A 144,179-nucleotide genomic window follows, 5' to 3' on the forward strand; every position below is an offset into this window, starting at 1 on the left:
ATGTTTTTGGGTATGAATGGTTTGGTTTGGTTTGTGGGGTTTAACATTCCAAAACGACTCAGGCTGTGAGAGATACTGTAGTGGACTCCGGAAATTTCGACACATGGGGTCTTTATATTGGACTGACATTGAAATTGAAAAGAAGTTCCCGAGGCCGGGATGGGGCGAAAGTTGAAGCGTTGCATCTGATGCGTTTGATCTTGAAAGGATTGTCACGGAGTGGAGAAGGTGCTGAGGGTGAGTGAAAGCAATCGTTGTGAAGCAATTTGTTAAAGTAAATTTATCCTAAAAGAACTTGTTAAAGTAAATTTATCCTAAAAGAACTGAACGAGCTAGTTTGCAACGATGGTAAAGGTTTTGAAGTCCAGCACAAGATAATAACGCGGTGATGCTGATAAGATGGGAGTAGTCTTAACAAAACAAAAACTAGCAGCATCGTTTGGCAGTCATTCGATGTTAGCATTGATGTGTAGGATTGATCTGGATCCTATATAACTGAAACGCAATCAATTTTACTTAGAATTAATGTAACATAAGCACGTTTACGCAGGAACGCCGGAGCATGTCGAAAGTTACGTCTTAAAGGAGTCATGAAAGCTAACATTTGAGCATGACTATTGCATTTCATGCCACACAGGTGAAATAACATCGAAATTCGAGCTCATTCAGTGCAGTAAATACTATCAAAATTAATTTTTTTTTATTATTTCGAAAGCAGCTGCTTGGCCTGGCAACCATTGATCACTGACGTCACTACGGCATATCATCCCGACCTTGCGGAATAGACCGCAACAAGCAAGGGCTACCTGCTAGCCTCTAATCTGCAAGCACACGACTCCCCGTCTTCCCCGGCACGCATGCTTGGGGCGGGGAGGAGGACGCCCAATTCCGATGAAAATAAAGTTATGCAACCAACCAACCACCCCCATGTCCTCTGCTATTCGCTGAGACGACTGCACGCTTGCATGCACGCCGTAGTGGCGTGCACTGAGATTTTTTTTTTTTCATTAGAAAAAAATATTTTTAGAAGCCGTCACTCTGGTATTGGACATCAGCGATCCTCTGAGAACTGGACTTGTATTGGGCTTCCGTCTAGAAATTGTCGAGAATGCTGAAATCGATCGGTTTATGCTGTATTATTTAGCCATTCTCTCAGAAGCATGCTATTCGTATGTTATTAGGGTTACCTTATTTTAGCAACAAGCTCTCCAGCATATACAGACGCGGCGTGTTCAATGTTCCCTTCCGCCGTGTGCGCTGCGAAAGGGGGAGGGGTTAGTGTTGCGTTGCTGATTGCTGTGCTCTGCCCGATGCACTTCGAATCTAGAGTACACCTTGCGATATTAGTGGAGCACGCAAAGTTTTTGAACAAAGCGGCACCTCTCGAGATATTGTTATTTGCGCGTGCTACCTAAACATGAATAATTTTGGCTGGTGAAGCCTTTTTGCAAAACTATGTTCAGCCTCGCCTCGGCCAGCGCACGAAAATATGCGCCGCCGTTAGTTTCAGTCGAATCATCGCTAAACCCAACGCGATTCGATTGCGCTTCATTTCCCGCACAAAACAAAAGCCCCCCAGCAGCCGCCATGTCCATTTCGCCTCCCGCAGCCGCGCGTGCTCGCGACAGCGACCGACTGTCGAGTCTCACCTGGACGTTTTCTGGGGTTTGTCCAGTAAATTACTCGTGAGTGCTTCAAGGTAAACATACGCCATTTAGCATTTAGTGGGTGAGCTCTAATCTCCCACAGGAATGCGCCGATTACGACTGCGCCTCCAGTGTGTTTGTTTACATAGCTTTTGTATATAACCGGACGCATGTTTCTCGTTCACCCAATGTAAAATGCAGGCTGAGCTTGGAATACCAAAAATATTCTTATATTTTCACACCAGTCATACCTTAATTTGTTTACAAATTACAACAGCGCTGCAAGAAGCGCCGATAACGTGGCGTTCCCTGCCTACAGCTACCGGCTGTTCTATTGTTCTCCAGACGGTCACAGTGACGCTTAAGCGGCTAAATGTACTTACATGCGTTTTGTGATGTAAGTAGCCGTCGATTTGGGGTCACTATTTTAAGAACTACACTTGATGGCCACGGGCTATTGCTGAAGGCTGTGAATGCGTGCTCCGTAATCCTCGACATTTCAGACCCGAACCCCGCCTACTCGCGCTAGGTCTCGTCGTCGCGGAATTATTGGGCCGGCAGTTCGGCTCCGACTGACATTTCTGGCCAGGGTCATTGGAGATGAGAAGTGGGAAGTTATCAACTGTAGCTGCCTGTTTTCCTTTTTCTCACATGGTTAAGCTACACACAAGCGCAGCTGTTCAGGCCGTTAACGGTCCCCGATCAGACCAAAACAGATAGGGCGACCGAGCGCTGATCAGTTCCGTCGGCGTCGCGGGGCCGGAATCGTCACACCACGAGGGTAGGCGACACTTGGCGGTGCTGGCGTCATCACCGGTGTAATGCGACAGATAAACCTAACCGCGTAGTTCACTGATACCATGCCTTAACTATAGCCAAGAAACTTCAGTCTGTATCGTTTTTGTGCAGTAACGTTTTAATCAAGTGCTTCTGCATGAGTGACGAACACTTTGTCAAAAATCTATTAAACAATGTGACGTGTCATTTGATATTGCAGCCTGAATCCTGTGACCTCAGACGATCAATGGCCGAAGATCTCGGTGAGCTGAACTTCCCGATTCCAACTTCGGTCGCGTTTTTTCTATAGCCGTTTAGTTGCGCGCTAGGCACTAAAATGTCAGGACTGTTCTGCGATTGACTCCGTTCTATAGATGTGTCACCGCTTTGAACAGGCCAAGCATCGATGCATTGCGCACCGCTTCGACCACCTCCCGATCACTGCCGCTAGCTCCACGTGCGACGATCTGCCGAAGGCAGCCTTGAAATCTTGAAAACGTGTCTCGCGTCGTGTGTCATGAACTGGAAGCACTCGCTCCTGCTACATCCAACCCGCCCTATCGGGCAGAAACATGGCGACTATATCTTAATGAAGCCGTCGTCCGTGAGGAGGTTGCCAACTTTGACATCCTCTGTAGCCGCACCGTGAAACACCAGTGTTCGAGCCCCATCGCTCCCGTAGTGGCTTCTGCTACGCCCCAAATTACCTACTGACAACGCCACGGTTACCACAATCCTGATGAGTGGCGTGCCCCTGTCAATCGGCCGATCTGATTCACGTGGTAGCGTGTAGCCCACATCTCTCTACTACAGCAGCTGCTGGTCCTCTCCACCTCGACTTTTCCCTTACATTGACAGCCATGGCCTTCGCAGTTTTTCGCGTCGTTATGAGCCGCCCTGCACCGAAATCACCCCGCCTCCTTCTACGTCCAGTCGTTCTCACTCCCCACCAGCTCGCCGTTCTCGTTCACCTCTTCCTAGCCGAATTTCCTCACCGTCCTCCGCAGGCCGCATCATGGGAAACAAGCTAATGCAGCTCCCGGACGTGACGCTGCGTTGGTACCCCCCCTCTGAAATCCTCTATGCCCATTGCTTCGCTCTGTAATCTCCTTTTTCTCTGTGGATGGTGTTCCTGTTTCTGCCCTCACTCACAACATTATGTACAGCACGAAAAACGAAGACTGGGGAAAACACACGCAAACAAGCAAACAAACAAACAACAAGCCCCTGTCGTCGTTTTTTGCGCTGTACATAAAGTTGAACGTTCCCCAAGTCGGCCAGTTTTCTGTTTTGCTGAAGTTTACCTCATTGATGCTTGTGCCCAAGTCTCGGCCATGAGATCATCTTTTTGCCGCCGCCTCAAAAATGCGGAGACCCCCGCCACTTCGCCTACCATTCGTGATGTCAATGACAGTACTGCTGCTGTCACTGGCGTGTGCAATGTCCGAGTCACCTTTGCCAGTCATCACATCCATGTTTTGTTCACCGTTCTAAACCAATGCCCTCACAATGTGATCCTCGATCTCAACGTTTTAACCGCCCACTCTATCCTTATCGACTGCTCCAGCAGCGTTCTTCGTTCGGACCTCTCTATCTGTTCAGAAGATCGTCAATCCACACCCCGCCGTTCCTCCACCGAGTTCGTTTTCCTGCCACAGGACTTTGCTGTTTACCTACATCTGTCACTTTTTTTTTGCCTTTGCTTGACGATGACTACGTTGCTTGCCCAGTCACCAAGGTTTTTCTCCACCGCATCGTCGTTCTTGTCCTCCTCATCATCTGCATTACTCAGAATAGCGCCTACATTCCTGTCTTGAACCTCAGTCTGTCACCCCAAGTTCTCCCCGAAGCGATCTCTCTTACTACCTCGACCCCTCTGACAGACTGCACCATCTCTGCTCTCTCGCACGGCCAACCTTCAAGCGTCCTTCAAGCACCAGCATTCCCCACCACCATCGCAGACCCGTAACAACATACAGCATTTCGGAGAACTGACAGCCGAGGCAATTGGTATAAAACCTAAATAAACGTTGCTCTGCAGTAAATCCGAGACTGTTGGTCACAGCCTAGGCGGAACATGCGCACGAAAATTGATTATATACATTGTAGGGGTGTGTTTATTCAGATGGATATAGCCGCTCAGGAGGAACTCGCAGCGGAGCGTCCGGCGTGGCGAAACAGCAAGGCAGCGACCAACTTCTTCGTCCTCGAGCGCGCCAGCACGCGATGCATGGCAGTGGCTATGAAGACGAAGTTTACTACACTACATTTTCCCCCCGGGTAGAGAAGGAGCCATCCTGGCGACTTATGGAGCCGACAGAACAGGCGGATCGTAGTATGGCTTGATTCGGTACACATGAACTGTTACGCGTCAATGGCGACGCAAGTCCGCAGAGGGCGTAAGAGGCTCAACTACGTAGTTGACACGAGATGTTTGTTGGAGGACTCGGTATGGACCATGGTATCGAGCAAGAAGCTTCTTTGAAAGGCCGGTGGTTGTGGCAGGGACCCAGAGCCATACCAGGCAGTTAGGTGCATACGTAGAAGGCTCGCCGTTGTCGCGGTGGTGTTTTTGTTGCCACTGGTTTTCCGTTGTAAGCGAACGGGCGAGCTGACTGCATTCTTCTGCGTACTGGGCGGCGTCCGAGAGTGGCGTCGATTCAGAGACATAAGGGCGGTAGGAAAAGAGAGCGTCCAATGTACAGGTTGGCTCGCGCCCGTAAAGAAGAAAGAAGGGAGAGAATCCAGTCGTGGTCTGTATCGCAGTATCGCACCGTAGGTTAAGAAGGGAAGAACTTGGTCCCAGTTGGAATGAGCGTCGTTGATGTACATGGCCAGCATGTCACGCAGAGTACGGTTGAAGCGCTCGGTAAGGCCATTCGTCTGAGGGTAGTAAGAAGTTGCGGTGTGGTGAATGACGCGGCATTCTTTCAGTAGGGCCTCAAGAGCTTCGGACAAGAAAACGCGTCCTCGGTCACTAAGCAGTTCCTTCGGAGTCCCTTGGCGAAGAATCAAGTTTTTGAGAAGGAACAAAGCAATGTCTCTTGCGGAGACAGAGGGTAACGGTGATGTTTCAGTGCAGCGAGTAAGATGGTCTACTGCCGCGATACTCCACTGGTTTCCAGCGGAAGTAGTAGGAAGAGGGCCATAGAGATCTATGCCAACGCGGTCAAACGGAGGAGCAGGGCAGGGTAACGGCTGCAACGAAACAGGGGACTTCTGTGTAGTTTTTCGGCGTTGGTAAGATTCGCAAGCGCGCACAAAATGTCGTACAAAGCGGTACATTCCACGCCACTAAAATCGCAGGCGTAGGCGCGTGTAGGTTTTCAATACGCCACCGTGGGCACACTGTGAGTCACCATGGTACGCAGCACAAATGTCGGCGCGGAGATGACGCGGGATGACTAGAAGCCACTTCCGTCCATCAAGCAAATAATTGCGGCGATAGAGAAGACCGTCAGGACTGGAGAAGTGGTGGGCTTGCCGGACGAGCGCTTTGGATGAATGACCGGGAGTAGGACTTGAGAGAAGATGCAAAAGTGCACTGATCCACGGATCCGCTGTTCGGTAACCATGTCGACAGTGGAAAGAGTAGACAAATCGTAAGCACAGACGTGCTCAGACGAGGTGTCACTAGGCAAAGGCGAGCGGGAAAGAGCATCCGCGTCCGTATGCTTCAGGCTTGATCGATAAATGACATGGATGTCATACTCCTGGAGACGGAGAGCCCAGCGAGCAAGGCGACCGGATGGGTCTTTCAGAGAGGCCAGCCAGCAAAAAGCGTGGTGATCGGTCACAACATAAAACGGTCGGCCATACACATAGGGATGAAATTTTCCGATAGCCCAAATAATGGCCAAACATTCTCTTTCTCTGACTGAATAATTGGACTCTGCTTTCGTCAATGTTCGGCTGGCGTATGCCACAACATATTCGCTGTAACCAGGCTTACGTTGGGTAAGGACGGCACCAAGCCCAATACCGCTGACGTCAGTGTGAATCTCCGTAGGCGCAGTCGGATCAAAGTGGCGTAGAATGGGAGGCGAAACCAAAAGGCGGCGTAAAGTTTCAAAGGCTTTATCGTAGGCCGGAGTCCAGGCTGAAAGGTCGGAGCTGCCGACAAGGAGCTGGGTCAGAGGAGCGATGATAGAGGCGAAGTTCAATATGAAACGTCGAAAGTAGCAGCAGAGGCCGATAAAGCTCCGGACTGCTTCAGAGAGGTTGGCTTCGGAAACTGCAACTGCGCGAAGTTTGGTGGGGTCGGGAAGCATGCCGTCCTTAGAAACTACGTGGCCTAAAATTGTGAGTTTTCGAGCGGCAAAGTGGCACTTATTCAAATTCAACTGGAGCCCAGCGTCGGCGAGACACGTGATGACATGCTTTAGGCGGAGAAGGTGAGAAGAAAAGTCGGTATTAAAAACTACGATGTCATCCAGACAACAAAGATAGGTCTGCCACTTGAGTACACGAAGAAAAGTGTCCATCAGGCGCTCGAAAGTAGCTGGGGCATTGCAAAGGCCAAAGGGCATAACGTTGAACTCGTATAAGCCGTCAGGTGTTATAAAGGCAGTTTTTTGAGCGGTCATCGTCAGCCATCGGCACCTGCCAGTAGCCAGAGCGCAAATCCAAAGAGGAGAAATACTCGACTCCTTGTAAACAGTCCAAGGCGTCGTCGATTCATGGCAGAAGATAGACGTCTTTGCGCGTGATCTTGTTTAGCCTACGGTAATCGACGCAAAACCGGATGGAACCATCTTTCTTGGTGACCAAAACAACCGGAGAAGCCCATGGAATGTTTGATGGCTGTATGACGCCCGGCGAAGCATATCGTCCACGTTATCAGCAATTACTTGGCGCTCAGAGGCCGACACGCGATAAGGACGCTGTCGTAAAGGTGCGCTTGTACCAGTGTCGATTGTGTGCGTAACGACAGACGTGCGACCCAGAGCAGTGTAATGAAGGTCGAAGGCAGAAGTGAAGCTCCTTAAAAAGGCAGAGAGCTGATCGCGTTGCGCAGGTGGAAGATCTGCTTCAATAGCTTGTTGAAGAACATCGGGTAGTGTCGAAACGGCCGCTATATCGCAAGAGCTGAGAACATTAACGTCTATTGAAGTAGGCGTGGCAGGAAGAGTATTTACACGCGCGGGATCAAGTTCTTCAATACGACCGAGACACTCACCGCGTAGCAGGACGGATGGGCACGAAAATGGATTCGATACATACATTGCACTAAGACCTTCTTCGAACTTGAGAACAGCAAATGGAAGCAGGAGGTACGGATGGCGTGAAGCGGGATCGGACGGTGTGAAGAAGGCAGCCGAAGTAGTAGCCCTTTCACAGGAGAGTGGAACGAGGGCAGCAGAAAATGGAGGAATGTCCGTGTCATTGGCGACAAGGAGTTTTGCAGACTGGGTAGGGACGTCACACAAAACAGTATCACACACAGGAAAAAAGGCAGCTTCCGCGCGGGCGCAGTCAATAACGGCGCGTTGAGTGGAAAGGAAATCGTAGCCCAGGATGATGTCGTGTGAGCAGTGAGCCAGTACAATAAACTCGATGGTGTATAAGACGACTTCGATGAGAACACGGGCCGTGCACGGTACTGAGGGATGAATGCGCTGGGATGAAGCGGTGCGAAGCGAAAAGTCGGGTAGTGCGGTGGTCACCTTGCGAATACGACATCAAAGAGATTCACTGATGACGGATACGGCAGCGCCCGTGTCAACAAGAGTGAGTATTGCGACACATTCGACGAACACTTGTATTACGTTAGTTGAAGAAGACAGAGGACTTGAAGAGTTCGACCCAAGCGCAGTTCTTGCCCCGGGAACTGCGACTGTTAGTTTCCGTCAACAGCGCCGGTAGTACGTCGGGGAAGCGGGGATGGTGAACGGCGACGAGGGGAAGATGATCGGCGAGAGGTATACGTTTGATTGTCCCGAGAAACGAAGTCGGAACCGGGTTGAGTTCTGGGCGAGGGCTGGTCGGCGTCGTACGAGTAGTTCCAGGGGTCAGGGCGAGAAGGTGGAAAGCGTTGGCGGCAAGACGGGCTACATGGCCCGGCAGCCCGCAATAGTAGCAGATTGGCCGGTTGTCCGCGGTGCGCCAAGGGTTCGTAGGGCGTTGGCGTACCCTTGGAATAGGGACATGGAACGCCGACCCAGGCAAAGGCGAAGGATGGTTGGAAGGGGCGGCCTGGTTGGAAACAGGTGCGGTTATTAGCGGCCTGGCTGTAACTTGGGCGTACGTCAATGGTGCCGTTACTTGCGCCTGCACAGGGCTGGGCGGCAGCACGGGGCTGGGCGGAAGGACATCAGCGATATGGTCTTGCACGACACGCCGTATGGTAGGGGCCAAGGATGGAGCCATGTCAGGAGCAAGACGACCAGTGTGTTGTAATTGAGGGACTAGGGATAGTTGGCGGGCGACCTATTCGCGAGTGAAGGCTTTGATCTGTTGAATCAAAGGGCTGTCCTCTGATGAAGTTGAACCGCCCAGTGCTAGTGTAGAGATGGTGTCGTCTCAAACACCGGACCGCCGGGTAGAAGCGCGCTGCTTTCGAAGCTCGTCGTAGCTCTGGCAAAGTTTAATCACGTCACTGACGGAGGCAGGATTTTTCACCCAGAGCATCTGACACGCGTCCTCAGAGATACCTTTCAAGATGTGTCCGATCTTAGCCGCTTCGGACATTAGTGGGTCGACACGTTGGCACAGGTCAACGATGTCCTCAGTATTACTTGTGAATGATTGTTCGGCATGCTGAGTGCGCTCACGCAAGCGTTGTTCTGCTCGGAGCTTGCAAACTGCAAGACAGCCGAATACTTCCGCGAAATTCTTCTTAAATGCAGACCAAGATGGCAGGTCTGCCTCATGGTTGCGAAACCAGAGGTTCGCCACATCGGTCAGCTATAAGATTACGTCACTTAGTTTGATAGTGTCGTCCCATCTATTGTAACTGCTGACATGTTCATACGCCAACAACCAGTCGTCGACGTCTTGGTCAGCCGTGCCACTGAAGAGGCATGGATCACGCTGCCGTAGAACGCCAGAACACAGTACCATGGCTGGTATGGGCGGCGATGTTGAGGTGGTCTCGTCCGGCATGGTGGAAGCAGAGGGCAATGTGCGGCTTCTGAGTTCCAGGGTGGATGGGAACGCACCCAGCACCTCCATCAATTGTAGGGGTGTATTTTCTCAGATGGATATAGCCGCTCAGGAGGAACTCGCAGCGGAACGTCCAGCGTGGCGAAACAGCAAGGCAGCGACCAACTTCTTCGTCTTCGAGCGCGCCGCACGCGATGCATGGCAGTGGCTATGAAGACGAAGTTTACCACACTACAACATCTACGTATGTATCTTACATATGATTATTCCCACAGTAATGTACTCATTGGTTTCACGATATTGCATACAATGAGCTTGTGTCATTGATTATCGCTTCAGAGTTGTTCTGCAAAGCCTCAGAACGGCCGGAAACCAAGTGCCGGCAGGTATGGCCTACCTTCTGCCTGTTGTGCTTGAATAGATTGCTTCTCTCTTCACAATAGAAAGGCAGCAAGTTTTAAAAACATAAAACAGAATGTTCAAAAACGTATTGGCAGCTAGATCATTACTGAGACGGTGATTCTCTTTCGCCAGTCTGAGCAGTTACAAACGGCTCCAAAGCCTCTACAAATCTGTTCTAGATATTACACGGGAGCCAAAGGAGCCACAAGAAGCTTCGGCATTGACATACTGCTGCCACAGGTAACCATCCAAGCGTGACTCATTTGCTACTGGCTAATGCAAATAATTTCACGGAGATACAAACCTGTGCTTGCGCGGCGCAGAAGTCAGGAACATAGTAGGCGAGACATTTGAAGTCCGCGTGGAGAAAGACAGTATTTAATACAACGTTTCCGGTAAGAAGTAGAGGAAGGACAACTTTTTACGACTCCGCTGTGGTATTTCTACGTTTAAGACCTCAGCCAACTGCCAATGCGCTGTCTCCACGTTGGAGTATATCAGAGACAGCCGTCCAGAACGACTTTTTCCGAGCCATGGCCGGAGCCCTTAAAGCCGGTGGTAAACAGCAACTTGTTCTCGCGCTGTGCGTCTCTACATCCTGTTCTGCGGCAGGAATGATGCATTTAACAAATATCGTTATGAAAGATTTCTCTCCCTGGTCTCTGTGGAATGCCTGGTATGCGCGCTTCCCCGTTTCTTGGAGGTCAATTTTCAATGGGGCCTCATTTATTAGCGGAAGATACACTTTCAGGATTTTCGGAATGATTTACGCAATTGTCGCCGGCAAGGAGGAGAGATAGCGAATCCAGCACTCCGGCATTCCCACCCCAAGTCCCCAGCATTCACCCGCTTCACACATTTTGGTGGCACGTTCCAATATCCTCACCCTTATTAATGCGCTAATGCACTAAGGTCAGCCTGCCATTGTCTGCACATCTAGGTTCAGTAATGAGGTGGAGACACCAGGATCAAGAATCAGCAAATCATGAATTTCATGTGAGGACATGTGCATCCCGATTATGGTGTCTCTAGAAACGCTCAAAACGACCTAACGAAACCTGAAAACTATCGAAAAAGGGGTGGTGGTGGCTTAGCATGGTTAAGCCTGGATATCAGAAGCGAAAAGCGTCGTCGGTGTTACTCTGCTGGCTGCTTAAACTGGTGGTACGCACGGCCGATAGCCGTTTTTGACACTCTCGCCGTCGCCGTGTCGCTATGCGCTTCTCTGTTTCCTCAAGGGTCCCCGTCGCTCGTTTCTCCCGGAGCCTTTCATTCCGTTCTACTTTCTGCGCTACCTTTGTTCTGCGTCCTCGCGAAGTTCGGCCTCCCTCTGTCGCCGTTTAGCAAGGCGAGCCTCCCGCTCTTCCGGAGTTTCAGCAGCTCGTCGAGCACTAAGTTTCGCGTTCTTCTCAGCCGATTTCAAAGCCACCACTTCAGCGTAGTCTTCCATGTCGACTACCTGCGTTTCCTCTCAAAGCGCTCCTATATATACGCGCAGTAGCGGAGAGAGCGGCAGCGGCTCCGAGAGCCCGCGCCTCCAGTGACGTCACTCGCATCGACGCATGCGCGGAGCGCATGGTTTCGGCGAAGGTCAACCGGCGCTCGCACAGCTGTGGTTATTCTAAGACCACAGCATACGCTAGTCTCGGAGTTGACTAGCCCAGTGATGCTTTTCGTTTAAAAAAAAATACCGTCATTGTTCCCTATACAGGTGTCCAACTACTTCAAAGCAAAAAGCGCTTATTTGTAGCCTATTTTTCATATGCGCCTTATTTGTCGCCTCCCAGTATCTAGACTTCCCACTATTTCCAAAAATGCTCTGGGACCAGTGCTGCCCCGGCACACACAGAGCGCTCCCCTCAGTGTATTGTGGATGCCAGCGACCTATCTAGTATCAAAAAGCTAATCCCAGCGTTTTCTTCCATCGTACCAGTGCAACTAGTGTCTTCCTGTCACTGCTCCAGCGCATCTCGCAGACCACCAGCATCCCCAGCAAACCCAGCGCGAAACCCCTGCTGGTTTCGCCCTGAATACGCTGGTTTTTTTGCAATGTGGGAACTTCGGAATGTAATCGCTATTTGTGGTGAACAATGCTTCAGAACGATTATTGAAAGCCAACAACATTGCGCCATTATCACACACATCCTCGCAATCTAATGAAAACACAGAGGTATACAGAGAACTGAGAGATACTAATTGCCAGAATTTCTCGGGACACGTTTGAATATGGAAAACAACTACCATGTCTAATATTTATACTTATCGTCAGAAAATTTTACATTTTAGTTCCCGCTTTACTTTCTGTGCCTCGCCGCGGTGGTGCAGTGGTTAGGGAGCTTTTCTGCTGTTGCCAAGGGTGCGGGGTCGTATCGCTGCCGTGCCGACCGCTTCTTCATGGATATGGAAAGCAACACTCCCGTGTGACACGCAATGTTAGTTCACAATAAAGACCCACAGCTGACCGAAAGTTCCAGAGTTCTCTACCATAAAATCTCTCATAGCGCGAGCTGGTCTGGGACGCTGAACACCATACACCTAGCGTAACATTTTCTGTGAGTGTTTTCAAAACGAGGCAACTAGTATTTTCTTAACTCCTCTTCCCTTTAAGATAAAGCTGTAGACGCAACGTTTCGCGAATAATGCAAGAATATTTCTCATTTTTGTACACAATGTTGAATGCCTTCTAAAACAATATCTTTGAACATCAACCAAACGCTGTTGACCCTGCAGTCATTTATTAAGAATACGTAGAAGTGAAATTTCAGACGATCAATTGTTGTTTCACCAACAGCGCGAAGAAAAATTTCGGAGAGATGGGCACGCTGCTGCAAGCACTGCGCAGTAAACGTTTAAAAGGTAACGAGATTGTTTCGTGATCGGATACCACTGAGAACATCGAATGGGACGTGATGTATTCTATTGGCACTGATAAAGAGGAGATAAAGAATCTATTTTCAATTGCCTTGATTGTTACAAGAAATATTTATAACCTTTAATAAATCGAATCTGAGGACAATGCCTTGAGCAAGTCCAAAAAAGCTGAATGAGGATAATCAAAAGAAGGAACAGTTAATGTTTACAAAAATTATTAATCTATCTTCTCGTTTAAGATTTGATTTTAGATGCACCTTAGAATATTTAGAATGGAATGAAAGGTTAGAGGCCTTTATATACTCCTTTGGGATATAGTAAATGCAAAATATTATTTCTGTTTTTGCATTGCCACACATTCTAAGAGCATTACACATTATTATTTGAAGCCCGCAGATACTCCACATTTATTTTATTACGAACTTGCAAAACACATATCAATCTACTGGCCCTAACTAGCGGTCATAAGTATTGGTACCTAAACATGTTTCGGGCGATGCAAAATTATCTGCGTCCTGTCAAAATAGTAGAGACTCTAGCTGCGCAGTTTTATTATAAATACTGCGATATTTATTGTTTAAAAATTTCAGCATATATGCTCTCACTTCTCCCTGTCATTCACTAGTTTTCATAATTTTCGCGCGTTTATCTTCTTCACTAGATTAATAATTTAACTTTGACACTCTTTGCACGTCTCGATTCGGCTGATCTGCCAATCTTTCCCGCTGCCAACATTGCATTATGATCGGTTCGCAGCCCTTTCTACAGTGTCGAGAATTGGCTGCAGTAGCATAGTGCAAAAGGAAAACTGTTCCTCCAGCAAGCAATTTATGTGCAAGGCGCTAAGCCTTATTAGTTTATTTGTCATACAACCGGAACCTACGTTCTTCCAGCTTCATTGATTGTGCCTCAGCACGTGCCTGCGAGTTGCACGCTCAGAAGAAGAAGCCAGCTCCTACTCGTACAGTTAGCATTCTGCAGAAGTCCTCGTTCTCGGATTTAATTTTTCCCATGTCATCCTCGGAAGGCAAGACTCCGGAGGGAGTTGAGCGGAAGCTTTCGCGCGTCGCGGTGGACGCAGAACTCGACGCAGGCTCCTCTTCCACGCCTCCGGCTCGCCAAGGTTCGCATCTTTCGACCTTCGCTCGTCGGCCTCACGCCAAGCGCACCTCTTGCGTCGCTTTGGACTCGGACGCCTCCTCCGTTTCTCCGCCCTCTCTGTTCACGACACGGCCTGCCATCCAATACAGCCCTTCTTGCTTAGCAGTGGGCGCAGTATGCGACCAGGGTGGCTCTTCCGCGGCTCCGACTTCCTCCCAGGATACTCAGCTTTCTCCATCCCCGCCGCAGCCTGTCGTTCAGCGGAGGTCTTCTCGCGTCGCTGTGGACGCAGAACAGAACGCGGGCGTCTTTTCCGCGGTTCCGCCCAGCACGGCTACTCTGATTTCTTCATCGCCATCTCTGCGTGGGGCAGGGCGGAAATCGAAAGCGCCAGCGAATCGGCCGAAGCGAAGCTTTCGACGTGTCCCTAGGAAGTCACAGAGGACGCCTGCCGGAAAGCAGGGCGCCTCTGCGGCGTCTTCACAAGCGCCGTCATTCGCGGACTCGGCTACGACGGGATCCACTCCGTCGACGTCACACAAGTCCAAGACGTTGCCTTCCAGCGGTGCTCTGGAATTACCTATCACTGGAGACGCTTTGGTCAGACGGAATTCGAACTTTTTCCTTGATTTAAGAATCTCGAGAAATATTCACTGTCAGAGGTCTCCTTAAATACCTTTTCATAATTGTCCTGATTAGGAACAAATCGACTTCTGTGCGTTCATTTAGATGTTTCTTGCATTTCCGTGAAATTGTTAATTACGCGATAGGACCCCATAGATACGCTAAAATTTGTGAAATTAGGTTTGCAGTTTACTGTGATTTTTACTGTGTTCAATGTGCACAGTGGAAAGTCCTTGCTTGAACTGCAGTAAAACTGTCATCTTCAGACATAAATCGGGAATATGTCTGAAGATGACAAACGATTAACCAGGCTCTGATTATGTGCGGGCAATTTTGTTTCTAAAAGGCATATCAGTGGATGTCCCCAAGGAAAAATGATTCCCCCTAAAACAGCTTTCATTGGTGCATTATTTTCTTATTTATATTTAGCCGCTGGGAGCAAGCGAGAGCTTGAAAAATGCAATTGTTCGCTGCAACATTGATGCTTTTGTATTGCGTGTTTTTATTTTTAAATTCTCTTCAAATTTATAAGTTTTTTCGTTACCTTACAGGATAGTCGCATATTCGCCCTAAACTGCTATCCTCAAGTTACTGCATTGCTTTAGGCCGAGCGCAGGTGAATGGTCTTTAAATCCTTAAATGCGATGATGTTCCTGAAAACCTTTCCGTCATCACAGTGAACGCCCCATGCCGGCAGTATATGTCCATTACGTTTTTTTTGCCCCAGGTGACGAAAGCCAAGGATAGGGCACGGAAGGAGGAGAGCAGTGGAGGGACTGAGCGCCCTCCCTTAGCGCCGACGCAGCACCGACCAACCAGAGCTGTGCGTCCGCGCTTGTCTTGCGTCCAGCCGCCTCAGTCCAGCGACCAGAAAGCCCGACAGGACTCTATGAAGGCAGCACTCAATGAACTGCTGCTAGATGTCGGCACAAAAGAACCGTCTGCATCGGTGAGCTGATACTTTTTGAATTAGTGAGTAGGGGTTCGAGAGGTAGTGAGCGATCGCAATTAGTGCAATTAAGAGTGGAGGAAGGAACATTCGTCTTCCAATTCGTCCAATAAAGGCAGCAAAAATGTGAGCCAAGGCTGAGTACCGTACACCGCGTGATATTCCGTTCTTGCTGTCCTTTCTTGGAAACGCTTGAGAGCACAATGATCCAGTGTGAGGATAAATGAGGTTAGTAAAGAAAGAAAGGCAGATATTTGTCATAGTAGCAGTGCCCGTAATAACAAAGTAATGTCAGTGACCCTTAGTCAGCATAATGCAGTGATCCAGGTTTTGCCACTGAGTTTTCTTAGTCATCAGGGGTATGCATCCGATATGCTATACAATATCAGGTATTCGAAAACATGCCCTTCTTAAAACGGCGAGATGCCCTGTGTCAATATTCTTGTAGAGTGACAAGAATGAGCAAGAATAGTTACATACTGGATCTCATACAAAGGTCACCTGATTCTAATTAGAGATATAATCATAAATTTCGGAAGGGTGAATATTCTTGAGTCACTTAGGACCTCTTAGCGGTGGTAAGGAGAAAACTATTGGGACTGATTTACTTTAGTAATTATTTGCCAGAACCCCACCGATCAGACATTACTTATTCCATGCCGAATTCAAGGTGAGCAGCTGCACTCGGCGGCGAAAGCTCGGTTGTTGCGGCGCTTTGTCTTTAGAGATTACGGTAGATGGCGTGGGCTAAGCGTCCTCAAGTAGACCGGTTTGAAGCTATCGTCGTGGCCCACCGACTTTGCCAAGGAGAAGGTAGGAATGCTAGACAAAGAGAACTAAGATATGTTGCCCACGTGCCTTGTTGGTTAAGGCGCTCGTCTTGCGATCTTCAGTTCAGTTCAGGCGTTCAGTCGTGTCCGACTCTTCGTGACCCTATGGACCATGTCACGCCATGCTTTCCGGTCTCTCACTATCTTCTTAACATCACATAGCTTCATCTGCAATGCCTCGAGAATGCCATCTAACCATCGCGGTCGCTGCCTACCCCTTCTCCGGCGACCCTCAACCTTTCCCAACATCAAATCTTTCTCCAGCGACTCCTCTCTTCTCATCAGATGACCAAAGTAGCTGAGCTTTAACTTTAGAATTTGACCCTCCAATGAGCAGTCAGGGTTTATGGTCGACAATATCGACTGATTTGATCTTCTGGCAGTCCAAGGAACTCTTAAGAGTCTTCGCCAGCACCACAATTCAAACGCGTCAATTCTTCGGCGGTCAGCCTTTTTCACAGTCCAACTCTCGCATCCATACATCACAACTGGAAAGACCATAGCACGGGTTATACGGATCTTGGTTGGCAGACTAATGTCTCTGCTCTTTACTAGGTGGTCAAGGCTAACCATTGCTCTCTTTCCCAGAAGCAGGTGTCTCCTAATTTCATGGCTGCAGTCTCCTTCCGAGGTAATCTTGGCGCCCAAGAACAGAAAATCTGTCACAGCTTCCACTTCTTGTCCATTGATGCTCCAGGACTTGATAGGGCAAGACGTCATGATCTTCGTCTTTTTAATGTTCAGTTTAAGCCCAAACTTATCACTCTTTTCTTGTACGCGCATCAGAAGTCTCTTGAGTTCCACTTCACTTTCTGCCATTAAAGTGGTATCATCCGCATATCTAAGGTTGTTAATACGTTTTCCAGCAATCTTCACTCCAGCTGAAGCCTCGTCCAGACCGGCCTTCCTCATGATGCACTCTGCATATAGGTTAAATAGGCAGGGCGACAGTATGCAGCCTTGCCTCACCCCTTTCTCAATCGGAAACCAATCAGTAAGACCATGCCCAGTTCTGACTGTGGCCTCTTGCCCTTCATAAAGGTTCCTGAGGAGACAGATGAGGTGAATTAGAACTCCCATCTCTTGGAGAGCATGCCACAATCTGCTGTGATCTACGCAGTCAAACGCTTTCGCATAATCAATAAAGCAGAAGTAAATGGGTTTCTGGAACTCTCTTGCTTTTCCATGATCCAGCGAAGGTTGGCAATTTGGTCTCTAGTTCCTCTGCCCTTGCGAAACCCAGCTTGCACGTCCGGAAGCTCCCGATCCACATACTGCTGCAGCCTACCTTGCAGGATTTTTATCATCACCTTGCTAGCATGCGAAATAAGCGCGATCGTGCGGTAGTTGGAACAATCTTTAGCACTGCCTTTCTTCGGAATGGGGATGTAAACTGACCGTCTCCAATCCTGTGGCCACTGCAGGGTTGTCCAAATCTTTTGACATAATGTATGCAGTGTGTTAACAGCGTCGTGGTTGAGGTTTTGAAGCAACTCAGCTGGAATACCATCAATTCCGCTAGCTTTGTTCTTAGTAAGGCTGGCTAAGGCCCATTCAACTTCACTCTTCAGGATGCCCGGCTCGAGATCAGTAATCAAAACCGTCCTATGTTGGGTTTGCACATCCGGGTCCTTCTTAGTTCTTCTGTGTATTCCTGCCACCTCTTCTTTATCTCTGAGGCTTCAGTGAGGTCCTTGCCTCGTTTGTCCTTAATCACGCCCAGCTTAGCACAGAAGCTTCCTTTGATATCTTTGATTGTCTTATACAGAGCTCCTGTGTTCCTTAATTGGCTGTTGTCCTCAACTGCTTGACACTGTATGTTCAGGAAGGCATTCTTCTCTCCTTGCTATTTTCTGAAAATCCGCATTGAGAACCTTGTATCTTTCTCTTTCCCCCATACCTTTTGCCATCCTCCTTTCCTCAGCTATTTGCAAAGCCTCTTCAGATAACCAGTTTGCTTTTTTGCATTTCTTTTGCTTTGGAACTACCTTTGTAGCAACTTCTTGTATTATATCACGAACATCAGTCCACATCTCTTCGGGCTCTTTGTCTTCTAGATCTAATTCTTAAAATCGATTCCTCACTTCCACAGCATATTCTAATGGAATCTGATCCAGATCATACCTGAAAGGCCTTCTAGTTTTCTGCGTTTTCCTCAATCGAAGCTTAATTTTGGCAACAAGAAGCTGATGATCGGTGCCACAATCGGCCCCAGGCCTTGTTTTTACTGCTTGTATAGTGCTTCTCCATCTCTGCCGCAAATAATATAATCGATCTGATTCCTGTACAGACCGTCCGGTGAAATCCATGTGTACAGGCGCCTCTTGTGCTGTTGAAAATGAGTATTCGCTATGGTCAGGTTGTTTTCTTGACAAAACTCTACTAGCCTCTGCCCAGCTTCATTTGGCTCACCAAGACCGAACTTGCCTGTAATTCCGGATATTTCTTCACTCCCGACCTTAGCATTTCAGTCTCCTATGAGAAAAACGACGTCTGATGATGGGGTGCGGTCTAAAAGGCATTGTAGGTCCGCATAAAATCTCTCAACGTCAGCTTCTTCAGCAGCAGTGGTCGGTGCATAGACTTGGATAACTGTTATGTTGAAAGGGTGACCTTCGATCCGAAGTGAAATCATTCGGTCGTTTTTGGGGTTGTACCCTAGCACTGCTTTGCCCATTCTTCTGTTTACTATGAGAGCGACCCCATTCCTTCTCTTGGATTCGTGCCCACAATAAAAGACATAATGGTCGCCGGAGTTAAATTCTCCCATTCCGGTCCACTTGAGCTCGCTGATACCCAAGATATCAATGTTCAATCTGTCCATTTCTCGCTTGACGATATCCAGTTTACCTTGCGTCATAGATCTTACATTCCATGTTGCTATGTGATATATCTCCTTGCAACATCGGACTTTCCGGTCGCTTCCCGACACATCCACAACTGAGCGTCTTTTTGGCTTTAGCCCAGCCGCTTCATTCGTCCTGGAGCTACTAGGAATCGCCCTTTGTTCATCCCCAGTAACATGTGGGACGCCTTCCAACCTGGGGGGCTCATCTTCCGGCGCCATATCGATAATGGTATTGTGACTGGCCATAGGGTTTTCTTGGTAGGAGATACTGGAGTGGGTTGCCATTACCTTCTCCAGTGAATCACATTTTGTCAGAACTCTCTGCCGTGACCTGTCTATCTTGGGTGGCCCTACACAGCAGAGCTCACGACTCAATCGAGTTTCGCAAGCCCCTCCGCCACGACAAGGCAGTAATCCATGAAGGGGCTTGCGATCTTACGAGTAGAATTTTGATTCCCGTTCTTAAAGATGAAACAGAACACCGCCTATATCACGCACCATCTCGGGAATTCACAGATTCTGCTAACACTCATGAGTCTATAAAAGATCTCACCTTAATATACGGCGTGTAGCAGCTACCGTTGTCGATGAGTTTAAAAAAATTATATTTTTTGTAGGCCAGATGAACAACTTGCGTATAGCTTCCAGCCGTCCTGAGCACCACTGGCAATTTCTTGTTTTGCAAATAATGGCTAGGGTTAAGATAGATTAGTTGAATACTAAGTTGAATAAGTACGGGCTTCTATTTCTGATGTCTAAATTATTACAGCTGCATAGTACATTCGCGCTCCACGCTTGCTGCTGTCTCTTCATGTGCGCCTACTAGCTGATGCGGGCGTAGACACGAACGCAGACCCATCAGCCAGCCGCTTCAACGGGGACGCAGAGCTCCGCCGCAACTGATTTTATTCACTATAACCATCAATGAGAGCAGCACAATCGTGGTGTGCTCACAAGCTAATCCCGTTATATTACTGTATTTCGTGGAATTGATATGTAGGTTGGAAAAAAGATACAGATACAGGAAAAGCCCCATGCGGGGCTTTCTTTATGACAATTATAATTAAGAGGTTTCTTTAGAGGTTCTCCATCACTGAAAACCACATCGCCTTTTGTCAAAATTTAGTACCTTTTAAAATTTCCTCAATATTAACTTATTATATTGGAGAACGAAAAATTGCTTGCATGGCACAAGACTGCTGACATCTACTGAAATGGTTTGTCCGGCCAATCTGAAAGGCTTAATTAACCCTTGGCTAACGTTACCGGGCACCACCTATATATTGTCGCAGGAGAGTATCAAGCAATGACTCCGCCTAGTACATAAAAAATTGTCGCGAGTGAGAAACAAGTTTCAAAGCTGATAAAAAGGACCCTTGATTGCTTTACAAAATGGCACCAGTAAATGCCAGCTACTGCAAAACCTACGTAGTAGCCATTGAGATCAAAAGGAGAAAACATTACCTTGAAAAATGCCTTACAATTAATTGGTAGAATACAGAGGATGAAACGCACTGAATAATAAACCAGTAGACTAAAAGCCACACTAGGACTCGAATCACAAACTTAATACAGGTTGGAAGACCACTGCATAGTTAAAGCAACAACTCACAGTGCTCTCTTATTGAACTAAATTTAGATATTTCATTCTTTAGATACGAAGGAAGGCAAATGTCATCGATATTAAAGAAAGCGTTGGGTTTTTGTAATGATATTCCTGTACTTAGCGCTTAACCAGGGCAGTGGAAGGCTTACAAGGCAACGCGCACTTACCCATTTTTCGGTCTTCACCGGCATGGACTCGCGACTAGGAGTTCCCGTAACACTGGTGCGCTGACATATAGTATACCCAGCTTGTCAGCAGTCAAAACTCCCTTTCGTCTTCTGTTCTCCAACCGTATAGGAGGATAGCAAGCTAGGGGAGGACCTTCAGGCTCATCTGTCCGTCTTTTCTGCGTATACTTCTTTCTCACTCTCGTGCACACAAACGGCCATCCGTGGTTAGAGCGTTATTCAACTGCTCGTAGCAGTCAAGACCACGTTATTTTGATATATCTTTGGCAGATACGAAGAGGAAAAGAAAATGATCGACCCTGAAAACAGACTGTCTCTGAACAACCACCACTGCTTCGTTCGTATATAGGAGAAATCAGAAGAAAGAGAGAAACAGGCGCATTTCGACAGCACGCTTCCACCACTGAAGCGGTGTCAAGTGCAATGACAGCCTTACAACTGATTAAGGCACTTGTGGCAAATGGATCCGTTCTGGATGCTCACAGCCCGAGTGGGCCGGGAGCAGCCACATCTGGCACTTTGCACTTTCGTTCCCTTGTGTATTTTGTTTGTGGTGGTTTGTCAGCCTTGTGCTTTTAGAGCGCACCCCAGGCCTGCTGGATGGCCCATAGTTTAATGTCCTTGTCTGTACTTTGCACAGCACTTTGAAGTTCCGGCGGGTATGTCTTGGAGGCAGCTTCGGTCGGTAACCTGACATAGTCCCACATGATGTGCCGTAGGTCCGCCGGCCCCACTTGAAATGCACGGCACATATCACATGTGTATATATTTGGGTGAAGGAGATATAGCACTGGCGGGGCGAGGAGTGACCCGGTTTTTATTTGCCTTAGGATGACCGCCTCCTCCCGACTAAGTGCCAGGTGAGGCGGAAGCATTGTCCGTTGAGCTAGGCGGTAACACTTAGTCACTTCCACGCAAGTGGTCATTCGTTCTTTTGTTTCGAACCACCCTCGGCACGGTCACTCTTGGGGGCGAGGAAGGTAAGCGCTCACGCCGTTGAACGGGCCGTCTCGTGATTCGGTGCGGCTGCACAATCTCCCGCGTGGGCTAGGAACCACTTGACGCGGATAGTGTTGCCGCGCTGTTGGAGCTGGAGCTTACGATGGCGGGCTCTGGCGCGCACACTCGCCCCTTGGCAAAGCTGCGCACAGCGTTCCTCGAATCGCTGAGCACGGTGCTACACCCAGCCTTCGACATCGACAGACAGATGGCAACTTGGCATGCACATTGGCAGCAGCAGTGGCGGAGATAGAACATTGCTGAACACCGTTGCCTGTATCTTGCAGGACCATCATCACGCGACGTTTCATCGCCTGCCTGCCTGACGCCTGTCTACCGCTCGTCACCGGCTGCTTACTGCGTGCCTGCCGCACTGAAGTACTGCAGCACCCTGACACTCACTTGGAACCTACCGATTCAGCTGCTCTCGATGACGTCACGACGGCTACAGCTATAAATTCGTCGACAACGACCGGCCTCCCACATTGGCAGCAGCAGTGGCGGAGATAGAACATTGCTGAACACCGTTGCCTGTATCTTGCAGGACCATCATCACGCGACGTTTCATCGCCTGCCTGCCTGACGCCTGTCTACCGCTCGTCACCGGCTGCTTACTGCGTGCCTGCCGCACTGAAGTACTGCAGCACCCTGACACTCACTTGGAACCTACCGATTCAGCTGCTCTCGATGACGTCACGACGGCTACAGCTATAAATTCGTCGACAACGACCGGCCTCCCACATTGGCAGCAGCAGTGGCGGAGATAGAACATTGCTGAACACCGTTGCCTGTATCTTGCAGGTTGGTTGCTGTTTTGTATACTTGCTATCCTTTACTTTCCCCTTTGAAACTTATCCCGACACTGCTGCTGCCACAAGCATATTTTACTCGTCCTTTCTGCTTGCTAGTGTGCGAACTAATATTCCACTAGGTGAATTACCTCGGCCGCGTGTGCAGGGCGAACATCTGCTCACAAATATCACTGAAATGTCGAAAGAGCTCGTTAAGCTGTTCGAAGAGTTAAAACGAGAATTAAAGCAAGAATTCAAAGAATTAAAAGAAGGGTTCGAGCGAGACCTCAGGAAAGATATACGAGAAATAAAGAATAGCTTAGCATTCATAAATGAAAGCTACGAGGAAATGAAAACATCGGTGAGCATTGTTGAAAAGGAAAATGCAGACCTCAAGAAATGCGTGACCAGTCTGCAAGAGGAACGTGATGCTTTGCGCTTGCTGTTAAAGCAACATGACATTCGACTCCTGCAAAACGAACAGCACTCCAGATGCTTCAATATTGAGGTAACAGCTGTACCTCAATCTGAAAAGGAGGATGTTCTAGAACTAGCCAAGAAGCTCGGCACGGCCATTGGCGTTCCTCTTGATGATGCTGACGTTGAGGCATGCCATCGAGTTCGAACAGCTGGCAATTCTACTGCACCAAACATTGTCGTACAATTCGCACATAGAGCTAAACGCGACCTTTTTCTTGAAAAGGCTAAGAAGCAAAGACTAACATCAGAAGCATTGGAAGTCGAGCCAAAGGTCTCGATCTTTGTAAATGAGCACCTTTCTCCCGCAATGAAACGATTATTTGGAGCGGCAAATGCGCGAAAGAAAGAACTTGGCTGGAAGTATGTGTGGACGCGGCAAGGAAAAATTTACGCCCGGAAAGCAGATGGTACGCCCCTTGTCTCTGTTGAGCACATCGATGACCTGTCCAAGATCGCTTAGACGAATTTTTAAATTGTCCGTTTTTGACCAAACCTTTTGTACATGGTTCTTCGGCCATCTGAAGTTAAATATATCGCAATAGGAAAATACCCGGCATTATCTCTGTTCCACCAAAATGTGCGATCAATGGCTAGCAAGGAGGATGAACTAGCGCTCTTGCTTGACACATTCCGCATATCGTTTTCTGTTATCATGCTCACAGAAACTTGGTACACCAAGGATTCGCAGGTATTCATTCTACCTGGCTATCAGTCTTTTTGTCGAAGTCGTCTGGACAGGCGAGGGGGTGGCGTCTCTATTTTAATGAAAGAAAACCTTATCTGTGAAGAAGTGGCTGAATTTTGTGCACTCACTGCAGACTATGAAGTGCTTACCTTGCGCACACAAAACAATGTCTACTGCGTCTTGTACCGACCGCCCTCCGGCGATTTCGACAACTTTCTTCATTTCCTTGAAAATTTATTCGGCTACGTGATGGACAATAGGATAGATCTTTACTTAGGAGGAGATATAAATGTAAATATGCTCGTGCCAACACACTCCCAAAAGAAGCTATCCAACACCATAGACGTGAACGGTTTTTGGAACGCAATAACAGAGCCAACTCGTGTTACTCCAGATAGTTCTTCATTATTGGACGTATTTATCGCAAATATTAATGCAGATTTAGTCAAAGCAAGCGCTGTATGCACTGGCCTTAGTGACCATTTCGGAACACTATTGCTAGTTAGAAAACCCCAAAAGGTTACTACAAAAGTGAAGCAAACAAAATATGTACGAACAATGAATGAAGGCAAACTTCAGTCTTTTCGTCGTGCTATTGGTAACGAAGCATGGAATTCTGTTTATGAAGCAGGAAATAGTGACGCCGCGTATGATAATTTCATTGACGTGTTCAAAACTCTCTATGACGCAAATTTTCCGTTAACACCAATAAAAAAACCAAAACAAGCCCGAAAACCTTGGCTAACGGGAGAACTACTGAACATGATTAAACATAAAAATGCCTTGTATGCCAAATTTGCAAAAGATAAGAATTTAGAAATATTTGCTGAATTTAAGTCTTACCGGAACAGGCTTACTTCTAGATTACGTGCAGCAAAAAATGCATATTTTGTTAACATGTTTTCTGATGACAGCGCTAAACGCACTGATGTGCTTTGGCGAAAGCTTAATTCCCTGCTGCGTCCTGGCACTCAAGAAAGTATACCTGATACATTTATGCATGAAGGAGAGGAACTTAATGGTAGCGCACTGGCTGACGCCTTAAATATGTTTTTCGTACGGCAGGCTGACCACTGCGACGGTTCTGGAAGTGATAGTGCATATGACGCGGACACGTATCTATCCCAGTTTATGGGCAGCCAATCGCTTTTTCTCCGTCCTACTGATTGTGCCGAGGTGTCCTTTTGTTTTCAGTCCATCAAAAACAGTAAAACTGAGGATGCATGTGGTGTGCAGCTCCTTCCCGTAAAGCACGTACTTGATTTAATCTGTCCCGTTGTCACTTTTATATATAATTTAATTTTGTCTACAGGTGTATTTCCTAGGGCAATGCAGATTGCACGAGTGGTTCCAGTACATAAATCTGGAGACCCAAACGTGTTCTCCAATTACCGTCCAATCTCGGTACTGCCGGTATTTTCTAAAGGCATAGAAAAAATATTGCACATTAGAATTACATCATATTTTTCTCGACAAAACTTTCTCTTAGACTATCAGCACGGTTTTAGGAAGCATCGATCAACAGAAACAGCCCTTTTAACGCAAAAAGAAATTATCATAGAAGCATTTAGTAAGAAACATGTAGTACTAGGGATCTATATAGATTTTTCAAAAGCATTTGACCTGGTAAATCATAACATCCTTCTTTCAAAATTATACAGATATGGTGTCCGCGGAACACCCTACGCGCTACTGAAGTCATACCTTACAAATCGAAAGCAGTACGTAGAAATAAATAATGTTAAATCTTCTTTGCAAACTATTTACACTGGCGTTCCGCAGGGAAGCATACTCGGGCCGCTTTTATTTCTTATTTATATTAATGATATGGCACACTGTACACAGGGCGTAATTTTTAACTCCTACGCAGATGACACCACAATCTTCTTGTCCGGGACCACGGAAATCGACATTGAAGAACGAGCAAATAGCGCTTTAATTGACTTGGATCGCTGGGTGAAAGCAAATTGCTTGAAAATTAACACGAGCAAAACAAAAGCTGTGTGTTACTCACCGAAAGGAAAACATTTATCAGGTAGCATAAACATACGACTAGGAACCGAACAAATTGAACTTGTAGATTCGGTAAAAGTACTCGGAGTGGTATTTTCGAGCCACCTGACTTGGAATGAACATATTGACCATATTCAATCGAAAGTGTCATCAGCTGTTGGCGTCATGGCCCGAATAAGATATCTTCTACCTCCTAAAATCAAGCTGCTATTATATAATGCTCTCGTGTTATCCCTTTTCCAGTACTGTAGCCTAGTTTGGTGTACCACAGGAATAACTAATTTATCAAAACTGCATGTATTACAAAAAAGAGCCGTCCGGTATATCGCTGGTGTAACCTATTTCCATCCCACCAAAGAGCTTTTTTCCAAGTATGATATACTTTCGGTGTTCCAGTTATTTGAGTATAGACTTATATTGACTTATAAGTCTCACGTAAAATCAAATAGCAGTTGTATAATTTCACTTGCAGACATAAAAGAAAATCCTGGAAGCAGACAAACTCGACATAAAGAAAAATACCTTGTTCCAGTACCTCGCACATACGCATATACACAGTCACTGCATTATACTGTACCCAAATTGTTGAATAGGCTACATTTTGCCGGACTTGACCCAGTTGGCGTGTCGAACCACGATGTCAGCCTCTATTGTCGAGGAGAGCTGTCATGAATTTGTATATATATTTCTCTTTTTGCATCATTGTGTACCATTGTTTTATTGTTTTCTGTATCAGCAATGCTTTCCCACTTCTTTCCTTGTATCTTTGTGCTGTATTTTATAACGTTCCTTCGTTCGTACAGAAGGAACTGTACAACGTTTTACCCGTTTTTTATTTGTATAAACGTGTTTAGCTATAAACATGTGAATTGATTTTTTCTCCTGTCTGCTGCTCTGCCAACCTTGTAAGGGGGCCAGGACCCCGTCAAGCTGTTTTTACAGCTTTTAGTTCTGGCCCCTCCTTTTCTTGCTAAAAGGAAATAAACTTGAACTTGAACTTGAACTTGAACTTGAACTTCCTCGGCGTCTGTGGTGTTCGTGCACCGCACGCTCGCTGCCGTTGTCTTGATGCCGGTAGCTGCCGCAACGGTCACTGCTACGAATCCTTCTCGCTTGTATTCCGCTGCATCCACGTACCGGGCGTGCGGGTCTTTGGCGTGTTGTTCGACGAGGACTTTGGCCTGTGCCTGCCGCCGTTCTTGGATGTACTCGGGGTGCACGTTCTTCGGGATGGGGTCCACGTGAATGCGGGCCCACGCCTCATCGCTGATCTCGCACGATTGCCGACTGGGTGCTCGGGGATTGATACCCAGGGACGTCAGTATACTGCGACCTGTCTCCGTGGTAGATAGGCGCACCTATTGTGCAGTGAGCTGCGCCTCGGATACTTATTCTAAGATGTTATGAACGCCGAGCTGCAGGAGCCGATCCGTACTCGTGGTCCCCGTTATTCCCAGCACTGTCTTGTAAACACGTCTGATCAATGTGTTTATCTTTGTACTGTCAGTGACCTGTCTCTTTAGGTAGGCCGCAACGTAGGTGACGTGACTGATCACGAAGGACTGGATAAGGCGCAGAAGGCTGTCTTCACGTTTGCCTGCCCGTCGTTTCGAGACTCGGTGTATGAGCCCGATAGCGTCCATTGCCTTGGTGGTAATCTTGTTGATGGTTCCTTCGTTGCGGCCGTTAATGTTAAGCAGCAGGCCTAGGACCCTGATCTTGGGAACTTAGCGGATGCGCTGCCCCGATGCAGTCATGATCGTTATGTGATTGTACTCCGGAGGGGAAGCGTGTTTCCATCCCGGTCGTAATGATGTTAGGACGAACAGCTCGGATTTGGCGGGCGAGCACACTAGGCCTATGCCGTCAAGGTATTGTTCGATGGCAGTAACAGTCTCTTGGAGCTACTGCTCTATACTCGCATTGGTGCCGCCTGCCGCCCACAGGGTAACGTCGTCGGCGTAGACCGTATGCCGGACGCCTGTCCGCTGTACTGCCCTCGCTATCCTGATCATGAGGAAGTTGATGGGAAGCGGCGAGATGACTGAGCCTTGCGGGATACTCTTGCTGCCGAGCTTGTGTTCGGGGAGCTTAATGTCTCCGGCGTGCAGTTCCACCGCGCGGTTGGTGAACAAGTCTTGGATGTAATTGTAGCTCACATCCCCCATGTTGAGTCTTGATACTTGTGCTAATATGGCTGAGTGTTTGTCGAATGCTTTGTAAATCAAGCCGTGGTCGAATATTTCTTGATTGAGTTGTAGCATGGGGCATCTTGTGTGCAGAGTACACGCCGCAAGCCGATCATCTTATCTGGATATAGGCCTTCCTTCTCCAGTTAATCCTGCCATCGGTTGGCAACCACGTGCTCAGCACCTTGGCCACGCAGGACGTGAGCGAGATGGGACGCAAGTTGCCGGTGGCCGATGGCTTGCTCGGTTTTAGATTAGGGTGGTTCTTGCAGTCTTCCTCGGTTGACGGAGCTTGCCCAAACGCCAGCATTCATTGTAATAGCGACTTACAGCCTCGATCGATGCATAACCGAGGTTACGTAGCATCTTACTGGTAATAAGATCTGGTCCGGCTGCTGAGCGGGTGTTGAGCCACGTGTTGGGCAGCCCCACGTATGGCGGGTGGGTTTGAGATGACATCTGTGACAGATACGTGGCTTCCAGGGTCTTGATAACGACGTCTTTTCCTTGTTGTGTGGTGGTGTGTATGAGGCAGGCGAGGCGGTCGCGTTGGTGTGACGTCTTGGGTTTGTTTATGAGGTGCCGAAATAGATTCTATGTCCAACCACGATGTAGTAACCTGTCAGCTCGGTTGCGGACTTCGTTCCACTGCTGACGGCAGAGGACCTTGTAGTAATGTTGAAGTGCCCTGTTTAAGTCAGCCAGCTTCTTTCTCAATTTGCGATTCAGCCGTTGCGGCTTCCAGCGCGCCTGTATCGAATGCTTGGCCTCGATCAGATGGACCAGACAACTGTCCATGACTGCCTGTCACGACCGTTTCAATGGTCTTCGTGGCCGAGTGCACTGCATCGCGGAGCTCTGCCGACCAGTTTTCGATGTCTGTGATGTCTTGCGGTGTGACTGGTCGTCCCTTACGGAAACTGTCCCAGTCCGTCCACTTGTGTGTAATGGTGTTGCGCGCCGGCGTTGATTGGGCATCGTAATTTCGAGGATATAGTGATCACTGCCCAGGTCGACGCCGGCGTTGCGCCATGTTGCTTTGCCGGTGTAGTCTTTCTTGATGAATGCAAAGCCTGGTGTGGTGTCTCGTGCTACGAATTGCCGATTCGGATAGGATGACTGGGATCCGTGATCAGGGTACACTTGTGGTCCGGTGTAAACTTCTGTAGGTCCCGTTCCTTTGCCGTGTCTTTCACATAAACCCACGCTCGATGGGGCGTTGAAGTCGCTTCTAATCAGCAAAGTGTTGCCTTTGGCTTGGGTGCTGGCTGTCTGCAGTAGGGCCTTGAATTTTTGTGTTTGGGGTTACTGTAGATGTTAGCGATAAACAGGCTGCCTTTCCGCTGCTTCCATGGGGTGATTTCGGTGAAGTTGTATTCTATCCCGCTGCGGTCGAGTCTGAGCTGGTGTTCAATGAACGTGAGCCCTTTGAGGACGAATTTCAATTGTTGCAATTGCGGCAGTTCACTGCCAGACCGTAATGCCCAGTAGTGATCCTATTGTGGCTTGGGGATGGGACATGGTTGTGATGGAGTTGGGGCTTGCGTGTGTTTTTGGAGATATGGGCGGTTGGCCGATTGCGCAGCAAAGCTGGGCTGCATACTATGGGCTTGAGGGTTTGTTCAATGAAGTCGAAGCGCTCCTTGGTTCGGTAGGATGTGGTTATTAGCTCCTCCAGCCGCGCCAGGTGTTGGTCGGTAATGACAGCAGTGCTGGCGTAGGTGTCGGTGAGCGCTTCAATTTGGGTTTGGAGCTGAATTTCCTATTGGGCTAGGTCCTTATGATGTCGTGATGATTTGCGTTCTCGCTTTTTGGCGGTTGAGTCAGTGGTTTTCTCCTTCTCGGGCTCGTCTTGTGATGTGTCCAATGATCGTGTGCCTTGATGGGATGACGTGTCGGTGTTCTCGGAGGTAACGGCGGGTGTAAGCGTCTCGGGTAACTGTGCTGGCCCAGTGGTTGTCTGGGCTCGACCTGCTTGTAGTTCTTTCTCGACGTTGGCTTATTACAAATAAATTGCCCGCGCTGCAAATTTCTCTTGCATGAATTTCGACCAGCTGTCCTCGAACCCGTCCTTCGCAGGAACACGTTGAGTTGGCGCTACGTTACTGCGAACGAGCACCGCCATTCCTTTCTCTGTGGGGTCCTTGTAGGTGAGGTATCCCGAAAGTCTTGGTTCCCGTCTGTCTCTGTAGAGAAATTACATCGTGAGTCAGGCGAAATGGTTTGCGAGGACCAGGCCACTCCTGATCCTCGGCGACTTTAACATCCCTCACACAACGTGGAGCTATAAGTTCCAGTCAAAAAGAGGAAAAGCACTGGCCAAAGCTATGGAGGATCACGAGATTGTCATCCTGAAGGAGCCGGACGTAACTACCAGAAGAGGCAACAGTGCCACGAGGTACACCACACCAGACCTTTCATGGTTATCGGGTACGCTCGACGTCTCCTGCAGAAGCGAAGAAGTGGACGTGGGGCCTGACCGCAGCGTGATCGGCATCACGATCCGAGGTTCTCAATATCGGGCTGTGTTGAGGAGAGCGCGGATCACCGATTGGGACAAGATAAGAAAGTTCACCCAGGATCAAGAAGAGGCGTCTGACGAAGAATAAGGACAAGCTTAAACACAACAGAGCTACACGGAATAATCGAGGGACCAGACGACTGTCGAAAAATTTACTCAAGAAATCGCAACGACGTCGCAGACACCGTACGTGGACGCCAGACTGACCCACATGTGGGCGGCCCGGCACTTGTTAACGCAGCGATGGAAACGTCAGAGGCACAACAGAAAGCTGGCCAAGCGCATAGCAGCCTTGAACAAACAGATCGCCGAGCACGCGGCGAAACAATGCAGGGACAATTGGCTGAAGACCTACGACGGCCCACAGGGCAAGCTCTCGACATGGAAGACGTGGTGTCTCTTGAGTCATCTGATCAACCCGCTGAGTAGCAAAACTGCGACCAATCGCAACCTTACCAAAGTATTTAACATGGACAAGAAAGACCGCCGCAGGCTCCTGGAAGACCTGAAGGCGAAGTACCTAAAGACAGAAAAGGGGCAGTACCCGGGGCCCGAGAGGTACGAACGACCCGACAAAGAAGAGTTTGAACGGCCGTTTTCCATCATGGAACATAGATGAAAGTAACAAGAGAAGTGCGCACGGCAGGGATGACATAACATACTAACTACTCGGTAGCATGAGCGGCAAAGCGGCCCGCGACCTCATAGGGCACATCAACGAAGCCTGGGGCAGCTCGTGGTTGCCGAAGGAATGGAAGGATGCCGAGGTCTGCTTCATTGCAAAACCCCGGCAAGGCCCTCACGATAGAAAACATGCGGCCCATCTCCCTCACGTCCTGCTCGGGGAAGGTAATGGAACGCATGGTCCTTTACCGCAAGAAACACCTCGATGAAACTGATCGGATGCTGGAGACGATGGACGGCTTCAGGCAACATCTTAGCACCCAAGACGTGATGATCCAACGTCACAAACAGGTCGTCAAGCCGGCCACGAGGCATTCGCCGCGCGGGATACTCGCCCTCGACCTGAAGGGAGCCTTTGATAACGTGTACCACGCGAGCGTGCTGCGGAATCTGAATATGGTCAGGTGTGGCCGAAACACAATGGGCTACACCAAAGATTTTCTGTCAAACCGAACAGCGGCCATCAGGATATGGAAGAAGTCAGACCCTGTCGAGCTCGGTAATAGGGGCACCCCACAGGGATCGGTCGTGTCGCCCGTGCTCTTCAATCTGGCCCTCCTGCCCCTGCCTGGTCTACTAAAGCAAATCCAATGCCTGGATCACGCTTTTTACGCCGTAGATATTACGGTGTAGATGGCTCGAGCCGGGTCTGATGCCTGGATGGAGGAAGCTTTGCAGAAGGCGGCAACCACCATGCACGAATACGCAAAGTCGTGCGGACTGAGCTGCGCTCCCCAGAAATCAGAGCTGCTTATGATCCAACCGGGAAGATCTAAGAAAGAGCGGCCGTCGAACGGAATCGTCACCATCGACGGAACGGCTATCAGGCCAACACAGCAAATCAGGATCCTCGGCCTACTACTTCAAACCGACGGGAAGGCACACGCCGCCGTAACAAAGATCAAGACCACAACCGAACAGATACTCATTATGATTAGAAGGGTATCGAACAGAAACCGAGGCCTCAAAGAGGACGATGCCACGGGCCTGATACGCGTGTTCGTCGTGTCACGGGTTACCTACTCCGCAACTTATCTCCAGCTGACAAAGGCAAATAGGGACACCCTAAACACGATGCTCCGTAAGACAACAAAGCAAGCACTGGGCATACCCTTATACTCGTCCACGCAGACTGCTAGACATGGGAACCCACAACACGGTGAAGGAGCTCATTGAAGCCCACCTCTCTAATCAGAGAATCCGGATCAGTCATACGAAACACGAACCAGCCGTCCTACGCAAGATAGGATGGCAGATTGAGCCAGTATCCCTCAAGGAAGCCCTTCCGGAAGACTGGAAGACGACCATTCAGACCAAATGATGCCGGTCAAGGACGATGAGAGGCGCACCGCGCGGACCAAAGCCAGAGCCCGGAAGCTGGAAGAGAACCCCAGGGTCCTCTACGCAGACGCCTCGCTCGGAAAACACAGTGACCGTGCCGCGGTGGTGGTTACGTCAAACGACAGGCTGATCGTCAGCGCGTCCATAACGACAACAGACCCCATATTTGCCGAAGAAGCGGCCGTGGTCTTCGCACTCGCATAACCGAGCGTGGACACCGAGGTCACCGACTCAAAGACAGCCTACAGAAGCTTCCGCAGAGGGGTAATGCAGTCCACGGCCCGAGCCGTTCTATCCAAGTGCAAGCCTCCGGTAAGAGACATAGAGCTCGTGTGGGTCCCGGCCCACTCGCAGGTAGCAGGCAACACCATCGCAGACTACCGTGCCCGAGAAATGTCAATCCAGGGCGAGCGCGAGCCGGAAGAGCTACCGCATGCGGTTACCAGCTTTTGGGAGATAACCCGCATGTACCGAGGGGAAAGGTTCAGACTGCCAGAACCGCACCCCAAACTCACCAGGCAACAGCAGACGGTCCTACGTCGAGCGCAGGCGGGATCGCTTGCGCATCCCGTTCTGATGAACTGCATGTACCCTGCGGAACACGATATGCTCTGTCCTTTTTGCAAAAAAAGAAAAAGGCACCCTGCGTACGTTTTGGCATAATGCACAAAACTCGAGATCCCCTCCTCCCCTTCCCGCCAATACCCCCCACCTCCCACCCCTTGAGCGATGGGAGACCATGTTATCCAGCTCCGCCATATCCACCTAGCTCGCACTGACGGACAGGGGCCAAGAGCAGCAGGGAACATATGGGTCCCGCAACTCGAGAACCACCCCGTCTGGTCCAAGCATGCACCACCGAATTCTTTCGGGCATAACAAATGTTGACTCCTCCATCGACGTCGGCTAGCTCTTGGGTAAGCCGGCGCGTGGTTTCTAACGGCGTTGCGTTGGCGGCGCTGAGTTGTTTGAGTTCCTTGTAGTAGAGGCTGGTAGTCCATTCCTGCTAGCTGCTTTGTGTTCTTGGGCCACTACTGCCGCTGTTGGAGCTAGCGTTGCTGCTTTTACCTTTTTCCTTTGCTGCGTCCACCCTACAGATTCTGCCACGATAGCGCGAACTCTTAGCGTGCGTCTGTTCCTGCGAGATGAGTCACGGCCACGCGATGCGGTGCGCGAAGCTCTTCGGGGATCCGGTACGGGAAGCATTGCGCGAGCGATAGCGTCCATGCTTGGAAACGAGCTTGAGGCGAGTGCTTGAGTGTGATATTCTTCGGTACCTACAGGCTTGTGAGGGGGAATACGCAGAGATCTTGCACTTGCATAGGGGAGCTAGAATTAGATATCCACCACCTCACAAAGCCCTAACAAAGGAGGAAGCGACCGGCTGGCGCAGATTACAGACCAACTCCTTTCCTAACCTACACATACTTAATAAAATGTTCCCGACACAATACAGAGCCGCCTGCCCTTGGTGCGATGCCACACCTACACTTTATCATATCACGTGGGAATGCGAACGCAACAAAGCATTCCACCAACACGAAGACCCGAGTGCGGAGCAATGGGAGAGTCGGCTCACCAGCGGCGAGCTCGCGACACAAAGGGCCTTAGTGCGGCACGCGACTGATGCAGCACGACTCAGTGGAGCCTTGGAATAGGGGCCCACCCTTGCTGACGAGAAGCCTCAAGTCGCCAGCGCCAGAGAAGACGACGGAGACTTCACAACCGCGAAACCCTTGAAATATCCAATAAAGTTTTCACTCACTCACTCAATCACTCGGTGTTATGGAGTTCGACTGCATCGTTTTTCTGTTCTTCGAAGTTACGGCGTTCGCATTGCCGTCGCCGCAATACATATGAAACATTGTATTTGGCTTTGCAGACGCAGTCCACGGTGGGGTGTTCCTCACCGCAGAGCTTGCGTTTGGGGACACACGTACGGCCCTCTCTTGAATTAAAAGCACCGCATGCAACCCAAACATATGCATTTGGTTTGGGACACACGTCGCACCTGTGGCCCATCTCGCCACATACTTTGAAAACTTCTATTTGCTACTTGTAGACTACGCGGGTACAGCGTGGAACCGTATCGCACATACTTAGGAACCTTGACACCGTTGAACACTACGATGACTGTCGTCGTATTCCAGATTCGCTTAGCACCCGCGGCGAGGGGGTGGTACTCGGATATATCTGTTGCATTATATAAGCTTCTCTGTCTTTGAGCGATGTGCCCATGATCACGCCCTTGAGTGTGGCGTGGGCGCGGCCGTTCCATAAGCACTCATTTGGTAGTGTTGCATTGGACATTAATAGTGGGAAAGAAGGCTAGGTTGAGACGGCAAGGTCGTGACGGCAAGGCCAGCGATGCCTTGTCTAGCGTTTAAATCCGATCACGAACCCAGTCGCGTGCCGGCGCCGCGGTACGATGACGTTGATATGTAGAATTGAGAGAAGCTCAGGGTATGTAGAAATTAAAGACAATTCATGGAAGGCTCACAATAGCTTGAATTCGAGCATACTTTTCCGCTCGCTCTTAGCTCGGAGTGCTGACCATTATAATGTTCTGCTGAGCATTGGGACACTCCATATCTTCAGCTTGATCTGGCATCTCAATTCCTGCTGCCGCCATGATGGCAGTAGTTACGCATGCAGCTCCTGCCTTGGAAATATCGAGCACTTCGCGGGGACCCGCGACGATTTTAATAGCTTCTGCTGGCATGGCGGGCAATCGAGTCACCCGAATAACTGCGGTCGTAACGTTCTTGCTGAATTTAGGGTTTTTCTGAGAGCTCGGTGCATCAGGTTGAGAAGTCGACTCACCCGGCGTTCCTTGCAGGCGTGGTGGGCTCTTGTGCCCGCCGATATGCAGCCATCTGAGCGAGTGTTCAAATTCCTCGGGGGTAATTTCATCTCTTGGTACTTGTGCGCCCATCGGTGAAACCTGGGTGTTATGCACGGAAGCGGCGGTTGAACACTCTATGTCGGGGCAGAAGTGCGGCTGGCTACGCCTAGCGAGCCCGGTGCTCGCTTCGGCCTAGCGTCTCCTTTAACGGTGAATCAGGAAGTCTGTTAATTCGATGAATGACGCGTCTTTGATAAAAAGTCCGGTATCCGATGAATGCTGATACTTTCACGAAGATGATGGTATTAAAATCTTCTGGATCCAAAATAATTAGCGCTGCGGAAAAGGAAATCAACGACGAATCCAATATGAGTACGTCATAGAAGATGCAGAGGAAGTTGCAATCGCCCCTGCAGTTAAACACGCCAGCAGCCAAGGTAGAAAACACATAATACTGAGCGATTACAAAAGGCCTGTCGTGCCTTCCTCCTGGGGCGCGTATGCTAACAAGCACGCCGAATAATGGAGCAGGAAAAAAAGACAGGAAACATGAAGAACACAATCATGCGGATACCGGCACACGAGGAAATCGACGGCAACAAGGCTGCCGACAGGATAGCCCGAGGGCATACTTTCCGGGCACCTGCGTCAGCTGCGCCAGAACTTTCAACCCCTCTCACATACGAGGAACTAATACAATACTTCAAATTAGAATGGAAACGATACGCAGAACCGCAGAAAGACCTCAGTAGACAGAAGGCAGTAACCTGGAGGAACATACAGTCTAGGAAATTTCAAACCTTGCAAAGTCGCACAAAATTTGGCCCCAAAAATTCAAAAATAACACATGCACTGCATGCAGTGAAGTCTCGACATCCTTCACATGGTATGGAACTGCAAAGAACAATTAGAAAAATGTAAAGCTCGAGCTCTCAGCCAAGCGGAGTGGGAGGCAGAGCTGGCCCACAGGGGTCTCTCTGAGCAGCGCAGCCTGCTCCCCAGGGCCCGGGAGACAGCCCAGGCCAATGGTATCATGGACTGAGGAAATCACCCACGCTATTCTGTTAAACAGTTAAAGTTCACTCCTTCTCTCTCTCCCTCTTCTATGGCAATCGCAGTGCCCTCCTCTTCGTTCCTTTATATATCCTCCGGTTTGAGAACCATCGAGCACGGTGTACTATCGTGGTTAGACCACTTAGCACCACCACCCCCACTCGTATAAAACAATTGTGGCACGCCTATTTGATGAAGACGTATCGGAGTGGTATCAAACGATTCAGCGTGTTGCAGAGCATAACTTACTAGTTGTATAAAATCCTGTTTTACGCTAGGGATTGGTACCGACGACCTATGCCATCTCAAACCATTACTCCCATGAACTTTCGTACGCCATGCGCAAGCTCCACCGGAAAGGAGGAGTGTTGTTGTTGTTGTGGCTGTAGCAAGAAGGAAAAGAAAATGCACGGGCCTGCACTGGCTCTATAGCTGAGCCACCTCCGCTGTTTCGTGTGGACAGAAGAGAAAATAGAGAAGAAAAGAAAAGAAGAGGGAGGGGAAGACGCGCGCCGCAACAACAGCCGTCGTCCATGGGATCCGTATTTTTCAGATCTGGATTTCATATTTCGCCTCGGATACTCACCTATGTTTGTGAGCAAGCCCGTGGAGGTGTAAGGATTCACCTGACACCTTATTTGCCTTCATCCGACCGACCGCTGGGTGACTAGGACCTCATCTTTGACCCGCCACGAAGCAACCGAGCTAAGCCTGACGCTCAGCGTGGCACCGCTTCGTCCGCAGCGCAGAGCTGCGTCTCACGCCGGCCCTGCGGCCGCTGAGCCATCGCTGCAGCTGCTGTAGCCTCGAAGACGTTGACATGGAGAACCAAGTCGATGGTACGTCCATCACTCCAGACAAATTTGACGACGACCCCCGCTGGGCCCGAACTGTTAAGGCCCAGCGTTCGGCCTACCCTAGAGGAGGCGCTATTCCTCAAAGCGACCCCCTCAAGTCCGCCATAGCGCCCCCGCCATCACTGAAGACTCCTAGATTACGTCACCATGTCCCCCTGCCTCGACTTCCACAAGAAGATGACAAGATCGTGTTCCGCCCCGGCGGCGGCCTCGACCTCCGCACCACTACCAATGGGGCCCTCCTGACCTCACTTTGTGCCATCGACAAAGTTGACTATGCCAACGCCCGTGCCAAGGATCACGTACGTATCAACCCATACAACAAATCATTCACTGTTAGTTCACCCTCAGACCAACGCACCCGGTTATATGTCCGAACATCTGAGTTGCGTCTCGCAACCAATTCGTATCCCCTTTGCGCTTATGTTGCAGCTCCTGACAACGCTCTCCGCGGCGTAGTCTACAACGCCGTGGACAAACAGAGCCAAGAGGAGATCATAGCAGACCTTCAAGCTATGAACCCTAGCAACACCTACACCATTGCCGATGCAAGACAGATGGGACGTACGCAGTCCATCCTGATCACCTTCGTCGGCACAAAAGAACTACCCCGCACCGTGGTATTCAACTGCGGCCTTTTTATCTGCCACCCTTTCCGCCGCAAGGCCGAAGCCTGCACCAATTGTTGGAGCTACGGCCATCGCTCCGACGTATGCACTCCTCCCAGATCCGGACGCTGCATTCGCTGTGGAGCCGTGCACGAGATTCGGGAGCCCTCCGACTGCACACCTAAATGCATCTTGTGCCAAGGCACACACCAAGGCAAACATGTCACGGGATCCCGCCAATGTGGACTTCGCTACGCGCTGACCGGTTCCTCTCCAACCAACTCCAGCCTTAAGTCAACATCATCCACCCCACCGCAATCAAAACCCTCCACCGAAGACTCCCGCCCGTCTAGACCTCGCCAGCGGTCCAACTCCCGGACCCGCTAAGAACGCAGCCCCCGCCGCCGCTTCGTCTCTTTTCCACCACTTCCGAGCCAAGGCACCCCATCGACGTCTTCCCAGGTGAGCCGGCCTTTGCAGCCTCCCACCCTCGACCCCGAAAAAGAGCTCAAACCTCAAGTCACTGCCCAAAACAGGGAGATCACCCTGCTAAAACAACAGCTGGAGGTGTTGTTAGGGCACCCCCAACTCCCAACCCCTTCTCCACAATGCCCCCCACCACCTGTCACTCAAATGCCCCCACCGCCCCTTCCCGCCCTCATGTCCATCTCCTCCAATACTTACTCCCGCGCCACCTCCCCTTCCCGCACCCCTCCACAAAAGAGGTGATCCCCCAACCAGCCCACATCCACCGCAGAGGTGGAGGCCATCATCCGCTACACAGCCTCGTTTCTTGATGCCCATGAGCAACGCATCATTTCTGCCCTGCGTACCGACACGCAGAAATGGATGGAAAAAATTAACAAACGCGTAACCAGAATTGAGGCCCGCCAGAGTGCCCACGAAGCCGAACTTGTCCAGACGACCTTAATGGTGTCATCGCTCCTCCCCTCCTCCTCATCTCCCAATCCCCTGCGCCAGCAGGGGCACCCTGGCCTCGTGATGGCCACACATCCCTCACGGCCTAATTTCTGGAAGTGGAACTGCCGTGGTTTCTGCGGAAAGTGGAACGCGCTGCAGCTCCACCTCCAGAACATCCCTCCCTCAGATCTCCCCGCTTTAATCGCCCTCCAAGGAACTTTCTCCCCAGTTAAGTTGCGCGACTTCACTGCTTTCCATCATCCTTCCGTATCCCCTCCGAACATTGCAACTCTGGTTCACCGCAACTACACGGCGATAGAGCATCCTCTCGACGTTCCAGAGTGCACGCACCTTTTCCTAGAATTCCTCCCCCGGCGGTGACAGGACGCCAGTCTCTTTGTTCTTAATGTCTACAGCCCTCTTCGTATGCCTTCAGCTCCTCTCCTCCTCCTTCTACGCAAAGTCCTTTCCCGCGCACATCGCAACGCGCTCCTCATTTTTTGGGCATTTCAATGCACATCACGTCAGCTGGCGTTATCCGGGGAACTGTAGGAAAGGTCTCGCGCTGTGGACATTTGTCCAGAACAAACAGTTATCCGTCCTCAATGATTTTTCTGACCCAACCCACATCGGCTCCAGCGTCCAACGCAACACTAATCCGGACCTTTCCATCTGCAAAACCACCGGGGACGCAGCGCGGACAAACACCTGGGTCTTTCTCGGTAGCGACCACTATATCCTATCCATCTCTTTCTCTCTTCCTAGCCTATCCTCCCGCCAACGTCTGAGCAAGTAGTCGACTGGGATCGGTTCTGCCACTCACGGCAACATGCCCCCACCTCCATCTCAGGCCTTTCTCAATGGACTGCCACCTTGCTCAAAGATGTTTCATACGCCACCTCTATACCGTCCCTACCCCCTTCACTCCTCCACGGCTACAGCCGCCTCCTTCATCTATGGAAGGCGCATCATTCCCTGCACCGCCGCTGTCTTTCACAAAAACACAACCGCTCACTACACCTCCGCCTTGCCCGCCTGGGTATGGAAATTGTGGAGCACTGCTCATATCTCACCCGGCAGCAGTGGGGCCAGACCTGCGACCGCGACCGCATGACCAGTAACCTCGGGCTGAGGGAAACGTGGGCGCTCCTACGTATCCTCCTTGAACCGTCGCATACCAAGCCCACGCAATGCTGGGATGTGACGCGCCTCCTACAATCCTCACTGCTGTCCAATTCCGATTTCTTTCTTGCACTCCGATATCGCTATCTCTGCACTTCCCCTCCGTCCCCCCTCCCTTCTTACATCGGCACCATCAATTCTACGCTTGACGCAGATACCCCTTTGGGGAGGTTTGTGCGGCGCTACATAAGCTCCGCACCACTTCCCCACCAGGAGCAGACCAAATTTCTAACAAGGCCCTCCGTAACCTGGAAACCTGGACACATCATCCCTAGAGGCCATTACGGACCTCTTTAAAAAATATTGGCACGAAGGCACTCTGCCTTCTGAGTGGACCCACGCTAAGTTAACCTTCATCCCCAAGCCCGGCAAACCCATAAACATTCAAAATCTCCGTCCTATTTCCCTCACCTCTTGTCTCGGTAAGCTCTTTGAGCACGTCGTTCTGGACAGCTTGCAGAGCTTCCTTGAGGACAACCATCTTTTCCCCGATTCGATGTGCGGCTTTCGCCCATCCCTCTCTACACAGGATGTCATGCTCCAGATCTCTGAAGAGGTCCTTCACCCTCTTCACGCCAAGCGCACTCGCGCGATCATGGCACTGGACTTGACGGAAGCATTTGACAATGTCTTCCATACCGCCATCCTAGACGCATTTCTACCCTTAACGTGGCTTCCCGAACCCATTGTTACATCAAGGCTTTTCTTGCCCATCGCATGGCTGAGTTCTCAATCGGCACCCTCTCCTCTCCCGCTTTCCCTCTTGGAAATCGAGGTACCCTCCAGGGTTCTGTTCTCTAATTTTCTCTTCGACATCACCCTTTTTCCTATGGCACGTACTTTAGCTACCTTTCCTAACCTCTCCCATGCTTACTACGCTGATGATAACACCCTCAGGGTGACTACCGGGAATCCTCGAGAGATTAAAGCCGCTCTCCAGGCGGGCGCTAAAATGGTCGCCGATTATGTCGCATGGTCGGGCTAGCTTCTTCCATGTCCAAGTCGGAGCTCCTGCTCCTCCTGGCTGGAGGCATAGTTCCAACCTCATCTCCTAACCCTAAGGTCACTTTCGACGGACATCCCATACCTTCTGTCTCTTGCATCCGTATACTCGGTCTCTTTCTCCCATCCAATGGCAAACACACTACTGTCCTTTCCCGCCTTACTACCACTGTCCAGCAGACGGCACGGCTGATCCGACGGGTCGCTAACCGACATTACGGCATGCGAGCGCGACCTCCGTCATCTTGTTCAGGCCTTTGTGCTAAGCCGCCTTGTCTACTCCCTCCCCTACCTCTTTCTGTCTCGTGTCGAGGAAGACAAGGTCAAGTGTCTCATCCGCCATACCTATAAGTCGGCTTTCGGGCTTCCCACTTCCACCCCCACTTCTCCTCTACTGGCGATGGGTGTCCACAATACTCTTTCAGAACTTATGGAGGCCCATCGCGTGGCACAACTCGATCGTTTATCTCGCACCCCCCCTGGCAGAGCCATTCTTACTTCCCTTCGCTTGACCCCTGTCTCCCCTATCTGTGTCTCCCATCCCTTGTCCAGCTCCCTCTTCTATAGCTAACTGTCAAGCCCCTTCCCAAGAACATGCACCCTGAGCATCATGCAGCTCACCGATCTGCCCGCGCCTCCACCTTCTGGTGCCAGTACGGTACACGGTCTGACGCCGTGTTTCTTGATGCGGCACCCTACTTCTCGCATCCGGCCTATGCCCTGGCCATTTTCTAACACACGAACCCCCCTCTCCGTCGCCACTATCCATGCTCTCACTTCCACTGCCGCAGAGGAAGCAGCCCTCGCCATTGTCAGCACACCAGCCCTTTTTCGTATTTAGTGACTCTAAGACCGCAGTCCGCAACTTTGCAAAGGGTAGAGTCTCTTCCTCTGCGCTCAATATCCTTAAGCACTCCTCCCCCCCTTCCCGATCTATCCAACTCTTTTGGGTTCCGGCTCTCGCGGGACACCCTGGAGATGAGGCGGCAAATTCTATCGCTCGCGAGATGACCGATCAAGCTGGCCCCCTCCACCCCGGGATGGACACGCGTGACTCCCTCCTCACCTTCCATGACTTCACCCTCCACTACCGCAACTCCCGATTATCCCTCCCTCCCCCTCACAAGACCCTATCTAAAATCGAACAGAGTATGCGGCGCCATTTACAGGCCCACACTTTCCTTTCCCCTGCACGCCTTGCCCTTATTCACCCCGGTGCGTTCTCGCCCCAGTGCACGCTTTGCAGCTCTCCCCGAGCAGATTATGCTCACATTCTTTACTCTTGTCCGGCGCACTGTCCCCCCGTCTCCTGGCAAATAAACAGCCCGCAGCTGTTGGAGGTTGCTTTGGCCAGCTCGGAGCCGCATATTCAACAGCGGCTTACGACCTGGGCAGCGGAACTCGCCGCCAGGCGTGACCTGGAGGCCACGACCAGCAGCCGGAAGGCCACCCACGGAACGCCGGCAACATAATTTTATTTTTTTAGCCTTCACTGAATAAACTTCGTACCATCACCATCCGCCACTGAAGCGGTGGCTGATGACAGCCTACAACAAATAAAAATTCAATGGCAGGCTAGCCCCCGCCGCAAGCGGTGGTACCTACCTGTCCCAGCCCCATCAGGGGAGTTCCAGAAAGGAGGAGTAACGATGGTAGTCCTGTTATCATTCATACAAATTCATTTCTTAGTGTGCTGCAAAGGGAAAGGTGCTGAATCTCACGCAATTTTGGGTGGACACCTAAACAGCGACTTAAGGAACGAGAGGAAGAACTGAGCAAAGATAGAAAGAGCTGCCGTAGAGGAGGCCTGCGTCAAACCAAAATTTGGTTCGCAGTATAAAATCCAGCCGGCAAGGCCACCAAGCGCGGTAGAAGCAGCGACTGTGGCTGCAACTAACGGTAGTGAACGTTTCTCCAAGGAGAGTCGAACCTCTCCATTTTAGTGCTACTAGCCGCAGTCACGGATTTCACCCGTGTCCGAAGCTGCTCAATCTCTTTCTTCGTGAACTTGAAGTGTAGATAGCTGCGTTTCAATGGAGGCGAAACGAAGAGGCGTCCGTGTGCTGTGTGATGTCAGTGCACGTTAAAAGATACCCAGGTGGTCGAAATTATTCCGTAGCCAACCACTATGGCTCCTCTTTCTCTCTATCCACTTTCACTCTTACCCTCTTCGCTTCCCCTACGGTGCGGTTCAGATATCCACAGAAACAAGTGTGACAGATACTGGCCTTTCCCTTCCTGCGAACCAATTATTATTATAGAGAAGATGGCGACATGCGCATCGTGCGGCTCAGCATTGAGGAGTCGGAGCGGTCGCACAGATGCAGCATAAGCCGCCCTCTCTTTCTGCCCACGCGTCTCCCTTTCAACTTAAAAAAAGGAAGAGAAAGTGGTGACACCCGTATCACGCGACGAATACTGAGAGGCCGGAGCGGCCGCATAGATGCACTCAGTGAGGGATTAAGACAGTGAAAGGGGCGTATCACTTGCGGACATGGCGGCCGTCACTAGGCTGCGTTGCACAAACGTGTGCTACTCCGGAGTGAGCAGTCGTGTGTCGCTCGCGCGCCCTTAACTTGGCCTTCACGGACAGCAGACATGCACTCGTGGTGCTCCCTGGACCTCGCCTCTGAGCTGCGCGCCGCGTCGTGAAGCAGCTCGTGCTCACCTCCGCACCTTGGCGCTCGCCTTCAAGCGTGTTTCGCGGTCTTTCTCTCCCCCTATAATCCCACCCGAGACATTTCGGCCGCAAAGCAGTGCATTGTAGAGGTACATTGTTCTTGTTTTCGTTCAATTCTGAATATGCTGTAAGGAAAGCTGAGGACGCGGCTGCGCCGCGCGTTTGCTTCGAATCGCATTAGTTGAAGCCGGTCCGTCTGGCAGTGCGGCGAAGGTTCGCTGTGCTTGACGTGCTGATGTACAATGGTTAAGTAGTGCCACGCACCTACTTGGCACTTGGGTTTTGTTTGTGATTGAGGATTTTTGGTGCCAACAATCATGGTTCGTGGTTTGTGGGGTTTAACGTCCCAAAGCAACTCAGACTGTGAAAGGTTATGTATTCTTGCGCAAAGAAGACGGGACACAAAAAAGGCACATATACGTGTGAATTTTTTTTTCTTGTTTGCCTCCCCAGTCAGAAAAAACTACAGAAAATTTTCTGATGTTACGACAGAATTTCTGTGCGGCTTTTGACGGGGCACCTGTTGTGACAACAGAACATTCTGTAGTAACATCAGAAATTTCTGTAGTTACAACAGAAAAGTGCTACAGAACTACAGACAACAGAAATATACTAAGATCTACGGAACTACAGAAAAATGTGATGGTTACGACAGAACCACAGGATATTTTGTCGTATTTTTGACACAGTTCTGTAGTTTTTTTCGACTGGGTCACCTTAGTTTTGGTGGGTTGACCTAGCCTTCGTTTGCTGTTTAGTTAGATAAGCTTTTTCCCCACCGTGTTTTGCCTTGTTCTGACCGTTCTGCATCTAGTTATTTCTTACTTTTTGAAACTGCTTTTGCTACGATGAGCAATTTTTATGCATTGTCCGAGATTTTCATTTTTGTTTTCTTTTTACTTGTTTTTATTTCCTTGACACTGCTTTTGCTAAGAAATGTTATATGTTCATCGTTCACTTCATGCTTCATCTTCCATTTTATCCGTGTCGTGGCCTTTTCTTGTATTTGATTACTGTATAGCGAAGGATATCTGTTTTACACTTTTGCTATCTGGCGGAACTCTTGGCGGCGGGATGCTACGTGGGCAGTGCGTCTATTTCTATTTTTATTTTTTATTTTTCTTGTGTTTGCTCAGTGCCGGTATAAATGTATCTGCTTTTTCAAAATTACAACCAGTTGGAAGTTGCGCTCCGTACATGTCGTATATGTGCCTTTTTTGTGTCCCGTCTTCTTTGCGCAAGAATACGTAACCTTTCAAAGATGAACCAACTCGCCCAAACAAGAGTATTACTAGACTATGAAAGACGCCGTAGTGGAGGACTCCGGAAATTTTAACCACCTGGGGTTCTTTAATGTGCACTGACATCGCACAGCACACGGGCGCCTTGCTTTTCGCCTCCACCGAAAAGCGGCCGCCGAGGCCGGGATTCGATCGCGCCAACAATCGAGGGACTCTTGTGTATTGATGCTTATCTGCAGACAGTGTCTTTCCAAATCACGCCTAGCTGTTGTGTGCTTGTGCTTTTGGTGAATTTGGTGGCGGTGTTGTAAGGTAAAGCTCGTGCTTCCGCGCATCGAACTCCGCTGAAAATCGTTTTTCTGCGCCAGTCCTCACAAAGCGCCCCTTTTATATCAAGTGGTAGCTTATAGAGCTCGTTCGTTAGAAACGCCGTCGGCGTCGTAGTGGTAGATGTAGATGGCTGCACCGCTTGTTGGCAAAAATCGTAGCCTGCATAGAACTATCGTATCATGGTAAGTTGTGAGTCTAGTGATTGATGCTTGATTGATGTGTTATAGGAGACAGCTAGTTCACGATATCATTGTAATTAGTGGAATAATTGAAGATATGAAACAATAGGATAATAGTTCTTCAGAGTTGTCAATTTGCTCTGAATGAGAAGCCAATTCATAATTTAATAACAAATGTTTAATTGATCAATTAGTGAAGTGAAATAACTGAAAAACTGAAAACTGAAAAAGACGCGAATGGAATAAGAAATGTTTAATTGATCAATTAGTGAAGTGAAATAACTGAAAAACTGAAAACTGAAAAAGACGCGAATGGAATGTGTCAAAATACTCCGAATGAAAGCCCAAAGCTCGATAATGCCGATTAAAGATTTAGATTGTGTAATTGACCAATTAATTGAACTAAATAAATAAAAAAATTGGAAATGCAGTGCACAAAGGTGTCAAAGTGCTCATAATAGAAAGGCCTTTTTTTTATGCCGAGTATCGGTGTTGAGAGTATTTAAAACAGAAGAGTACAGAAAAATTTCTGTGTGAGGGAAATGCTTATACGTAGAACCCTTCACTGTGTCGTTCCCCATCGTTCCATTGAAAACGAAGTGCATTCCGCTGAACAAGCTCTGGGACGCATCTAGTTTCAACAAGCGACGTCGGAGCTTACCTTGACGTCATTACTCGGCCAGCTATAAGAGAAAACATATAAAACAAATAGGAATGAAAATATTGGGTGTGCGTGCTTGCTATCGCGTCGCCTAAACCCTATCCCTTAACACTATCCCTTAACAGCGGATCTTGCCCCGCCGGGGTGGTGCAGTGGTAAGACGCCCGACTACTGTGCCGGAGTTCCCGGGTTCGAACCCGACCGCGGCGGCTGCGTTTCGATGGAGGCGAAACGAAGTGGCGTCCGTGTGCTGTGCGATGTCAGCGCACGTTAAAGATCCCCAGGTGGTCGAAATTACTCCGTAGCCCTCCACTACGGCTCCTCTTTCTCTCTTTCCACTTTCATTCCCACCTCCCTCCCTTCCCTTACGGCGCGGTTCGGGTGTCCACAGAGCAAGTGTGACAGTTACTGCGCCTTTCCCTTCCTGTGAACCAATTTATTTATTATTTAACAGCGGATCTTATGTCGCAATAATTTGCTTCCATTTCGCCTTTGCACATCACGTAAATGGAACCATTTACTTGCTTCCGCTTAAGTCCTTCCTCAACCAGACATAACGCAGCTCATTTAGCCTCTCATCAGTGTTTGCCTAATTAGAAAGGTTCCTCTCAGGTAGATGTTACTTACGTGTTTGGATACCAAAGCTGTTCTTCGCTTCCGGTGGTGGTAACAACTTTTATTGCCACGAGATGAAAGGAATTATTTCGGGCTGGGGCGAGTCTAGGGTGGCCTCCAGTCGGGAGCGACCTCTTGAGCTCGCGTGACGAGGGCCAGTAGCGTAGTGTTTCTTGGGCTGGCCAACAGCTTGTCCCATTTCTCCGCTGAGGGCGCTGGCAAGAGTGTCTTTGGAGGGGGATTGCTGGCGCATTCCCACAGTATATGGTCTTGAGTGGCTTGCGTCCCGTCACCGCAGTGCCGGCATGCAGGATTGAATTCTCCGTTCGTAATTAACGATAATCGGTAGGGGCTAAAAATGGCCTTTGTTTGTAGGCGTCTGAGTGTCGTGGCTTGCGCCCGGTCGAGGTCGGGGTGAGGAGCGGGGTACGTGCATCTTAGCTCGCGATAAAAGTTTGTTACCTCCGCGTATGTACGCGGTGCCTCGACAGGCGCGTCCATTCCCGATAGATATCCCGTCTCCCGGTTGGTTAAGCCTCGGGCTAGACGGTCGACGCCTTCGTGTCCGGAGTTACCCGCGTGAGCCGGAGCCCATACGAGATTGATGTTGTGATTGAGAGATCGGTTGCGCAGAATTCGCGCCGCGAGTGCGCATACAGAATTTTTGGCGAAATTTTGAACGGCGCTTTTTGAGTCGCTTAGAATAGTTTTGATGCGGGGATCCGCGATGGCCAGTGCGATAGCTACTTCCTCTGCCTCGCATAAGGAGCTAGCATGAAATGTTATGGCGTTAATGAAGGTTGACTTTGGAGTGGCCATACATGCCACGTATGCTCCGTTTTGATGTGTTGAGCTGCATCCACGTACACTGCTTGTGGATCGTCCTCGTACCGTTTCTCAAGGGTCTGTGCCCTTGTCTTCCTGCGGGCATGATGTCTACCTGGTAGCATGTTTTTGGCTGTTGGTTTAGCAACAAGTCTACTGGTTATGTCAGCCGATAAATGGGATATTGCGCACACCTCCTCAGTGGGGTGTATGTGGAGCTTGTCGAGAATTACGCGTCCCGCAAGGCTGCGTGACAAGCGGGTCACTTGTGCTGTCTTATGGGCTTCAATTAGTTCAGATAGCGTGTTAAAAATTCCTAACTGCAGTAGTCGATCTGAGTTAGCGTATACTGGTAAGCTAAGGGCCGATTTGTATGCTGTTCTAATTATGCTATTAAGTGCATGTTCGTCCCTACGACGCAGATGATAGTACGGGCAAGCGTACATGATTCTGCTTATCATAAAGGCTTGAATGATCCTGCACAGGTCGGCTTCTCTCATACCCCTGCGATGTGTGGCAATGCTTCTACCAGCCCACCTATCTGGTGCGCCGTGACGCGTAGCCGGCGTATGGCTTCTGTGTTCTGCGTATTATTCTGAATCAACATTCCGAGAACTCTGATCGTGGCTACCGGGGGTATCGGATGGTTTTCAATGTGTAACGGGATAGGTTCTCGAGAATCTGGTTTTACCTGTGAAGCTTGTTTGTTCCTTATAACTAATAGTTCTGATTTAGCCGGTGAACAGCTAAGGCCTTTTTCCTGCACATAAGACTGTACCGTGTCGATAGCTCGTTGTAATGACTCTGTAATATCTCCATCGGAGCCAGAATTGGTCCATATGGTGATGTCGTCGGCGTATATGGAATGATGTATGTGTGGGACATCATCTAACAGACGCGGGAGGCCGCTCATAATGATGCTGAAGAAAAAAGGTGAAAGTAGGGCGCCTTGCGGTGTTCCTCTCGTCCCTAGTATAATTTTGTCGCTAACTTTGTCAACGAAATGGAGCGTAGCCGTACGCGTATTCAGAAAGGCAGCGATGCAGTCGTATGTCCGTTTGCCTACGTTTAACTGTGAGAGGTGATTGGGGATGGAAGCGTGTGACACATTGTCGAAGTCCTTACTCGCATCGAGTTCCAGGATGGTTCGCATGGCTCTTATGCGATTTGTATCTAGAATGTCATGTTGAATTTGCCACATAATGTCCTGAGTCGAAAGACCTGCTCGAAACCCAATCATGGACGGGGGAAACGTGCCTTCCGCATCGGTGTGCATAAGGAGCCTGTTTAAGACAACGCATTCAATTACCTTCCCGAGACATGACGCTAGCGAGATTGGGCGGAGGTTCCCCATCTCGAGTCTTTTGCCCGGTTTAGGTATGAAAATAATTTTAGCGTGCTTCCATTCCTCAGGGACGCTGCCCTCAGTCCAGTACCTGTTGAAGAGGTCCGTGAGAGCCTCTACTGACTGGTCTTCTAAATTGCGCAACATCTTATTGGTGATGAAATCTTCCCCAGGTGCCGAGGTGGTGTTAATTTGGTTAAGAGCAGCCCTAATCTCTGCTACGGTAAAGACGCTATCCATGCGAGGATTATCCAATCCTGAGTACCCATCTGGCGTGGGTATATCCTGGGAGGTGTTAATGTATTTATCTTTTAAAGTGGTCATGAGCTCTTCGTCAGTGCCTTGGAAAGATTGCGAGATCCTATGTAGGTTCTTGTGCGAATCTGCCTTAGTTCTCGTAGGATCCAGTAAATGCCTAAGTAAAAACCACGTGTTCTTGTTGCCCAGTTGCCCATTAAGGCGGTCGCAAGTTTAAATGCCACTGTTCTCGGCTAAGTTCCAACGAGTAAGCTCGAGTTCCTTTTCAAGCCGGGTTAGCCGAATTTTTAAACGTCGGTTGTGCTTATTTTTACGCCATCGAGCAAGGATACTTCCTTGTGCGTCAATCATGTGCACTAGCTTAGCGTCCGGACTGGGACTGCTGTCCTCCAGGGTAACAGTTTTTGAAGCGTTTTCGGCGTCTTGCAACAGACGCTCCGTCCGTTGTCTTAAATCTACTATACTTTCCGCTGGCCTTTGCGAGCGGACATATCTAAAGGCGCCCAGTTCGTGTGCTTCACTTCCTGGCGACGCATTTTGCAATGCGTGGCTCGGAAAGTGGTACATAGTACATAGTGGTCGCTTCCTATGTTTGTATTTAGGTTTTCCCATCTTGCATCGGGGATATTTCTGGCAAAGGTAAGGTCAGGGCACGTATCCTTGGTTACACTGTTACCAATGCGCGTAGGTTTATCAGGGTCGACCAGTAAGATATGCCCTAGGCTGTATCCCATAATTTAGTTCCCTTTCTACTGTTAACTGAGTAGCCCCATTCTCCATGGGGTGCGCTAAAGTCTCCAACACTCAGAAACATTCCATTATGAGCGGCTACATGCGCCTTACGGAAGAGTGTGGCTATTTTCGTGCTGTTGTCTTTAGGTGGACTATATACGTTTAGAATGTAAAGGGGAGATTGTGTTCGTTTGTTCGGTAGGATTTGTATAAATGTATGAGAGACCTCCGGTGTTTCCAACTCTAGTTGGTTTGCAGTTAGATTACGGTGTACAAGTGTAGCTGTGATCGGCCGGCACTTAGCCGGCACTTTCTCATTGTATGCTGTATACCCTGCAAGCTTTACTTCTGTATTCGTCTCTTGAAGTGCTATGACTACCGGCCTGTTTGTTTGGGCCAAAACTGCATATTCCAGAGCCTTGCGCTTGGCTCGGAATCCCCTGCAGTTCCATTGCCACGCTATAACAGGTGTACTAGCCATCGCGTATCGGGTAAGGTTCCGCTCGCGCGGGTTGCAATACGCTGGGTCGGAGAATGCTGCTGGGGGACGGACGCGCCGAAGCACCGTCAGCTGGGCGTGAGAATGCTGTTTGGGCGGGATGCAAAGAGCCTGCATTTGGCGTTGCAGATATCAGACTGCTAGGGGATGCTAGTGCGTTAACCCTGGTTGTAAGCGTGTCGAGTTTAGCCAGGACAGTTTCGAAAGTAGTCGGAAACTTTTCCATTGTGTCAGTTACTTTGTTAAGCTGTGGTATTAATTCCTGGATAGTTTCCTCCACTTTGGCTAGTCTTTGGTCTATTTTTGCAAATCTCTCTTCATAATTACTCTCTAAGTCATCTGTATCTGGCCGAGGTACCAAAGGTGCCTTTCGTTTGTTACGGCGGTTTTGATCTACTTCCATGTCCTCATTGCACTGATACTCAGGAAAATGCTTGCTTCTTTAAAGTGCAACTTGTATACATTTGTGATCATAAGGAAGCGCATGGGCTTCGACTCGCGACTGGGCTTATCTTGCGGAGCTATATCGCACTGATAAATATTTGTGGAGTAAAATTACGGTCTCTGCTGGCACCGTGCGAAGCCTCATTCCAACTCTGCTCGAGACGTGAAATGAGCCTTGTTTGCAGTTGGAATACAGTGGCTGGAATAGGGGAAGTTTCAGCACGGCGCGGCCGCTCGCGTGGAGTTTGGGAATGCTCCGCTCAGGGGGCGCTGGAATACGCTTACACGTCGGTCGGGAGCGGCGGTCTGCGGCGGTGACTATGCTAGGGCATCGCGGCAACTTTGCTGTTGTCGCAGTGTCTTTTTGTCAGATGCGTATTAATGCATTGATAATAAAGTCATGCGATGCATTCTATCCACATGTTTAGACTAAAATATGAGCGCTGTAGTGCTGTTAGTTTTGTTCATTTCATTGCTTAGCGATTCTGATTCGGTAAATCCGTGAATTTGCGATGCCGTCTATGGAATGTCAGAAATATATATAGTCAACGCGAAATTGTTCAGTAATATTGAGAAAGCTATCTTATTGTAGTTAATTTCGTGCTTTTGTTGCCTCTTGTAGGTAACTAATTTTTTGGTAGCTGCACATTCACTGATACTTGGATATAAATGCATTACTTGGAATTTAGAATTGCTGGCATGCTGCAAACACTTGCAATTTAATAAAAGACCGACATATGGTGCTCCTCATGCAAAGGAAACACAAAACTAAGTACATCCACTTTTCCTTTTCTCTACTGTTCAATTTATTCAGCAGGTCAAGGCTTTGGCAGAACGAGTGGCAAGCATTCTTGATTTAGTGTTGGTTACGTGGTTCGGCGCATCTTCAGATGTTTTTTCTTTTCTCGGGTGGATGTTCTTTCTTTGTTGGGAGACTTGATGTAGAAGTGCAGCCGTGTTAAAACAAAGAACGTCACTATATTGCTGGATAGGGATTCCTTGTGAGCATCACCGCCAACAGTGGGCACATTTTGCATACAATATAAAATGTCAGTGCAGCTGTCTCTCTGAATGCTGTTCCAGCTGAACCACATAGTGAAAATGTCTTCTGAAGCTTCAACAAATGAAAAAAGCGGTCTTGAGGGATACAGAAGTCCATCTTTGTCGCAAAAATGAGTGAAGGATGACAGGGCTGCATCTGAGTTCTCAGCTGATGTCAGAAACTGCTCAAAGCAGTCCTGACATTTTGTTGTCAGTAATTTACGTCGGGGTACATAGCCAGCCACATAAGATATGAGCCTGGCATCACTGTTTTGCTGCGGGTAAGAATGATCGCTGCTTACCGTATTGCTTAAGGGTGCACAAGGATGACGTTTCCAGTACTCTGGAAGCTTCTTCTATTTTTCCTGCACCAATGAAGTCGTCTACTTGGTTGGCTTCCTCAGCTGTTCCTACAAGTGACGTGAGTGCGCCCCCTGAGCAGTTGCCTGTGTCCAGAGCTTTAACTATATTACTGAAGCTGAGGCAGTTAACTGCAGTCAGAAATTGTGCGGATGTTGGATGGTCATTGCATCCCGAAAATTGGTGGATTATGCCGAACAACTTCATTATTGCATCCTGGCTTAGGCGTGACGTTAGAAGGTACTTGTAACCCACTTTTTTGTTAGGTAGGTCAGAAGCTCTAACGTTGCTTTCAGGGTCACCTTCAATCCTTCTGCCGTACTTGATGACAAAAATCCTGCTTTTGTGGGGCCGGTGATGGCTTCCGATTCGTTGACGTAAAGCAGGGAATCTTTCAGGACCTGCTCCTCTAGGCACTGGCTGGAAGTCTTGATGTCATGACAGCAATCAGCTTCTGCATGAATGTAATAAAACGTTCTGTCTGCTGCCGATATGCACAGGGCTTGTCAATTTCGATCTTGTAGAAAAAGAGGCCACGTAGGACTTCGGAACTGAAAAGATGAAAAGCATAGTTAACTTTCATGTTCTCAAGATTATTAGGACTCAGATGCACATCATTAACCTTTGGCATAGCTTTGAGTGTTGTAGCACGTTTGTCCAGTTCATGGCTGCCTTTACTTGTTTCACATCCACATGGCCTGCCGGAGTCTTGTAACCTGTCTTTATAAATCGTTTTCTTACACATTTCACCAAATTTTGGAAATAAGATATGAAAAATAGCTGATGGCTATATTCACAGGGATGAGGTGCTGATGGCTTAATAGTTGTTCCTTTTGCCATTATTCCAAATTGATGCCACATTGCCCGATTCCACGATGCTTCATCCGATGTCACATATTCAACTCTTAGTCCAGCGTTCTCAGCTAGCATCACCGCTTCCAGAATTATCTTCGAAAGCAATGGCGCTTTAACATTGCCCATAGAGGCGAACATTGCCCATAGAGGCGAACACAGCAAGAATCTGGTGCCACTGCCTGACAGTGACTGAATCATTACCATTAACCCGTGGTCGCATGGGACAGCTTTGTCGTAATCAGGAGTAAAGGGACCGAGGTCCACAAAGCCTTCAACTTTTCCACTGCCTCTTGCAACACCCAAGTTTTCAGCAAGTTTCATTTCATCAATTATAAGCGCCCCATGGCGCTCAAAATCAGTCATTTCTTCTGTCTTCTTCTTAATGCCTGAAAAAACATGAGCATTGAATCTAAAGCTGCTCTCATATTGCCTCTGGTATTTTTAAGGCAGCTTCGGCTGGGCAGAGCATGTATTTTTTCTCCGCGGTTCGTAAAGCCGCGGGCTTTTCATGTGCATGATTACACATTCCAGCAGCCAATCTTGGCTGTCGCGCATACCTTTGGGAGACATGCGCTTTCCAGCTTCAAATCAATGCATGATAGCCGCCTTTTGTTTAGGCGGTAGCGTGTCAATCTTCTTCTGAACTGCAGATTCTTCAGTCACTTTGTTCTGCTCTTGCTGTTGTGAAATCACCTTGTCCAAAGTTTTCACCTTGGTCCTGAGGCGGCGCACTGTTTCAACTTTTGCTTTCATTTTCCTGGCAGAGCTTGGCCGTATTTATTGTTTCTTTTTTATGCTCCTCTGATTTATCAAAAGCTTCCTAAGGTATTTGCATTTTATGCAGCATTTCTCTTCAGAGCCTGAAATGCCCTTGCAGCTTGTTGTACAGTGTTTCATTCCATACTGTCAAGGTCTTATGCGATGATTCGAATGGGAATTCTTCCAAAGGCCCGGCTCCCGCGCAAACAAAACTAGCGTCAACAGCCTTCAGCAGAGAGGCTGGGTCACCTGTGTTTTCCACCGCGATTCGAACCACCTTGCACAAACACTTCGTTCTTCACCACATCGTCTTTGGAAACAAAAACCACCATTTTCTGGGCATTCAGAACGCTCATGTTGTTCGGCACTGCTAAGCACACACTATAGGTGGCCTTTAGTTGTTCTTCGCTCAACACGTGCTTTCCCCCCTGACTGGACGGAAGGCTTACATTCTTGTAGTCATACGGGTGTGTGTCGTCGATGGGTACAGACAGATCAACGTCTTCCTGCGAAGGCCGTCGCTGCGGCTCATCCTTTCATGACTTTTTTGATGGCACCGGGGGATGCAAGTCGGACCTTTCTTTAGGCATTGTTTTTTGGAACTGTCTTCGAAATGTACTTGGGCACATTGGGGAATATTGTTGGAACAGCGCCCGGTAGAAGAATAGGTCTGCTGCGGTCCAAGCGCACTGTCTGGCCGTCAGTGGAATGCTCGAAGGGCCGTGACACAAACTGTTAATCGAAGTGCAGCTCGCAGACAACTGCGTTGCGCTCAAGCGGCTTGTCCGCCCTTGGTATATCCCGTTGCAACTGGTAAAAAACAGACTCTTCTTTCGGAACTCCGAACAGTGATAACTTCTTCTTGCATGACTTGTACCCACTTGTGCATCCCGGCACAAAGCAATGACTTTGACGACGGCTCATTGTGCATCATCGGCACAGAGTTTGACGTAAACTACGACAACCAAGCTTAACTCGGTAAACACGGATAGCTAACCGCAGTTTTTTTTCTCAAGTATAGCTGAAGCGCACGATTCGACGAGCAAAAAATTCGGAAAGCACACGTTAAAAGGCGGCAGCACACAGACACTCACTGTTGCTGCGTTCAACGCGACGCGACGTGTAAACGGGATCGAGCGCCCCCTCGTGGCGGCATCGCCGGGCACCGTCAGCGGCTCCAATTATCCTCGGTAATCAAACTGTAGCTGGAATGAGCCGTGCATACTCGCCTACAATCTTTGCTTTTCGCAAACACTGCCTTCAATACGGCAGTACCTAAGCCGTTTAAAGGGCGACACTTGACCGATAAAACTGCACTGTAAAGGGACGCTGGCATAAGAAAATCGCATTAAATAAAAGAAAAAAAAACATTTGCCGACTATTACGTTACTTCCTAATGCGGAACTTGAGCACCGCTCGTAAGGTGCTTCAGCTTTTCGAGAGATTGAGACAAAGAATTTGAGCCAGAGACGTACGTACTATTACGGACCTTTTATTTTTCACACATTTTCTTTTTTCAAGAAACACACCACTAAGTTTTTGATTGTTATGAACTAAGATTTGTGGTCGGAGAAATAGACAGATATATGCTCGACTTGCTGCAACAATGCCTGGTTCTCAGTCGAGGTCTATGCAAGTATTTTTCAAGATTGCCACAGCCGTGAAGGAGTTACGAGAAAGAAGAAGGGGGTGTTTGCCCGCATAGGCGGTAAGGAATTCCTGTTTATCTTTATATCTATATTAAATCCCCCAAATACCATCATAGGTGTCGATCTATGGGCGGTTAACGCGAGTCGCAGGAAGTGCGGTTCGCAGTGGCGAACGGCTGCGGCTATGCTTTATGGCTCGGGCGGTGCACATACCGAGATCCTCCGACACCGATCCAACAAGGCCGGGACTCGTGCCGTACAGTAGTTTCCTTGGCTAGTGTTCGATGCAGGTTATTTCCAACCCATTGCAGAGTTATTTATAATTGGTTTACAGGAAAGGAAAGGCGCTGTATTTGTAACGCATTCTCCGGCAAGTGTGCCAAGTACCGTCTTTGCCAAAAGTAACCAGGCTGCATGTGTTGCTTCTCACTCATATTATAAAGCCAATAAGGGTTCCCAGCGGATCACAACTCGTTTCGTAGTGAGGACAGGCTCTCGCTATTACTTTGCATAGATTTAATCTTCGATTATGGTATGCATTTACTGCCATAAGGCCGAGAAGCAGACCCTACGGCCTGGTTACTTTTGCCAAAGACTGTACACCATCGCTCCTGTCGCGTGACGCTCTATGGCGCACGTTCAAGTGTGGGATTGCTAATGGCAGCAAGAGAAGAACACGTCTCGTAGAATGTCGCCAACAAATCTCACACACGCGAGAGTTTGGCCATGAGCGAAAAAAAGGCTTTCACCCTACAATGTGACAGATACTGTGACCTTCCTTTCCTATAAACCAACAGACAGTCACCGTGCGACTGTTGATAGGCTGTGTAGGTATCCACAGAAATTCGCAGTGAATGAAAGGCGTAGTGTCTGGTGCACCTATTTTTGTGGACAGCTGAATGGAGTCATTGGCATCGCTACTATAATCCTAACTGTAGACAAGCAGAATTATGATGTGCGTTTCACGAGCCCGTGCTGGCGCAGTTAAAACACTCCACCGGGGATCTCGGATGTACGTTTTCCGGTGAAGACGCGGTTGATTATTTGTTTTATTCTATTCACACAATTTAATTATAGAGTTTGTTACCAGAGACAACGCCAACGATGATGTCGCGAAACGCAGGAACAGGCGCCAAGGTGCTAAGCGCTAGAAAAAAAAACACCTTAGACTTAAAAAAAATTTTAACCTTTATCTTATGTCAATAAATCCGAATATGCTGCCAAATATTACCCGCCGCAATCGCGCAGTGGTTAAGATGCTCGACATCTGTTATGGAGTGCTCGGACTCAAACAGGATCACTGACGGCTGCGTTTCGTTGGAGGTGGAGCGGAGAGGCACCCTTGTGCTGTGCGATATACGAGCACGGTAAGATCCCGAGGTGGTCAAACTTATTTCCGCATCCCTCCGCTATAGCACCTCCTTTTCTGTTTCTGCTTTCACTCCCACCATCTTCGCTTCCTCTAAAGCGTGGGTCAGGTGTCCATGGGGCAAGTGCGATAGATGCAGTACGTTGCCTTTCCTGTCCAATAATTATCATTTTTACCAAATTTGCCGTCCGCAGGAATCTGGCGTAAACACGGCTTACAGTTCACATATCTTGCCTCTGAGGATGCGTTCTCACATTTGCAGCCGTCGACCTCATCCAGGCTGCCCCCTCGCACTGAGTGGAAGTGGCCGGTTGATCCAAAGGTGCTTTGCATCGCGCTATTTTGCGGTGCTATCTTCTGCGTCACCGTTTTCCTGCTTCCACGAGGCCGCCAGACTAAGGGACGTTGCCTGACCATGTCCTGCGTCTCCCACAGGTAAGACACCAATATAAAGTTCTTGGGTCTAGGATGTAAAACAACCAAACGTTCCAGCGGTCACGTCCTCTTGAAATTCCGAACCAAGCTTCAGAACTCACATCTGACCATAATTTTCTTACCAGATGACATTCCAATTACCAGCACTCTCTACCGGTTCTTGAACATTGTCCGCATTGTAATTTCTGCAAGAGGCTTAAAGCTTATATGGAAAAGGAATTCACGAAATATCTGCAAGCTAAGATGTCATCACTTTGCACCGGATGAAAATTCGGAAATAACTCATGCTCAATAAATTGTTTTGTTGCTGAATTTTACTGAAGCTAAGCTAGGTGAAAATACAATTATTGGCATATATACAACGTCTTGACGGTGTTTCCTTTGTGGAAGAATATTACACCAGGCTCACACAGTTGCAGCGGCCACTAAACCAATTCTAAAGGGCTCCAGGCTGATCACCCTCCCGGCAAGTCCATCGCTTCACCACACTGCAAAATAGAAAAAAGGTATTTGATAGCTAACTTTAAGAAAACCGTATTGCTTAAAATAAACGTGAGCTATTGCATGTAACCAAAGTTACAATTCTTTGCCCTCGAAAGCAAAGTTCTCCGATGTGGTGCGGGCGGGCGGCCTCTCCATTTGCCTACGCCGCCTGCCTACTTCACTGAGTGACCACGTTGCAACTCTATTCACATCCTTTGGGGAAATAGCAAGTACCAATGGGCCAGTCCCAAAGGAGGCTGTATGATCACCATGTCTGAAGTCGCAAGGCACTCTCCGCTGTGAGGTATGAAAGAAAAACAGACAAATATGGTGAAACCACGGCCAGTTTTCAAACGGATTGAACTACGTTTCCCTTGGACATACATCATTCTCCTCGTGCGTACATTCATACCCTTGGAAACGTATATGAAACAATACCCAAGCGCCTCTGTAGAGAGTGTGGAGTGGGTACTAAGCTAGTTCGTCGTAGTCACGTTCCAGAGACGGTTGTGATAATTGGGCGGCCAAAATACTCCTAGCAGAGTAGAGCTATAGATTGCAAGTAATATATAATACCGTAAAAGTGTATTTCGGTTCCATTATATTTGCGAATATTTGGCAATAGCGAAGATTATGCCACAGTCCTGGCATATTGGACACATTACACGCCATTGGACACGCTAAAAAATAGAATAGTTTTCCTCCAGAGTTTCATCTGCATCTTATGTAATCATTTAAGGTGCAGTTCCCCCAAAACACAATGTGCAGGACAGAAAATCTCAGTTTATGATCAAAGTGGTAGAGTCAAGTGGTCGGGACTGAGACACCTTCAACGTAGAGCAATACGCCACAGTATTACATATTTAGGCGCAAAAGTTAAAATTGTCAATATGGCTGCGTGAAATGCCTACGCCCATTCCTTGTGCACAATTGCAGCGCACTAAGGATAGTGTTCTTGCGGTTACCTTCTACTTCACACAGTGCCCATTAATAATGTTAGAATTAAAAGAATCAGCAGGTTAAAGCTGTCGTCGTCGATCGTACAGGCAGTTATACTGGTACGTCTATCTGAAATAGAGGCTTAATGACTACTATTTGCGAGCTCTAATGGTTAGCAGTTTCTAACTGCCGCAATGTTCATCGCTTGAAGACCTGTTAAGGAATTCCGCCTGCAATGCACACCGGTCACGGCCTTCAACCTATGTGCCTTTGAATTAATGATTAAGATATAACCATAATTCTCATTGCTGGCTTTCTCCACGGATTTCTACTTGTCATGCTCTCTTTGTTCTATTCGAATTAGCGGCTTAACTGCGCGCCCTTCCTCTTCTCTCAATGTTGCCATGTCGTGTTTCGCAATGGCAGCTGACTGTTCGGCATGGTGGTTCACCCAGGCTAAACCTGAAGATGGTGGTTTCATACCTGCTGCGGCGACCACGTTTTGAACAACGCTAAATGAATGGCTTTCATGTAATAAGCCATGTCAGTGAACTCTTAGATATCACAGACAGCCATTGTGGCTTTCCTCTTAGTCGGAGTCTCTTTGAGGTTAACCCCATGCAATACAGCCGCGGCCGATAGGCCACGGTAGGAACGGAATGAACGCACACGCCGGGCAGCGAAGCAGGCAAAACGTCGGCGTTTATTGCAATAGAGGGTAGCTATAAATATTCCAGGAGAGAGAGTAAATGGAGAGGGCAGATGGCGAGGTAGAAAGAAAACTTCACGCTTGCGCAGTGTGTAGCCTGCACTACGACAGAGCCGCTGATACCGCACTTCCTCCTCCTAAAATCGATGAACTCGTTTCCTCGTCCTCGTCGAGTACCGTAGGACTTGAGCGTGTTCACGTGGCACTACTGCCCCGGATAACGGAAGTGCCGGGAAGGCTCCGTCAGCATGATGATTCCCAAATGCAGGCTGGAAAGCGAATTCTTCCACTGCCACATCGAGCTGTGATGCAGATTCCTCTCGCCTGAGTGTAGCGCCGTTCATGCATGCGACTTTCGAAGTGTCGGATAACTGTGTTTTTGTAGACCGAAGACGTACCTGGTCCACGTGGCGTAGGACAATTCTTCCAGGCGTTTCCACTATAACCATGCTGGTCCCAGAAGTAGATTTTACATTTCCTGATATTAATTTGTCTTCTGTCCCAATGTTGCTAAGGTGCATAAAACATTTGAGTTGGGGCAGCCACTCCTGGCTATCAAAAAGTGCGTCTTCATACCCTTTGGAAAAGACGTATCTAGGCGCGATCTAATCTGGTATGACAGAAGCATCTCTGATGGCCACTTCCCACTGTTCGAAAGCATCTTTCTGTAATTGAGCAGTAGGCGCATAAGTTTGTGCTCCAGCTTTCCTGCCTCCAAATTCCTGAAATCATCGTTTATCGATCGGACAGCTCTTTCGACAGCTCCAATAGATTTCGTGCGGAAGGGGGCGGTCCTAACGTGCGACATGGTGTGCTCGACAAATCTTGCAATTCACGACTAGCGAATTGTGTTCCGTTATCGAAACAATCGCTCTGGGCACGTCAAATCGGCTGAACATGTCTCGAAAGCGGCGGGTTGTAGCTGTCGAGGTAGTTTTCTTCAAAGGAAGCGCTTCTATCCACTTGGTGTGCGAATGAATTAGCACAAGCATTATCTTGCCTTCAATCGGTGCGACGAAATACACATAAATGCGCGTTCACTTCTCAAACGTTTGTTGCCAGCTTGCTGCATTGGCAAATTGTCGATACAATTCTTGCACGAGCCGACTCTTCCTCTATCTCTCGGTCTAGGCCTGGCCACCAAAACAACTATCATGCAATAGAGTTTATCGGCGAATACTCTTGCTGGGTTTCATGTAGCAGTTGCAGCAATAGTTTTTGCCCAGCGGATAACTACTCGATGGTCGCAATTAAATAACCTATGTTCCAGGGACAGCGCATGTCGAAGGTAAAAAAATACCGCCAGCCATGACTGAAGGCCTTCGAGCATCTAGGCCAACACTGTAGCACGTAATGCTTGAGGCGATCTAGTGTCAAGTCGACGGCTGTAAGGTCCTTCAGCTCTAGTGTCGTGACTGGCCTTCTTCCAAGCATACCAAAGAAAAAATATCTTTGACAGCTTTCCAGACCTCTGTGGTATCGTACGTTTTTTTCGTAAAACATTATCGGTGGACATGTGCGGACAGCAAAAGGAGGTCAAGAGAGAGCCAGAAGCCTATCAGCTGCTCCTTTTCTTCCAGTGGTGGTCGATGAGCAAGCATTCAATGAGTTGCCGGCTGGAAACGGGCCAGGCACTTTGTTTCCGCGGTAGTTTACAGGCGGTCCTCGGGGGGGCGTTGGACGAACGTGAGAGAACCTGGCTGGTTCCCGGCCGTCGTTCAGGGCAGGTACTTCCGGCACCACGCGGCCAATCAACACACCAGGTAATTCTGCCTGAATGGGTACCTCGCAAGGCATTCTTTACCTCACCGTGTTTATGCTGAGGCTAGACTCAATATTCGGGCTTGGCTATCCTGCTTCGAGCACTGTGATCGCTAATAACCACTTGGGCTAAAGCCTCGACAAAATCTTTGTTACTATGGCTTACAGCAAAATGATGACGCATCTTACTAATGAAGCATTTTCTTTCGCCTGAATATAACCATGATGACGATGAGTAGATGTCTCATTCGACGTTCGGTAGCTTACGATCACTGCTTGGCCAAACGGCCAAACCTTTAATGCTTTGTGAAAGCAGCAGGTAGCTGAAGATTTAAGACTTGAGCAAGTTTCCACACATGCACACCAGTTATTAACGCGCTGCAGGTGACGACGATTATGATGGAGCCCTTGTAAAATGCAGACACAGCTGCCCCGTACAGCCAAACATGATGTCTTGAACCAACCCACATTTAACCCATACTTATACTGGTTTCGTTGGCTTATAGGAAAGGCGCAGTGGTTGTCACACTTCTCCATCAATACGTAGCAACAAATTACGGCCGATTTCCGCAGGTAATGAAATGCGAAGTAGGTGCGTACCACTGCTTATTTCTGGTACGTAAGCACGTTTAGCACAGCGAACTTGTGCCGCAGTGCCTGACAGCCTGGCTTCATCCATTCCGACACGAAGGAAACGCATGGCGCAGCCACGTCCTCAGATTTCTTTACACCATCTTCAGAAAATAACGAAAACAGGCACAATGCACTGTTGCATTCACAATTAGTGGGCGAGGCTTGAAGAACCGGCTTTATTCAAAGCGCTGCATACTGGCAGCTAGAAACTCCGCCCAGTACAGCACATGGACACACGCATATATGCACGCCTAGCAGCCTGACACATGCGCAGAAGAGACATGATGGTGATATCGTTACATCTTACCACACAACGGGAAACGCACCTGTCGCACCCAAGATACTGGCGCAACGCTTCCTCCGCTACTAAATCAGAAACGGTCATAGCCCCAACGCTCAGTCAGTCCCCTTTTCCGGTTGCTCCTTGTCAACGCAATGGGTACATTATCAGATGACAAATGATCTTGTGGGCTGGGTTCAACCTGAGGCGCTGTCTGCGCCGAAGGCATCGGAGGAGAGGCGACCGCTGATGAGTGTGGCAGGCACATTTCTTTTGCATTTGGCTTTTCATCAAGAAGAAAACGTCGCAAATGATCTGTAAGCACGAAACTCACTTTGTTTACAACGGTAACCAAATACGTAGTGGGGGACTTTACTCGCGTTCGTTTTCTAGGACGCCAGTTCAGCGAATTACCGCGCATGGAACGCACTACTACCCTGTCACCAACCGCAAAGGATCGCGGCTTCGCTCTACGGCTATCTGCTGCCACTTTCACCCTTTCGCTTTTTTTTGCCATTGCGCTTGTAAATGTTTGTCTCGACAAGGAAAATCTCGTCCGCAGCTTTCTTCCTAAGAACAATTCAACCGGTGTCTTTCCGGTGAAGTTTGGCGGCGTTGCTCGATAACAAAAAAGAAGTTGTATATTCTGTGCTGCAAGGTTCTTGTAGTTCGCTTCTCTCTGTTCTCCAGCAACTGCTTGAATAGTGCTTTCTTTGCAGTCTATACAACCCGCTCCGCCAACCCATTCGACTGTGGGTGGTACGGAGGGGTGCATGTGCGCTTTTCTTCATTTGCTTTCAGGAAGTTTTCAAACTCCGCAGTACGAAATTGCAGCCCTATATCTGTCACAACTTCAACAGGCAGACCATGGGCAACAAACATGGATCTTACAACTTCAACCCTTTTCGATGGAGGCGAAAAACAAGTCGCCCGTGTGCTGTGCGATGTCAGTGCACGTTAAAGAACCCCAGGTGGTCGAAATTTCCAGAGGCCTCTACTACGGCGTCTCTCATAGCCTGACTCGCTTTGGGACGTTAAACCGCACAACCCAAGCCAAACCAAAACAACTTCAGCGGTCCTAGCGGCCGTCTTTATTGTACACATCTTTACTTCCAACCACATGTATATGCATCAACCGCGAAAAGGAACATTTTTCCTTCCTTTTCGGCGATCCCTTTCCGAAGGATGTTCGCACACTTTCCAGAGAGCCAAAGGTGCTGGTTTTGGTGCAGGGCAAACCTTTTGACAAATGCGGCAAGTTCGCACCATTTGTTCCAGCGATTCGTCGATACCCTGCCCCACACCATTGACCTTGCGACTATTTTCATCTTCGTGATGCTAAGGGGCTACTCGTGCAGCAAGTTTAGTACAACACTACGCAAACACTTCGGAGCTATTAATCTATTTGTCCAACGAATGCAGCCCGCTTCAATGTAAAGTTCGAAACGTCGAACCCAGAAAGGCTGCAAGCCCTGAGAAACAGATTTTGGTCACCTATGCCATATCATGTCTTTAACCACTGTTAGCAGCCAATGGCACGTTGTTTAGCGTTCAATGTATTTTGCTGTCAGAGGAAGCTCGTCAAGTGTAGAAAAATAAAGGTCTTCAGTGTGTTCTTACGTTTCTGGCAAAAGTAGTCTAGATAAAGCATCGACATGGCCAATTTCCGTACCGGGCTTGTGCGCTATTTTATAGCTGTAGTTTGCGAGCAAAACAAACGAACGGTGCACCCTAGCAGTTGCCACAGCACTGCATTTTCTTTTAGGGTCGAAGAGCACGGTTAGCGGTTGATGGTCTGCCAACACCTTGAATGTTCTACCATAGAGATAGTTATGAAACCTTTTCACACCAAAAACAATGCTCAGAGCTTGTTTTTCAATTTGGCCATAAGTGCGTTGTGCAGGTGAGTGACCGGGATGCGAATGCGATTGGTTTATCTTTTCCATTCACGACGTGCGACAGTAAAGCATCAAGACCATATTCGGACGCGTCACATGTTAGCAGTATTTCTTTTTTTGACATCGTAAAACTCCAGAACATGCTCGTTTGTCATCATTTCTTTAGAAGTCATGAAAGCAGAATCACTTTGGCGCGACCAGTGCCATGTTGTGCCTTTGCGCAGAACGTTATGAAGTGGTTCGAGAACTAGCCAGATTAGGCAAAAAGTTTTAGTAAAAATTGATTAGTCACAAAAAGGCCTTTAGCTGGGTCATATGTCAAGGCTTTGGTGAATTCCTAATTATGTCTGCCATTTTATCACCTATGGGATGTAATCCATCTCTGTCAATTTCATGGCCCAGATGTCGTATTCGTTGCTGGAACAGCTTACATTTCGCGGTGTTGACCCTCATTTTATGCTCTCGTAGCCGTATGAGTACCTGCTCTAATCGGTCATGGAATTGCTTTGATCTCTGCCCGCGATGACAATGTCATCTAAGTAGCAGGCTGTGCCAGTCAGCCCGCGTAGGAAGTTCTCCATAACAGCCTGAAACACACCTGGCGCGCTGTTTACGCCGTATGGCAAGCGTCGGAAGCGATACAGGCCGACGTGTGTATTGACAGTGAGCAGTTATTGCGCTCGCTCGTCTAATTCCAGCTGCAAGTACAACTTAGATAAATCCAAAACGGAAAAAATGGACCCGCTTTGTAACCCTACAAAAATATCCTCTGGTAGAGAGAGCGGGTACTGGTCAACCTCATTTGCAGGATGTACTGTGACTCGGCAATGACCACCCAGCCAAATCTCCTCATCGTATTTATTGGAACAATCACCAGCGGTGTCGCCCAAGCACGGTGGCACACCTTATATTTGACTCCAGCTTTTTCCAAATTAGCCCATTCCTGATCGACCCTTTCTCGCAGCGCATACGGCACTGATCGCACCTTGAAAAATACAGGGGACGCGTTCTCCTTAACGACCATGCTCGTTTTGAACTTTTTTATCGCTCCGTAGCCAGATTCGAACACTTCTCGATATTTCTCAGTATATCATCAAGGGTATTTCTTTCGTCAGTGATTGCACGATTGCACACACATCACTTCGTTCCACAAGGTTTTGATTTTACTCACCCAATTCTGGCCAAACAACGTATGCATTCTGGCGTCTGTCGTCTCCTTAGCAATTATTAGAGGCAAGCGCCAACACTGATCGTAGCACTTCAACTTCTATTGTCCCCCTGATATCAACCGGTGTGCCATTGTACGCAACCAGTTTGACGTCTGCTGACCTGAACTTAGTGTTTGGAAGGTGCTTCGCATACTCTGCCTCCGACATTACGGAAACCGCTGCTCCTGTGCCTAACTCCATGGGCACATTTTTCCATTTCACCGTACACTGACTACGAAGGCAGAACTGGCCGCACGGTTGTTGATGTGGCAAAGAGTAAGAAGTTCACTGTCCAACGATTCCTGCTCTACCTGATGCACAACTCTAGTTTTGCACATTTCAGCAACATGGCCTTTCTTTTGAGATTTGAAACACACTCTTCAAGAACGGACAACTTACAGGTGCGTGCCGTCCACAGCATCGATGACAATTCGATGCATTCCTCTGAGGCGTAGCCTTCGTTTTTGGCTTGTTGGATGCGTGACAGCTGTACGCCCCTACTTCAGAGACCGATCTCGCCATCGACGACTTGCTCTGCCAGAGGACATCACTGCCGCTTGACGAGTGCTCCCCACTAGTTTCCGAAATTATTGCCACTGTGTCTTTCTCTGCCATTACCATGGCCGTAGAGACGCTGCAAACCCGATCCCAGATGAGCTGAGTGTCGGTCATGTACAACAGCCAGCAACGTATCGCCTCCGAGTGTAGGCCAGCAACTATGTGGCCCTGAAGGGCTCGTTCCAAGAAGCTGCCCAAATCGCATGAGGCTGGCGCTTGCTTGAGCTTTATAACGAATTCCGCGACACTTTCTTGACGTCCTTGCTTCCTTCGATTAAAATTATATCTTTCACTCACCACGGACCCCTTCAGAGTGTAGTGCATCTGCAGAGCCAATAAGACTTCCTCGTAAGTTAATTTGCTGGGTGATTTTAGAAGAAGCAGACTTCGGAGTATCACATACATTTTTTCTCCTATGGCGCTGACGAAGAGATGCCGCTTATTTTCCTCGGCTACTTTATTCCCCGTAAAGTACAACTCGAAGCGCTCAATGAAGACGTCCAAGTGTTCGCTGTTAGGAGCAAACTTCGGTAGCGTGCCGACTCTGGATGCAATCCTCAGTTCGTGTTACATCCCATCCTCGTCGCCAGTTTGTTGCATCCACAATCATAGGCTTGAAGAAACGGCTTTATGCGCTGCGCAGCGTATGGCAGTTAGTAAGAAACTCCCCCCAGTACAGCACATGACACACGCATATATACACACTCAGCAGCCTGCGCAGGACACGATAGTGATATCATTATATCTTATCACACAGTGGCATACGCACGTGTCGCACCCAAGATACCGACACATGTACCACTTTGCAATGCACTGCTCTGCGGTTGAAAGGTCTGGGGTGGGATCATATGGGGAGAAGAGAAAGGGAAATGCGCTTGAGGGTGAGCGGCAGCTAAAGCGCAAAGGAAAGAGCAAACAGCTTCACGGCGCAGCGAGCGGCTCGGAGCCGAGGTTCTAGGGAGCGCCTCGCCTGCACGTGTGCTGTCCGTGAAGGCTGAGGAGTGATTGATGCGAGGGGAGACATGTCGAAGTTAGGACGCGCGACCGATACACGACTGCTCACTGTGGAGTAGGATAGGATAGGATAGGAAATACGTTAATTTCTCTAGGATTGTCTAGTGCTAGTGGAAGAAGAGGTCCATCTTCTTTCTTCTCACAGGGTCGGTGCCCCTATTCCAAGGCTCCGCTGAGCTTCGCTGCTCGCTGGGCGTGCTGGATCAGACCTAGTTGGTAACCCAGATCACGCTTGTGAAACGCTGCCCAGTAATGGCCGCCATGTCTGCAACTGCCACGCCCGTCTCACTGTCTTACTGTCTCACTGGTTGGATCTATGCGGCCGCTCCGCCTCCTCAATGCTGAGCCGTGCGACGCGCGCGTCGCCTATTTCTCTTTCCCCACTTCAATTTTAAAAATACAGGGAGAGTGAGCGGCTTCGGACAGACATCGGCAAAATCCGTGATTGCGGCTAGTAGTGCTACACACTACAAACTTACTCACGGCTATCGCGCTCCATACTTTAACTGGATGATTGCAGCGGAAGCCTGCTGAGGGCATCCGAGTTCAGCAGTTCCCTTCCGGGAGTGTACTGAAGTTCTTAACTATATCCTCTGAGATAGAGTGCCCAAATGTGAATGCGGGCTGCAGCCATGGAGGGTGTTGAGCGGTCGAACCTTAGCAATTTTAGAACAAGCCGGTCGTCTGTAACCAAGATGAATTCATGGCCCACGATAGCCTCGGAAACTCGTGACCTCGAAAACTAGTACCACCGCCTCACATTTCTTTAGCGAGTAATTCGGCTCGGATTTCGTGAGAGTCCTTGAACGGAATCCGATCGGTCTGTGGACACTTCCTCCTGTGTGAAACAGTACTGTGCCAATAGCGTATGGGGAAGCGTCGTACTCTAGTTTCGGCGCCTTTAACGTGTAAAAAGGGGCAGGCACTTCAGCATCCTTGAGAAACTGGTCAGCCTTGACGAACGAAGTTTCCTGGAGGTATTCCTCGGCCATCGCGCATTCTGTTCTAGTAACCGATATAATGGGGATAACATGGTAGACAAGTTCGGCATAAACCTTGCATACAATGTTATCATTCCGACAAACTAACGCAGCTTGGTCACGTTACGAGGGCTCGGTTCTGTCATGACAGATTCCACATTCTTCGTCGAGTGAAGACAGAGGCGATCGGTACGGTGTGCGATATAAGTAACCGAGTGAATTGCATTTGTCGCATCGCAACTTTACGACGTGCTCCAAAATCGCTGCAGCACTCTTTTTAGCCAAGCTACATTCTCTGAAGCTTTTTCAGACACAAGCATTTTATATAAGTATGCCTGAACTCCAGGCAAGCGCGCTTGCTTCATCTTGCGCTTGTGCTATCCATCTTGCTTTGAAATGTAGCACGAGCAGATGAAATGCCGAACGGCAGCTCTTGTTGTGTATTACTTACAGCTTGCGAGAAGCTTCGTCTAGGGGCACCTGGTTCTATGCATATTTCAGGTCGAGTGTACTAAACTTTTCGCCACTGCTTAACGACGCGAACATGTCTTCAATCACCGGAAGTGGATACTGCTCAAACGAACAAGCCTGATTCAAGGTGCCCATAAAATCTCCGCAAATTAGAACGGTCATCTTTTTAAGCACTTGGAGTATGGGGGTCGCCCGAGTCCGAATATGTTATGTGTGACAATATGCCTAGCGACACTAGCCGATCCAACTCTTGCCACTTTGTCGCGGAGCGCGTACGGAATCCGTCTCGCCTTACAAAACGTGCCAACCGCACCATCTCTAAGCACCAAGCATGCTGGCAGCCCTTCATCAGGCCCAATTCCTCCGAGACGGCATCCTCGTAGTTACTGCGTAAGGTGCTCATGTAGCTGATGGATTCTCCCGCCACTGGCACATTACTGACTTTACATTTACTGACCTGCAGTACCGGAAATCCAGCCCTGTCTAGCAGGGTAGCAGGTCTCGCCCGCGTAGGCTTGGTTCGGCGCAGCATAGTACAATGAGTGTGGATTAAACTGACACACCGTGCTGCGCAATAGCTAGCTGAAGCTCACCTAATACAAGCAACCTTCCAACATAGCACGAAAGTTTAGATATGAAGGGTTCAAATTTCGCCTGTGTTTGCAATCCTTATCCAAAACTTGTCACGCTATATGATCCATACTGGCGATCCTGTGTCTATCTGCTTCTATTGCCAGTTCCATTACTAGGCTTACCAACCCGGGGGAAATCGACAATCGCCTTTTCCTCTCCTTTCATATATATTTCACTTTCCTATCTTCTATTTATACAACTCTCCTTTCCTCCACTCTATTATTGGTTTTTACTTACTACCTGGCGGTGAAGCTCAACCGTGTGTGGAGTAACCACCCTGCGTTGCCGCATATTAAGTTATAGCTATGGTGTATAGCTTACGCAGACAGGACTAGTTCGCAATTTCCTGCCCCGTCTCATTGTTGGACTCCGTGGTGGGTGGCTAGCACCGTGGCCGAACAGCACACCTTTTTTGAACCCTCCTCAAAACCAAATTATAGCCTTGAAAAAGGCGGACCAAAGCAGCATGTGACTCCTTCTACAAGAAACCATAGGTTTTTATTAAGGTCCACATAATTCACAGGGAAAATCCAGACAAGCAAGCCTGTACAATATCTCCATTTTTTGTGTCTGAGACCCTAGGACGAGAATGCAAAGTACCTAAACTAGCCAGTGCAAACCTTCTACTCGAAATCCGAGACAATGCAAAATGCTCCAAAATTTCACCGCTTGAGAAATTGGGAAAACCCCTATTACAGTGTCTGCACACAGACCTCTAAACCTTGTGCGTGGAGTGATATCCGAAAACGAATTCTGGAACTTCACTGTTAGAAGAAATGCTGGAGGGACTACAAGATCAAAATGTGACATTTACACAGAATCAAAATAAGAAAATACAACAAGGAAATACCTACCAAACACATTGTCCTTACGTTTGCAACCTCCAAACTTCTTGAATCGATTGATGTAGGGTAGATCAAAGTAAATGTTCGACATTATATACCCAGCCCCAGATGCTGCTTTAACTGGCAACGTTTCGGTGATGGCTCACAGAGCTGCAGCTAGATGTGCTAGATGTGCAAGGTGTGCTGCAAAGGACCATGTATCCGATGACTGCACTGCTGCGGCACATTGCGCAAACTGCGAGAGGGGCCATCCCGCACATCTAGGTCTTGCCAGTCATAGAAAAAAGCAAAGAAAATTAAAACTCTGAAAACAAAGGAAAACATCAGCTTCAAAGAAGCACGTGAAAGAATCAAAGGCCCGTGTGTTTTCACAGCGAAAGCAAACTATTCCAAGGTGGCATGGCGGGGGGGGAGGCACTGCGGCACACTTAAATCTTCTTCCAGCTCAGGCTATGCCTCAAACAGGACCACCTCCGCCTCAAAACAGGAATAGTGGAAGCTGCCATCTCAGCTGAGAAACAAGGTCTGCCGGCCCCTGAACTGGCTGCCCAAAAGTCTTCTTCGCGGAAGGAGAAGCCTAAAATCTCTGTTCCCGAAGCTTCTCTGGGAACCTCCAGCGCCTCCTTGGAAGCGATGGATACTACTCCTCACTCGCCCACGCTCCAGCGGCGACATTCTCCTGAACGAAAAAAAAAAGAAAAAGAAATAATATAACAGGACCAGACAATCCCGATATCCAAGTTTTTAGTTCCGTCCTCACAAATCATTAAACATGGCATTTCTGGTCCACTTGAACTACATTGATGTAAACGATCTTTTAAATTCATTTGCCCCGGTTGCTCTATGTTTACAGGAGACAAACCTAGAGCCTGAACACACAAACATTATAAAAAAAGTATAACGTTTTCGCTGCATTCGACAGCAGGCAAATAGGCTATCGGGAGTTGTTATCACTCTTGCTATCACTCAGAATCTTGCTATCACTCAGACTTCAGTTCCAACTCATCAAATGTACCTCAAAACTAATTATGAGGCTGTTGGGGTCCCTATCATTTACTACAAAACAATAACATTATGTCATGTATACCTTGAACCCAATCCTAAAGTCACACTTCATGACCTGGAATCACTTTTTAAACAGCTACCAGAGCCTTATCTGGTAGTTGGAGATTTTAATGCACATTTTACTTTTTGGGGTAGTAAAGAAGCCGATAGCAAAGGCTGTGATTAAGATTTTATTTTGTGCAACGATGCTTGTGTGCTCAATACTGGAAAGCCTACTTACTGCTCACCAAGTACTGGAGCAACGGGCTGCTTAGATCTCTCTTTCTGTTCACCATCAAATTTTGCAGATTTTAAATGGGATGTTCTGGATAACCCACAGGGAAGTGTTCATTTCCTTGCCGCAATCAGCCTAACGCCTTCACTAGCCATCACACTTAACAAACCATTACGGTGGAAGCTTCAACTAGCTAATTCGTCGTTATTTCAATCGAAAGCTAACCTCGAACACATTCAGATCACTTAAGCGTAGATGAACTGAACGAAAAGATTACAACCTGCATCATAGCTGCGGCCTACTCAGCTATCCCGCAGTTGTCTGGAGCAATACAAAAAAATCGCAAGATCTGGTATTCGCGAGAGCTAAAGAAGCGAAAAGAAAACAAAGCAAAACCTGGGGAAATTTTCGCGGGCACCTTACGGATGTAAATCTCATACATTTCAAGCAGATTAGAGCCAGAACACATTATGTCCACCGGAATGCTGAAAGGCCTTCCTGTCAAAAATATATATTTTTCATAAATAGTTCAATCACATTACAAAAATATGGGAGCAAGTTCGTAAACGTGACGGAGGCTTCTCTTCTTTCACAATTCCAATTTCTCACGCCTTCCAGCATAGAAAAAAGCATAGAAGAACAGGCAAGCATTTTAGAAGAACACTTTTCATCAGTATCAAGTTCATTACACTACACAAAATCCTTCTTAAAATACAAACCTTCAGCTGAAAACAGACTGTCAACAAGTGGGAGTCTAAATGAACCTTACAACGCTTTGCTCACCCCAGTACAAGAAATAAATACCATTCTAGATGCTGGTGAAAAGGCGGCGCCTGGCCCGGACGAAATACACCATGAAATGCTAGCACATCTCTCCACACCTGCGATAGGAGCCCTTGTGAATTTTTTCAAGAAGATATGTGTATCTGGAAAGAGCCCAGAGGCATGGAAGAAAGCATTTTGTGTACCTTTCCTGAAGCAAGAAGGCCGCCTACTGCCCCCGGTAGTTAGAGTCCTATAGCCCTTACAAGTTTCCTTGCCAAATCATTTGAATGTATTTTAAATCTTAGGGTAACCTCTGTCATTTCCTCTTGGGAACTTCTAGAAATCCACCAGTGTGATTTCAAAAAAGCATGTTCTACAACGGACCAATTAGTTCGCCTTGAAAACATGGTCTGTGAAGCATTTGTACATAAGCAGCACTGTCTTGCCGTCTTCGATACGGGAAAGGCTAAGATACAAAATGGAGTTTCGGCCTTCTTCGCAACCTATCGGGTTTGGGCATCCGCGGTAGTATGCTGAACTGTCTAAAAGACTTCCTTCCGAATCGCACATTTCGTTTGCGCTTAATCTCAATTTTTTTTCAAGAAACGTTATGCAGGCGAATAGGGTGCCACAAGGCTGTGTATTAAGTGCATCTCTCTCTGTGGTAAAAATGAATTGTTCAAATAAAATATTCCCGAAATCTGTAATGTATTCACTGTATATCGATGACCTACAGATGGCATACGCATCCTCTAATGTATCATCATGCGAAAGACAAGTGCAGCTTACCATAAACAAGCTGGCAACATGGGCAGATCAAAATGCATTTCAGTTTTCGGCACAAAAACAGTGGATGCTCTATTCTCTCTCCTACGAGGGATACAAACCGACCCTAACCTGCACCGAAATGAAACAATCACCACCATCATCATCATCATCAGCCTTACTATGCCCACTGCAGGGCGAAGGCCTCCCCCATATTTCTCCAATTAGCCCGGTTCTGTGCTAGCTGCATCCACTTGACCCCTAAATAATACTGCCAATAAAAAACGAGCACAAATTTCTTGGTGTATCTTTTGACAAGAAACTCACTTTTCTACCACATATCAACAACCTCATAAAGAAAGCTTTCCGATCCCTGAACATATTGAAAGTGCTATCACAGAAACGCTGGTGCTCTGACAGAACATGTCTGATTGTCAATAACTCAGTAGTACGCGCTTTCCTGGACTACGGATGTGTTGTGTATGGGCCAGCAAGACCCTCTAACTTTAAACGTCTAGATCCTGTGCAAAACCTTGGCTTGTGGCTTTCCACTGGCGCATACAGATCATCCCCCGTAAATAGCCTGCATGTAGAAGCAAATTAGCAATCCGTCGCAGATACAAAAACAATGCTTACATGTCCTTACCCGCCAAAAATACGGTCCATCCCAAAACACCTTTGCCACTGTATAGTCACAAAGTGCCCATCTTGAAAACGTTCCGACAATAAAGCGCAAGCAATAAGACCACTAATTCTCCGTTTTGAGCATACGTGTCAGAAACTAAACATACTTGATACACTTCCAAACGTTTTCGTAGTCCCGAACAAATTCCCTCTTGGTGCAGCCTCACTTCTGTACGCGACCTCTCACTAACAGAGCTTGGCAAAAAGCAGACACCACTTCATCATATAATACAAGAGTTTCTAGCCATAGAGGAAAATCACAAAAACCACGCTGTATTTTATACAGACGGTTCTAAAACAATTTTTAAGGTTGATAGTGGTGTAGAAGAAGGAAAACGTGAAAAACAGTGAGGCTACCTCTGTACGCAACAGTTTTTACTGCCAAATGTTATGCCATTTCCTTAGCTGCGGAAAAGGTAGTAAAGTTTAACATTAAATTAGTATAATCTACACAGACTCAGTTAGTGTGATCACAGCACTACACGCCAAAATGCAACACTACCCTGATTAGGAAATATATAGCATTGCATGAAAACAGCAGAAAGACGGGGACACGATATTAAATTCTGCTGGGTGCCAAGTTACCTATAGGGATATATGGATATGTAAGAGCTGATACATGTGCTACAGCTGTCCAGAATGCAAAAATAGAAGGAGTAAATGTACCTCTTAGAAATGCCATAAAATATATACAAAGAAAATTGAAAGAGAAATGGCAGGATTCATGGGATAAAGAAATCAACAATATTTACACGTACTGAAGCCCGTGGTAGAGGAATGAAAAACATGTAGCCACCAAGTGCGTTTCATTGAAGCGGTTCTATGCCGCCTTCGTATCGGTCATACATATCTTACACATAACTTTTTACTAACGAAACACGACCAACCTACTTGTGAGGTGCTCAGAATCAACCACATCCTAATCAGTTGTACAAGGCTTGCAGACCTATGACAGCAGCACTTCCCACAACTTTACAATACGCATATACCATTCCACCCAATCTTACTTTTAGGAGAAAGGTCATTCGTTGACATTTCCTGCATATTTTCGTTCCTAAAAGAAGTAAAGTACTTAAAAATGTTATAAAGCCTATTATAACTTTTTAGAGCCCTTTAGCCAAGTTCAAATTTTAAACCTTGTTTTTGGCGCTTGATGGCCTTAGTTGCCTATGTGTTATAAAACACAACAAGACAGCAACATTGTTGCGATATGTCCACATTCACCACAGTGATAACAGCGCGATTTGGCCCAGCTGCAGCTGTTAGCGTCACGTTTTGAGCGTCCACATCTGCCGCAAGTGCCGAGATGCTGCATTTTCAGCGCTTTCTCCCGGTGTTGGCAAGCGTCGCGCTTGCATTTTAAATACGGGTGTTACTTCTGACGAAATATTTTGCGCATCGTACTCCGCGGCTTCAGCAGCTATTGCTATCCCTTCGGCTTCCTCTAGCGTTAGCTCTTTCTTTGCCAGGAGTTGTTTCCGTACTGCCCTTAAGCGTACACCACAAAATCCTGTCTCGCATCATTCTGTCAAGGCAACTGCCGAAGCTGCAGTTGTCTCCGATGCGGCGGACCTCAACGAGGAAAGCCTGAATAGATTTTCGTTCCATTTAGCAACGTGTGAAAAGTTTGCGGTTATCCGAAATTGCATTCCGTTTAGGCCCATGGTATTCATTCAAGGTTTTGATAACTTCGCCATAACTCAAACAGTTCGGCGCGCGTAGAGCCACACTTACGGCAAGGATCTGAGCTATCTGCGTGCTCAGTGCTTCCCATAAGAAGCACCCTCTTCTTACTTGACTCAGATGTCATTTATTTCAAAATACACCTCCACATTGACTAAGTACGTCTTCCACTTACCTGTGCTTTCGTCGAAGATTGGGAGCATCTGGAAGACCATGTGTGTTGCTGGCAGGACTGTCTTGAGGGCGGAAGTGTCTGGGTCTGCCTTGATAGTGCGGGTGTCATTTTGACTTGTCGCCACTGTAAAAAAGACACGGCTGACAGGCCACTGTAGGAACGGAACGAACGTACACGTCTGGGTAAGAGGCTGCTAAAATTTCGACGGAGGGTTGTTATAAGGAATCGAGGAGAGGGAATGGAAAGAGGACATGGCGTAGTAGAAAGAAAACTTCACGCTCGCCCAGTGTGTAGCACGTGCTATGAAACAGTGGCCGATACAACAACCCCGTAAATGTAAACATAAAAGAGAGCTTTCAACAATAGGTAATCAAAGAACACCGCCTTTGTCATACTCCTTAGGCCGTCCATTGCACATTGTCGCGTCTGAAGTCACATTGAACGTTTCCCAAATTTACTCAATCTATTGGACGGTTTTCTGAAGCTTCTCATGAGTTCCGGGATTAAGAGCTACTCTTTCTACGGTTGCTATTGCAGGGACCTCATTGAGGGGCAGCTGGACAGGAGCGTCGACCCGTGCTACGATTTTGCTGCGTACGTTTGCGGCCGCTGGGCGCCTCGCAAGGAGTTCTCCGATCTCTCAAGCTCGGCTCTTGAGGACATGGTAGTAGCGTGGCTCAGCAAGCTGCCCGATACGCTGCAAAAGAGTGGCGCCCGATTGCCCGTGGGAAGAAAAGCGGCAGCCATGCTGGATAGCTGCACGACAGAGGCGGGCTCGCAAGTCGGCATCGTCAAAGACTTTATGCGCGAGCGTGGCCTGTTTTGGCCGGAGGACCGGGAGCATAAACGGCGGCCTCTCGAGGTGCTGTTCGACCTCTCCTTCAATTGGCAAGTGTACCTATGGTTCTTGCTCAAGCTGCTCCCAACAGCCGGGAACAATGACCTGAAACGCCGGGTTCTCTTTACCCACAGCGACCGCATGCTTTACTGGAGGGCTCTCTTCAAACGAATACCAAAGGAACATTTTCAGAACGTTTACACCAACATTTTCAAGCTTTTTGTCAATGACACGAGTCGTTCGCCCTCGCCTAAAGCAATAGAAGAGGCCTACAAGACGCTCCAATATGCATTCGCCAACTTGGTCCGCGCGTCCACATGGAAGCCCCCTGTTCCCGCGGTGTATTCATTAAGAGAACTTGCCGGCCTCTGGTCGGTGTCTAGTGCGGAGTACTTTGAGTACGTATTTAACACCACGCTAGGAGCCGACCAGCCGTTCACCATGGAGGACATGGTGCTTTTCAGCGACGTGGCTCTGTGGGACGGTCTGCGCGTGATTTTCAGCAATACAGACAACCGCGCCGTGCTCCACCACCTCGCTTGGCTGTTCCTGTTCGCGTACGCACCTGTAGCCAGCCCAAGCGCTGGCCTGCTCATCTTGCACGGAAGCAACGAGCTAGCGAAACAAGAGCGGCTGCCCTTCTGCTCCCGCCAGGTCGAGTCCAGTTACACCCTCCTGGTGGCCTCCGCCGCGGCAGTAGCACTATTCACGGAAGAAGAACGCCGCCGCATCGAGAATCACCTCACCGGCGTTCTTGAGGTATGTGAACTGTTTGTAGGTACCTGGGACACATGATCAGAGATTGTTGACTAAACAGAATAAATCCCCTTGTGACGCGATTTGGACGCTGTGGTATTTGCGGAGCGTCAGAGGTAGTCCAGGGGAAATCCAATGAAGCTCTCCTCAAGTAATCGACTTTGTGCTCGAGACAGTAGCAGCCGAGGAATGAGTTTGGCTAGTTAAAAAAATGAGCTACACATGTTACCTATCCAGCTGAAGCTCATTTTCATATATTGCGAGGCATGTATAATATAACTGCGGACGAATGGAATAAATAACGCTGATATCTTAGTAAATAAAAAACTTCCAGGTTTTTGGGGACAGGTTTCAATGATACACCACATTATGCTGCTCATGAGGCTGTGGTGAAATATTCAAATATTACCGTCAAATATCGGTTGTTTTCATAGATATTCAATAAGCGTACCATCCGATTCGTCGATGCTTGAAATGCAATAATGCACTAGTCCTGCTCTTAACAATAAAATTAATATTTCCAACTAGACTTACGAGTGCAGAGGTGCGAAGTGTGTGAAAGAGTAATAATCGCTCCTGCTGCGGAATCAGAGTTCGTTTAGATGATGGATACTACCACAAGAATAGAATCGTCAAGTAAGTAGACACAATGTCGATACCACTATATTTTTCGAAAAATGTGTAGACTGCATTCGTTGAAATTTCCATGTTTAAGCAGAAATATCAGGGCATATTGCCGTTACGACTTGCGAAGGTAACGCTCTTCCATTGCACAAATAAAGATTTGACAACGTGAATGAACACTGAACGGCTGAGCTTCCCATTCAGTCAATGCTTGCGTCGTTGCCCTCTTTATTAACCTGACTACAGGGCAATGACCTCTCCCATTTTTCTGTAATTAATCCGGTCCTGTGCTAAGTGCATCCACTTCATCCCTGTGAACTTCTTTACCTCATCCACTCACTTAATTTTCTGCCGCCCCCTGCTACGCTTTCCTTCCCATGGAATCCAAATGATTACCTTTAGCCATCGTCGGTAATCCTCTCTTCGCACTGCAGGTGCTGGCAATGCCTATTTCTTCCTCTTGATTTCGACTAGCGTGTCAGTAAATTATTTCCCTGACCAACTCAGCATGCTTACTATCTCTTAACGCCACACCAACGAATTTGTGTTCCATAGCCCTCTGCGTTAAGCTCAACTAAAATAGAAGTTATTTTTTTTTGTTAGCCTCCACGTTTCAGCCCCATAGGTCACTAACGGTAAGATGCAACTGTTATACACTTTACTCTCGAGCGATACCGGTATACTGCTAGTCATTATATATCAGTATCTTAAAAATTCGTTCTTTCCCAAATCTATACAATTTATTAGGCTTCGGGGTACGGATGTGCGGTTAGTACCTGTCTTGAGAAGACATTCGCCTAACCCTTTGAGGGCTTCGTCACCTATATTATGCTGCTTTACCTTTCCCAGGCTGTTCAACATTACCTTAGTGTTTTGGATATTAATATTTACGTCTACTTTACAGCTTCTTTTCTCTAGGTCAAAATTATTTCGTTGCAAGTGCTCCCCTGAGTTACGTAGCAAGACAATCTCATCAGCAAATCCCAGATATCTGAGAATCTCCGTCAACCTTCTTTACACATTACCTCAGATATCCTTACATATCGCGCGACAGTTTGCCGCGGTTGAGGGCTGTGGCAATGAAGTTTTCTTCGCGTCTTTTTTTACGCATGACTGATAATATTGCTGTTAAAATGGATCTACTTACGCCTTTTTGTCCCGTCCGGAATCTGGTTGCCCAATGTGTTCTAGTAAATTATTGGTTTTCCTACAAAGCATACACACCACAGATTCGATTGTTCGCAGATGGCCACGGAAATGTGTCTCGCTGCGTCGTGGCTGGACAATCAGACTCAGCATGTCGCCGCCGAGAAGCTAAGGAATATGCGTAGGGTGCTGTGGCCAGCCGAGATGTTCCTCACGGCGGAGGTGCTCGAAGAGGCGTACGCTAATTTCCCCGAAACGTCGCCATCGTTCGCGCATTACTGGATCGAAACCAGGCGCTCGTGGCGTGCTCGCCTCGGCTCAGTCGCTGGTTTGGAAGAGCTGCGAATCCCGAAGAGCTTCTCGGAGCCATATATCCAGTACGAGCACGTGCTGAACCAGCTTTCTCTGTCATTGGGTGCCCTGGCGCCGCCTCTTTACTACAAGGACGGCACAAAGGCGATGTTGCACGGTGGCTTGGGGTACTACTACGCCAGGGAGCTGATCAACGCTTTGGACGTTCAGGGCTTGCAGGTAAACTTCGTACGTGAGTGGCATGGCTGGTTTAAAAGTTGCACGGGGAAGAGGAAAGTGCATGGTGTAACTAAACGCAAGTATCTTGCTTTAAGAATAACATAGATCTGGTAACTGTAACCTGCAACACAGTGCCTTATTGAAGGGTATCTGTCAGAGGAACGTGCATGATTTAACCAGTATGAATGCACTTTTCGTGTTTTAATATAAATTGTGAATGTTCAAGTATATAAATGCAGCTTCTCTTTATCAGTTAAGGTTGCGGAAATAAAGTATTATTGTTAGAATTATCGTTATGCGGAGGAACCAGAAAGGCTTGGGACGATTTACAAGCTGCATTCCTGCAAAGTCTAGATTCCTCTTGATGTTTCCGTAAAAACAAACGCCAGCCCGCGATGTCACAAAGACGCGGTTGCACTGGCGAGATAAGCGGCGTTTGTTATGCATCCAATATACCTGAGCGGCAGCATTGGATTGTGCCACGCTTTTTGCTAGTATAATTAACTGTTTTATAAGAAGTTGAGCTGTGGGCGGATGTGCAGCAAGCCGCAAGAAAGAGATCGGCATCCATTTTCACCGGCTTTTTGTAGTTAGATAAATGAGAAAGCGATGGGCAGCGGCCTTGGAGCGCACCAAGCAGGCCTCTTTCGAGATAGATTCCGTTCGCTTCGAGCATATTACTGTTGAAACTGGTCAGTTGAAACGTAATCAGTTCGTACGCATAGTTGCTTTTGGTCTTGCCACGACTAGAGCAAGAATAAATTCCAGAAGCTTGTCCATGTGTTTTGCTCACAACAAGGTTTAGGCCCGATATACCATGTGCGTGGGAACGTAGTCGAAAGGAGGATAGTTCCTTTGATATTAGATTCACCCGCACTGCAGTAGGAGCATTTGTTCCGGTATAAAAGGGCTCAAAAGATGGTTGCAATCACCTTTCACGCCATCCGCTAAACGCGATTTTGTCGAAGCAGCACAGGTGTTTGGAAATAGCTATGGGCTCCGCGCACATCTAACTCCGGAGCGGCGCGCACGCCGAATTGTCACAGACGCGCCCCAGAGGAATACGTGTAAACAAAGCGCTCAGGGAGGAAATGGTCGACAAAGTTCTATAGAGGTTGGGTCCGCGAAGCTTTCCTGACACACTTATAGTGAATGTTTGAAATATATTGTTTTCAAATATCGCCGCATACTTTGTCACAGCGCTCTTCAAAACTTACGCCGACTGTGAATAAACGGCTGCCTACATCAGTAAACAAGAAACTGAAAAAAATATATTCATAAAATTTTGTTTTCATGCTCATCTCTATGCGTCGCGCGTGCCTCCGGTGCCAGCTGTCTTTATGCATATGTGCATTCTGTATACAGGATGCCTGTGGTATGTATCGGGATGCTTTAAAAATACCTCGGCTTTGAAATTAGGCATCATTTATACTTTTTGTCACCATTTTAAGGGCGTACTTGAGTTTTCTTCACGATAAGACGGCATCGCATATGCACTACGAAATAATAAAAATGCTTTCAGGGGTTTTCTATACAGCTTTTGTCACAAGTTTGGAGCACACGGCGAAGCGCTGCGCCATTTGGCCGACTGCGTGGCCAAATGGCGATGCGGCCTTCACACAAATGAGCAGCTAACAGGGTCGTTAACTGTATCGTGTCATGCATTTAAAGGCGGGCCTTAAATGTCCAGCTGTTGGTAAGGTTTGCTTTTCACGCTTATTGTTTCTATTTCAGCTTTGTTGTACTAGAACTGCAGTTTGCAAAAAAATGCCTCAAGAACGTACCTTGACCGCCAAAGGTTTGTGCCAACCAGGCTTAGAGCCTCGCCGTCGGTGCTTTACGGCTGAAAAACATCGCTACGCGGTTTAAAATTTTTGTCAGTGTTTCTTTTAACGGTGCGTTAAAGGCCTCGTTCACCGAAAATCGATGCCGGCGTTTTGAGCGAAAATCACGAGCTTGGGGTTGGCAGGCGGTAGCTGGCAGCTGACATGGCCGAGCTCTGAGTGGGCACAGGGTTGCCTGTGTTACGTATGACAGGAGCGGCCAGCTTTGTGCTCTCCCTGAATATGACAGGACGACATCCGAATCGGCCTTTTAGGACTCTCTTTCACATTTCCCGAAGTCACCCAGGCACGTAGAGAGGAGTTTGTTAAAACAGTGCTTTATTTGTGAGCTCATAGTGTTAAAGATTAGCTTAAGTATCCCCCGTAATTTTTACTTTTTTATAGGACCCTTGCGAACAGTGTTGTGTCTCCACAGCACAATGCGTGTACGATTTCAAGCAAGCACGACTTAGGTGTGATGACGCGCCGCTAATGGAGGCAAAATATCAAACCTAACTCAGAGATATATTCCTGGTGCTGCCATTCAAACGTCCTATGAATTTTCGGTTACTGCATATGCTAAGAGTTACAATCATGTGCAGAACTGATCTGATCCAGTTTTAAACGCATCTAAACGATCGTGTGGCTTCTACAGCAAAACCTTTCTTGTATAGAATTTTACTCCATATGCCGCAATTTATAATGCACTGTTTGCGAAGACGAAGTAATGGACAACATGAATAGAGAAACGAGAACTGCCTGTGCGTTTCGAGAACAGTTTGCTTACAATCGCGCACGACCAGAATTCCATGGGCATATTTGTCTTTTTTTATATTCTTTTAAGCGAAAAACAGCAAGATAGGCAGCGAATAATGAATCTGAAAACCTCCACCTGATGTTATTGGAAGCAATGAAGAAGCCGGAACGGTCATGTTGATAAATGACAGGCAGAAGGCCTAGGCGAACTACAAAGAGAGCGCTGCGTAAAGTAACGACGCCGATAAATCTCATCAGTCTCAGCACGCGCTCTGATTTTGTAAGAACTAAGAATGGATTGCACTTATAAGTGTTACAGTCAGCACCGATGAATGCAAAAATAAATCAGTGCCAAGTTTCAGGCATCATACAAAAAAAGTGTGATGAGGGTGACTATTCATGTACAAGTACGCATCCCTCCCCCCTTCCAAATTCCCCTCCCAGTTCCCCTATTGCCCCGCTCTGTTGCGAATGTGATTCTGCCCAGAATTTCGAGGCCAAAGAGAAGACGACAGACACTGCAAACGCACAAATAGCAGCGTACTTCAAATAAGTCAATTGTATATCACCATGCAGTTGGCGCATACGAGAACGATATTAGCAATATGCAAGTTGTTCTAGATTGAAGAAAGTCTACCTGATCGGCAGAGATGCATTCGCGCGTAGGTTATATATATATATATATATATATATATATATATATATATATATATATATATATATTGTGGAAGAAGGCTAGGTCAAGACGGCGAGGCCGTGGCGGCAAGGACATCGAAGCCTTGTCTAGCGTTTTAATCCGATCACGAACCCAGGCACGCGCCGGAGCCGGCGCCGCGGGACGATGATGATGGTATGTACAAATGAAAGAAGATGATGATGGCATGTACAAATGAAAGAAGGTCCACAGAAGGCTCACACAATCTGCCCGGGGGGTCGGAAGCGGCCAGCCTGGCCGCTCCTAACTAACCGATGTACCGCGGCGCACAAACGGTTTGAAGCGAGAAACATGAACAGTTTCAGTTCCACGGTGGCGTCGATCGGCTGGGGGATCAACAGGCGTGACTTTGTAGTTAACTGGAGACGTTTGGCTGATGATCTTGTAGGGACCAAGGTAGCGGTGGTGGAATTTGTCACTAAGGCCAGGGGTGCGCAGTGGAGTATAAAGCAGTACTTCGTCACCGGGACGATAAGAGACCACGCGATGCGTAGAATCGTAGCGACTCTTCGGTCTTCCTGGCACGCTGCTGTGTTGAGGCGGGCAAGATGACGACATCTGGCCACACGAGATAAGAACTGTGTAGGTACCGATGTGGAGTAGTCGGGCGTAGAGAAGAAGGAAGCGTCGAGAATTGTAGTGGGAGGACGGCCATAAACGAGGAAAAATGGAGAATAACCGGTAGTCCGCTGTACTGCTGTGTTATAGGCGAAAGTGAAGAATGGTAGAATAGTGTCCCGATTTCTATGATCCGGTGTGATGTACATGGAGATCATATCCGATAAGGTGCGGTGAAATCGCTCAGTCAGCCCGTTAGTCTATGGATGGTAGCTCGAGGTTGTCTTATGAAAGGTGGATGACGCGTAAAGAACTTCGGCAACGACTGTCGATAAGAAGGCCGTTCCGCGGTCACTTAGGAGCACCCGAGGAGCGCCATGACGCAATACAATTGATCGCAAAAAGAAATTTGCTACTTCTTGAGCGGAACCGGTCGGTACAGGTGCTGTCTCAGCGTAGCGTGTAAGGTGGTCGACAGCTGTTAAAATCCAATGGTTACCCCCCTCGGAGAGAGGTAGGCGACCATATAAATCGATGCCGACTACGTCGAATGGCGTGGCGGGACAGGGAACAGGTTGTAGAAGGCCAGCGGGTGAAGAAGTCGGCCGATTGCGACGTTGGCATAGAGGGCAAGATGCGACGTATTTGGCAACGCTGGAAGATAGGCCAGGCCAAAAGAATCGTTTTTTCACGTGGTCGTAGGTTTTGTCAACACCAAGTTGACATGCAGTAGCGTCATCGTGGAGAGCCGCCAGTATACGTGGGCGAAGCACACGCGGCACGACTGGGATCCAGCGAGTTCCATCTGGGAAATACACGAAGCGGAGTAGGATGACATCTTCGAGCTTGAAATTGCGAAGTTGTCGGCGAAGCCGAGCATTGGGTGGGTCCGAAGCGCCAATAAGGCGGTCGATGATGGGATGGCAGTAGGCATCAACTAATTGCTGTGAGCGGAGAGCGTGTTTCTTCTCAGAGTCGTCAAATGAAACTGTTGTGATATAAGTCGGGGAAAGAGATGGTCGGCTGTGGTCATAGGTGGAAATGCATTGGGAATAAAAACAGCCAGCCGATTCCGAAAGTGGACAGCGAGAAAGAGCGTCGGCGTCTTGGTGTTGGCGATCCGATTTATAAGTGACGTCGAAATTGTATTCTTGCAGGCGTAGAATCCAACGGCCAAGTCGGCCTGTCAAATGTTTGAGCGAAGACAACCAGCAAAGAGCATGATGATCGGTCACAACTGTGAAGTGACGACCGTATAGGTAAGGGCGAAACTTTTGGACAGCCCAGATGACGGCAAGGCACTCCTGCTCGGTAATAGTGTAGTTTTTCTCAGCTGGAGTCATAGTCCGACTGGCGAAGGCAATCACTTTCTCACGCGAAGTTGCATCGCGCTGCAGAAGTACAGCGCCAAGACCGAGACCACTGCCATCAGTGTGCAGGATGGTTGGAGCGCTATCACTGAAGTGGCCAAGAACAGGGTCTGATGTGAGGGCGTGCTTCAGGTTATTAAAAGCAGCTTCGCACTGTTCAGTCCACAGGAAAGGGCTGCGTGCTTTAAGTAGTTGATGAAGTGGAGCAGCAATACTTGCAAAATGCTTTATAAAACGCCGGAAATAAGACGCCAGGCCGAGAAAACTGCGGAATTCTGTAGTCCGTTGTGGACGAGCAAATTTCAAGACCGCGATGATTTTTTCACGGTCTGAACGAATGCCTTCATGGCTTACTAGATCTCCCAATATTTTAATTTCCTTCTGTGCAAAGTGGCGCTTCTTGGTGTTGAGCTGAAGGCCCGCTGAGGCGAGACACGTGAGGACCACCTTCAGGCACGTGAGATGGTCGGTAAAATTGACGAAAAGATGACAATGTCATCCAAGTAACATAAACAGGTTCTCCATTTTAGGCCACGAAGCACAGTATCGATCATCCTTTCAAATCTCGCTGGTGCGTTACAAAGTCCGAAAGGCATAACATTAAATTCGTAAAGGCCATCTGGAGTTGCGAAAGCGTTTTTTTCTTTATCGTCCTCGTGCATAGGTATTTGCCAATTACCTGAGCGGAGGTCCAAAGTCGAAAAATATTCGCCGAATTGGAGAGAGTCAAGGGCGTCATCAATTCTTGGCATTGGGTATACATCTTTGCGGGTAATTTTGTTGAGTGCGCGGTAATCAACACAAAAGCGTACCGAGCCGTCCTTTTTTTTAACTAACACTACTGGGGAGGACCATGGACTTGTCGGTGGACGAATTATATTGCGGTGGAGCATGTCATTTACATTTTCTTCAATTACTTTTCGTTCTGAGAGCGAAACCCGATAAGGCCGTCGGCGAACGATAGAGTTACCTTCAGTAATGATGCGATGGTGCGCAACACTAGTCCGTCGCAGTGGTGGGGAAGCGGCATCAAAAATGGCTTGGTGTTGTCGAAGCAATGTCAGCAGTTCTTGGCGTTGGTTCGGCGTGAGGTTAGGATAATAGTCTTTGTGAGAACAGAAAGAGAGACGTCTGTCGAAACACGGTGCTGAGGCTGAGGGGCGGTGAGCACCATCAAGGACAAAGGTTGAACATCCACCATGCATGGGAGAGAAGTTCCTTTTCGGAGCACAAGGGATTCACGTGAAGTGTTAGTGGCCGCTACTGTCGCTGAGCCATTGCAGAACCTCACAAGACTAGACGGGAAGGCGATGCCGCGAGCAAGATGACGATAAGATGGTGCGATGAGTACGTCCCCGTCAGCGATGTGGTCAGAAACAACGGTAAGCAGTTTTTCGCACTGAGGAGGCAGAACAGTATCAGCAGCGGCAACGAGGGGATGATCTCGTTCAGAAACTTCAGATGAAAAATCGCTGTCTGTCATATGGATAACACGGTCGCCACAAGAAATTAACGCCGAAGCGGTTGACAAAAAATCCCATCCAAAAATCATCAGATGCGCAAATGGTGAGAGCACAGCAAACTGCACACGATGGCGGACGCCGTCAATAACAACTTGTACGGTGCACTTTGCTAAAGGGCGCAAAGAGACGTCATTGGCTCCACGGAGTTCAGGCCCATCATATGGTGTCGTAACTTTTCGCAAACGGTAGCACAAATCAGCGTGAATGACAGAAATTGCAGCCCCTGTATCAATCAATGCTTCGACCGGTAATCCTTCAGCGAAAACAGAAATCACATTATACGGGCGATCTGGAGGTCTTTTGGTAAGTTCGCAGACTGCAGTTTGACCTCCGGAAACTGCAACGCTTAGTTTTCCGGGTGGCGGACAGGGAGAGTTGTTGCGGGTCAGAGAGAGGAAACTGAGCGGCGGTATGGGGATAGGGACCGACGTCGGGATGCATGGGTTCCACGAGGCTCAGACGAGGATTCTGGAGGTGGGGATGACCTTCGAGGTGGGCCAGAAATAGGTCGTCGCTGATAATATGAGGGTACGTCACTTTCGAAGGCGACATAACCACGCCGCTCGTTCTGAATACGTCGACGGCAGAAGCGGGATATATGTCCTCGTATTCCACAGTAGTAGCACACTGGGCGAGAGGGGCGCCAGGGTGCGTAATAGGGTGGCGTAGGCTGAGCCGTCGTCACGGCGTTGATGTGGTTGTAGGGCGATGCCAGTTGGGACGGCGGAACAAAAGGAGGGGGTGATGCTGCGACGTGCGCGTAAGTCGATGCTGGGCGGGGTGCAGGAGTGTCGGACGCCATAGGTCGCGTAACTGTTGCCAGCTCATCTTTAATGATGTTGCGGAGACCGGCGTCATTAGAAGGCACGGAAGAAATCGCACCCGTGTTGACAGACAGGCTTGAGGGGTTGGAGCTCCTCCCGAATGATGGCTCGAATCAGTGCCCGTAGATCCAGGTCATGATAGGTCGGGCCAGTAGCAATGCCGGGCTGCAATCGGGAGGACTGCAGCTGGTCGATGCGTTGGCAAGTCGCAATAAGGGCGTCAATAGTAGAAGGATTCTGGGCAATCGTCCCACCGGTTGTAGTTACTGCAGCGTTCATAGGTGTCCAGTCAGTAATCGACGTCTTCGTCGCGACGACCAGCGAACAGCGGCGGGTCGCGTTGTCGTGTGGGCACAGTCGGAGGGGGTGGTGCAGCCGAGGTAGAGGGTCCTGCCGATTCGTGGGTGCTCTCGGTAGACATAACGATGGTGGCAGGCGGTAAACAGCGACCGGAACGTAGCTCCAGCGAGAGGCAGGGCACAAAACAGCAAGGATATCAATTCTCACCTCCACCACTTGTGGAAGAAGGCTAGGTCAAGACGGCGAGGTCGTGTCGGCAAGGACAGCGAAGCCTTGTCTAGCGTTTTAATCCGATCACGAACCCAGGCACGCGCCGGAGCCGGCGCCGCGGGACGATGATGATGGCATGTACAAATGAAAGAAGGTCCACAGAAGGCTCACAATATATATATATATATATATATATATATATATATATATACACCGGGTGTTTCATCTAAGATTTTACCTATATTTTAAAAATAGGAAACTTAAGTTTTATTGTCGGTTCTTCTTTTAGCTGTTGTATTAAGAGTAGAGAAAAATCAGGAGCCTTAAAGGGTACTAATTAGCTTATTAATTAGCTAAGATTACCTAATTAACTTCTTATTTATACCAGCTAGGAGCTGCTTTCAAATTGCAACAGTGAGCTACCGGTGTGAGAACGCCAAATAGTATTTTAAACGACAAGAAACGCGCATTTCTTAAGGACTGCAGCGCTGGCAATTCTGGTCGCTTTCGACGCACGAAAACGAAACCTAGCAGTCGAGGCGCGCACTTATGCACGCCCATGAGTGACGCAGCCGTGACGTCACCGACAGAAACCAGCCGTCTGGAGGCGGCCGCTGCCGCCCGCGAAATACGCGCCTGGAGCAGCGTCATGGTCTGGTAGGATCGTGAGATATCACCAACGCATTGCGGGCGAAGCTTGTCATGGTGCGGGCGTAGCGCTGATGGTATGGGCAAATCAGCCCTCCCTCTTGACTACAAGCTTTGGCTCCCAGAGGGTGAAATAAAATGAAAAGCAGTAGATGCACAGATATCGCACCACTGGATGTGATGACGCAGCGCCAGATGAGTATTTCACGAGCTGCAGCTGCCGCCTTCAGACGGCTTGATTCGCCCGGCGACGTCACCACTGCGTCACTCGTGGGCGCGTACAATTCCGCGCTTCGTCTGCTAGGTTTCGTTTTCGTGCGTCGAAAGTGGCCAGAACTGCCAGTGCTGCAGTCCTTAAGAAATGCACGTTTCTTGTCGTTTAAAATACCATTTGGCATTCTCACGCCGGTAGCTCACTGTTGCAATTTAAAAGTAGCTTCTAGCTGGTATAAAGAAAAAGGTAATTAGTTAATCTTTTTAAGCTAATTTTAAGCTAATTAGTACCCTTTAAGTCTCCTGGTTTTTCTCTACTTTTAATACAACAGCTAAAAAAAAGAATCGCCAATAAAACTTAATTTTCCTATTTTTAAAAAATAGGTAAAATCTTAGATGAAACACCCTGTATATACAAGACAAGCAGAAAGCGAAGCCGAGGCGTTGCTTTCAAGCGTGGCGCACATACTTTGGTTCTGAAAATTCTTGGGGCCTCATTAGGGGTGTTGTGGCAGATGACGGGTGGAAGCATTGGCAACGTAGGTCCACTATTGTATTACTTCTCTCCTAGAACTTTCCACAAAGTACAAATGCTGCGCTTCGCTTACGAATTGGTTGTCGGGTTGCCATCCAGGTGGTCGCAACAGTCCAGCTAAAAATAGACACGTATGTCAGCCTTCACGCTCTGTTGTTCACTTTGACTACTACTAGCTCAATGGCCTATGCTGAGCGCCAGCTACGCTCAGAAGTGTGAGTTCCGAACGCGGAGCTGAATTTCGTGCGAAGATGAAATTCGCCAACTTCAGACCGCATTCTCAGTTTAGAATGGAGGTATTACCCTACGTCACAGGCACGGTCATTTTGTGATGCAGGAAACCGGCGAAACGCTGCAGGTATTTCTAATCGGCTTATGGTTATCTGTTTTGGCTTGCACTGCTGAAGTTGTGCTCTGCAAAGCGCCCGTGACTTCTTTTGTATTCATCCCATTCATCAAATAATATAAGCAAACAAACTTCTTTACAAGGACGGTAAGAAAGGCACAACCACACTGAGAAACGTGATGAGCAAAAACAAGATGCAGAACGATCTCCCGTATTTGCCCATCTGCATGAATCTTGAAGGTCTTTTGGCTTATTTTGGTACTGGGACAAAATTATTTTTTAATGGAACCGAATAAAGAGTAGCCTTATTCGAGAGAATCGTAGTCGATATTTTATAAAAGAACCAGGATCCTTACGGTTTGAAGGCAATTTAGCTGCCCGTCCGCACCTGCACTAGCGGTAGCCGTAATCATGCCACTAATCGAGTGGCCCGGAGGCCAATAGGGGGTTCTAGAAGTGCGGAGCAAACTGGAGCGCAGGTGGCGTATAGGCGACAATATTGACCTGCAGTTGGCACTGCTGGGTTGCTGCTCCTGATGATGTTGATATATGTACGAGAAATTGGTTTGGTTTTCTTAGTGGGGTTTAACGCCTAAAAGCGACTCAAGCTATGAGATGCCGCAGTTGAGGGCTCCGAAAATGTCGGCCACCTGGTCTTCTTCAACTTGGACTGGCATAGTACCACACATGGGCACCATGCTTTTTGCCTCCATCGAAAAGTGCCGCCGCAGCCGGGATTAGAACCTGCATCCTTGGCCACAGCAGTCGAGTCCACTAACCACAGTACTGCCATGGTAGAGCTGTTCCGAGAAATATGTGCATCTCAGATCAGCATTTGAAAGCCACGATGGAGCAGACACTCAGACTTCGCTGCTGTTAACAGCGACTCTTGCTATGATCATGAAAAAGATGTAAAGTGCATTGGTTGAAGGGCCAAGGCAACATCATGACCTCTAAGACCGATGTGAGATCCTAAGGTAAATTCTGCCTATTTCACGTCTCTTTAGGAATTGCTGGACACTGCGTGTTGCTCAAACCCTTTCATGCGAGTGAGATATGGGCGCTGCGTGTTTGCGCTATATCTAACAGAATAATTTCTAGTGTGCACGTTAAAGAACCCCAGGTGGTCGAAACTTTCGGAGTCCTCCACTACGGCGTCTCTGATAGCTTGAGTCGCTTAGGGATGTTAAACCCCACAAACTAAACCAACCATGTAGTTTTTAATTGAGATCAGTACATTTGAGGTTAGAATGAGAGCATTCCGGGTTTGCACCTTTAGTCCAGTTTGCAACCACTTAGCGTTGACGAACTATTAACCATTGCTTTTTCGTGGACAGGTTGACCCTAAAGGAAAGATAGTGTCATCTTGGCTCACCGAGACGGTGAAGCATCGCTACAAGGCACGCGTTCTTGGCTGTCTGACCAGCGTCGATTCCAGCGTCTTTCCTGAAGTGCCTGCCTTGGAGGTGGCATACGCCGCTTTCAAACGGCACAGTGACGAGAACGACACTCAGCTATCGGAGGTATGCTAGTGATGATTCACCGAAGTGTCACCCAAAGCGATATCCAGCCTGTAAATTTGAATAATATATCATTATTCAACAAGATCCTAATCTGAAAGGATGCGCGAGACGACCGAGGGTTGAGTGCATTTATTGTGGGAATAAATATTATTTTCTTTGATACTCAAAGAAAAGTTGTTTTCGAAGATAATTCAATTGAGCTCTACTTAAGCGTGTCCTAATTGCGGTGTTCATTCTTCAAGCATCATTGTAAACGACATAAGAGAGCACAACAACACCGTAGATAGACGTTGAAAAGGATGATGTTAAAGTGACAATTTGTTTTCGCTCTAAATTCTAGCACATTCTTGTTCATGCCATAAGCCTGCTGATATGCAGGGGGAGTCCTATATACGGTAACTACAAAGCCGGTGTGCTGGTACACTAGCCACAAGAAGCCTTGGTAGGCCAAGCCTAAAAAATCTTCAAGTCAGCCTGTGTTTGCTGTTTTACAATATCGGCACATTATGGTGGGAAGCTGAGGAAGACCTACCGTCGCTTTAATTCTCTGTCGCCGTATATGTTTTTACGGCTACGAAATTATTATTGCATGGAATCGAATACAAGGCAGCCTTTTTTATCTTAGACGAGAAATTGTAAACGCAGTAGCATCTCTTCCGGTTCGCGCTAATTTAGCGGTATTCGAGAGGTTCGTTACAGTGTTCCGATTTATTGCTGATCAGTGCTCTCTTGTTCAATTGTTGACACATCATCCTGTCCGTGCTATATGCTTCCCACGCAACAGGGAAACCTGATAAGCAATGTCCTGAATGCACTTCGAGCAATATCTTTGGTGCACGATTTCCAGAATGTACTTGATTTCCTGACCATTCACATGCTCACACATGTTTTCTAACCTGTTTGGAGCCACTAGAATGATCATAATACATTTTCTTTATCCATCTTTTAATATTGTGGCTCACGCCATTGAAATAGCGCACCGCAGGAAGCTTCTTTGCAATGCATCACGGGTAATGTTTCCGTGGTTATCAAGGTGAAAAAAAAACGAATTCCGATCACTCGAATGGCACAAAACAAGGAAAAAAAGATATCAGTACGCAGGTTAGCGGCCTCGGGAACGATTAAACATGCCAACTTGAGCGACAAAGATCTTCCGCTGGGCTCTGTCGGAGAAATCTGGCACCAGCCTCAGAGTGTACTGGAAAGACGGTGAAAATGCTAGAAGCAGAAAGTGGCTCGTGAAGGTTTCTGGTGAACGATGTGGCAGTACTCTGTAATTCCATCGAAGAAAAAAGTTGACAAGCAGCATCGCGTTGCCGGTGTTGTTTTATTGTTATAGTTTTCTTGCTGCCTTTTAAAATGATTCTCTAGATTGAATCACGCCGCGACAGCCTAACCTTGAAGGGCTGACTAAAGTCAAAATGATATTGTTACGGGGATGTACTTAATGTAACGGCACTGCGAGGGTTGAACTCGACGCTAAGACTTCTGTAGCCGTGCAGTACTCCCTCTGTCAGAGTCGTCCTCTTTCTCAACGCTTCGTCGTGCCCGCGTTCCTCGGTCGTCGTCTTTGTCAGTGAGTACATCACTTTGGCCCCGCGTTTCCCGGTAACACTACCCATCTCGGCAAAAGGCAACGTCCCAGTGCGTATTAGGCGTGCGGTGTGGAGGGGGAGTAATATGGCGTGAGGCGGGCGACATGTACGATTTCGGAAGTGGGTGTAGCAGTCAGTGACTTTGGGTGGAGCGGTGCAATCTCATAGGTCGCGTCGGTCACTGGGCGTAGTACACGGTAAGGACCTGTGTAGTGGGGCAGAAGTTTTTGACACAACTCCACACGACGGCACGGAAGCCAGAGCAACACCAGAGATCCGGGAGGATAGTGCACATCGTGAAGGTGAGCGTCGTAGCGGCGTTTTTGAGCTTCTTGAGAGATGGTGAGATTGTGACGAGCAATCTGGCGAGCAGCGTCGGCTCGGGCGATGGTATCGCGGGCATAGGTTGTGACAGGGCCAGCGGCGGGAACCAAAGCGTCGAAGGGCAGTAAGGGGTCTCTTCCGAAGAGAAGATAGAATGGAGAGTACCCAGCAGTGTCATGACGCGAAGAGCTATATGCAAAGGTGACAAATGGCAGACTAATATCCTAGTCGCGATGGCTCGGATACGTACATTGCGAGCATGTCGGTGAGTGTGCGGTTAATACGCTCCGTAAGGCAGTTCGTCTGAGGGTGATACGCAGTGGTGAACTTGTGCCGAACGGAGCAAGAACGAAGTATTTCTTCAACAACTCGGGAAAGCAAACAGCGGCCACGGTCGGTAAGTAGTTGACGGGGAGCACCATGGTGAAGTATCATCATCATCATCATCATCATCAGCCTGATTATACCCACTGCAGGGCGAAGGCCTCTCCCATATTTCTCCACTTAACCCGGTTCTGTGCTAGCTGCATCCACTTGACCCCTGCGAACTTCTTAATCTCATCCGCCCACCTAACTTTCTGCCTCCCCCTGCTACGCTTTCCTTCCCTTGGAATCCAGATTGTTACCCTCAGCGACCATCGGTTATCCTCTCTTCGCACTACATGTCCTGCCCATGTCCATTTCTTCTTCTTAATTTCCACTAGAATGTCATTAACTTGAGTTATTTCTCTGACCCACTCTGCACGCTTTCTATCTCTTAATGTTACCCCTACCATTTTTCGTTCCATAGCCCTCTGGGTTGTCCTCAACTTAAGTAGAACTCTCTTGGTTAGCCTCCACGTTTCAGCCCCATAGGTGAGTACAGGCAAGATGCAACTGTTGTACACTTTCCTCTTGAGCGATACCGGTAAGCTGCTAGTCATAATCTGCGAGTGCTTGCCAAATGCGCTCCATCCCAATCTTATTCTTCTTGATATTTCCTTTTCATGGTCTGGATCTGCGGTTACTACCTGTCCTAAGTAGACATATTCGCCTACTATTTCCAGTATTTCGCTACCTAATGTAAACTGCTGTTCCTTCCCGAGGCTGTTGAACATTACCTTAGTCTTCTGCATATTGATTTTCAAGCCTACCATTCTACTTTTTCTGTCTAGGTCATCAATCATTATTTGCAGTTCATCCCCCGAGTTGCTTAGCAAGGCAATGTCATCAGCAAATCGCAGATTACTGAGGTATTCTCCATCTACCCTTATCCCTAACTGCTCCCATTCCAAGTCTCTAAATACTTCCTCTAAACAAGCTGTGAATAGTACTGGGGAGATTGTGTCTCCTTGCCTAACACCTTTCTTTATGGGAATTTTATTGCTTTCTTTATGTAGAACTATGGTTGCTGTGCAGCCACTATATATATCTTCCAGCACTTTCACGTACGGCTCGTCTACCCCCTGATTTCGCAATGCCTGCATCACCGCCGAGGTTTCAACTGAGTCAAATGCTTTTTCGTAATCAATGAATGCTATGTATAAGGGCTGGTTATATTCCGAGCATTTTTCTATCACCTGATTGATGGTATGGATATGATCGATAGTAGAGTACCGTTTCCGAAACCCTGCTTGATCCTTTGCTTGATTGCAGTCTAAGGTTGTCCTGATTCTATTGGCGATTACCTTAGTAAATACCTTATACGTAACAGACAGTAAGCTGATTGGTCTGTAATTTTTAAGGTCCTTAGAGTCCCCTTTCTTGTGAATGAGGATAATGTTTGCATTCTTCCATGCTTCCGGTACCGTCGATGACACCAGGCACTGCGTATACATGGTGGCCAGTTTTTCTAGCACGATATCCCCCCCGTCCTTCAGCAAATCTGTAGTTATCTGATCCTCTCCAGCTGATTTCCCCCTTTTCATAGTTTCTAGTGCTTTCTTGACCTCGTCCTTCGTCACTGGTGGAACGTCTGACTGTTTTTCCGTACCGCCAATCTCACTATGGTCCTGACTACTTTGGCTACTGTAGAGATCTGTATAGAACTCCTCGGCTACTTTGACTATCTTGTCCATATTAGTGATGACGTTGCCCGCCTTGTCCCTTATCCCATACATCTGGTTTTTGCCTATGCCCAATTTCTTCTTTACCGCTTTAAGGCTTCCCCCGTTCTTTATAGCATGCTCAATTTTCTCCATGTTATACTTCCTTATATCGGCCACCTTGCGCTTATTGATTAGCTTTGATATCTCGGCCAATTCGATCTGGTCTGTTGGATTGGAAGCTTTCATACTCTGCCGTTTCTTAATCAAATCTTTCGTCTCCTTAGACAGCTTACCGGTATCCTCTTTAACTATCCTACCGACTACTTCTACTGCGCACTCAGTAATGATATCTCTGAAATTATTGTTCATTGCCTCTAGGGTAATGTCGCCATCCTCAGTTAGAGCTGAAAACCTATTCTGTAGCGAGATTCTGAACTCTTCTGCCCTCCCCCTCACCGCTAATTCGTTGATGGGTTTCTTTCTTACTAATCTATTGCGTTCCTTCTTCAGATTTAGGCTAATTCGGGACCTCACCATCCTATGGTCACTACATCGAACTTTCCCGATTACCTCTACATCCTGCACAATGGCGGGGGTTGAACACATTATGAAGTCGATTTCATTTTTAGTCTCTCCGTTAGGACTTTTCCATGTCCATTTCCGGTTCTTCCGTTTGCTGAAGAAGGTATTCATGATTCGTAAGTTATTGCGCTCTGCAAACTCAACTAGTAACTCCCCCCTGCTATTCCTAGAACCAATGCCATAGTCACCTACTGCCTTGTCTCCTGCCTGTTTTTTCCCTACCTTGGCATTGAAGTCGCCCATTAGTACAGTATACTGCGTCTTTACTTTTCGCATTGCCGATTCTACATCTTCATAGAAGCTTTCAACTGCCTGGTCATCATAACTACATGTAGGTGCATAGGCCTGTACAACCTTCAGTTTATACCGCTTATTAAGCCTAATTACGATGCCTGCAACCCTCTCATTAATGCTATAGAATTCATCTATATTACCCGCTATATACTTATTGACAAGAAAACCTACCCCTAGTTGTCGCCTTTCTGGTAAACCTCGATAACACAGTACATGCCCATCCTTCAATACAGTATATGCCTCATTCGGCCTCCTAACCTCACTAAGCCCTATGACATCCCATTTCATGCCCTCTAGTTCCTCTAACAGCACTGCTAAACTAGCTTCACTAGCAAGGGTTCTAGCATTAAACGTTGCCAGGGTCAGTTTCCAATGGCGGCCTGTCCAGCGGAGCCAGGCTTTCTTAGCACCCCCTGCTGCGTCACAGGTCTGACCGCCGCCGTGGTCAGTTGTTCCGCAGCCGCTGGTGACTGAGGGCCGGGGTTTTATGGAGCTTATCATAGGAGGTTGTGGCCAATTACTGCACCAGGGTGGCCAACTCCTGTTCTGGTGAGGGAGTGCGTTGCCGGAGGTGTTCACCGGCATCAGGTCGCACCCCAAACCTGTATATGCAATTCCATCGACACGCGGATTTTTTTTTTTGTCATCCGGTGGAGAATTGCGCGGCACCGGGATTTGAGCCCCGGTCCTCTTGCATGCGAGGCGGATGTTCTACCGCTACGCCACCGCTGCATGGTGAAGTATGCCGTCGTACAAAAGGAAGTCAGCAACGTCTGCGGCGCAGCTGGTTGGAATGGCGCGAGTGACCACGTACCGCGTGGTATAATCGGTGGCCACAGCGACTCATTTGTTTCCTGACAAGGACTCGGGGAAGGGCCCTATGAGGTCAAGGCCAACACGAGAAAATGGCTCAGTCGGGATAGCAGTCGGCTGCAGGTGTCCAGGTGGTAGCACAGGGGATTTCTTCCGCCGTTGACAGAGGTCGCAAGCGCCTGCATAACGTTGGACAGAGCGGTAAAGTCCAGGCCAGAAGAAACGCCGGCGGACGCGGTCGTATGTGCCTGAGAGGCCAAGATGACTAGCTGTAGGGGCGTCGTGCATTTGTTCGAGAACGGCTGAGCATAGGTGTTGGGGAACGACCAGCAAGTGCTCAGCGCTATCAGGTCGCCTGTTGCGGCGGTATAGCATATTCCCATGAAGGAAGAACAGGGCGAGGGAAGAGTCATGGCTGTGTGTGCGGAGGCGGTCGATAAGAGAACTGAGGGTTGGGTCCAAGCGCTGTTCATCGGCTATGTGGGAAAAGTCCGATATAGAGAAGACACAAGGGTCCGACTCATGGTCAGTAGAGGAAGGGGGATGGACGCGATAACGAGACACACAGTCTGCATCCTGGTGTAGCCGACCGGATTTGTATACAACAGAAAAGGTATACTCCTGCAAGCGCAATGCCCAGCGGCCGAGGCGGTCAGCAGGATTTTTGAGGGAAGAGAGCCAACATAAGGCGCGGTGATCAGTAATTACAGTGAAGGGTCGGCCAAACAAGTGGGGTCTGAATTTTGCAACGGGCCAAACGAGAGCCAGGCACTCCCGTTCCGTAATAGAATAGTTCTGTTCCGCTGATGACAGGAGACGACTGGCGTAGGCAATCACGCAGTGTTGGCCGCGTTGTCGCTGTGCAAGAATAGCACCAATCCCGTGGCCACTGGCGTCGGTGCGAAGTTCCGTCGGGGCAGACGGGTTGAAATGGGCCAACACAGGAGGATTGGTAAGTAACGCGATGAGGGTGGAGAATCCGTTAGCCTGCTCTAGTCCCAGAAAGGAACGCCTTTCTTCAGCAGATTGGTGAGAGGACGAGCAACAGCGGCAAAGTTTGGGACGAACCGGCGAAAATAAGAACACAGTCCTATAAAGCTGCGGACATCACGGAGGAAACGGCGAGATGGAAAAGCAGTGACAGCGCGAACTTTGTCAGGATCGAGTTGCACGCCGGTGGCATTCACCAAATGGCCAGGCACTTTAAGTCCGCGGTGACCAAAACTGCACTTCTTTGAGTTCAGTTGAAGTCCGGCACGGCGGAAAATTGCCAAGATGGAAGAAAGGCGACGAAGATGGCTTTCGAACGAGGGCGAGAAGACAATCACGTCATCCAAGTAACATAGACAAGTCGCAGATTTGAAGCCGCGAATCCATCATTCGTTCAAACGTAGCGGGGACGTTGCAAAGTCCAAAAGGCATAACCATAAATTGGTAAACTCCATCGGGTGTGACAAAAGCTGTCTTCTCGCGATCTTGTTCGTCGACAGAGATCTGCCAGTAGCCGCTACGAAGGTCCATGGAGGAAACGTAGCGGGCTCCATGTAAACAGTCCAAGGCATCGTCTATTCGTGGCAGCGGGTAAACATCTTTCCTTGTAATCTTGTTCAGATGCCAATCAGTTCAGTTTAGGCGTTCAGTCGTGTCCGACTCTTCGTGACCCTATGGACCATATCACGCCACGCTTTTCGGTCTCTCACTATCTTCCTAACATCACATAACTTCATCTGCAGTGCCTCGAGGATGCCATCTAAGCAACGCGTTCGCTGCCTACCCCTTCTCCGGCGACCCTCAACCTTTCCCAACATCAAATCTTTCTCCAGCGACTCCTCTCTTCTCATCAGATGACCAAAGTAGCTGAGCTTTAACTTTAAAATTTGACCCTCCAATGAGCAGTCAGGGTTTATGGTCGACAATATCGACTGATTTGATCTTCTGGCAGTCCAAGGAACTCTCAAGAGTCGTCTCCAGCACCACAATTCAAACGCGTCAATTCTTCGGCGGTCAGCCTTTTTCACAGTCCAACTCTCGCATCCATACATCACAACTGGAAAGACCATAGCACGAGTTATACGGATCTTGGTTGGCAGGCTAATGTCTCTGCTCTTTATTAGGCGGTCAAGGCTAACCATTGCTCTCTTTCCCAGAAGCAGGCGTCTCCTAATTTCATGGCTGAAGTCTCCTTCCGAGGTAATCTTGAAGCCCAAAAACCGAAAATCTGTCACAGCTTCCACTTCTTGTCCATTGATGCTCCAGGACTTGATAGGGCAAGACGCCATGATCTTTGTCTTTTTAATGTTCAGTTTAAGTCCAAACTTCTCACTCTCTTCTTGTACGCGGATCAGAAGTCTCTTGAGTTCCACTTCACTTTCTGCCATTAAAGTGGTATCATCCGCATATCTAAAGTTGTTGATATGTTTTCCAGCAATCTTCACTCCAGCTGAAGACTCGTCCAGACCGGACTTCGTCATGATGCACTCTGCATATAGGTTAAATAGGCAGGGCGACAGTATGCAGCCTTGCCTCACTCCTTTCTCGATCGGAAACCAATCAGTAAGACCATGCCCAGCTCTGACTGTGGCCTCTTGCCCTTCATACAGGTTCCTGTGGAGACAGATGAGGTGAATTGGAACTCCCACCTCTTGGAGAGCTTGCCACAATCTGCTGTGATCTACGCAGTCAAACGCTTTCGCATAATCAATAAAGCAGAAGTAGATGGGTTTCTGGAACTCTCTTGCTTTTTCCATGATCCAGCGAAGGTTAGCAATTTGGTCTCTAGTTCCTCTGCCCTTGCGAAACCCAGCTTGCACGTCCGGAAGCTCCCGTTCCACATACTGCTGCAGCCTACCTTGGAGGATTTTCAACATCACCTTGCTAGCATGCGAAATAAGCGCGATCGTGCGGTAGTTGGAACAATCTTTGGCACTGCCTTTCTTTGGAATGGGGATATAAACTGACCTCCTCCAATCCTGTGGCCACTGCAGGGTTGTCCAAATCTTCTGACATAATGTATGCAGAATGTTAACAGTGTCATGTTTGAGGTTTTGAAGCAACTCAGCTGGAATGCCATCAATTCCGCTAGCTTTGTTCTTAGCAAGGCTGGCTAAGGCCCATTCAACTTCACTCTTCAGAATGCCCGGCTCGAGATCAGTAATTACAACCGTCTTATGTTGGGTTTGCACATTCGGGTCCTTCTTGTACAGTTCTTCTGTGTATTCCTGCCACCACTTCTTTATCTCTGAGGCTTCAGTGAGGTCCTTGCCTTGTTTGTCCTTTATCACGCCCAGCTTAGCACAGAAGCTTCCTTTGATATCTTTGATTGTCTTATACAGAGCTCCAGTGTTCCTTAATTGGCTGTTGTCCTCAACTGCTTGGCACTGTATGTTCAGGAAGGCATTCTTATCTCTCCTTGGTATTTTCTGAAAATCCGCATTGAGAACCTTGTATCTTTCTCTTTCCCCCATAACTTTTGCCATCCTCCTTTCCTCAGCAATTTGCAAAGCCTCTTCAGATAACCAGTTTGCTTTCTTGCATTTCTTTTGTTTTGGAACTACCTTAGTAGCAACTTCTTGTATTATATCACGAACATCTGTCCACATCTCTTCGGGCTCTCTGTCTTCCAGATCTAATTCTTGAAATCGATTCCTCACTTCCACAGCATATTCTAATGGAATTTGATCCAGATCATACCTGAAAGTCCTTCTAGTCAAGAAGCTGATGATCGGTGCCACAATCGGCCCCAGGCCTTGTTTTTACTGCTTGTGTAGCGCTTCTCCATCTCTGCCGGCAAAGAATATAATCGATCTGATTCCTGTACAGACCGTCCGGTGAAGTCCATGTGTACAGGCGCCTCTTGGGCTGTTGAAAATGAGTATTCGCTATGGTCAGGTTGTTTTCTTGACCAATAGTCGACGCAAAAGCGCCAACTGTTTTTCTTTCTAACGAGCACGACAGGAGATGCCCAGGGGCTGTTCGAAGGTTCGATGATATCGTTGTCCAACATCTTGTCGACCTCCTGCTGGATGACTTGGTGCTCAGAAACGGACACACGATAAGGCCTCCTATGTACAGGTTTTGCATCCCCGGTGTCAATGCGGTGAGTCACCACTGATGTTTGGCCCAGAGAACCGGCAACAAAGTCAAAAATGTCGGAGAAGGATAACAAAAGATTGTGCAGGTCCTGAGCGTGTTCGGGGCTGAGTTCAGAGGCAATCATTGCGGAAATAGGGTCGGTAATTGTGGTGGGTAGTACGGGTGTTGGAAGGACTGAGTGGGCCAGGAGTGAGGGCACGAATGGTGCAGTCTGTGAGAGGGGACAAGGTAGCAAGGGATATTCCTTCGGGGAGAACTTGGGGTGACAGACTGAAGTTCAGGATAGGAAGGTAGGTGCTGTTCTGTGTAACGCGTACGATGAGATGAGGAAGAACGACGTTACGGTCAAGAAATACCTCGGTGATAGGGCAAGTAACATAGCCACCGTCAGGCACAGGCGGGAAAGGTGACAGAGGTAGGTAGCAGATCAGTGGGCAGGCGAGCGAACTCGACAGAGCGAAGGCGGAGTGTAGATGGAGGATGTTCTGAGCAGACATGTAGGTCCAAACGAAGAAGGCCGCTGGAGCAGTCGATAAGGCCAGCGTGGGCCGTTAAAAATTCAAGGCCGAGGATCGCATTGTGAGGGCACTGGTTGAGGGCGGTGAACAAAACTGGGATGTCATGACCGGCAAGGGTGACTAGGGCAGTGCATAACCCGCTGGCAGGGAAGGAAGTTGACGAGCAGCATCGCGTTGCCGGTGTTTTTTTTATTGTTATAGTTTTCTTGCTGCCTTTTAAAATGATTCTATAGATTGAATCTCCCCGTAACAATATTTCAACAATCAATGAAAAACAAGTCAATTGTGTTCACACCAGGAATCGATCCCCCATTCTTCTATGCTCTAACCGAGGGCTCTATAAAGTAAACTTCCTGATAACGAGTAAAAAAATCTGCTTGTATAGGGTAAGGGCGTCGGAGTATGTTGAAGGCATAGTTTCTCTGAGAGCTGGGGTCATCAACCACCACGGGTTGGAGCGTCGCGCATATCCAGTCCCGATCAGCTGTCACCACGATCACACAAAAACGGCAGTGCGTTCAACCTTTTATAGGGAGGAGAGAAATCCGCTGCCGTGAAACAATCCTCTAAGCTCATAAAAAGACGTTTAATGAACATAGTCCTCCAACAATACGGTCACCGCGTGTCGTGAGGTTGCGAGGAGCAAGGTTCTGGTGCGTGCACAAAGTTACCAGGATTGCGCTCCGCAGGCACCCTGTGTCATGCTGCGATATGTCTCACGGAAACCGTAGGGCAGCATCTTTGGAGAGGGTGGTGAGCTAGGTATGCCTGTCAGGAATCGCTAGGATACGATAGAAAGGCTCGAGCTACGTTTTAAGGTAAGTGTAGAAAGGTCTACACGGACAAACGCCGCTGGACAAGAACGTAGCGTATGCACCTTGCAATATATCGGAGGGTCCTCTCTCGACCAAAGGCGCTAAGGAAAAAGTCTAGTGGGACACCGGGACGGAGCTGTTGCTGAAGGACAGTCAACTGTTCAGCATACCTCTACGCATCTTCAGGCAGCAGAAAGGAATAGAGGAGACTACCGCGGGAATCAGAGGTGGCCGAGAAAAAGGCAACGGCGGGAAGCCCGAATCCCAAATCCTCCGTTCCTGAAATGTCCCATTCGTCGTAAACATAAACGCTCAGTTAAGTTTTTACATTCTCTGTATTGGTCCCCAATGTACTAGAGACATTTAACGTTAAAAATAGGTCTTTTTAGCTCGGGAAGCTTGCTTCTGCCAATGTATACATTTTAAACATAGCATCATAAGGCGTTTTATTGTCGCCTAAACCATGGGCACCGCTTCTAAGGCATTCAAGAGACAACGCGACGGCTTTTTAAATTGTGCGTCGCATAATACCAGATGTGTGACCCGAAGAAAAAAAAAGCTAATTTCTGGCGTTACGTATTTCGATCTGTATTTGCGATAGACCGTAGAAAGAGACATAGATGACGGCTACACAGTATGAAAACGCACTGAACAAATGGTGATTCAGTTCGCGAGCCGAGGCAACATTGTCTACAAGTGGACTTACGAAACGTTGGCTCGGCTTGTGAACTGAGCCTAACCTTTAAACTTTGCACAGTGCTTTTTGATATTGCCGACCAAGGCAATTTAAAGGCTCTACACGGATTTCATGTTGACGGGTTTAATAGTCGTAATATATTTGGTCACACTAAGGAAAACAAATAAGTTAATTTATGAAGTTTAGTTGCTTATTTGATTATTTAAGGAGCTTTTTCATGCAAAAAATTTCCGCCTTGCTCTAAATTTGACCCGTGCAGACACTGTCGCGCAACTTACAGTGGATTTAAAATAACAACCTGTAAACAGTTCAAAAACCCCCCAGTACAAACATGCCTGCAACCTTCTTTACATCAGCATATTGCAAAAGATTCAGCCAGTGTTATTGGAAATCTGTAGCTGGTCCGCATGGTTCCTGTGGTAGCCGACTCACACGCCAGTGAAGGTTGTAAAGCTGAAGCAAAATTTGTTTCTATTGGGCATGCACAGTAAGAACTAAGATGTTGTTATCCGAAATGAACCATAGTTCCTTCTCTACGACTTTTCAACATCGGAATACGTCCACGTGCAGACTAGGCACGGTGTTGCACGCTGGACCCCATTTGCACATTATGCGAAAAACCCGCCCCATATAGACACAATGGCCTTTAATCAAGCCGTGTGAACGAGCCTGGGCAGTATAGGAGTGAAATGCGACTCAGGGTGCAAATCTCCCGGTCAACTTGATTGTCATTTCATCCTCCCACTGTATCTGCCCATTTTTACAGCCGCTGGTATGTGATGTCATCTTGTGACGTCATGCAATCCGTTGGCCTGTCAGTGCCGTCCATGTCGCCTACCAGTTACCTCTTGCCAGACCGTCATTTTCTCCCGGAGTGCCCTAAGGCAGAGTTGCAGAGACGTCTCTTACACTAAGCTTTCCTCGCGATCTTCTCTCTAATGATAGCACGTTACGGTACTTGTTCCTGATATTGCTGCGGCAGAAAAAGAGCGAAGCACCACATACTTTTCGTGATATCTAGTAGGTGGCAAAGCAGAGATATTGAAATTCCTCTCATATTGAGTGAAGAGGGAAGACGAGAGCATAAAAGGCAACCGTTGATTTTGGTTATGGCCAGAATAAAGTAATGCGCATCCAGAATGTGTATGCCACGAAAGGAATCCAGACGTCGACTGGCTACCATCGAAGAAGAAGGTTATAATGGGCTAAAGAAATTACATCTCGCAGCCTAGTGTTACTAAAAGTATTCGCGGGTAGTTACTGTGAGGAAAAAAGGCTATATTGAAATTGGAAGAGGAGTGAGCGCAAGAGGAGGGCGTGAATGAAAATTGGAGGATTCTTAGTGGTTTAGAGAGGAGGAACGCAACAAATGAAAGACACGCGAAACCAGAAGATGAGAAAGTGGAGGATTGCGCAGTGAGGGAACGCTGGAGGGGTGACACTAGGCTGGTGCCGCCTGTTGAGTAATATGCTGCGGTGAAGCATCTTCGTTTGTTAATTTAGAGAAATTCTAAACTCTAGGTTAGAGTCGCACCGGCAACCTTTTTACCTAGAAGCAGTGAATACGGCGGACATTTGTGTGCTCTTTATGGTCCAATGGTTGGTTACATAGTGTTCCGGAGGGAGTCAAACGATTGGTCTCATTAAGACTTATGCTTTAAGTTCCTAACCTGAGACTATCGCAGGACGATGAAAATTCGCATGCCGATTGCCGCATTACTCGCCCATTGTTTTTTAAATGACATGTTAACTGCTGCGGGAGGCTGCCTGTTTGTGAGGTTTGCTATTTTTGCTATTGTAGAGGTCACCTATTTAAGTCTACTAATATATATTTGTATTCCTATGTCAAACCTTGCGATAACTGACACTGTTAAAGAATTAAAATTCTGCATAGTAAGGTCGAGCTGACTGGAACACAAGATAAGGAGACTAAAAATGTGTTAAAAATTGAGCCTCCAAAATATATGAGGCACCCTCAATTGTTCGGAATCGCTCCATCTTTGACAGGAATTGACAGAGGAGAAGACATTCTTCATCACCGCCTGCCTCTTCAGCTGCGCAAAGACGGAGGCTGATAACCTCTACGGCGGGGACTGCAACAAGGCGATGGCGAACTTCGCGCCTTTCGCTAAAGCCTTCAAGTGCCCAGAAGGTTCCGACATGAACCCTAAGAAAAAGTGCACTTTCTTTAGATGACCTTCAGGCGTTCTCGTTCCACAGGGTTCCGCCCTCTCTTCCCTTCCCATGCTTGTATCATATTTCCTGTGCTCCGTTCACAGAACTGTGTTATGTGCCACTCACCCCGCTCTTGAGGTGTCATATGTTTGTTCGCGCCTCGAGTGTTGTTACTTGGTATTTCTATAAGACTTTAATGTGATCATCTTTAGGACTGTATTTGGTTCAGTAGACCTGTAGGCTCATTTTGGGGTATGTCTTGTATAACAGTGGGGTAGCATAACATATGTGGGCATTTCGGTGGTAAACTGACCCAACGTACTTCATGTTACATAATACAATGTTTCTTGGTTTTAACGTGCCGCTTTGCTATTGACACACTGTCCGTTTAGGAAAGCGTCTTATTCTTGAAACGCTGTTTTGTCCCAGTGTGTCTCAGGTTTTCTCCAGATTTCCTTTTTTATTATGTCGACTTATATTACAGTGCCGAATACCAGCTGCGTTGAACGCTTTCACCAGTATCCCGGGGCTAATAGATAGATTCTCCAGATTTCCTTTTTTATTATGTCGACTTATATTACAGTGCCGAATACCAGCTGCGTTGAACGCTTTCACCAGTATCCCGGGGCTAATAGATAGATTCTCCAGATTTCCTTTTTTATTATGTCGACTTATATTACAGTGCCGAATACCAGCTGCGTTGAACGCTTTCACCAGTATCCCGGGGCTAATAGATAGATTCTCCAGATTTCCTTTTTTATTATGTCGACTTATATTACAGTGCCGAATACCAGCTGCGTTGAACGCTTTCACCAGTATCCCGGGGCTAATAGATAGAAACACGATAGTGAGCAGAACTGCCGAAGCAGTGGATGTTATTTGAATAGCTAGCGTGACGAAAGCAAAGTGCGAATGACGTGGCTTAAAACTGTTTGTATATCGCAAGCGTATGTTTGTTCTAAAAGAAGACCACGCGGGCCGTACTTTGTTAATAATTTGACAGCACTGCAGCGCCTGTGAGACTGTTTCCATAATGTTGACTGGTAGTAATATCCCTGTGATTGAACAGCAAGATAGGCATGCTGGCCTTGAAGTTATCTCATCGCTGGCAGAGAGGCACGAACTAAATCGTGTGTTTTCAATGTGGATAATGATTGTGCGCTATAAAGCGGCAAGTGCTATGAGGTTTCATATTATTTCACTGCTGAGAAGAAATAAAATTCGATTTGGAGCGCCTAACTTGTGTTGTTCATGCACCTCGAACCGCACGAAACATTTCCTTGCATGGCCGCTTTCCACTGCTGTTGGTAAATGTTGCAGTTATGGAATAAACCTGTATTCTGTGCAATCGACTGCGATGGTGAAATGCGCAACGTTCAACACAAGAAAGCGCTATCTCCGTGACAGAAGTATCTTCAAGTTTCCTGTATGGCTGAAATCTTTCTTGCGGCCTTGCACAATACCTTCTAAGATGAGCGTATGTTTTCAAGGAAAATGTACGAAGTAAAGCAGATGGATGGCTCACATGGTGGCTCATGCAAGCATCTATTGATACACTTTTCCACTAGATTAGAATGGCTTTAGGCATGGACGGTTACCTGACTGCAGAATGTCACACATTGTAAGAACTTTGTTTAGTTCGTGAATGTAGACCGCAAGTGTGAGTGAGCGTATTCCTTTAACACCGATAATGCCTCGAGAAGATGTGCCGCTGGCTTTGCCGGCGTTCTAAGTGAAAAAGTGAGCATGCGCAAGCTGGGCGTCGCTGGTACCTGTCACGGACGCGCACTGATATGACGCAGGAGCTGCCAACTCGGGCCTCTCCTTTCACATTGTCACGGAGTGGTGGCAAGCCCGTACACAACAAAAGACTTGCGCCCGCAAAAGAGCTAAGCAACTCGGCGGCGGCGATAGCAACAAAAGTGCACGTCGATCGTAGAACCATGAATGCCCGTCGTACTCGTCTACGCTCAATTTAAAGGCTGCTCAGAACAATCTAGATATCGTCACAAAATGCTACATCGCAAAAATGCTACATCGCAGAAACATAGGCCAGAGATCGGAATATTCGAGACAAATATCGGCGCATCTTGCACAACAACGAAACTGATAAAGTTGCGTCTCGTGACATCGAGCATTAACAAACAAAGGATACAGAACTGATACGTCAGCCAGAATCAGAGTGATAAGGCCGCATTGCGGCGGCTGCTAAAAAACAAAGAGCAGATATAGTTTTGAAGGTTTCGCGGCATTACTCCCTCCTTAAACAACATTGCCCCGATGTTTCAAATTAAAAAAAAGCAGCTTAACAAGCAACATATACAAAATATAAGCACCACGGATTCTTTAATGCGCGTAATAAGGCTTTAGACGAACAACATGTACAATGTTTGGCTGCGCGCGTCGCCGTTTGATGCTGTCGTACCCCCGGGATTGACTTCATAATCCAGTTGCCCCACGCGGCGAAGAATTTTGTATGGCCCGAAGTATAGACGCAGCAAATTTTCACTTAGTCCACGGCGGCGAATTGGAGTTCAAACCCATAGGCCTCCTGGATTGTACTCTGCGTGGCGTCGTCGTCAGTTATATCGTCGGGGGTCGGTGCTCTGTTCCTCTTTAAGACGCAGCCGTGCTAGTCGTCGGACTTACTCAGACCACTGCAGGTCGGTCGCGGCGTCAACGTTGTCCTCGTTGGTTGCGAGCGGCAGCATTGTGCCGAGCGTTGTCGTTGGCTCTCTGCCGTACACAAGCTTAAACGGGGTCACTCTGGTCGTCCCCGGGACTGCCGTGTTATACGCGAAGATCACGTATGAAAAGATGGCGTCCCAGCGTCGACGTACATGGTGATCATGTCCGCGATCGTTTTGTTCAGGAACTCCGTAAATCCATTGGCCCTGGGATGGTATGCAGTTGTTCGTTAGATGGCTTGAATGACTGTATTCCAGGATGGCTTGCGTGAACGCTGCCGTAAATGCCGTTCCCCTGTTCGTGATGAGCACTTCTGGGGCGCCGTGTTGCAAAGACAATTTGTTCGACAAAACATTTGGCGACTTCTGAGGCGGCATCATGGGGTAGACCTTTGCTTAGGCGTAACGGGTAAGGTAGTCAGTGGCCACGATTATCCACTTGTTACCCATAGACAAAGATAGAAAGGGGCCGAGGAGATCCATCCCAATTTCTTGAAAGGGCAGGGTTGGGAACTGAATCGGGTTCAGTAGTCCAGGTGGTCTGATTGGCAGCGTTTGCGTCGTTGGCACTCGCGACACGTCTTCACATAGTGGGCAACATCCGCAGGCAGTCGCGGCCAGTAGTACGTCTCCTGAATTTGACGCAACGTGCGTGCAAATCCGAGATGGCCTGCTGTAGGCTCCTTCGTGCAACGCCTGCATAATTTCATGCCGCAGGTGTTTAGGCACTACAAGAAGTTTCGCGGTTCTGTTGGGTGCAAAGTTCTTCACGAGGAGGCCATTGCTTAACGCGAACGATTATAAATGTCGCCTGAGAACACCAGGAGGGGAAGCGGTCTTTCCTTCTAAGGAATCGGCTACCGCTTTCAGATCAGGATCTGGTCGCTGTTGTTCTGCGAAACAGCTGGCGCATACCGGTCCCAAAAAGTCGTCGTCATCATTGTCCTTCGGGGGAGCGTCGACGGGAGCGCGTGATAAGCTGTCAGCGTCGGAATGTTTCCGGTCCGACTTATAGACTACAGTCAAGTCAAATTATTGAAGTCGTAGGCTCCATCTGGCAAGGCTGCCGGAGGGATCTTTCAAATTAGCAAGCCAGAGAGCGCGTGATGGTCGCATACCACCTTGAATGGTCCGCCGTATAGGTATGGACGTAACTTAGAAGTGGCCCAGATGGTCGCGAGGCACTCCTTCTCGGTCGTCGAGTAATTGACTTCGGCTTTTGTGAGGGATCTGCTAGCGCAGGCGATTGATTACTTTCTCCCTGTCAGGCACTCTTCTGGACGAAAGTGGGTCTTAGGCCTACACTGCTCTCGTAGGTGTGAATTTCGGTCTCAGCGTTTTCATCAAAGTGGCCTAGCACAGGAGGGGACTGCACTTAAGTTCCTCGAAGGCTCCTGCTTGTGGTGCTTCCACTGAAGTGGCTCGTCTGCTTTTGCAAGCTGTGCCAATGGTTCGCCGAGGCGCGAGAAGTTCTTGGCGAATCGCGGTAGTATGCACACAGTCCGAGGAATCGGCGCACAGCTTTCTTGTCACCGGGCTGTGGAAACTGTGCGATCGCAGCCGTTTTCTGTGAGTCGAGGCGCACTCCCTCCTTGCTGAATATATGACCAAGAAACAATACCTCTTCGTAGGCGAAGTGACACTTCTCTGCTTTCAACGTTAAACCTGATGACTTGATTGCTGATTGCATCAGGTACTGTTCGAAGCTTTCTCAGATGGTCTTCAAAGTTTGACGAGTATACAACGGCGTCGTTCAGGTATACCAAACAAATATACCACTTTAAGCCAGCCAGAACTGTGTCCACTACTCGTTTAAACGTGGCTGGCGCGGAGCGGAGGCCAAATGGCAGCACCTTGAATTCGAATAGGCCGTCCGGTGTGATGAATGCGGTTGTCTCGCGATCTCTCTCGTCGACCTCATTTGCCAGTAGCCGCTCTTCAGGTCCATCGATGAGAAGTAACTTGCATTGCAGAGCCGGTCCATTGTGTATAACGATGCGAGGGACAGGGTACACATCCTTCTTCGTTATGCTGATTACGCGGCGATGATCGACGCAGGAACGAAGTGTCCCGTCTTTCTACTTCACGAAAACGACTAGTGCCGCCCAAGGGCTCTTCGATGGCTGGATCACGTCATCACGAAACATTTCTTGAACTTGATCGCGTATGGCCTGGCGCTCTTGCGGCGATACACGGTAGGGGCTTTGACGTAGCGGACGAGCGTTTTCGTACGTGAATTTGCGATGCTTTGGCAACGGAGTTTGCCGCACCTTCGACGCTGAAAAAAAACACTCACTATAGTTTTCAAGAAGAGTGCGAATCCGGTGCGGTCTCTTTCGGGGGAGCGCTGGGTTGCTGTCAAAATTGGGTTGCTTGACTCGGATGGGTGCATCGTCTTCAAGTTGGCTCTGAAGGGCGAAGACTTCTCGGGTGTCCGCTAGCTCGTCAAGGAAAGCAATCTTCGTGCCCTTGTTCAGGTGCCGGTATTCTTCGGTGAAGTTTGTGACGAGTACTTGAGCTTGTCCATGACGTAAACGGAGAATGACTTGCGATGCGAAGTACTCTATCCAGTAACAACTAAGTGTTTCCTTCGACATCCCCGTCCGTGATTTCAACTTCTCTTGTAACCACAGAGACGATGACAGTTTATCGAGCCGGTACGGTCAAATCTCCGTCGAGGACGTTGAGAGCGACGTGATGCGTCGAAGTTCTCGTAGCATGTATGACTCTTTCGGTCGAGCGCTTGATAAGTTTGGATGGGAGGTCGATCGCTCGATTTTCGTTTAGAAAATCCAAGCCCGGAATCACGTCGCGGGAAGAGTGCTGTAGGACGGCAAAGCTGGTAGGGTAGGTACGTCCATTCACTGTAACCTTTGAGGTGCATCGCCACGACGGCGGAATAAGGTTACCACTAGCGGTGCGGATTAGCAGGCCGCCCCAAGTGGTCGTCACTTTCTTTAGCTGGGCGGCGAAAGCTCCACTGATGACAGAGTAGTCGGCTCTGGTGTCCACAAGAGTAGTAAGTATGCGTCCGTCGACAGCTTGTTCGCGTCCTAGCATTGCAGATTGGCTTCGGTGTTTGATCTCTTGTTTGTCTCGTACTGATGTCGCGGCCGGGGCACACCGTCGTCATGTAGTCGCTGGGCGGCGACGTCAACTTGATGTCTGGTCATGGTCTCGTCGACGTTGTCGTCTTGTGGATCGGCGATGTTGTGGCTGCGTCATCACTCGTCGTCGGCGATAGAGGATCTTCGGGTTTTCGCCATGAAGCACCCTGATCTCCAAAGGTTGCTCTATTTAGTTTCTCCTGCGTGGGCTTGGGGACCTTCCGCGCACACTTTCATTGTATTTAAGGCCCGGCGACGGAAAGCGGGCCCTGTACGGCAATGGGGACCTGAACCGACGGCTTGGCAGCGCAATTTCACCGCTACGCAGATAGTTGTCGATCTCTTGCGGTCGTTCACCTGGGCGTGGTCGTGGAGCGTCGACTGCAGATCCGCGGAGGCCGATTCGTCGGTACGGGCAGTGGCGCAGAATGTGGCCGGCATCGCCGCAGTGGAAGCACAATGGCCGGTTGTTCGATGTCCTCCAGGCGTCGCACTTCCTGGTGCTTGGAGGTCGTTGTCCGGCTTGGCAGGCGGGAACCAAGGGGCGGCTTTCAGGAACAGGACGGTAGCGGCGAGGGCTTGGAAAGTCATCACGTCGGAACGCAGGGCGACGTAATGCAGCAGCGTAGTTCAAACACTGTTCCGTCTTGTGCTGGAACCGTCGCAGCTGTCGCTTGAGGAACGCCCAGCTCCTGCTGGACTTCTTCACGGACGACGTCCGCGAGCGTCGCCACCTGAGCTTGTTGGGATGATGGCAGCAATCGGTGAAGCTCCTCTCGCACGATCTCCCGGTAGAGGTCCCGAAGGTTCTCTCCGCTTGCAGATGCGCTGTAGTGGCTTGAGTAGTCCGTTTATATTGATCCCTCGTATTGGCGCATCCGGGTGCCCAAAGTCTTCTCAATAGAAGACGCCTCCGTTTCAAATTCCGCCACAGCTCTTGGCGGACTTCGCACAAGACCCGCAAAGAGCGACTCTTTAACGCCTCGCAATAAAAGCTTGACTCGCTCACCTTCGGTCATATTAGGGTCGGCGCGGCGAAAGAGGCGCTTCATCTCCTCAATGTACGCCACGACTGGCTTGTTAGAAGTTGAGGTATTGATTGAATGAGGGCTTGCGCTCTTTCCTTTAGGACGACGTTTGAAAAGGCAGTGAAAAACTTTCTTCAAAATCTCCTAATCCTTTAAAGCTGCCTGATGATTTTCGAACCATATTCGGGCAGATCCATCAAGAGAAAGGTAGGCTTGCCTGAGCTTTGGTTTGTCGTTCCAAGCGTTGAAAGTTACCACGCGTTCGAACAGGTCAAGCCAGTCTTCTGCATCCTCATTCGGTCGTCCATGGAAGCAGGGCGGCTAACAGGGTTGGACGAAAATAACCGGTGCTGTAGGCTGGGCCATTATCAGTGTTGATGCCTTCCTAGATCTAACGGAGTCCGGCAGCAGACCGTGTTCGGGTTGGAGCCCTTGTAATCGGTGGCTGGCTCGCTTGCCTGTTGGCTAATCCCCCCTGATGGCAGGAACAGGACTGGTGTCTTGGCTTAAAGGGGTGAACCGGAGCTCGAAGAGCAGCACCTTCACCAGATGTCACGTAGTGGTTGCAAGACCGTACACATCAAAAGAACATACAGGCGTGATGATACTGAAATTATTTATTTATTGGGCTGACTTGCGCCTAAAAAAAACTAAGCAATTCGGCGGCGGCGATAGCTACAAAAGTGCTCTTCGATCGTCTAACAAAGAATGCCCGTTGCACTTGTCAACGCTCAATTTAAAGGCTGCTCAGATCAGTCTAGATAACGTCGCAAACTGCTACTAGCACAACCTGGAACATTGTAGAATCATACGCGAGTGATCGGAATCTTTGAGACAGATCTCGACGCATCTTAGAGACAACGGTAATAATAAAGTGGCATCTCGCGACATCAAACATTAACAAACAGAGAATACAGAACTGATTCATTTTTTTTGCTATTCTTGTGCAGGCTTGGAAAAACTCGGATTAAAATGAAGAAAAGAAAGCTACCATGCCGCAATCCATGTCATATGCTTGTCAAATGTTAGCTGAGCGACAGTGTTTGATATACAGACTCGGTTCACGTGTGTTGTACGCTGTCGATATGCTGCTGCAGAATGTACCTTCCATGTCCTTTCATTTCGGGGTGAATGATGCCCCGAAACAAGCGAGCGAAAGCGCCACCCGCCGCCGCTGAAGCAGATGCGGAGCGAACAGTGAGCAGGTCGCGCCCCTTGTGGCGGCGGAGAGCGTAACTCAAGAGAAAAGTTCCCATTTCTCCCGCCGCGATTGAGAAGGCCTTAAGAGAGAGCGCACGCTCTCCCTCGAGACCGGCCGTGGAATGAGAAAGCGACGCTGTGGCAAGTGTAACGTGCTCTTCAGGGATTCGCACGAATGTGATTTGAGAACCACGAGCCTGTTTTGAAGGTTTGGGACACTTTAAAGCAGAGCTATTGAATTATTTTACTAGCAGCATCAGAAAAAGAGCCCAATCGCTCCTTCAGTCAAGAATCCAGCTCCCTAATCAGTCATTGCCCAATTACGCAGAAGAAATGAAGCTGCTATTTCGCTAAACAGTCCCTGAAATGATTGAGGAAAAGAAAGTGAATTTTTAATACCAGGCCTCAAAGAATTATTTTTCGCGTACCTCAAGTCATATCCACCCCAAACAGTGGCTGAATTCGAACGAGAAGCATCCTTAATATAACAGGCGCTAGACGCCCCAGAATCAACAGCACAACCAGCCTTTTCAAATGTTCTCTGCAAACAACTGTGACGCCGCTGCAAGTGGGGATAACCTCCGTGAGATTATCCATGAGGTCGTTCGAAAAGAGCTGCGCCGACTCCTTCCATCGCCAATGCAGACGCAGGTTGCGTAACTCACGGTCGCTATCGGTGAGGAAGTACAGCAAGCATTGGGCGTTCCTAAAGCCACGGCGCCGACAGCTCTTAAGCAAAAAGCAACAGCAATGAGCTATAGGGATCTATTGCGATGTCCTGCACCCAGACGCGACCCTCCAAGCACTCCTCGACACCAACAAGCTGCACCTGAACGCCGTCACTTGGCTTCCTCCACTACAGCGTCTCTCATAGCCTGAGTTGCTTTGGGACAATAAACCCCACAAACCAACCAACCAACCAAAAAGAGAAAATAAAGACAGCAACCCTTAGAGGTGGGGATGCTATACGGCGAACTAGCAAAGATCCTCCACCGCTGTCGACGAAAAGTGATGACGCTTCAACGTTTACAGCACCTTTTCGCACGACGACAGCACCTCCGGCGATGCGACAAGTTGACACCGCCGCCCAGCGAAGTAACGAAAGTGTGCCCCTGCGGCGACCACAGCACAAGACGAAGTAGAGATCGAATATCAAACCAACATGCACTACGAGGACGCGAACAAATCGCCTCGAAGTTCCATTTTACCGCCAAGTTACCGCCTTCGTAGACACCAGAGCTGATTATTCAGTCATTAGTGGAGCTTTCACCGCCTCGCTCAATAAAGTGACGACCACTTGGTATGGCCCGATGATCAGCACCGCCGACGGCAACCTTATTACGGCGTCACAACAATGCACCGCTAGAGTAATGGTGAATGAATGCACTTATCCCATCATATTTGTGGTCTTTAAGCAGTTCTCCCGCGTCGTGGTTTCGGGCATGGCTTTTCTGAACGAACATTGGGCGATCATCAAGCTGTGATCAAAGCTCATCAAGCTTTCGACGGAAAACGCAATGCCTACTACGAAGACTTCGACGCAGTCTGCCGCTTTGAGCCTCTTGGACGAAGAATGGACCATCCCGCCCTGATCAAGCGCCGTAATCTGCGTGGGTAGCACAGACATCGAAACTTCCGACGCCGTCGTCGAAAGAAACACCCTGTTGCTCTTGGAACGAGCTCTAAGCATTTCAAGAGGCATCGCCAATTTCTGGGGAGGAGAAGCTCATGTGCTGGTGACGAACTTCACTGAAGAATACCGGCACCTTAACGGCAAGACGATCGCTTTCCTCGATCCACTAGCAGTCCTACCCGACCAGCCCGAAGATGACGTATCCTCCCGAGGAAATCTGCCGACATTCGACGTCAACCCAGCATTACCCCGGTATAGACAACACCAGATTCGCACTCTTAAAAGATACAGCAAGTATATATTGATAGCGTCGCAGGTGCAATTCTACTCGCAAAACACCGCATTTTTACTGACGAAGACGCCCGACCTCTTCTTCAAGGCCCCTATGAAGTATCACTGCGAGCACGCCCAGCCATACGCGAGCAAGTCGAGGACATGCTTTGTGACGACGTCATCCAGCCATCTCAGAGCCCCTTGGCAGTTCCCGTCGTCCTCGTGAAGAAGTAAAAAGGAACACTTCATTTCTCCTTTGATTAACTCCGCTTGAACAGCATACCGAAGAAGGATGTATACCCGCTTTCCCGCATCGACGACACATTTGACCGGGTATGTAACGGTTACTAATTATCGTCTGCGGACCAGAAGAGCGGGTACTGGCATATTGAGGCCGACGGCAGTGACTGCAAGACCGCGTACATTACACCAGACAGCATTTTCTAGTTCAAGGTAACACCAATCGGCCTCTGCTCGGCGCCACCAGCGAGTAATCGAAAGCGTACCGGTTGGCTTGAAAGAGGAAATTTTTCTGGTATGCTTAGAAGGCATTGCTGTCTTTTCTTCTGACATTGATGAACATGCGAGAAGGCTTCGAACAATGCTTGACATTATCTAGTTGTCGTGTTTAACATTGAAAGTTGAGAAATGTCACTTCGTATACGAATAGATTTTTGTTCTTGGTCAATTGTTACGCTTTATGGTCTTCATGAAGGTAAGGGTGTCAAAATTCAAGACGCCTTGTCAGCTACTAGTCTCTCGGCTCTGCGCCCGCCATACAAACAAACATCGTCCTCCACAGCCGCTAGCGCCTCATCTTCTCTGTGGCCGTTACAATATCCTTGTAATTTGTCAAGGTCGTGGTCTACAAGTCTGATTCGAAGCATTCCGACGCATACTGCTTTTCCCGGGCCCCTGTGGACGCGCCCCCACAAGACATCGACGATGCCTTGTGGGACCGGTAAGCGCCAGCAGTTTCACACAACAGCAACGTTAGGACCCTTGACTTGCGAAAATCTGTTCGATTACTTTGTTCCTGCTTTGTTTAGGCGTCAGTTGTCATCCTTCGCGTTAGAAAATGACGTCTTCATGAACAGGAACGTTTAGTGCAACAGGACCGCCCACAATCTTGTTGTTCCTGCTAACCTTAAAGAGGAACTTCTACAGGGGCTCCCCACTGAACAAATGGCAGCGCATCATGGCCTTGCACGCATGTTGTACTAAATCCAAGAGACGTATTATTGGCCACGGCTAGCTATCCACGTCGCCCATTACGACAAAACGCGCCCCAAGTGCCAGCGACGCGACACCCCCACTGACGCTTGCTGGGCTACAGAAGCTCATACCACCACAACTAAGCTATTTCAACAAATAGGTATGGACCTTTTCGGACCCTTCGCAACTTAGCCGACGCGAAACAGTGGGTCATCGTGCTCACTGACTAAATGACCTGCTACGCTGAAGCAAAAGACCTACCTAAAGGCTCCGCAACGGAAGTCACCTATTTTTTGTCGAACATATTTTCCTCCGACACAGGGCTGAGAAGTGCTTATCAGAGACAGGGGAACATCCTTTACGGCAGAACTTACGCAATCTATCTTGACTTATAGTCACGCAAATTACCGACGTACAACGGCGTACTAGAGAAGGATTCCAGCCACGGGCTTGCGTTTCTACAATGATCCACGTTATGCTTGTCGTCATTCCCGGTTTTATCTAGATGTTTCTTTTCCTGTTTTAAATTGTGCGCTTACAAGTGAAACGGACATCCGTAGATCGACGACCGCTAAGCTCGATTGTTGCTATCGCGCTGCTGATTGCTGAGTTGCTTTTTTGCGGGCACACGTTAACTTAATAAAAAATTGATTCATGTGAAGATCAAGTCTCTTCATTCATTGCCAATGGCATGGTCACCATCACGTGACAATATTATTCACAGAGGTGTAACATGTCAGTACATCAAACGACCCTGTCACCGCCACTTCAAGATGCCAAGACAATGGTTAGCAATTGCTAGACTCAAGTAATTATGATAGTTCCAGGGCAAGTCTTACTGGATGAAAACTCCTATATACTTGCAAGAGGAAGCTGTTTTAAATTTTATGACATGTAAAATCGAATAAAATACTTGTTTCCTTACGTTTCGAGTTTTGTGCATGAAAATAAAATATGGCTAATGGTGAGTACCTCTCCGCATTCTTCGCACAGGGGTTTGTTTTCTTTTCACAGTAAAAACGTTTTGTGCATGTTTGTGTGGCTAATGCGAAGACGGCCTAATTTCACTTCCATGAAGGTTTCCTGATGACATGATTTCCATCCCCCAAACTTTTCTTTACCAACTGCAGTTTATAATTTACATCTCTACTTCATGAGGACTGCCATTTTACCATTAGTTTGTTGTGCAGTAGCGAGACACAGTCTCTGTGCGGCACACGTATGTTTTTGACTTGTCTTTCTTGGGCATGATCAGTGCGAAATTCTTGTTGCCCCCAATGCCGACATGACTCGGCACCCAACAAAAGGCTATGTCCTTGAGCAGACATTGTTGATATTGTTACATATATCATATATGCCCTGCGCGTCGCTGGCTGTTGAAGAAGAGGACGATAAACAGTAGTGACGCGAAAGAGGAAGATGAAGCAGAAGAAACCGTTGGGACCTGCCTGACCACTTGCTGTGTTCTGCTCTACTGTGCTGTGAACGCTTGCCCATCACCTGCTGTGGTTTCCTGTCCTAGCCTTCTGCCCCGTATCATCTTGGTGGAGGTGACCAAAGATCCCCGTGCGCACAGATTACCCCCTGCGCTGCCAAAACCTCGATTTGCTCAGTGGCCGTCATCTACCTGGGCTTTCAACGACGTCAACCATTATCACTATGACCTGCGAGGCAGCCCCTACCACCGCGGCAACTTCGGCTCAGCCAGTCGTGCCCACAAAAATCTGCAACCCTCCCATATTTATTGGCGAAGGCAAGACAGACGTGGAAGATTGGCTGGATGAGTACGAGCGTTGCATCAAGAACAACCACTGGGACGCGACCATTATGCTGGCCAACATCATTTTCTATTTGGCGGGGACCGCTCGCACGGGGTTCGAAAATCACGAACAAGAGCTGGTGACATGGGCAATCTGTAAGCAAAAGCTTCAGGACATGTTCGGGAAGCCCATTGGTCGAGCTGTCGCAGCAAAAGCAGAACTTTCATCACGCATCCAATCCTCCACGGAGTCCTACCTTGCGTATATTCAAGACGTGCTTGCGTTGTGTCGCAAGGTCAACTGCTCAATGACAGAAAATGACAAGGTAGGCCATATCCGCAAGGACATTGCGGATGATGCGTTCAACATCCCGTTCTGCATGGATTGCTCCACCGTCGACTCAGTGCTTCAAGTCTGTCGAACATTCGAGCAGGCTAAACAACGACGCCTTGTACATCGCTTTGAGCGCCTTCCAAACACCGCAGCTACATCATCCTGCGATGATCTGGCCCCTTTGCAACAGCCTTCTCATCCCACGAACATGACTCGTATCGCCCAGAGAGAACTCGAGGCCTTAGCTCCTACACCACTGATGTCTCCGCTACCCGAAACCGTGTCCATGGTTCGCCAAGAACTTGCAAACGTCGGCCTGTCCTCCAGCCCCGTGTCGCCCACGCCACCATCCCACTCTGTTCCTGTAGTGGCTGCTGCTACTGCCAGCCCACCTTCCCCACATCGCTTCCTTAGTCGCAATCCTGCAGAGTGGCGCACCTCAGACGACAGGCCAATTTGCTTCATTTGCTGTCGCGCCTGTCACACATCGCGTTACTGCCGTAGCCGTACCTTCTTCGCTCCTCGATCCTATTACAACGCCGACCGCCGATACCAGCAAGGACCTCGACGCTTCCCTGTCCAACCAGAGGAGCTCCGTCCCGTCTACGATGGACCAGGACATTGTCTTTCTCAACAAGATGAGAATCGAACCGAAACCGTCCCCCCTGCCCGTCGCACAAGCCGATCTCCATCCCCACTGGCTAGTCGATCCCGTTCACCGGTATCTCGTCGCAACTCCTCCCCATCACACGCCGGTACCTACTCGGGAAACTAGCGAGTGCAGCGCCCTGGAGTGACGCTGCATTCCCGACCCGGACTGTCAACTCAGAACTGACCCCCGCATCTAGACGAAACCTCAGTGATATTCTTGTGGACGGAGTCTCCGTTTCTGCCCTTATTGACACTGGAGCCCACATTTCTGTTCTCAGGTCCTCGCTCCGTCGACGCCTCAACAAAGTCGTCACATCTGCTTCCTCGTCTACCGTTCGTGTTGCTGATGGCAACGCAACTACTGTCATTGGTATGTGTACTGCGAGAGTTACCATTGCCGACCGCCACATCCCTGTGCTATTTACAGTCCTCACCAGTTGCCCTCATGAAGTTATAGTAGGACTCGACTTTTTAACAGAACACTCCGCTCTCCTTGACTGTTCTTCTGGACTGATTCATCTAGCCGTGCCGCTCTACCCTGACAACAAAGCTCCTGAAACTTCAACGCTCGTCTCCGCTCCGCTACACTTAGTCGCCTACCACCAGAAGCCGCAGTGTATGGACTGATGTCGCCTTTTCCCTCCGTTCCAGATGGCGATTACGTTGTTTGCCCCATAACTGACGTGACACCTCAGCGTAGCATCGCTCTACCTCATAATATAGTGCATGTAGCGAATAACAGCACTTGTATTCCAGTCCTTACCTTCAGCTCTTTTGTGCAAGTTCTTCCTGAGGGCATTTCTCTCGCCGAACTGACCCCATTGTCGGAGTTTATTGTGGCTGCTGTTTTACGTGACCCTATTGCCACAGTGCCGACACGACCTGCACCATTCCCACCTCAGGAGGTCCGTATAGCCGGCATGGTTGCTCTTGACTTGCGCCCTGATCGTGCTAAAGCACTTACGACCGTACTGACATTGTACAGTGATATTTTTGATTTTGGTGACCGACCCTTGGGTCAAACGTCCCTCGTTACACATCGCATCGATACCGGAGACGCCAGCCCAATTCACAGACGACTTTACCGAGTCGCCATTTCTGAACGTCGCCTCATGAAGTTGACAAGATGTTGGCAAGGAACATTATAGAGTGTTCCAGCAGTCCCTGGGCACCACCTGTCGTGCTTGTTAAAAAGAAGGACAATACCTGGAGGTTCTGCGTTGATTACCGACATCTCAACAAAATTACAAAGAAGGACGTTAACCCGCTCCCCAGGATAGATGATGCCCTTGACTGCTGGCACGGTGCCATATTTTCTTCGATTGATCTCCGTTCTGGTTATTGGCAGATCGCTGTTGACGAACGGGATCGAGAGAAGACCACTTTCGTCACGCCTGATGGCCTGTACCAATTCAAGGTGATGCCGTTTGGTCTGTGTAATGCGCCCGCAACATTCGAGCGCATGATGGATTCTCTTTTGCGCGGTTTCAAATGGACGACGTGTTCATGTTATCTTGATGACGTTATCGTCTTTTTCTCGACCTTCGAGAGCCATCTCAATCGCCTTGAGGCCATTCTTGGAGTCTTCCAAAGAGCTGGCCTTCAGCTTAACTCGAAGAAGTGTAGCTTCGGCCGACGTGAACTCAAGGTGCTCGGTCACGTAGTCGACGCACGTGGCGTTCGACCCGACCCAGATAAATACGTTCTGTAAGTACATTTCCTACACCCAGCTGTACCAGTGACGTGCGTAGGTTTCTAGCCCTTGGCTCCTATTATCGGCGGTTTGTCCCCAACTTTGCGGAGACGGCTCGTCCACTCACCATCTTCTGAAGGACGACGCTCCATTTTGCTGGGACCAAGAACAATCTCAAGCATTTTCTGCACTCATTGCGGCCCTCACCAACCCACCCATCCTGGCACACTTCAATCCCTCAGCACCAACGGAGGTACGCACCGACGCCAGTGGTCACGGTATTGGTGCCATTCTTGCCCAACCGCAGACAGTCGCACCCGCATCATTATGCCAGTCGCCTCCTTTCTGCGGCTGAGAATTACTCGATCACAGAACGTGAGTGCTTAGCCCTCGTGTGGACCATTACAAAGTTTCGCCCTTACTTGTTTGGCCACCCATTCTCCGTCATCACCGACCACCACGCCTTATGTTGGCTTTCTACGCTGAAGGACCCTACTGATTGCCTGGGGCGTTGGGCCCTCCGCCTTCAGGAATATACTTTTTCTGTCGCCCACAAGTCCGGCCGATTGCACGCTGATGCCGACTGCCTCTCCCTCAACCCGGTAGATCCACCTCCCGCCAGTGTGCCGATGACACATGTGTGTTGGCCATCTCTGACCTTTTAAACATTTGCCATGAACAGCGCTTAGATCCCAAGTTTTGCTGTATTATCAATCGCCTCAGCACTAATCACCTTGATGCAACCCTTGCTTTGTTCGTGCTCCACAACGGCACTAAGTGATGTCTAAACTAATTCGAGTATGGCCAATTCAGTGGGGATCTTCAATTCGTGATTTGCTCACTCCCAAAATTTGGCCCCTTGGACACCCAACTTTTGATCTCGTCAGAATATGACCGAATTGACCTCTAAACTAATTCGGGTATTGCCAATTCAGTGGGGGTCTCTAGACGGGATTGCTCACTCCCAAAATGTGGCCCCTTGGAGAAACAAAATTTGACCTCATCAGATTGTGACCAAAATTGATGTCTAAACTAATTCAAGTATGGCCAATTCAGTGGGGATCTGTAAATCTGGATTGCTCACTCCCAAAATTTGGCCCCTTGGAAACTGAAAATCTGACCTCCTCAGAATGTGACTAAAATTGATGTCAACTAATTCGAGTATAGCCAATTCGGTGGAGATCTCTAAGTCGGGATTGTTCACTACCACAATTAGGCCCCTTGGACAACCAAAATGTGACCTTGTCAGATTGTGGCGAAAATTGATGTCTAAACTAATTTGAGTGTGGCGAATTCAGTGGGGATCTCTAAATCGGGATTGCTCACACCCACAATTTGGCCCCTTGGACACCCAAAATTTGTTTTTCTCAGATTGTGACCAAAATTGATGTCTAAACTAATTCGAGTACGGCCAATTCAGTGCGGATCTCTAAATCGGGATTGCTCACACCCACAATTTGGCCCATTGGACACCCAAAATTTGACCTTCTCAGATTGTGACCAAAATTGATGTCTAAACTAATTCGAGTACGGCCAATTCAGTGCGGATCTCTAAATCGGGATTGCTCACTCCAAAAATTTGGCTCCTTGGACACCCAAAATTTGACCTCATCAGAAGGTGACCAAAATTGATCTCTGAACTAATTCGAGTATGGCCAATTCAGTGGGGATCTCTAAATCGGGATTGCTGACACCCGAAATGTGGCCCCTTAGACACTGAAAATTTGACCTCGTCAGAATGTGACCAAAATTCATCTCGAAACTAATTCAAGTATGGCCAATTAAGTGGGGTTCTCTAAATCGGGATTGCTCACACCCAAAATTTGGCCCCTTGGACACTGAAAATTTGACCTCGTCAGAATGTGTTTAAAATTGATGTCTAAACTAATTCCAGTATGGCCAATTCAGTGGGGATCTTTAAGTCGGGATTGTTCACTACCAAAATTTGGCCCCTGGGACACCCAAAATTTGACCTCATCAGAAGGTGACCAAAATTGATCTCTGAACTAATTCGAGTATGGCCTATTCAGTGTGGATCTCTAAGTCCGGATTGTTCACTACCAAAATTTGGCCCCTTGGACACCCATAATTTGACCTTGTCAGATTGTGCCCAAATTTGATGTCTAAACTAATTTGAGTATGGCTAATTCAGTGGTGATCTCTATGTCAGGATTGCTCTCCCAAAATTTGGCCCCTCGGACACTGAAAATTTGACCTTGTCAGAATGTGACTAAAAGTGATGTCTAAACTAATTTGAGTATGGACAATTCGGTGGGGATCTCTAAATCGGGATTGCTAACACCCAAAATTTGGCCCCTTGGACACCCAAAATATGACATCGTCAGAAGATGACCAAAATTGATCTCTGAACTAATACGAGTATGGCCAATTCAGTGGGGATCTTTAAGTCGATTGTTCACTACCAAAATTTGGCCCCTTGGACACCCAAAATTTGACCTTGTCCGATTGTGGCCTAATTTGAGTCTAAACTAATTTGAGTATGGCCAATTCAGTGGGGATCTCTAAATCAGGATTGCTCACAACAATCCTTTTGCCTCTTGGAGACCGAAAATTCGACCTCGTCAGAATGTGACCAAAATTGATGTCTAAACTTATTCGTGTATGGCTAATTAAGTGGTGATCTCTATGTCGGGATAGCTCTCCCAAAATTTGGCCCCTTGGACACTGAAAATTTGACCTCATCAGAATGTGAATAAAATTGACATCTACACTAATTCGAGTATGGCCAATTCAGTGGGAATCTTTAAGTCCGGATTGTTCACTACCAAAATTTGGCCCCAGGGACACCCAAATTTTGATCTCGTCAGAATGTGACCAAAATTAATGTCTAACCTAATTCGAGTATGGCCAATTCAGTGGGGATCTTTAAGTTGGGATTGTTCACTACCAAAATTTGGCCCCTTGGACACCCAAAATTTGACCTTGTCAGAATGTGGCCAAAATTGATGTCTATACTTATTCGAGTATAGCTAATTCAATGGTGATCTCTATGGCGGGAATGCGCTCCCAAAATTTGGCCCCTTGGACACTGAAAATTCGACCTTGTCAGATTGTGGCCAAAATTGATGTCTAAACTAATTCGAGTATGGCCAATTCAGTGGGGATCTCTAAATCGGGATTGCTCACTCCAAACATTTGGCCCCTGGGACACCCAAAATTCGACCTTGTCAGATTGTGGCCAAAATTGATGTCTAAACTAATTCGAGTATGGCCAATTCAGTGGGGATCTCTAAATCGGGATTGCTCACTCCAAACATTTGGCCCCTTGTACACCCAAAATTTGACCTCGTCAGAATGTGACCAAAATTGATCTCGAAACTAATTCAAGTATGGCCAATTCTGTGGAGATCTTTAAATCGGGATTGTTCACTACCGAAATTTGGCCCCTGGGATGCCCAAAATTCGACCTTGTCAGATTGTGGCCAAAATTGAAGTCTAAACTCATTCTAGTATGGCCAATTCAGTGAGGATCTCTAAATCGGGATTGCTCACACCCAAAATTTGGCCCCTTGGACACTGAAAATTTGACCTCGTCAGAATGTGATTAAAATTGATGTCTTAACTAATTCGAGTATGCCCAATTCAGTGGGGATCTTTAAGTCGAGATTGTTCACTACCAAAATTTGGCCCCTGGGACACCCAAAATTCGACCTTGTCAGATTGTGGCCAAAATTGATGTCTAAACTAATTCGAGTATGGCCAATTCAGTGGGGATCTCTAAATCGGGATTGCTCACTCCAAACAATTGGCCCCTTGTACACCCAAAATTTGACCTCGTCAGAATGTGACCAAAATTGATCTCGAAACTAATTCAAGTATGGCCAATTCTGTGGAGATCTTTAAATCGGGATTGTTCACTACCGAAATTTGGCCCCTGGGATGCCCAAAATTCGACCTTGTCAGATTGTGGCCAAAATTGATGTCAAAACTCATTCTAGTATGGCCAATTCAGTGAGGATCTCTAAATCGGGATTGCTCACACCCAAAATTTGGCCCCTTGGACACTGAAAATTTGACCTCGTCAGAATGTGATTAAAATTGATGTCTTAACTAATTCGAGTATGGCCAAATCAGTGGTGATCTTTAAGTCGGGATTTTTCACTACCAAAATTTGGCCCCCGGGACACCCAAAATTCAACCTTGTTAGATTGTGGCCAAAATTGATGTCTAAACTAATTCGTGCATGGCCAATTCAGTGGGAATCTCTAAATCGAGGTTGCTCACTCCAAACATTTGACCCCTTGGACACCCAAAATTTGACCTCGTCAGAATGTGAACAAAATTGATGTCTAAACTTATTCGAGTATCTCTACTTCAGTGGTGATCTCTATGTCGGGATTGCTCTCCCAAAATTTGGCCCCTTGGACACTGAAAATTTGACCTCGTCAGAATGTGATTAAAATTGACATTAAACTAACTCGAGTATGGCCAATTCAGTGGGGATCTCTAAATCGGGATTGCTCACTCCAAAAATTTGGCCCCTTGACACCCAAAATTTGATCTCGTCAGAATGTCACCAAAATTATTGTCTAACCTAATTCGAGTATGGCCAATTCAGTGGGGATCTTTAAGTTGGGATTGTTCACTACCAAAATTTGGCCCCTTGGACACCCAAAATTTGACCTTGTCAGATTGTGGCCAAATATGATGTCTAAACTAATTTGAGTATGGCCAATTCAGTGGGGATCTCTAAATCGGGATTGCTCACAACAAAAATTTGGCCTCTTGGAGACCGAAAATTTGATCTCTTCAGAATGTGGCCAAAATTGATGTCTATACTTATTCGAGTATGGCTAATTCAGTGGGGATCTCTAAATTGGATTGCTCACTCCAAACATTTGGCCCCTTGTACACCCAAAATTTGACCTCGTCAGAATGTGACCAAAATTGATCTCGAAACTAATTCAAGTATGGCCAATTCTGTGGAGATCTTTAAATCGGGATTGTTCACTACCGAAATTTGGCCCCTGGGACGCCCAAAATTCGACCTTGTCAGATTGTGGCCAAAATTGATGTCTAAACTCATTCTAGTATGGCCAATTCAGTGAGGATCTCTAAATCGGGATTGCTCACACCCAAAATTTGGCCCCTTGGACACTGAAAATTTGACCTCGTCAGAATGTGATTAAAATTGATGTCTTAACTAATTCGAGTATGGCCAATTCAGTGGGGATCTTTAAGTGGAGATTGTTCACTACCAAAATTTGACCCCTGGGACACCCAAAATTTGACCTTGTCAGATTGTGGCCAAAATTGATGTCTAAACTAATTCGAGTATGGCCAATTCAGTGGGGATCTCTAAATCGGGATTGCTCACTCCAAACATTTGGCCCCTTGTACACCCAAAATTTGACCTCGTCAGAAAGGTGACCAAAATTGATCTCGAAACTAATTCAAGTATTGCCAATTCTGTGGAGATCTTTAAATCGGGATTGTTCACTACCGAAATTTGGCCCCTGGGATGCCCAAAATTCGACCTTGTCAGATTGTGGCCAAAATTGATGTCTAAACTCATTCTAATATGGCCAATTCAGTGAGGATCTCTAAATCGGGATTGCTCACACCCAAAATTTGGCCCCTTGGACACTGAAAATTTGACCTCGTCAGAATGTGATTAAAATTGATGTCTTAACTAATTCGAGTATGGCCAATTCAGTGGGAATCTCTAAATCGAGGTTGCTCACTCCAAACATTTGACCCCTTGGACACCCAAAATTTGACCTCGTCAGAATGTGAACAAAATTGATGCCTAAACTTATTCGAGTATCTCTACTTCAGTGGTGATCTCTATGTCGGGATTGATCTCCCAAAATTTGGCCCCTTGGACACTGAAAATTTGACCTCGTCAGAATGTGATTAAAATTGACATTAAACTAATTCGAGTATGGCCAATTCAGTGGGGATCTTTAAGTCGGGATTGTTCAATACCAAAATTTGGCCCCTGGGACACCCAAAATTTGACCTCGTCAGAAGATGACCAAAATTGATCTCTGAACTAATACGAGTATGGCCAAATCAGTGGGGATCTTTAAATCGGGATTTTTCACTACCAAAATTTCGCCCCTGGGACACCCAAAATTCGACCTTGTCAGATTGTGGCCAAAATTGATGTCTAAACTAATTCGAGTATGGCCAATTCAGTGGGGATCTCTAAATCGAGATTGCTCACTCCAAACATTTGACCCCTTGGACACCCAAAATTTGACCTCGTCAGAATGTGACCACAATTGATGTCTAGACTTATTCGAGTATCTCTAATTCAGTGGTGATCTCTATGTTGGGATTGCTCTCCCAAAATTTGGCCCCTTGGACACTGAAAATTTGACCTTGTCAGAATGTGACCAAAATTGATCTCTAAACTAATTCAAGTATGGCCAATTCAGTGGGAAGTCTAAATCGGAATCACTCACACCCAAAATTTGGCCCCTTGGACACCCAAAATTTGATCTCGTCAGAATGTGACCAAAATTGATGTCTAACCTAATTCGACTACGGCCAATTCAGTGGGGATCTCTAAATCGGGATTGCTCACATCCAAAATTTGTCCCTTGCACACCGAAAATTTGACCTCGTCAGAATGTGATTAAAATTGATGTCTAAACTAATTCGAGTATGGCAAATTCAGTGGGGATCTTTAAGTTGGGATTCTTCACTACCAAAATTTGGCCCCTTGGACATCCAAAATTTGACCTTGTCAGATTGTGGCCATATTTGATGTCTAAACTAATTTGAGTATGGCCAATTCAGTGGGGATCTCTAAATCGGGATTGCTCACAACAAAAATTTGGCCTCTTGGAGACCGAAAATTTGATCTCTTCAGAATGTGGCCAAAATTGATGTCTATACTTATTCGAGTATAGCTAATTCAATGGTGATCTCTATGGCGGGAATGCTCTCCCAAAATTTGGCCCCTTGGACACTGAAAATTCGACCTTGTCAGATTGTGGCCAAAATTGATGTCTAAACTAATTCGAGTATGGCCAATTCAGTGGGGATCTCTAAATTGGGATTGCTCACTCCAAACATTTGGCCCCTTGTACACCCAAAATTTGACCTCGTCAGAATGTGACCAAAATTGATCTCGAAACTAATTCAAGTATGGCCAATTCTGTGGAGATCTTTAAATCGGGATTGTTCACTACCGAAATTTGGCCCCTGGGATGCCCAAAATTCGACCTTGTCAGATTGTGGCCAAAATTGATGTCTAAACTCATTCTAGTATGGCCAATTCAGTGAGGATCTCTAAATCGGGATTGCTCACACCCAAAATTTGGCCCCTTGGACACTGAAAATTTGACCTCGTCAGAATGTGATTAAAATTGATGTCTTAACTAATTCGAGTATGGCCAATTCAGTGGGGATCTTTAGGTCGAGATTGTTCACTACCAAAATTTGGCCCCTGGGACACCCAAAATTCGACCTTGTCAGATTGTGGCCAAAATTGATGTCTAAACTAATTCGAGTATGGCCAATTCAGTGGGGATCTCTAAATCGGGATTGCTCACTCCAAACATTTAGCCCCTTGTACACCCAAAATTTGACCTCGTCAGAATGTGACCAAAATTGATCTCGAAACTAATTCAAGTATGGCCAATTCTGTGGAGATCTTTAAATCGGGATTGTTCACTACCGAAATTTGGCCCCTGGGACACCCAAAATTCGACCTTGTCAGATTGTGGCCAAAATTGATGTCTAAACTAATTCGAGTATGGCCAATTCAGTGGGGATCTCTAAATCGGGATTGCTCACTCCAAACATTTGGCCCCTTGTACACCCAAAATTTGACCTCGTCAGAATGTGGCCAAAATTGATCTCGAAACTAATTCAAGTATGGCCAATTCTGTGGAGATCTTTAAATCGGGATTGTTCACTACCGAAATTTGGCCCCTGGGATGCCCAAAATTCGACCTTGTCAGATTGTGGCCAAAATTGATGTCTAAACTCATTCTAGTATGGCCAATTCAGTGAGGATCTCTAAATCGGGATTGCTCACACCCAAAATTTGGCCCCTTGGACACTGAAAATTTGACCTCGTCAGAATGTGATTAAAATTGATGTCTTAACTAATTCGAGTATGGCCAATTCAGTGGGGATCTTTAAGTCGGGATTTTTCACTACCAAAATTTGGCCCCCGGGACACCCAAAATTCAACCTTGTCAGATTGTGGCCAAAATGATGTCTAAACTAATTCGTGTATGGCCAATTCAGTGGGAATCTCTAAATCGAGGTTGCTCACTCCAAACATTTGACCCCTTGGACACCCAAAATTTGAACTCGTCAGAATGTGAACAAAATTGATGTCTAAACTTATTCGAGTATCTCTACTTCAGTGGTGATCTCTATGTCGGGATTGATCTCCCAAAATTTGGCCCCTTGGACACTGAAACTTTGACCTCGTCAGAATGTGATTAAAATTGACATTAAACTAATTCGAGTATGGCCAATTCAGTGGGGATCTTTAAGTCGGGATTGTTCAATACCAAAATTTGGCCCCTGGGACACCCAAAATTTGACCTCGTCAGAAGATGACCAAAATTGATCTCTGAACTAATACGAGTATGGCCAAATCAGTGGGGATCTTTAAATCGGGATTTTTCACTACCAAAATTTCGCCCCTGGGACGCCCAAAATTCGACCTTGTCAGATTGTGGCCAAAATTGATGTCTAAACTCATTCTAGTATGGCCAATTCAGTGAGGATCTCTAAATCGGGATTGCTCACACCCAAAATTTGGCCCCTTGGACACTGAAAATTTGACCTCGTCAGAATGTGATTAAAATTGATGTCTTAACTAATTCGAGTATGGCCAATTCAGTGGGGATCTTTAAGTGGAGATTGTTCACTACCAAAATTTGACCCCTGGGACACCCAAAATTTGATCTCGTCAGAATGTGACCAAAATTGATGTCTAACCTAATTCGACTACGGCCAATTCAGTGGGGATCTCTAAATCGGGATTGCTCACATCCAAAATTTGTCCCTTGCACACCGAAAATTTGACCTCGTCAGAATGTGATTAAAATTGATGTCTAAACTAATTCGAGTATGGCAAATTCAGTGGGGATCTTTAAGTTGGGATTCTTCACTACCAAAATTTGGCCCCTTGGACATCCAAAATTTGACCTTGTCAGATTGTGGCCATATTTGATGTCTAAACTAATTTGAGTATGGCCAATTCAGTGGGGATCTCTAAATCGGGATTGCTCACAACAAAAATTTGGCCTCTTGGAGACCGAAAATTTGATCTCTTCAGAATGTGGCCAAAATTGATGTCTATACTTATTCGAGTATAGCTAATTCAATGGTGATCTCTATGGCGGGAATGCTCTCCCAAAATTTGGCCCCTTGGACACTGAAAATTCGACCTTGTCAGATTGTGGCCAAAATTGATGTCTAAACTAATTCGAGTATGGCCAATTCAGTGGGGATCTCTAAATCGGGATTGCTCACTCCAAACATTTGGCCCCTTGTACACCCAAAATTTGACCTCGTCAGAATGTGACCAAAATTGATCTCGAAACTAATTCAAGTATGGCCAATTCTGTGGAGATCTTTAAATCGGGATTGTTCACTACCGAAATTTGGCCCCTGGGATGCCCAAAATTCGACCTTGTCAGATTGTGGCCAAAATTGATGTCTAAACTCATTCTAGTATGGCCAATTCAGTGAGGATCTCTAAATCGGGATTGCTCACACCCAAAATTTGGCCCCTTGGACACTGAAAATTTGACCTCGTCAGAATGTGATTAAAATTGATGTCTTAACTAATTCGAGTATGGCCAATTCAGTGGGGATCTTTAGGTCGAGATTGTTCACTACCAAAATTTGGCCCCTGGGACACCCAAAATTCGACCTTGTCAGATTGTGGCCAAAATTGATGTCTAAACTAATTCGAGTATGGCCAATTCAGTGGGGATCTCTAAATCGGGATTGCTCACTCCAAACATTTAGCCCCTTGTACACCCAAAATTTGACCTCGTCAGAATGTGACCAAAATTGATCTCGAAACTAATTCAAGTATGGCCAATTCTGTGGAGATCTTTAAATCGGGATTGTTCACTACCGAAATTTGGCCCCTGGGACACCCAAAATTCGACCTTGTCAGATTGTGGCCAAAATTGATGTCTAAACTAATTCGAGTATGGCCAATTCAGTGGGGATCTCTAAATCGGGATTGCTCACTCCAAACATTTGGCCCCTTGTACACCCAAAATTTGACCTCGTCAGAATGTGGCCAAAATTGATCTCGAAACTAATTCAAGTATGGCCAATTCTGTGGAGATCTTTAAATCGGGATTGTTCACTACCGAAATTTGGCCCCTGGGATGCCCAAAATTCGACCTTGTCAGATTGTGGCCAAAATTGATGTCTAAACTCATTCTAGTATGGCCAATTCAGTGAGGATCTCTAAATCGGGATTGCTCACACCCAAAATTTGGCCCCTTGGACACTGAAAATTTGACCTCGTCAGAATGTGATTAAAATTGATGTCTTAACTAATTCGAGTATGGCCAATTCAGTGGGGATCTTTAAGTCGGGATTTTTCACTACCAAAATTTGGCCCCCGGGACACCCAAAATTCAACCTTGTCAGATTGTGGCCAAAATGATGTCTAAACTAATTCGTGTATGGCCAATTCAGTGGGAATCTCTAAATCGAGGTTGCTCACTCCAAACATTTGACCCCTTGGACACCCAAAATTTGAACTCGTCAGAATGTGAACAAAATTGATGTCTAAACTTATTCGAGTATCTCTACTTCAGTGGTGATCTCTATGTCGGGATTGATCTCCCAAAATTTGGCCCCTTGGACACTGAAACTTTGACCTCGTCAGAATGTGATTAAAATTGACATTAAACTAATTCGAGTATGGCCAATTCAGTGGGGATCTTTAAGTCGGGATTGTTCAATACCAAAATTTGGCCCCTGGGACACCCAAAATTTGACCTCGTCAGAAGATGACCAAAATTGATCTCTGAACTAATACGAGTATGGCCAAATCAGTGGGGATCTTTAAATCGGGATTTTTCACTACCAAAATTTCGCCCCTGGGACGCCCAAAATTCGACCTTGTCAGATTGTGGCCAAAATTGATGTCTAAACTCATTCTAGTATGGCCAATTCATAGAGGATCTCTAAATCGGGATTGCTCACACCCAAAATTTGGCCCCTTGGACACTGAAAATTTGACCTCGTCAGAATGTGATTAAAATTGATGTCTTAACTAATTCGAGTATGGCCAATTCAGTGGGGATCTTTAAGTGGAGATTGTTCACTACCAAAATTTGACCCCTGGGACACCCAAAATTTGACCTTGTCAGATTGTGGCCAAAATTGATGTCTAAACTAATTCGAGTATGGCCAATTCAGTGGGGATCTCTAAATCGGGATTGCTCACTCCAAACATTTGGCCCCTTGTACACCCAAAATTTGACCTCGTCAGAAAGGTGACCAAAATTGATCTCGAAACTAATTCAAGTATTGCCAATTCTGTGGAGATCTTTAAATCGGGATTGTTCACTACCGAAATTTGGCCCCTGGGATGCCCAAAATTCGACCTTGTCAGATTGTGGCCAAAATTGATGTCTAAACTCATTCTAGTATGGCCAATTCAGTGAGGATCTCTAAATCGGGATTGCTCACACCCAAAATTTGGCCCCTTGGACACTGAAAATTTGACCTCATCAGAATGTGATTAAAATTGATGTCTTAACTAATTCGAGTATGGCCAATTCAGTGGGAATCTCTAAATCGAGGTTGCTCACTCCAAACATTTGACCCCTTGGACACCCAAAATTTGACCTCGTCAGAATGTGAACAAAATTGATGTCTAAACTTATTCGAGTATCTCTACTTCAGTGGTGATCTCTATGTCGGGATTGATCTCCCAAAATTTGGCCCCTTGGACACTGAAAATTTGACCTCGTCAGAATGTGATTAAAATTGACATTAAACTAATTCGAGTATGGCCAATTCAGTGGGGATCTTTAAGTCGGGATTGTTCAATACCAAAATTTGGCCCCTGGGACACCCAAAATTTGACCTCGTCAGAAGATGACCAAAATTGATCTCTGAACTAATACGAGTATGGCCAAATCAGTGGGGATCTTTAAATCGGGATTTTTCACTACCAAAATTTCGCCCCTGGGACACCCAAAATTCGACCTTGTCAGATTGTGGCCAAAATTGATGTCTAAACTAATTCGAGTATGGCCAATTCAGTGGGGATCTCTAAATCGAGATTGCTCACTCCAAACATTTGACCCCTTGGACACCCAAAATTTGACCTCGTCAGAATGTGACCACAATTGATGTCTAGACTTATTCGAGTATCTCTAATTCAGTGGTGATCTCTATGTTGGGATTGCTCTCCCAAAATTTGGCCCCTTGGACACTGAAAATTTGACCTTGTCAGAATGTGACCAAAATTGATCTCTAAACTAATTCAAGTATGGCCAATTCAGTGGGAAGTCTAAATCGGAATCACTAACACCCAAAATTTGGCCCCTTGGACACCCAAAATTTGATCTCGTCAGAATGTGACCAAAATTGATGTCTAACCTAATTCGACTACGGCCAATTCAGTGGGGATCTCTAAATCGGGATTGCTCACATCCAAAATTTGTCCCTTGCACACCGAAAATTTGACCTCGTCAGAATGTGATTAAAATTGATGTCTAAACTAATTCGAGTATGGCAAATTCAGAGGGGATCTTTAAGTTGGGATTCTTCACTACCAAAATTTGGCCCCTTGGACATCCAAAATTTGACCTTGTCAGATTGTGGCCATATTTGATGTCTAAACTAATTTGAGTATGGCCAATTCAGTGGGGATCTCTAAATCGGGATTGCTCACAACAAAAATTTGGCCTCTTGGAGACCGAAAATTTGATCTCTTCAGAATGTGGCCAAAATTGATGTCTATACTTATTCGAGTATAGCTAATTCAATGGTGATCTCTATGGCGGGAATGCTCTCCCAAAATTTGGCCCCTTGGACACTGAAAATTCAACCTTGTCAGATTGTGGCCAAAATTGATGTCTAAACTAATTCGAGTATGGCCAATTCAGTGGGGATCTCTAAATCGGGATTGCTCACTCCAAACATTTGGCCCCTTGTACACCCAAAATTTGACCTCGTCAGAATGTGACCAAAATTGATCTCGAAACTAATTCAAGTATGGCCAATTCTGTGGAGATCTTTAAATCGGGATTGTTCACTACCGAAATTTGGCCCCTGGGATGCCCAAAATTCGACCTTGTCAGATTGTGGCCAAAATTGATGTCTAAACTCATTCTAGTATGGCCAATTCAGTGAGGATCTCTAAATCGGGATTGCTCACACCCAAAATTTGGCCCCTTGGACACTGAAAATTTGACCTCGTCAGAATGTGATTAAAATTGATGTCTTAACTAATTCGAGTATGGCCAATTCAGTGGGGATCTTTAGGTCGAGATTGTTCACTACCAAAATTTGGCCCCTGGGACACCCAAAATTCGACCTTGTCAGATTGTGGCCAAAATTGATGTCTAAACTAATTCGAGTATGGCCAATTCAGTGGGGATCTCTAAATCGGGATTGCTCACTCCAAACATTTAGCCCCTTGTACACCCAAAATTTGACCTCGTCAGAATGTGACCAAAATTGATCTCGAAACTAATTCAAGTATGGCCAATTCTGTGGAGATCTTTAAATCGGGATTGTTCACTACCGAAATTTGGCCCCTGGGACACCCAAAATTCGACCTTGTCAGATTGTGGCCAAAATTGATGTCTAAACTAATTCGAGTATGGCCAATTCAGTGGGGATCTCTAAATCGGGATTGCTCACTCCAAACATTTGGCCCCTTGTACACCCAAAATTTGACCTCGTCAGAATGTGACCAAAATTGATCTCGAAACTAATTCAAGTATGGCCAATTCTGTGGAGATCTTTAAATCGGGATTGTTCACTACCGAAATTTGGCCCCTGGGATGCCCAAAATTCGACCTTGTCAGATTGTGGCCAAAATTGATGTCTAAACTCATTCTAGTATGGCCAATTCAGTGAGGATCTCTAAATCGGGATTGCTCACACCCAAAATTTGGCCCCTTGGACACTGAAAATTTGACCTCGTCAGAATGTGATTAAAATTGATGTCTTAACTAATTCGAGTATGGCCAATTCAGTGGGGATCTTTAAGTCGGGATTTTTCACTACCAAAATTTGGCCCCCGGGACACCCAAAATTCAACCTTGTCAGATTGTGGCCAAAATGATGTCTAAACTAATTCGTGTATGGCCAATTCAGTGGGAATCTCTAAATCGAGGTTGCTCACTCCAAACATTTGACCCCTTGGACACCCAAAATTTGAACTCGTCAGAATGTGAACAAAATTGATGTCTAAACTTATTCGAGTATCTCTACTTCAGTGGTGATCTCTATGTCGGGATTGATCTCCCAAAATTTGGCCCCTTGGACACTGAAACTTTGACCTCGTCAGAATGTGATTAAAATTGACATTAAACTAATTCGAGTATGGCCAATTCAGTGGGGATCTTTAAGTCGGGATTGTTCAATACCAAAATTTGGCCCCTGGGACACCCAAAATTTGACCTCGTCAGAAGATGACCAAAATTGATCTCTGAACTAATACGAGTATGGCCAAATCAGTGGGGATCTTTAAATCGGGATTTTTCACTACCAAAATTTCGCCCCTGGGACACCCAAAATTCGACCTTGTCAGATTGTGGCCAAAATTGATGTCTAAACTAATTCGAGTATGGCCAATTCAGTGGGGATCTCTAAATCGAGATTGCTCACTCCAAACATTTGACCCCTTGGACACCCAAAATTTGACCTCGTCAGAATGTGACCACAATTGATGTCTAGACTTATTCGAGTATCTCTAATTCAGCGGTGATCTCTATGTCGGGATTGCTCTCCCAAAATTTGGCCCCTTGGACACTGAAAATTTGACCTTGTCAGAATGTGACCAAAATTGATCTCTAAACTAATTCAAGTATGGCCAATTCAGTGGGAAGTCTAAATCGGAATTGATCACACCCAAAATTTGGCCCCTTGGACACCCAAAATTTGATCTCGTCAGAATGTGACCAAAATTGATGTCTAACCTAATTCGACTACGGCCAATTCAGTGGGGATCTCTAAATCGGGATTGCTCACATCCAAAATTTGTCCCCTTGCACACTGAAAATTTGACCTCGTCAGAATGTGATTAAAATTGATGTCTAAACTAATTCGAGTATGGCAAATTCACTGGGGATCTTTAAGTTGGGATTCTTCACTACCAAAATTTGGCCCCTTGGACACCCAAAATTTGACCTTGTCAGATTGTGGCCATATTTGATGTCTAAACTAATTTGAGTATGGCCAATTCAGTGGGGATCTCTAAATCGGGATTGCTCACAACAAAAATTTGGCCTCTTGGAGACCGAAAATTTAACCTCTTAAGAATGTGGCCAAAATTGATGTCTATACTTATTCGAGTATGGCTAATTCAATGGTGATCTCTATGGCGGGAATGCTCTCCCAAAATTTGGCCCCTTGGACACTGAAAATTTGACCTCGTCAGAATGTGATTAAAATTGACATCTACACTAATTCGAGTATGGCCAATTCAGTGGGAATCTTTAAGTCCGGATTGTTCACTACCAAAATTTGGCCCCTGGACACCCAAAATTCGACCTTCTCAGATTGTGGCCAAAATTGATGTTTAAACTAATTGGAGTATGGCCAATTCAGTGGGGATCTCTAAATCGGGATTGCTCACTCCAAACACTCGGCCCCTTGGACACCCAGAATTTGACCTTGTCAGAATGTGACCAAAATTGATCTCTAAACTAATTCGAGTATGGCTAATTCAGTGGTGATCTCTATGTCGGGATTGCTCTCCCAAAATTTGGCCCCCTGGACACTGAAAATTTGACCTCGTCAGAATGTGACCAAAATTGATGTCTAAACTTATTCGAGTATGGCTAATTCAGTGGTGATCTCTATGTCGAGATTGCTCTCCCAAAATTTGGCCCCTTGGACACCCAAAATTTGACCTTGTCCGATTGTGGCCTAATTTGAGTCTAAACTAATTTTAGTATGGCCAATTCAGTGGGGATCTCTAAATCAGGATTTCTCACAACAATCCTTTGGCCTCTTGGAGACCGAAAATTCGACCTTGTCAGAATGTGACCAAAATTGATGTCTAAACTTATTCGTGTATGGCTAATTCAGTGGTGATCTCTATGTCGGGATTGCTGTCCCAAAATTTGAACCCTTGGACACTGCAAAATATGTCCTCATCAGAATGTGATTAAAATTGACATCTACACTAATTCGAGTATGGCCAATTCAGTGGGAATCTTTAAGTCCGGATTGTTCACTACCAAAATTTGGCCCCAGGGACACCCAAATTTCGACCTTCTCAGATTGTGGCCAAAATTGATGTTTAAACTAATTGCAGTATGGCCAATTCAGTGGGGATCTCTAAAAGGGATTGCTCACTCCAAAAATTTGGCCCCTTGGACACCCAAAATTTGATCTCGTCAGAATGTGACCAAAATTGATGTCTAACTTAATTCGAGTATGGCCAATTCAGTGGGGATCTTTAAGTTGGGATTGTTCACTACCAAAATTTGGCCCCTTGGACACCCAAAATTTGACCTTGTCAGATTGTGGCCAAATATGATGTCTAAACTAATTTGAGTATGGCCAATTCAGTGGGGATCTCTAAATCGGGATTGCTCACTCCAAACATTCGGCCCCTTGTACACACAAAATTTGACCTGGTCAGAATGTGACCAAAATTGATCTCGAAACTAATTCAAGTATGGCCAATTCTGTGGAGATCTTTAAATCGGGATTGTTCACTACCGAAATTTGGCCCCTGGGACGCCCAAAATTCGACCTTGTCAGATTGTGGCCAAAATTGATGTCTAAACTCATTCTAGTATGGCCAATTCAGTGAGGATCTCTAAATCGGGATTGCTCACACCCAAAATTTGGCCCCTTGGACACTGAAAATTTGACCTCGTCAGAATGTGATTAAAATTGATGTCTTAACTAATTCAAGTATGGCCAATTCAGTGGGGATCTTTAAGTCGGGATTTTTCACTACCAAAATTTGGCCCCCGGGACACCCAAAATTCAACCATGTCAGATTGTGGCCAAAATTTATGTCTAAACTAATTCGTGTATGGCCAATTCAGTGGGAATCTCTAAATCGAGGTTGCTCACTCCTAACATTTGACCCCTTGGACACCCAAAATTTGACCTCGTCAGAATGTGAACAAAATTGATCTCTAAACTTATTCGAGTATCACTACTTCAGTGGTGATCTCTATGTCGGGATTGCTGTCCCAAAATTTGGCCCCTTGGACACTGAAAATTTGACCTCGTCAGAATGTGATTAAAATTGACATTAAACTAATTCGAGTATGGCCAATTCAGTGGGGATCTTTAAGTCGGGATTGTTCAATACCAAAATTTGGCCCCTGGGACACCCAAAATTTGACCTCGTCAGAAGATGACCAAAATTGATCTCTGAACTAATACGAGTATGGCCAAATCAGTGGGGATCTCTAAGTCCGGATTGTTCACTACCAAAATTTGGCCCCTTGGACACCCAAAATTTGACCTTGTCCGATTGTGGTCAAATTTGATGTCTAAACTAATTTGAGTATGGCCAATTCGGGGGGTCTCTAAATCGGGATTGCTAACACCCAAAATTTGGCCCCTTGGACACTGAAAATTTGACCTTGTCAGATTGTGGCCAAAATTGATGTCTAAACTCATTCGAGTATGGCCAATTCAGTGGGGATCTCTTAATCGGGATTGCTCACACCCAAAATTTGGCCTCGTCAGAATGTGATTAAAATTAATGTCTTAAATAATTCGAGTATGGCCAATTCAGTGGGGATCTCTAGGTCCGGATTGTTCACTACCAATATTTCGCCCCTGGGACACCCAAAAATCGACCTTGTCAGATTGTGGCCAAAATTGATGTCTAAATTAGTTCGAGTATGGCCATTTCAGTCGGGATCTCTAAATCGAGATTGCTCACTCCAAACATTTGACCCCTTGGACACCCAAAATTTGACCTCGTCAGAATGTGACCACAATTGATGTCTAGACTTATTCGAGTATCTCTAATTCAGTGGTGATCTCTACGTTGGGATTGCTCTCCCAAAATTTGGCCCCTTGGACACTGAAAATTTGACCTTGTCAGAATGTGACCAAAATTGATCTCTAAATTAATTCAAGTATGGGCAATTCAGTGGGAACTCTAAATCAGAATTGCTCACACCCAAAATTTGGCCCCTTGGACACTGAAAATTTGACCTCATCACAATGTGATTAAAATTACTAATTCGAGTATGGCAAATTCAGTGGGGATCTTTAAGTCAGGATTGTTCGCTTCCAAAATTTGGCCCCTTGTATACAGAAAATTTTGACCTCATCAGAATGTGACCAAAATTGATCTCGAAACTAATTCGAGTATGGCCAATTCAGTGGGAATCTTTAAGTCCGGATTGTTCACTACCAAAATTTGGCCCCTGGGACACCCAAAATTCGACCTTCTCAGATGTGGCCAAAATTGATGTTTAAACTAATTGGAGTATGGCCAATTCAGTGGGGATCTCTAAATCGGGATTGCTCACTCCAAAAATTTGGCCCCTTGGACACCCAAAATTTGATCTCGTCAGAATGTGACCAAAATTGATGTCTAACCTAATTCGACTACGGCCAATTCAGTAGGGATCTCTAAATCGGGATTGCTCACATCCAAAATTTGTCCCCTTGGACACGGAAAATTTGACCTCGTCAGAATGTGATTAAAATTGATGTCTAAACTAATTCGAGTATGGCAAATTCAGTGGGGATCTTTAAGTTAGGATTGTTCACTACCAAAATTTGCCCCTTGGACACCCAAAATTTGACCTTGTCAGATTGTGGCCAAATTTGATGTCTAAACTAATTTGAGTATGGCCAATTCAGTGGGGATCTCTAAATCGGGATTGCTCACAACAAAAATTTGGCCTCTTGGAGACCGAAAATTTAACCTCTTAAGAATGTGGCCAAAATTGATGTCTATACTTATTCGAGTATGGCTAATTCAATGGTGATCTCTATGGCGGGAATGCTCTCCCAAAATTTGGCCCCTTGGACACTGAAAATTTGACCTCGTCAGAATGTGATTAAAATTGACATCTACACTAATTCGAGTATGGCCAATTCAGTGAGAATCTTTAAGTCCGGATTGTTCACTACCAAAATTTGGCCCCTGGGACACCCAGAATTTGACCTTCTCAGATTATGGCCAAAATTGATGTTTAAACTAATTGGAGTATGGCCAATTCAGTGGGGATCTCTAAATCGGGATTGCTCACTCCAAAAATTTGGCCCCTTGGACACCCAAAATTTGACCTTGTCAGAATGTGACCAAAATTGATGTCTAAACATATTCGAGTATGGCTAATTCAGTGGCGATCTCTATGTCGGGATTGCTCTCCGAAAATTTGGCCCCTTGGACACTGAAAATTTGACCTCGTTAGAATGTGATTAAATTGACATCTAAACTAATCGAGTATGGCCAATACAGTGGGGATCTTTAAGTCCGGATTGTTCACTACCAAAATTTGGCCCCTGGGACACCCAAAATTCGATCTTCTCAGATTGTGGCCAAAATTGATGTTTAAACTAATTCGAGTATGGCCAATTCAGTGGGGATCTCTAAATTGGGATTGCTCACTCCAAAAATTTGGCTCCTTGGACACCCAAAATTTGACCTCGTCAGAATGTGACCAAAATTGATGTCTAAACTTATTCGAGTATCTGTAATTCAGTAGTGATCTCTATGTCGGGATTGCTCTCCCAAAATTTGGCCCCTTGGTCACATAAAATTTGAAATCGTCAGAATGTGATTAAAATTGACATGTAGACTATTTCGAGTATGGCCAATTCAGTGGGGATCTTTAAGTCGGGATTTTTCACTACCAAAATTTGACCTCGTCAGAAGATGACCAAAATTGATCTCTGAACTAATACGAGTATGGCCAATTCAGTTGGGATCTCTAGGTCCGGATTGTCCACTACCAAAATTTGGCCCCTTGGACACCCAAAATTTGACCTTGTCCGATTGTGGCCTAATTTCAGTCTAAACTAATTTGAGTATGGCCACTTTAGTGGGGATCTCTAAATCAGGATTGCTCACAACAATCCTTTGGCCTCTTGGAGACCGAAAATTCGACCTCGTTAGAATGTGACCAAAATTGATGTCTAAACTTATTCGTGTATGGCTAATTCAGTGGTGATCTCTATGTCGGGATTGCTCTCCCAAAATTTGGCCCCTCGGACACTGAAAATTTGACCTCGTCAAAATGTGATTAAAATTGACATCTAAACAAATTCGAGTATGGCCAATTCAGTGGGGATCTTTAAGTCGAGATTGTTCACTACCAAAATTTGGCCCCTGGGACACCCAAAATTCGACCTTGTCAGATTGTGGCCAAAATTGATGTCTGAACTAATTGGAGTATGGCCAATTCAGTGGGGATCTCTAAATCGGGATTGCTCACTCCAAACATTTGGCCCCTTGTACACCCAAAATTTGAACTCGTCAGAATGTGACCAGAATTGATGTCTAACCTAATTCGAGTATGGCCAATTCAGTGGGGATATTTAAGTTGGGATTGTTCACTACCAAAATTTGGCCCCTTGGACACCCAAAATTTGACCTTGTCAGATTGTGGCCAAATTTGTTGTCTAAACTAATTTGAGTATGGCCAATTCAGTGGGGATCTCTAAATCGGGATTGCTCACAACAAAAATTTGGCCTCTTGGAGACCGAAAATTTGACCTCTTCAGAATGTGACCAGAATTGATGTCTATACTTATTCGAGTATGGCTAATTCAATGGTGATCTCTATGGCTGGAATGCTCTCCCAAAATTTGGCCCCTTGGACACTGAAAATTTGACCTTGTCAGAATGTGACGAAAATTAATCTCTAAACTAATTCAAGTATGGCCAATTCAGTGGGAACTCTAAATCGGAATTGCTCACACCCAAAATGTGGCCCCTTGGACACTGAAAATTTGACCTCATCAGAATGTGACCAAAATTGACATCTAAACAAATTCGAGTATGGCCAATTCAGTGGGGATCTTGAAGTCGAGATTGTTCACTACCAAAATTTGGCCCCTGGGACACCCAGAATTCGACCTTCTCAGATTGTGGCCAAAATTGATGTTTAAACTAATTGGAGTATGGCCAATTCAGTGGGGATCTCTAAATCGGGATTGCTCACTCCAAAAATTTGGCCCCTTGGACACCCAAAATTTGATCTCGTCAGAATGTGACCAAAATTGATGTCTAACCTAATTCGAGTATTGACAATTCAGTGGTGATCTCTTAATCGGGATTGCTCACTCCAAACATTTGGCCCCTTGGACACCCAGAATTTGACCTTGTCAGAATGTGATCAATATTGATCTCTAAACTAATTCGAGTATGGCTAATTCAGTGGTGATCTCTATGTCGGGATTGCTCTCCCAAAATTTGGCCCCCTGGACACTGAAAATTTGACCTCGTCAGAATGTGACCAAAATTGAGGTCTAAACTTATTCGAGTATGGCTAATTCAGTGGCGATCTCTATGTCGGGATTGCTCTCCGAAAATTTGGCCCCTTGGACACTGAAAATTTGACCTCGTTAGAATGTGATTAAATTGACATCTAAACTAATTCGAGTATGGCCAATACAGTGGGGATCTTTAAGTCCGGATTGTTCACTACCAAAATTTGGCCCCTGGGACACCCAAAATTCGATCTTCCCAGATTGTGGCCAAAATTGATGTTTAAACTAATTCGAGTATGGCCAATTCAGTGGGGATCTCTAAATTGGGATTGCTCACTCCAAAAATTTGGCTCCTTGGACACCCAAAATTTAACCTCGTCAGAATGTGACCAAAATTTATGTCTAAACTTATTCGAGTATCTGTAATTCAGTAGTGATCTCTATGTCGGGATTGCTCTCCCAAAATTTGGCCCCTTGGTCACATAAAATTTGAAATCGTCAGAATGTGATTAAAATTGACATGTAGACTATTTCGAGTATGGCCAATTCAGTGGGGATCTTTAAGTCGGGATTTTTCACTACCAAAATTTGACCTCGTCAGAAGATGACCAAAATTGATCTCTGAACTAATACGAGTATGGCCAATTCAGTGGGGATCTCTAGGTCCGGATTGTTCACTACCAAAATTTGGCCCCTTGGACACCCAAAATTTGACCTTGTCCGATTGTGGCCTAATTTCAGTCTAAACTAATTTGAGTATGGCCAATTCAGTGGGGATCTCTAAATCGGGATTGCTCACAACAAAAATTTGGCCTCTTGGAGACCGAAAATTCGACCTCTTAAGAATGTGGCCAAAATTGATCTCTATACTTATTCGAGTATGGGTAATTCAATGGTGATCTCTATGGCGGGAATGCTCTCCCAAAATTTGGCCCCTTGGACACCGAGAATTCGACCTTCTCAGATTGTGGCCAAAATTGATGTTTAAACTAATTGGAGTATGGCCAATTCAGTGGGGATCTCTAAATCAGGATTGCTCACTCCAAAAATTTGGCCCCTTGGACACCCAAAATTTGATCTCGTCAGAATGTGACCAAAATTGATGTCTAACCTAATTCGAGTATTGCCAATTCAGTAGTGATCTTTTAATCGGGATTGCTCACTCCAAACATTTGGCCCCTTGGACACCCAGAATTTGACCTTGTCAGAATGTGATCAATATTGATCTCTAAACTAATTCGAGTATGGCTAATTCAGTGGTGATCTCTATGTCGGGATTGCTCTCCCAAAATTTGGCCCCCTGGACACTGAAAATTTGACCTCGTCAGAATGTGACCAAAATTGATGTCTAAACTTATTCGAGTATGGCTAATTCAGTGGCGATCTCTATGTCGGGATTGCTCTCCGAAAATTTGGCCCCTTGGACACTGAAAATTTGACCTCGTTAGAATGTGACCAAAATTGATCTCGAAACTAATTCGAGTATGGCCAATTCAGTGGGAATCTTTAAGTCCGGAGTGTTCGCTACCAAAATTTGGCCCCTGGGACACCCAAAATTCGACCTTCTCAGATTGTGGCCAAAATTGATGTTTAAACTAATTGGAGTATGGCCAATTCAGTGGGGATCTCTAAACGGGATTGCTCACTCCAAAAATTTGGCCCCTTGGACACCCAAAATTTGATCTCATCAAAATGTGACCAAAATTGATGTCTAAACTAATTCGAGTATGGCAAATTCAGTGGGGATCTTTAAGTTGGGATTGTTCACTACCAAAATTTGGCCCCTTGGACACCCAAAATTTGACATTGTCAGATTGTGGCCAAATTTGATGTCTAAACTAATTTGAGTATGGCCAATTCAGTGGGGATCTCTAAATCGGGATTGCTCACACCAAAAATTTGGCCTCTTGGAGACCGAAAATTTGACCTCTTAAGAATGTGGCCAAAATTGATCTCTATACTTATTCGAGTATGGCTAATTCAATGGTGATCTCTATGGCGGGAATGCTCTCCCAAAATTTGGCCCCTTGGACACTGAAAATTTGACCTCGTCAGAATGTGATTAAAATTGACATCTAAACAAATTCGAGTATGGCCAATTCAGTGGGGATCTTGAAGTCGAGATTGTTCACTACCAAAATTTGGCCCCTGGGACACCCAGAATTCGACCTTCTCAGATTGTGGCCAAAATTGATGTTTAAACTAATTGGAGTATGGCCAATTCAGTGGGGATCTCTAAATCGGGATTGCTCACTCCAAAAATTTGCCCCCTTGGACACCCAAAATTTGATCTCGTCAGAATGTGACCAAAATTGATGTCTAACCTAATTCGAGTATTGCCAATTCAGTGGTGATCTCTTAATCGGGATTGCTCACTCCAAACATTTGGCCCCTTGGACACCCAGAATTTGACCTTGTCAGAATGTGATCAATATTGATCTCTAAACTAATTCGAGTATGGCTAATTCAGTGGTGATCTCTATGTCGGGATTGCTCTCCCAAAATTTGGCCCCCTGGACACTGAAAATTTGACCTCGTCAGAATGTGACCAAAATTGATGTCTAAACTTATTCGAGTATGGCTAATTCAGTGGCGATCTCTATGTCGGGATTGCTCTCCGAAAATTTGGCCCCTTGGACACTGAAAATTTGACCTCGTTAGAATGTGATTAAATTGACATCTA

The 144,179-nt window shown here is 47.3% G+C and overlaps 1 protein-coding gene and 1 pseudogene across 1 annotated transcript; one reads left to right on the forward strand and one right to left on the reverse strand.

The window, feature by feature from the left end:
* Positions 1 to 35,185: 35,185 nt before the first annotated feature.
* LOC146177419 (uncharacterized) lies at positions 35,186 to 52,958 on the reverse strand (annotated as a pseudogene).
* Positions 52,959 to 55,547: 2,589 nt separating this feature from the next.
* Positions 55,548 to 104,364, forward strand: LOC146177420 (neprilysin-2-like). The gene is made up of 6 exons (XM_084581556.1): positions 55,548 to 55,577; positions 57,222 to 57,394; positions 75,695 to 76,754; positions 78,621 to 79,052; positions 90,211 to 90,396; positions 104,161 to 104,364. The coding sequence occupies exons 1-6, from the start codon at positions 55,548 to 55,550 to the stop codon at positions 104,347 to 104,349; spliced, it is 2,070 nt and encodes a 689-aa protein (XP_084437682.1). The 3' UTR covers positions 104,350 to 104,364.
* The last annotated feature ends 39,815 nt before the right edge of the window (positions 104,365 to 144,179 follow it).

The sequence above is a fragment of the Amblyomma maculatum genome, chromosome 10 (genome assembly GCF_055883805.1).
Source record: "Amblyomma maculatum isolate TAMU_Amacu chromosome 10, ASM5588380v1, whole genome shotgun sequence".
Taxonomy (NCBI): Eukaryota; Metazoa; Arthropoda; class Arachnida; order Ixodida; family Ixodidae; genus Amblyomma; species Amblyomma maculatum.

What these genes read in the sequence shown, in the direction of transcription:
- LOC146177420 (XM_084581556.1), top strand. Translation starts at nt 55,548, where the DNA reads ATGCCTGGTTCTCAGTCGAGGTCTATGCAA. An exon ending in CTCAGTCGAGGTCTATGCAA is followed by an intron (nt 55,578 to 57,221) that starts GTATTTTTCAAG and finishes TCACATTTGCAG; the next exon opens with CCGTCGACCTCATCCAGGCT. An exon ending in ACGACACTCAGCTATCGGAG is followed by an intron (nt 90,397 to 104,160) that starts GTATGCTAGTGA and finishes CATCTTTGACAG; the next exon opens with GAATTGACAGAGGAGAAGAC.